The sequence below is a fragment of the Urocitellus parryii genome, chromosome 6 (genome assembly GCF_045843805.1).
Source record: "Urocitellus parryii isolate mUroPar1 chromosome 6, mUroPar1.hap1, whole genome shotgun sequence".
Taxonomy (NCBI): Eukaryota; Metazoa; Chordata; class Mammalia; order Rodentia; family Sciuridae; genus Urocitellus; species Urocitellus parryii.
The window spans coordinates 14765951-14887572 of record NC_135536.1 but is presented as its reverse complement, the minus strand read 5'-3'; the positions used below and the strand labels follow the sequence as shown (position 1 = coordinate 14887572).

At 44.2% G+C, this 121622-nt stretch overlaps 2 protein-coding genes and 1 pseudogene across 4 annotated transcripts; 1 reads left to right on the top strand and 2 right to left on the bottom strand.

Moving 5' to 3' along the window:
• Positions 1 to 29118: 29118 nt before the first annotated feature.
• On the top strand, positions 29119 to 43796 carry Psmc1 (proteasome 26S subunit, ATPase 1). 2 transcript variants are annotated; one of them, XM_077800256.1, is made up of 11 exons: positions 29119 to 29148; positions 32318 to 32371; positions 32775 to 32871; positions 34910 to 35034; positions 35262 to 35447; positions 35631 to 35759; positions 36601 to 36697; positions 38576 to 38765; positions 39638 to 39789; positions 40594 to 40748; positions 41992 to 43796. In XM_077800256.1, the coding sequence occupies exons 1-11, from the start codon at positions 29146 to 29148 to the stop codon at positions 42124 to 42126; spliced, it is 1323 nt and encodes a 440-aa protein (XP_077656382.1). In that variant the 5' UTR covers positions 29119 to 29145; the 3' UTR covers positions 42127 to 43796. The 2 variants fall into 2 exon arrangements, with proteins under 2 accessions (XP_077656382.1, XP_077656381.1); XM_077800255.1 differs by lacking the exon at positions 29119 to 29148 and adding an exon at positions 29376 to 29512.
• On the bottom strand, positions 42165 to 92124 carry Nrde2 (NRDE-2, necessary for RNA interference, domain containing). 2 transcript variants are annotated; one of them, XR_013343784.1, is made up of 15 exons: positions 92046 to 92124; positions 80844 to 80952; positions 79602 to 79835; positions 75811 to 75960; positions 68907 to 69357; positions 67575 to 67980; positions 66016 to 66149; positions 63715 to 63835; positions 59125 to 59300; positions 56685 to 57071; positions 55002 to 55930; positions 53792 to 53930; positions 48331 to 48402; positions 45261 to 47819; positions 42165 to 44450 (listed from the first exon to the last, which is right to left on the bottom strand). XR_013343784.1 is itself a non-coding variant. In XM_026394236.2 (14 exons), exons 1-14 carry the CDS (start codon positions 92107 to 92109, stop codon positions 47694 to 47696), a joined length of 3498 nt encoding a protein of 1165 aa, XP_026250021.2. In that variant the 5' UTR covers positions 92110 to 92124; the 3' UTR covers positions 42165 to 47693. The 2 variants fall into 2 exon arrangements, 1 of the variants encoding a protein (XP_026250021.2); XM_026394236.2 differs by having other exon boundaries at positions 42165 to 47819.
• A 4375-nt stretch (positions 92125 to 96499) lies between these two features.
• LOC113186752 (U5 spliceosomal RNA) lies at positions 96500 to 96623 on the bottom strand (annotated as a pseudogene).
• Between the last annotated feature and the right edge of the window lie 24999 nt (positions 96624 to 121622).

Genomic DNA, 121622 nt, shown 5'->3' with positions numbered 1-121622 from the left:
CCTCCTCCTATCTCACTACCACCTCCTCCTCCTACCTCACCACAACCTCCTCCTCCTATCTCACCACAACTCCTCCTCCTATCTCTCCACAACCTCCTCCTCCTTAACTCCTCCACCAACCTCCTCCTCCTATCTCACCACAACTCACTCCTCCTCCTATCTCACCTCACCTCCTCCTACCTCACCACCTCCTCCCTCCTATCTCACCACAACCTCCTCCTCTATCTCTCCACAACCTCCTCCTCCTATCTCACCACAACCTCCTCCTCCTATCTCACACACAACTCCTCCTCTCCTCACCACAACCTCCTCCTCTATCTCACCACAACCTCCTCCTCCTATCTCACCACAACCTCCTCCTCCTATCTCACCACAACCTCCTCCTCCTATTCACCACAACCTCCTCCTCCTCTCTCACCACAACCTTCCTCCTACCTCACCACAACCTCCTCCTCCTATCTCACCACAACCTCCTCCTCTACCTCACCACAACCTCCTCCTCCTATCTCACCACAACCTCCTCCTCCTATCTCACCACAATTTCTCCTCCTACCTCACCACAACCTCATCCTCCTATCTCACCACAACCTCCTCCTCCTCTCTCACCACAACCTCCTCCTCCTCTCTCACCACAACCTCCTCCTCCTATCTCACCACAACCTCCTCCTCCCATCTCACCACAACCTCCTCCTCCTACTCACCACAACCTCCTCCTCCTATCTCACCACAACCTCCTCCTCCTACCTCACCACAACCTCCTCCTCCTACCTCACCACAACCTCCTCCTCCTATCTCACCACAACCTCCTCCTCCTACCTCACCACAACCTCCTCCTCCTATCTCACCACAACCTCCTCCTCCTACCTCACCACAACCTCCTCCTCCTATCTCACCACAACCTCCTCCTCCTATCTCACCACAACCTCCTCCCCCTATTTCAACACAACCTCCTCCTCCTACCTCACCACAACCTCCTCCTCCTCTCTCACCACAACCTCCTCCTCCTCTCTCACCACAACCTCCTCCTCCTCCTCTCACCACAACCTCCTCCTCGAATCTCACCACAACCTCCTCCTCCTATCTCACCACAACTTCCTCCTCCTACCTCACCACAACCTCCTCCTCCTACCTCACCACAACCTCCTCCTCCTATCTCACCACAACCTCCTCCTCCTACCTCACCACAACCTCCTCCTCCTACCTCACCACAACCTCCTCCTCCTATCTCACCACAACCTCCTCCTCCTGTCTCACCACAACCTCCTCCTCCTGTCTCACACAACCTCCTCCTCCTATCTCACCACAACCTCCTCCTCCTGTCCTCACCACAACCTCCTCCTCGAATCTCACCACAACCTCCTCCTCCTATCTCACCACAACCTCCTCCTCCTGTCTCACCACAACCTCCTCCTCCTATCTCACCACAACCTCCTCCTCCTATCTCACCACAACCTCCTCCCCCTATTTTAACACAACCTCCTCCTCCTACCTCACCACAACCTCCTCCTCCTCTCTCACCACAACCTCCTCCTCCTATCTCACCACAACCTCCTCCTCCTATCTCACCACAACCTCCTCCTCCTATCTCACTACAACCTCCTCCTCCTACCTCACCACAACCTCCTCCCTCCTATCTCACCACAACCTCCTCCTCCTATCTCACCACAACCTCCTCCTCCTATCTCACCACAACCTCCTCCTCCTATCTCACCACAACCTCCTCCTCCTACCTCACCACAACCTCCTCCTCCTATCTCACCACAACCTCCTCCTCCTACCTCACCACAACCTCTTCCTCCTGTCTCACCACAACCTCCTCCTCCTATCTCACCACAACCTCCTCCTCCTACCTCACCACAACCTCCTCCTCCTACCTCACCACAACCTCCTCCTCCTAACTCACCACAACCTCCTCCTCCTATCTCACCACAACATCTCTTCTCCTCGTAACTCACCACAACCTTCTCCTCCTATCTCATCACAACCTTCTGCCGCAGTCCAGCTGCAGCCAAAATAACCGGGGGTGAAGAGGAACTTGTGTAGATTGATACAGCAGGAGTGGGAGCCGTTTATTGTAGGACAACAGAGGTATTTATACATTCCACACAGCTTATCTAATTAACATACAGCAGTCAACTAATAAGGAATCTCCCCACTTAATTGATCGCTGGCGTTACTTCACAAACCACTCCCTCTAGCAAAATGCCACGCGCCATCCTGACTTTTTTAGAGACTGTAACAAACCAACCTTCTCCTCCTATCTCACCACAGCCTCTCCTCTCCACCCTCTCCTCTATCTCCAGACAGGCTGAGGTCATCACGGGCTGTGCATCACCAGAGCCCATCCACACTTCAGCCCGTACATGGCCACCTCTGGGCAGTCCTTGGCACTGTGGCCTGTGCCTCCCTGAAACCTCTCACTAGTCTGCTGCTGGTTTGGGGTGCCCCTCTCCTGGTCCCCTTCCTTATGCATCCTATTGACATCCTCCAGCAGTGCTTTCACCCCTGCTCCACAAGACCCTTCTGGAGGCTGCGCTGATGTCGTTGGCTTATCCTGCTGGTTGTGGACAAAAAGGCAAAGCGGGCCTCAGTCTCGTGAGCGACGCTTTCTTTGCGGGTGCTCGTTGTATTGCAAAACCCCCAGTAAGAGAAGCAGGTACATCCACCCACTGACCCGAACCTGGAAGACTCCTTAGGGTCAGTTAATTAGCATGAGGAATGGCAGGGCAGCCTTTGATGGAGGGAATGGCAGGGTCAAAGCAGGACATACTGTGATTAAGTGTGATCACCCGTGAGTCCTTATGATCAGGAAACCCCTCAAAGTCTCGTGTGGCCACAGGACTTGCCTGTCCTGCTGTGAGAATGCTGTCCGTTGCCCAAGGCATTCATGTGATGGGTCAGATGTGTGTCCCTGAGACGAAGGGACACTTTTTCTGAAATTCCGACCGCTTACTGATCAATGTCTGCATGTGTCAGCACTTGGGGTGGGACTCACTTGCCTTAGCAGGTGAGCTCAGAGAGCCCCCACCCCCAACACTAAGAGCCGCCTCCAGGTTCAGCAAAAGAACTCGACAGCCAGTGAGTTATGAAACCAGCTTTGGGTCCACAGCACACCCTTTGGAAAAGATAGAATCTGAGGTGGTAAAAATATCCAGCTAGTGAATATTTTTATTTTCTTTTAAATGAGTACTGTATTTCAGAATCATTTTCAACTTACGGAAAAGTTGCAAAGATAGTACAGAGTTCCCCATATCCTTTTTCCAGCTTCTCTGAATGTTTACATCCTACATAACCCTGGTACAAATGGCAAAACCAAGACATTAATGCTGATCTTAATTTAACTTAGCTGATTTTAACTGAACTACAGACTTTTCTCATATTTCACTACTTTTCAGATTTTCTCAGATTTCACTAAAACTCTTTCTGTTTCAGAATCCAATTAAGGATACCACATGCATTTAGTATTCTTGTCTCAGAAGTCTCTCCTCTGACCTATAACTGCAGCAGTTTCTTAATCTTGACTTCCTTTTTCTTTCTTTCTTTCTTTTTTTTTTTTTTTTTTTTTTTGTACTAGGGATTGAACTCAGGGGTACTTAACCACTGAGCAATATCCCCAGCCCTTTTTTATTTTTTATTTTGAGACAGAGTCTTACTAGGTTGCTTACAGCCTCACTAAAATTGCTAAGGCTGGCTTTGAACCTGTGAGCCTCCTGCCTCAGCCTCCTGAGCCCCATTACAGATTGCATCACCATGCCTGGCTTACCCTTGACTTCTTGAAGACTACTTGTCAGGTATTTTGTGGAATGTCTCTCCGTCTTGGTTTGTCTGATGTTATCTCGGATTGAGACTGCAGATATGAGTTTCGGAGGTGAAGCCTGCAGAGGTGACCCATCCCTCTAGTTGCCTGTCATCAGGGGCTGCACAACATTGGTGGGCCTTGCTGCTGCTGAGGTTGACCTTGATCCCTTGGGTAAGACAGTGCTTGACTGATTCTCCCAGACAAAGTTACTATTTACACTTTGCATACTCTGTAAGCAAATGATTAATTCCAGTATCCCCATCCCAAAACATACACACACACACACACACTCACACACACACACACACACACACACACAGGGAGGGAGGGAATTAAGCCTCACCTCCTAAAGGGAACGTATCCACATATATAATGTAGAATTATCTGAAAGGAAGAGATGTCTTTGGACATGGTAAGGCTTAAAATGTTTTGCAAATTGGGGGGCAACTTTCAACGGCACAGCCAATGTCTACTCTGACTTATTTGATTTATCTTGCTCCCTACTCTCTCCCTCGAGTGAGAATTAAACTCTATACCACTGTTTTGGTCTTGGGAGGAAACTAAGCCCATGAGACAGAATCACCCTCATTTCCGATGTCACCACCTTGGGATCGAGGAACAAGCGAGAAGCTAAGCTTCCCCTGATGACGGGACCCAGGAGTCTTGTACGAGCTCTAAGCCCTCCTGAGGGCAGGACCTGGGTAGTTTCTCTTTTCCTGTAGGGTTGATGCTGTGACCCTTGGTCTTGCCCTCCCAGCTGCCTTTGGAGCATGAAGGACAGAGGCTCAAACAGAGATGCTCAGATCCTGCAGTAGCCATTGACTTAGACTCCGTTCCATAAGCCGAATGTCCCTGGAGCCAGAGGAAAGAGAAGGATGAGTCTGGAAAGTTGATGCCATTCTTTTTCTTGGTGGCCATCTTGAGTTTTTTCTGGTGCTCAATCATGAGTGCAGGCCTGTGATCCAGGAGGAACTAAGACAGGCCATCTGTAAGGCATCACATAAGGCGGGCGTCCACTGGGCAATGCCATCTCAATCCACCAGAAACCTGAAGATCATTCTAGTGTCTCCCTCCACCTCCACCTCCACACCGAACTGACCCCACGCCTGGTGTTTCTGGATCTTACAGACATCAGTGTGCAATCCAAAGGGCTAGAATGTTCCAGCCCTGCACATTCCCAAGAAGGTCTGGCAGGGACCCGCTCCTGGGAGACAGCTGCTAAGCCCTGGGAACACCCTGCCTCGGAAAAGGGTCTGTGCTTACCTGGAGCCTCGGGGCCATGCCACGTGGTCTATCCTGCCCTGGTGATTCAGGGCAGAAGCCGTGGGCCTGCAGTATCAGGGAGACTCCAGGAGGCAGCGCTGGAGAGAGAGTAACGAGTCACAAAGCCACGCAGGGGCTCCATGTCTAAGAGACCAGTGTGCAATAAACTCTCAACAGCAGGGCTCAGGGGAGCTTCCCTGACCAGCCACACCGCTCACGTTGCCACACCTCACCGTGGAGAGAATGCAGAGTGTCTGTGTGACTCCACAGGGCAGGCCGCCCCAAGCTCACCTCTGGTCTTGCCTGGTCTGCAGCTTGTGCCTTTGCCGATTTGAATCTGTGACTTTCACCATGAGAAAGTGCATTGCCAGTAGAGCAGCCTTCCTGAGACCCAGCAAAGCACCACCTGAGGGTAGTCGTGGGGACCCGTCCCCTCTGCCCTTGGCGATGCCTTAGTCTCCCTCTCCTCCCCCTCCTGACAGCGCCCTCCCCAGGCCTGCTTCCTCCTCCTCCTCCTCCTCCTCCTCCTCCTCCTCCTCCTCCTCCACTGCTGGGCAAATCACTGCCTGCGGCCTTCAGTGGGTTTTCTTTGCCTCCAGAATCGAGAGCCCCCTTGGCATAACACTGAAGCCTTTGCTAAATGGGGACTGGGCTGCCAGCCACCCCCGTCCTGCTGAGAGCCTGCCATTCTCGTCCCGTTGTGCATTGCATTTCTTGCGCTCCGCACACTGGAGGCTTCCTGCCTCCGTTCCTGGCTCAGGCCGCTCCCTTTCTACAGTTTCTTCCCGCTCTTGGCCCTCGTCTAATCCTACTCGGCTCTGCAACCCCAACTCGGGCTCCAGCTGCTCCCTCATCACGGCAACACGGGGGCTCAGACCTTCCAAGCTCAGAGCACTGAGCGCTGCGCGGGCAGCTAATGCCGCGCAGCCTGGCTCTGCTGGGCTAGGTCTGGTCTGCTCTTCCCACCTAGAAGGGACGACCCCGAGAGCTGGGACAGGGTCTGGTTCCCCCTCAGCATGGACCAGTGTTTGTTGCTTAGCATCCCAAGGCCCTGCAGGACCCAGCTGTCTCCTCCTGGTCCTATGCACGTCTCTCCCCATTAATCCAGGGTCTTCCTAGGCCCTCTTCCTCAGTCTCCATCCCCTGGAGATAGTATCACCCTCTTCTAGCTGCTGGAACAAGTTGTTTCCTAGGTCTGCTGTGACAAAACACCAGAAACCAGGTGGCTGAAAATTCCAGAAAGCCATCATCCCACAGCCCTGGAGGTGGGAAGTCTGCAAAGCCATCAGCAGGGCCATGCTCCCTCCAAGGCTCCGGCAAGAACCCTCCTCCCCTCTTCCGAGCTCCTGGTGTCTAGCCCACCATCATCAGAGCTCCATGGCTTGCAGATGCAACACTCTACTCTGCTTGCGTTGTTCTGGAATGTTCTCCCTGTGTGTCTCTGTCCTCACAGGGTCATCTTCTTATAAGGACACCAGTCATAGTGGATCAGGGTCCCACCCTACTCCAGGGAGACCTCATCTTAGCTACAGTCATGAACCACTGAGGACATTCTGGTCAGCCATGGGCCACATGTATAACAGAGGTCCCGTAAGATCACAATGGAGCAGAAAATTATCTTTGCCTTGCAATTTACTGTACTTACCTGTGCTTAGATGTTTAGATGCACAGATACTTACCACTGTGTTACAGTTGCGGCAGTATTCAGTAGAGTAATAGGCTGTATGGATCTGTCACTAGGAGCCACAGGCCACACCATACAGCCTCTGTGTGTGTAGGTGCCATCCGGGTTGTGTAAGGACATTCCATCCTGTTCACACAGTGACAAAATTGCATAACAATGCATTTCCCATTATTAAACAATGTACTACTATAATGATATCTCCAACAACCCTGTTCCCAAATTACGTCACCTTCTGAGATACTGGGATTGGGGTTTCAACGTACCTTTTTTGAGGGGGAAATCCAACACAGGACACTGTGGTGTGGTAGCACACTCACTCTCCAATAGCATCCCTCCTCCCCTAAACCCTGGGCTCCCTGAAGTCAAGGAGGGTTCTCTCCATGTGTGACTCCTCCAAAGTGCTTAGAGGGAGCAGGTGAGCTGTGGGTGTTCCCCAAAGGTGTGCAGAGTTTAATTACATTGATGTGACATCACACCTGACCGTCCATGGACTCCAGACCCCACTCACATCAGCCAGCTGAGGAAGAGGCCTTGACTGGGCTGGCCCATTTGAACCCTCCAACAGACAGCCCAGTGGCCCTCAGCTCCTGACCTGGCCAGCTGGTCCCTGCACTGCTGGCTTCTCTGTCTCAGCCCTCGTATCTCCCTGTCTACCCTCCCCTTCTGGAAGCCTCGATCCTGTGGAGGGAAAGGAATGGGCAGCTGGTGGAATGGCAACCGCAGCGCCAATCACCCTGCCTCCAGGGCGGGGTGCAGCCTGGGTGCCATCGTCTGGATACCTGAGGCTCGGGGCCCCTCATCACCGTGATCGTCTGCATCTTTCATCAGGATTTCTTTTATTCTAGATGGAATTCAAAAGCTCATGCCTGCTTCCCTTTGCATAGCACCTATGTGTATTCCCATGTATTATCCAATATAGGTGTTGAAATAGCATACTTTAATATTAATTCCTCATTACTATGTACAACTTTTTATATTTTTTATGTATCAAATAAAAATCAATTTGAAGAAAATCCATTTGATCACTATCATAATCCAAACTTCTGATTCATCTTTTGACCAACTTAAAATATACTCTTGGCTGCTAGCCCAGCCTGATTCTACCTCTGCTGCAAGGAGCCAAGTCCAGAGGGGGAACCAACCTGGGCTTTGCGGGGAGACCAGGGCCTCTTTCCACAGTTCTGGGTGGGTTTTCCATTAAACCCTCTCCTTCATCCAAGGTCATTCCTATCCCATGACCATGCTCATGGCCCAAGAGAGGCAAGCCCATCTGAGCCCATCTGAGGTGCCTGCTGCCCACAGAAACTTCTGGGAGGATCCCAGCTGCCGTTCCTTAGCAGGAGTTTGGGGACATCTGCTACCTGGAGAGGGTAAGGAAGCAGAAATCTTAACTGAGTGGCCACATCTCAGGTTTAAGTGCTACCCAAAGGATGTATGACCCTGTGCATTAATTTTTTAGGACCCCAGAATCAGAATGTGTTATTACTGCCCCCCCTTTTCCTTGGGAGTCTTTATAAGACAAAAACCTCTGATTGAAATGGCAGGGATTCCAGGGTCAGGGCCTCCCTGATGGGACTCCACCTGGGAGCTTGAGTTCACTGATGTGGGACCCAGACTGTATGGTTCTGGGTCCCACAGATTGGTATTATCAGATGCTCCCCCCAGATATGGTGATGGGACACAGGAGGGGGCCCTTGTTCACAGTTTGCTGATGCTCAGACACACTACGGGCATCTGGTTGGTGGGGAGGCAGCTAGCGTTGCTTTGACACCTCCCTTTCCTTGTTGGGAAAGAAAATGAATCATCTTAAAAATCATGTTCCTGGTGAAAAGTCACATCTGTCTCCGAGTCGAAGTTAAAGGTCATAGGACATCCTAATTATTTAGGAGAGGGAGAAGCTATACCACCATCATTAACTAAAAACCTGCTTGTAAATTGTGAGTGGGGAGTGGAGGTGGAGGGTGGGAAGGTGTGTCCTCCCCACCTGTTCAAACTCTGACCATCATTTGTCACCTTTTCTGTATATCAGGAAACCATTCAGATCTTGGCTCTGCCACTTGCTACTGTGTCACGGGCCAGTTATGTGATCATTTGTGCTTCAATTTGCTCATCTGTAATACGGCATGGGAGAACTAGAGATGGACTAGAGGTGGATGAGAGGGACACCCACCCCTGCCCAGTGCAGAGGTGGCCCTCAGCCAAGACAGAAGCTACTCTCACCATCATTAACAAAAATCTGCTTGTAAATGGTGACCATCACTGCTTCTGCCCAAAGGAACCTTTTTATTTTGTTAATGAACCGCATAAAGACAGCGTTTCCTGTCTCTGCTGCCAAATTCCATTGGGGGATGTGGCTCCTGAGAGCCAGCCGTGCGTCATCCTGCTTTTCCTGGCTGGCAGGGTGCTCCTGGGACACCACCAACATGCTCTGCCTGTCTCTCTCTCTCCTTCCCTGCCCTCTCTCTCCTCCTCACCCTCTCATCCTAAAAGGATGCCATGTTCCCTCTCCTCTTTCAGAGGCTGAGCTAGCCCCACCCTTCACCACCATCAACCAAGAGTGACCCTCCTCCTTCCCTCTTCCCTCATCCCCCACGGGACCTTAACATAGAGCCTCACGGGGGCAGGGGGGGCAGGATTCAGGGAGAAGAAGCACCATATTGCTTAGCTCAGTGTCTGGCACATACTAAGAAGCCAGTAAAATGGAAGCCTTGTAATTATTGTCTTATTTCTATATTTGTCCCTGATTTCCTTCACTTCATTATGAGTTTTTGAGTCAAATGTTGAGCTCTAGAACCATCTCCTGATGATTCCCAACATGAATTGTAGATCAGTGTTACAGTTTGGACAAGTGTCTCTTAAAGGCCTGTGTCCTAAAGGCTTGGTCACAGCCTGTGGCACTATTGGGAGGTGGTGGAACCTTTAAGAGGTGGGGCCTAGTGGGAGGAAGTTAGGTCATTGGGGGTGTGTCTTTGAAAGGAATATTGGGACCCAGCTCCCTCCTCTCTCTTTTCTTTCTGGCTGCCATGAGGTGAACAATTTCCTTCACCATGATGTTCTGCCTTGCCCTCAGCCCCAAAGCAACAGGCCAACCAAGCATGAACTAAGACCTCCAAAACCGTGAGTCCAAATGAACTTTTCTTCTTTAAGTTTATTAGCTCAGGTGTTTTGTCACAGTGACAGAAAGTCAACTAACAGTTTGAAACAAGAGAGTGAGAAGACACAAATGGAGGAAAGAATAGAAGGGTGATGAGCTGTCCTGGCTCACAGAAACATTTGAAAGGAACCATCAGCAGCAGAGGGCGGGTGTTTACCACCAATGTGGTTCTCACTCCTTCCTCCTTCCTGTGAGAGGGCCTTGCTTCCACAGGTGGGTTCAGGTGTGTGAATCGGGCTAGGTCCCCAGAATGAAAGCTCTGATCTGAAGATGGCTTTAAGTGCTAAGTGAGGGGAAATACAAGAGGATCTAGTACAGAGAAGATCTAAGTACCTGGTGCATAGAAGGTCCCGGTAGCTGTCGGCTCCTTAGCAAGTGGAGCATTTGGGGCCTCGTGTTGACTGCATATGGACCCAGACGAGGTCTGTCCTCGGACATTAACCACAGGAGGTGTTGTTAACAGTGAAGAGCTTGATTATGCTCTTCCTCAGTGGTGCAGGCGGGAGTCAGATTTGCTGGATGAATAGTGGGCAAGGTAAATAGGCCCCGACACCGTAAGGACTGCACCGAGCGAAGGGCACCCGTGTGTACAAGCTGACGTGCCATCCATATGGGACCTCCAACCACCCCGCTTGCTAAGGAGCCAACACTGTCAAGAGCTTCTCTGGGCAGGTGCTGTGCAGAACCTCTTGTGTAGTTTTCTTCATTTAGTACTCAAAGCACTCTTAAAGGGAACATATTTTTTGAAAGGCCAAGGTTCGTCGTCAGAGATTAAAATGCACACACACAGACAGCAGTGACAAAGATGAAGCGCCTTATTTCAAGCTGGTGCTAGCTTATCTAGAAAGTGAGAGTCAGTGATCTTACACCAGGAAGCTCCTGGGGCCAATCACAGTGAAGGTCAGGTCATCACCTACGGTGCACGCACGTCCGCCCTGCATGAGATTCATGGGGGCAGGAGCTGTCCACGAGTGCAGAAGACGGGAGGGCCAATTAGAAGGTTTTCAAAACAACTTGTTATCCGCCCACTGGCGACTTGCCCGCCGCCCTGTGGCATTAGGGGCTCCTTATCTGAAAGGCCCAGGGAGTTCTAGCCGCCCACTGGCAATTTGCCTGCCGCCATGTTTGAAAGGCCCGGGGAGTTCTCAGGGAGACTCCCAACATTCCCCCTTTTTTGTTATTATATGGAAAGGGACGTTGATTCGTTCTGGCTACTTCCTGCTGAGTGGGGGTGTCGCCGGGGAAGGGGTCTGAAGGAGGGAAGTTAGGAGTCCCCACAAGAGAGCTGCAAAGATTGGTATAAGGTCAGATGTGACATCACAAAATGTTCCCTGTAGCCAAAGGTCCATTATCACTTCAGTCCAGTTCGTATAAGTCTCCATGGAGGTACAAGCCAGACGTCATCAGATATCACTCTCAAGAAAGTATCCCAGGAATCTTTGAAGGGTTTTTTCAGGATTGTGAGGGATGTTCTCTGGAGAAGGTGGTTGATTCATCTGTGGCCAGAAGCTGATAATTTCTAAGTAGAAGCTGGTTAAAAGTTTGGTTAGAGATTTTACCTACTTGAGTTTGAATAAACTTTATAATACATGGTAAAAATAGACACATTAAAAAGATTACACACAGGGGTCCAAGGATAGGCCATACCCATGCCAGAAGGGGAGTGGACATTAAGGAAGACAAAAGGTTTTGACCTGTTGGAGTCCTTAGGTGGCTGCAGGTCAGTGAGCTTAACAACATTGTCTTCTTCAAGACCCGATTCATTGATATAATAACAGCATTCTTCCCCAAGGAAAAGACAGGTTCCACCCTTTTTGGCGGTGAGTAAATCTAGGGCCCTGCGATTCTGAAGGGTCACTTGTGCCAATGAGGTGACCTGTTTCTGTAAGGATGTTAGAGATTCTGCTGTGGAAGTAAGTGCTCCTTCAAGTTTTGAATTAATGTCCTTAGGGAATGACCTAAGTTTTCCTCCTGATAACCCTGCGCTTGCCACTGAGGCTGTTAATGAAATGCCTATCACTAAGGGAAGGAATGCAGCCCGTTTTCCACATTTTAGAGGGTTAAGGATGGATTTTACTTCTATAGAGAGTGAGTTGTGGAACTATGGTGACTAATAAACATGGGCTGGACATGTTGGAGAGTATAATGGTGGTGCGAGTGCCATTGCACCAGAAGAAGAGACCTGGTGGGGAATAAGTGGTGTGGTTGATGGTTAGGTTACGGTGGCAAAAACCTGCCAGAAGGGAATTGGGAGCCGCGGATCCCAGAAGGCAAACCTGAGTAATTATGGTGTGGTTATTGCCATAAAGGAACATTCTACAGGGGTTTAATAGGATCCTTTTTGTAGGATGAGTTGGGCAAGCTGGAAACATCTGCACTGGAAACTTTTATTGGAACTGAGGCAAGTAAGAGCCATGCTAAGGAAGCGCACAGAAAGCAATTTGCTGGACTTGCATCGGGGAAAGTTTGGTTTAGGAAGGACAATGTGTCAGTGATGATCTGTAACCAGGTATAGATGGGTGAAGCCTGAGAGTCAGAAGTGCATTGGCTTTCTAGGGATGCGAGCAGCCATTGTTCTGAGTGTTTTGTGTTGGTTGAGACAAGAGAGACTGGGGACTCTATGGAAACGTATTCCTGGGTAATGGATAAGGAACCACAGGGAGTGGAGGCATACCCACCGAAATAAAAGGAAGCTTTTACTCCTGCTGCCCAGTGTGGGTTCCCAGGGTCTGGGATGGTCAGCTTGTATTGGTGGGAGGCAGACTCAAGTTTAAATCTTCCTACATTTAATTACCCTGAATATGCATCATGAATTCTGCATGACCAATAGGGGCAGCCTCCGTAGGTTTCTGGCCACTGTTTGCAGTAATCCTTATTTTGGTCGTATAAAAAACATAAGTAAGGGCGGCTGGTTGCTTAATGAGCTCAGAGGAAGAGGAAGAGAGTACAATATAGATGGCTGAGGATCACCCTGTTAGGGGACAGTCAGAAGTGGTAGCCAAGTGGGTGGTCCGGGTGTTTTTTGTGTGTATGTTTCTCTCACCTTGAATCTCCAGACATACAATGGTGAAGGCATTACCCTTGGGGTGAGGATGAGGATGAGGATCAGAAAGTTAAGGTTCATTTTCGGATATGTTCTCAGCTATGGGTGTAAGGGCAGAAACACAAGAAAGACGAATTTTTAAAGGGTCAGTAGGGTGAGGAGAGCAAGAGTACGTAGGTGTGGATTCTGGCGAGTCCTCTGGTCCGAAGTTGCCAGAATCAGTTTCCCGGATGCATGGTTTGAGCCTGGAAATGTGAATCCATGGAGTTAATTGATTATTTGTGAGTTTTGCTGCTGAGGGAGTGCACCTGATAACCGAGGCGGGGCCCTCCCATTGGGGTGCAGTTGGGGTCTTTCACCTGGGGGGCAGTAATACACCTGTTGGCAGGGCGTTAGGGTGAGGGGGTTTTGAGTAATGGTTGGGTCAGGTAAAAGCCAGTCCTGGTATTTCTAAAGTTCAGAGCGTAGATGGAAAAGGAGAGGTAGAGCGTAGGAATCAGGTATAGGTAATTGTTCAGTCTGTATTCCGGGGGGTAAGAATGAACGGCCGTACATAACCTCAAATGGGAAAGGTTGGATGGTTTCTTTGGTAAAGCCCTGAGACGCAACAGGGCCAAGGGGAGGACCTTAGTCCAGTCTAGGCTTAATTCCGTGGTGAACTTGGCGAGGGTTTCTTTGAGAGACCGATTAGTTCTTTCAACTTTCCCGGAAGCTTGGGGACGGTAAGGGCAATGGAAATGCCAAGGGAGTGATGGTGCGCTAGCCAGCCCCCATCTGCGAGGTAAATTCTGGGTCATTATCCGATTGGATGGAAGTGGGCATCCCAAAACGAGGGATTATGTCAGATGTCCACCGCTCCACAACCATGGATGCCCGCTTATTGGATGTGGGAAATGCCTCTATCCACCCTGAGAATGTGTCCACCAGTACTAAGAGATATTTGATGTTTTTACCCTGGGCATGTTTATGAAATCAATTTGCCAATCAGCTCCCGGGGTGTGGCCACGGGCCTGATGAGAAGGATAGGGACTGGATTTTAAGGGGGTATTGGTATTGGTCCTCTGGCAGACCTGGCCTGTGGATGTAACCTGTTACAGAAAGTTCCGATCGTCGGAGGAAAGAGGGAAAAAAAGATTGAAGGAAAGTTGATAAGCTCTGGGGGCTAGAATGGAACAGTGAATGGAGGAATCTAATGAGCTGGTGAGAGTCAGGAGGTCGCTCCTCAGAGGAAAGATGGAGGAATGAGGAAGAGGATGGGGCCTGTAGGGCAGCTGACCTGGTCAGCTTTAGAGTGGCCCACTGTGGCAGGAGAAGAGTCGGTCTGATGGGCTTTACAGTGGACTATTCCCAGCTGTAAAGGCAGCGTGGAAGCTCGTCGCAGATTAGAAATAAGGCTGCATGTATAATAGCAGTTCCTTTAGTCGTTAGGAGTCACCCCGTTGAAGAGGGTCCAGTTCAGTTGGTGGTTGTGCGGGGACTGAGGCAATGAATGGCGCAGGAAGGCACCGGTCTGCGTGTTCCCTTAGGAGTTTGTGTAGAAGTGTGAGATTGGGCAGGTAGGACACAAGGGGAGGAGGGGTGATTGGAAGCTTTGGGTGGTTAAGAAAGGGCACCCATAGAGTTGCTCAAAGGGGCTAAGGCCTGAGGGGGCCCATGGGGCTGCCTGAATTCAGGTGAGGGCCAACGGCAGGAGATGGGGCCAGAAGAGCCTAAGTTCAATAGCGAGTTTAGTGACATGATCCTTAAGAATGCCGTTAGGCCTCTCAACCTTACCCAAGGATTGGGGTTGGTGGGGGATGTGGAGCCTCCAAGTGATGCTGAGGCCTTTGGAGACTAGTTGAACAATCTGAGAAGTGAAGGCTGGACCACTGTCTGACTGGATGGAGGGGGAAGTCCGAACCTGGGAATGATGGAGGTGACAGTGTTAGCAGTTTCCCTGGATGTAGGGAAGGCTTCTATCCAACCTGAAAAAGTATCAACCCATGTAAATAGGTAGCGAAGCTTTTTGTGCCTAGGCACATGAGTGAAGTTGATCTACCAGTCTTTGCCTGGCTGGTGGCTCCTCATCTGAGGTGTGGGGAGTGTAGGTTTGATGCTTCCTTGTGGGGATGCTGTAGAGCAGACAGAATAAGCAGAGTGGACCTGCTGGAGAGTAGTTCTCATTCCTAGGAAGTGAAAGAGGGGTGTGAAACTGGAAAAAGGGGTTAGAGAGGGGTTTAGGTGGGCACAGAGTCTCTGGAGCCAGAGGAGATGGTCCTGAGCCATAGGTCTCCATCTTGGGCACCAGGGGCTGGTAGTCTTAAAGAAGTGGTTGATTGACTGACTGACTGGTTGGTGAATTTGTGTATCTGATCTTGCAGGAACTTCTGTAGGCAGTTTAACAGACGTGGTCCTATTAGTGGCCCTATTAGGAGAAACATAAAGAGGACTAATAGGGGTCCTGCGAGGGGGAGGAGCCGAGGCCATACTTGACTGAACCTTCCCCATGGAGACTGTTGGCTAGTTGCTGTCTCCTCTTTTCTAGCTGTTCTTGTCCTTCATTACTCCCAGGAATGACTGTGTTTTTGCTTAACTGGTTTTGGTAGGTGTTTAAGATCAAGTTGGTCAAAATTGACTTTGTTTCTATCTATTGTTAAGAGTCAGCTGAGTTCCCATAGGGGTCGCTCCTGGGGGAACTTGAGAGCAGCTTCTCAGTTCTGCTAGTGCCGTTTGCGCTAGGATGGGTCCAGGCCTTGCTTGACCATGTGGCTTCCCTTGGAAGCATCAGGGATGTCTCCCTTCTCTGGTGACCCTCCTATTCACAGCAAATGCACTGATTGGCTTTCCATTCTCCAGTGGTCTCAATAATCTCCCCGATCAGGAGGTTATGTGGCCAGAGTTGCAAAGCTCTTTAGAGAAGTTTCCTGCTCCCTGGATTCAGACTGACTCAGAGGGCCAGAGCCAAATATTGGGGTTTTTTTGGCCATTTTAGTTGAACTTTAAATCTTGATCCTAAACACCTAGCAAAGTCAGTTTCACTTTAAGAGTACTGGGCTTTACCTGAAGTCTGGCCTACTTTGGAGTCATTCTGACATGTAGGAAGATGGGAGGCACAGCCTTATCTCAAGTAAGACAGGGATCTTTATAAATCTTAGGTAAAGCATTCTAGTATTGAAGCTGATCTTTGCTTTTTAAATATCATTTTATAAAGCTTACATAAATTGTTGCTCAAGTTCACATAAATATTAGCTAACACAATATAATATCACATCTAAAACATGAATTAAAGAAAGGCTGAAACTTTCAGCCTTTTGTAGAAAAGTAGCAAAGTACTTTTGTGTTTTGCAGTACACAATTAATCACATCTGTTGACCACTTCATGAAAACATAAACAATGTTTAAGTATATAGAATTATACTGTTGTAGGGACAGACAAGGCAAGGCACCTAAGATAGCAGTGAAGATAGGGAAACAGTCCTATTTGGTTGCAACCGGATTCAGAGGGCACTGCTTCTGTTGTAATCAATTAATCCCCTGAACCCCAAGTTTAGGTAGTTTCAGAATTTTGTACCCAACATGTAAGAGAAGGGGCTCAGAAGTTCACAGTCTGCAGAAGTTCACAAAAAGCAGGGTGTTTTTTTTTTTTTTTCTGTTCTGGGCAAGTTAACTTTTCAAGGACACCTGGGAGTGGGAGAGCTTTTTCTTTTTCTCTCCTCCCCCTGCCAGCTGTTACCATGGAGCCCAGTTGGTAACTTCCTTAGAAATGTAGCCATCTCTGTGAAGCCCCAGCTCAAGGCCAGAGGCCTTGTTCACATATTTTGTGAAAAACTAGTAAGGGGGTGTCTAGCTTTTGGAGTGCTGACTTTTCCAGCCAGTGGCCAAGTAGAACAGGGCAACACGAAAAGAGGAAGTTTATCTACTGAACTCTTTTATAGGGTTTTTTTTTTTTTTTTTTTTTTTTTTTGCTGAAAGTCCTAAGATCAGCCATGGTGAAGATTTCTGGAGAAGGTCAGTTAAGACTTTTCTGTGGGCCTGGTAGGGAGGGGGAAAACAGGAAGGCGGGGCTGAGAGCAGCTCTGGTGGATCTGAGAATGAGGAAGGAGAGATGTAAAACAATAATGGGAAAGGGGTTTGGGATTTTCCTAGCAACAGAAACTTGAGCTGCAGAACAGGTAGAGCAGAGGGGAAGACGGGAGTGAGTATCCCAAAAAGCCTGTGAGGGACTTTAATTCTTAGTAACCTGTTTTCAGGGATGACAAAGAAACTTTAAAGGCCATTTTCACCAGATCTTGAATAGGAGTCCGAGGGCTCTCCTCAGCTGGTTTGAGCTTTGGGTTAGCTGGTAAGAGGACCTGGTGGGACCCGGTGTGGGCACTGATAGGAGAAGAGAGGAGTGAGTGGGTGGAGGGGTACCTCAGTACCTGACCTCCGCAAGGGGACAATGGTCTGAGAACCGGCGGAGGTTTGGGTTTTTGATTTAGTAATTGGATGGAAGAAATCAGGTCGCTGAGGTGGGGGTGACAGCAGAGAGTCTGGGGCAGAAGGCTGAGGGTGAGGATCTGTTGGAGAAACATAGTTCAGGGTGGGAGCGAAGGAGGGAAAAGGCCTCCACATAGGGGGATCTCCTTCCACCCTTTTGAGCACTTGCAGAAGTTAAAAAGGTCACGCAGAATTTGAGGATCTAGAGACCCTCTGGGGGCCATCGGTTTGGGTTGTCTAATTGGTGACATGGCCAATGCTGTGCACTGAATCTGATGAGGAGTTTGGGTTTGATGTCAGGAGTGAGGGACAACTGATTAAGAGTAGCCAGGAGGCATTTTCGAGGGGAGTCAGCGGGGAGGGAAGAAGAGGCCGGGACTGGATCAGAATTTGGTTGAGTTTCCTGCAGGTGTCCCCGAAAGGAGAGGTCAACCAAAGAGACTCAGGAGAGCCGGGCCAGGAGGACAAATGAGTCTTCACCCAAGAGCCCAACCAGCGAGACCTTCTGAAGGCTGGGAGTCACAGGCCACCTGACGTCAGGGCTTTTCCCAGGAGAGGAGAAGGAAAATTTAAAGAGAGTCAGGGAGTGCCTATTCTCCTGTCCCTTATAGCTCAACCACCATGAGATGGGCATCCAGAGAGTGCACCGTAACTGTGAAAGTCGTGGTGGGGTGCGTTCTCTCCTCCAAACGAGGCGTCAAGGGCCTTGCTGGACGTTCACAGCCAAAGCCTTTGCATACAGCCGTTTGGAGGTGGATTCCCAAAGAGGGGGAGGGGGACTCACCGGTTGCTGATCAGCAGGAGTTACCTATTGGAGAGCCGGTGTTGGGTGGAATGTAGCAGCGCTCAAAAAGGTGAACGAGGACGGCGAACCTTGAGAGAGGGGGTCCTCAGAATGAGGAATTTCCCCTCCTGGGTCTTGGCACCAGTGAAAGGCCAAGGTTCGTCGGAGATTAAAATGCACACACACAGACAGCAGCGACACAGATGAAGCGCTTGACTGCAAGCTGGTGCTAGCTTATCTAGAAAGTGAGAGTCAGTGATCTTACACCAGGAAGCTCCCGGGGCCAATCACATGAAGGTCAGGTCATCACCTACGGTGCACCCACGTCCGCCCTGCATGAGATTCATGGGGGGCAGGAGCTGTCCACGAGTGCGGAAGACGGGAGGGCCAATTAGAAGGTTTTCAAAACAACTTGTTATCCGCCCACTGGCGACTTGCCCACCGCCCTGTTGCATTAGGGGCTCCTTATCTGAAAGGCCCAGGGAGTTCTAGCCGCCCACTGGCAATTTGCCTGCCGCCATGTTTGAAAGGCCCGGGGAGTTCTCAGGGAGACTCCCAACATTTTTATTCCCATTTTACAGAGGAAAATCAGAGACAGAGCTGTCTAGGGTCACAGTCATTGGTTGCCATTCATGTGGCCATCTTTTCAACCCCCTAGTGTCCATGGAGGCTCAAAGGAATGCTCTCCTTGCTATTTGAGTCTCACTGTGTGACACAGCTCCAGGTGACATCATTGTAGGCCTAGATATTGAGGAGGAAGTATGTGTGGGTTTGTATCTGTCTATTTGGCTGTGGTGATGCTATGTAAGAAAAAGCCCCAATCCTCAAAGGCTGGCCATGGTGAGCACCGATACAGTTCATTGTCTGCAGCTGGGGACAGCTGATCCAGGCTGGGCTCTCTGGAGGTGGCTGTGTCCCAGGTGTCTCTCATGCCTCTCCTGGAATCAGCAAGCTGCCTGGACCAGTCTTCTTATGGTGACAGCAGAGAGACAAGTGACAGGTGTAAACACAAAAAGATGAAGCAAGGCACTTTCGTCTCTGTCTCCTGACCAGCACAAGCCCCAAGGCCCACCCAACGTCAGGGGCAGGGAAATAGGCACCGACCACCCAGGTGAGGGGGCAGGAAAGCCCCACGGCAGAAGTCGTGGCTGCAGGGAAGAGCCGAGGTTTGGGGCCATTCTCTCTCCCTCTTCGATGAACCTGGCAGCATCTGGTGTCATAAAGTAGATGCAGAAAAATCTTCAGTTCTCTCCGGAGGACACCAGAATGTTTATTTCCGCCTCCACTCAGCAGGATGAACTGGTGTTGCTTTGACTAAACACACTTCAGTGGGTTTAAAAAATACGAATTGGTTTTTTTTCTGTACTTCATTGTCTCTGTTGATGACATTAATGACCGTCTGATTCCAGTTGTCTGGGTCCTGAGCGATTACCAGGCATTCATCATCTTCCTCACCTCCATGTCAACCCCGTGAAGTACCAGAGGAGGGAGGGAGCCCACACTAACACCACAACAGGGGAGCAGTGGCACTTCTTCAGCTCTCGCTAAGGCAACTGGCTCATTAGATGTAGAAGACGTAGACTCACGGCTCATCGTCGGGGCTCTGAAAGCAGAAGGTGCTTTGGAAACCCCGGGTACCAGTTCCTCAGCTGTATGCCCCAGGCAACTCATTACCCTCTCTGTTTTACTTTCCTGAAGCTGCTCTTGCAGACGACACAAACTGGGTGACTTAAAACAGTAGAAATTCACACTCACAGTTTTGGGTGTCTAGAAATCCTCTCCCCTAAGGAATACCACCACAAGTCACCTTGGAGTAAGAGCCCACCCGAATCCAGGAGAAACTTCACCTTAACCCACCCGGTTTATGAAGGACATCTGCAAATCCCTGTTTCCATAGGAGGCCTCAGTGGGAGGTTCATGAGTATTGAAGGGGACACTGCCCCACCCAACACTCTCTCTTGTTTATTATATAGAACCCCTTGAGAGGGTTCTATATAATAGATCGCCCTGAGGATGGAATAAACAATGACAGGAAAGCTCATTGAAAGTGCTCATCAAATGGAAGCTGTCATTGTCACCGTCACCATCATTGCTCCCACTTTATATCCAATGAAATGAGGTCCCCACAGCAAACCTGATGGTCATCCCCTAAATGTCAGAGACAGGTTTTCAGATTCCTGAGCCAGTGTGTCATGCATTCAGTAGATGCTCAATAAATGCCCTATGAAAACGAGCTGAAGGCCAGCAGGTGTGCATCCATCTGCAGAGCCCTGTGGTCACTCGGTGCTGGCACCTCGGGGCTGGAGTCCCCCACGGTCAGTGCTTTCTTCTCCCCCCCAGCTCCGTTGCTCTCCAAAGTCTTGGAAACCGACTTCATTCTGCAGCTCTGGCCAGGGGTGGGCCGGCGCCCGGGGTCAGGATGCTCACTCTTACTATTACAAGCTGGATGCTGTAATCAGTCCATCTGCCGCTGGCAGCTGCCTGGCTGGAGTTCTTCTGGCAGCTGGTTTTTAGCTGCTCAAATGCCACAGGGACTTGCCACTCGCTGCTTTCCCCGGGGGCTGGGCTGGCTCGAAGGCTCTGCCAAGGTTTGACATTTGGCGAACACTCCTGTTAACAAATTGCACCTAATCTCACCTCTGCGGGGGCTTCCCTGGGTGCACAGCTCATGTCTCCCAGGCATTAGGGGCAGCCTGCGGGGACACATGGGCTTGCGCCGATGGGCAGCTCTGTGGGCACAATCTGAGCAGAGCCAGGCCCAAGAAGATCAGCAGGGAGTGAGTTTGGCTCAGATGTGCAGCTGCTCAGCTCTACCCAGGACCCATCTGTGACCCCTCATGACCTCATTTTCATTCTTGGGGAAGTCCCTTGCTCTTCCCCCATAAGCAAGCCTAGATCAGACACCAGTCCCAGAAAACAGACTTAAACAGACATGGTCCCTGCAATCTAGGCTCAGAAAGGGAACGAGGCACATACAGCCTCCTCAGTTAAGCTCATGAATGAAAAGGCTTTAAGAAGTGAGCTCAGGAGCACAGGCTTCCGGGATGGTCAGGAAGTTTTATAGACAGGTCGCATCTGAGTGGGCCTTGAAGGTGGAGTAGGAGTTTCTTGACAAGCCGTAGCAGAACTGGAAATCTACGTTACGTCAAGACAGCAGACGCAGATCCCAGGGCAGGTATGAGAAACAGGACTGGCCAAATATGACAGGAAAGCAGGAATTATGGGAGAAGCAATCAGAGAGATGATGACACCTGAGCAATCATTGTCATCACCGTCACCACCTCCAGAGGAGTTAATCCATAAACATACAAGCACTGGAGACCGTCTGCAAGCTTCTCAGGGTCCTGATTTTGTCGGGTGGGAGATGATCCAGATGCCATTAGTGCTCAGCAAGGGTCCCTCCAGGACTGTGGCTAGAACGCACTCTCACCTCCGACACCTCAGCCCCATGACACAGCCCCAGAAACCTCCCCATTCACCCCAATGCATTCCATCCTCACCGCATCAAGAGGTAAGGATGAGGAGTCCACTTCACAGACGGGGAAAGCAAGGCCCAGGGTTTTGAAATGGGAAATGACCCGCTCAGGGTCTCCAAGTGTGGAGTCCTGAAAAACTGACAGGAGGAAGGTTTTTCCAACTAACTTCCAGTCATTGCAGAGTCGACCTGAACAATTCAGTGCACACTGTCATCGAGGTGCTGGGGATAGTGAGGTGACCCTGACTGGGAGGGGAACTGACCCATGAGCCAAAGACTACAGCAGGCCATTGTTGTCATCACTGAGGGAACTGAGAGGGGCTCCTGATGTGCCCAGGGGGCCTGGCAGATCCCACAGTCTGGGTCATTTCCAACACCAAGACCAGCCCTCGTTTTGGACTCACCCTTATTAAAAAGTCCAGTTCAGGGCTTGGGCTGTAGCTCAGTGGCAAGCACTTGCCTAGCATGTGTGAGGCCCTGGGTTCCATCCTCAGCACCACAAACAAATGAAACGGGCCGGGCACGGGGGCGCACGCCTGTAATCCCAGAGGCTCGGGAGGCTGAGGCAGAAGGATCGCTAGTTGAAAGCCAGCCTCAGCAATTTAGCAAGGCGTTAAACAACTCAGTGAGACCCTGTCTCTAAATCAAATACCAAAGAGGGCTGGGGATGTGGCTCAGTGGTCGAGTGCCCCTGAATTCAATCCCTGGTGTCCCCCCCCAAAAAAAAAATGTTTTTAAATGAAAAAAATAAAGCCATGCTTGTCCATCTACAACTAAAAAAAAAAATATTTTAAGTCCAGCCCACTCCAAAGCACTCAGCCCCCACCTGACTCCTGGCTCAAGACTCAGGAAGCACTTTCCTTCCCCCAACTCTGCAGCTTCTGGCGCCCCCCAGTGTCACCACACACATGCAGAGGAGGGACCCAAGGAAAAGTTTCCAAAGTTTTGTAAGTGTCTGCCATAGAGCTGTCGGGACGCTCTTCACTGGGCATACACCTCAGGATGACTGACTCCCCAGTCGCTAAATGCCAAGGGCATCCTCCCTAACCATGTGACAGCACAAACACCCTCTCGTGCTGACAAATGCTCCCGATGAGGGTGACATTACCTCACTTGGGGAACTGAGTCTTAGAGGGGGTGTTTGCCATGTTCTATTGGCCAATGCCTGTTGGTCCAAATGCTCCTTCATGAAGCACACAGGGATTCTTGGGAGGTCCCATGGGGACTGCCACACTGTCCTGTGGTCTGACTTTGGCCTTCCATCCTCCAGATGACTTCTTGTGACCCCCAGTGTCACCCCCAGGAGGTCTGCCACAAAGACCTGTGTGTGTCCTGTTGGGGTCCAGCAAAGCTTCTTGTTTGGGATCCACTGAAGGCTTCAGCCAGCTACTTTCAGTAACATCCCTGTGTCCCGTGATGAATGGCAGCTGTGCAGGTTGCTGATTGCCACTGAACTCCACCCATCCTGCTGTTCCAGGTTGGGCCTCTGCACTGGGGTGCCTGAGCTCCGGGCTCAGGTTGTGGTCTCACAGTGCTGCCACCTGGTGTCCCCGCTCGTCAAAGACTTCAACGTGCAGCTGCCAAAGAGAGACACCTGTCCCCCTTTTCTTAAGAGAACCTGTCCCCACAATTATTCTCCTTGCGTCTCTTTCACTCAGCAAGGGACCGGGAGCGGGGTATCTGTCCACTTCCACGAGCACCTGCCTCTCTTCAAGGTCGAGTCTTCCGTTAATTTTTTGGTCTGATGAACATGTCCTCAAATCTGGTGGTTGCAAAACTCATCCACCTGTACAGAAGCATGGGTGAATTTAATGGTTTTGTAAATCATACTCTACAAAATATTGAAGCAAGCACTGCGCAGAAGAGGCCAGTGAGCCCACAAGAAGGTGCTCAGCGGCATTGCTCACGGCCACAATGGGACCCCACTCCATTCCCTATACATTTGCACTGAAGTGGCTAAAAGTTAAGACAGAAAATGGTATGTGACACAGATGATGGAGAGCACTCGGAACCTTTGTACCGTGCTGGCGAGAACATAAAATTGTACAACCACTTTGGAAAATAGTGTCTGTTAAGCCTGTGACCAGCATTTCCACATAAGAGCTGTGAGCACATACGTCCACCAAACACTTGTGTGAGAATGTACACAAAGGTCTTCCTTGCTGTGGCCAGTGGCTAGAAACAGCCCTTTGAATAGTTGTAGCACATACATCTGCAGATTAGACCATTAAAAATGAACTGCTAGACTGGGGTTGGGGTTCAGTGGTAGAGCACTTGCCTAGCATGTGTGAGGCACTGGGTTTAATCCTCAGCACCATCTACAAAAATAAATAAATAAAAATAAAGCTATTATGTCCATCTACAACTAAAAATATTTTTTTAAAAAATGTATTGCTAGATGGGCTGGGGTTGTGGCTCAGAGGTAGAGTACTTGTCTAGCATGCGTGAGGCACTGGGTTCGATCCTCAGCGCCACATAAAAATAAAATAAAGATATTGTATCCACCTATAACTAAAAATAAATATAAAAAATGAATTTCTAACTGGGCTTGGTGGTCTGCATCTGTAATCCCAGCTACTGAAGAGGCTGAAGTGGGAGGATCCCAAGTTCAAGGCCAGTGTAAGCAATTTAGGGAGGCCGTATCTTAAAATAAATCAAAACTAAAAATGTAGTTCAGTGGTTAAATGCATACTTAGCCGGATGGGAGGCCCCAGGTTCAATCACCAGCACCAATGTAGAGAGAGGAAGAGGGAGAATTACCAACACACGTGACAACACAGACGAATCACAGAAAGTGTTTGAGGCTGGATGCTGTGGCACACGCCTATAAATCCCAGTGGCTCAGGGGGCTGAGGCAGAAGGATGGCAAGTTGGAGGCCGGTGTCATCAACTTAGTCAGACCCTGTCTCAAAATTTAAAAAATAAAAAGGACTGGGGGTGTAGTTCAGTGGTAGAGCACAGCGGAGTTCAACCCCCAGTACTGCAAAACAAAGGCAAAACAAAGCAAATTCTGAATGAAAGCAGCTAGATACCAAAATGTGGGCACCACCGTCAGTCCTATGAAATTCTAGAACAAGTAAAACTACATGATGATGACAAGACCCGATCCCTGAGCTCTGGGCTCTAGGTTGGATAGGCTGAGACTAGGAAGGTCCATGAGAGAAATTTCTGGGTGCTGGAAATCCCTCAGCCCTTGTCTGCACAGCTGTGACACATGGGCGTGACACATGCGTGCATACGCACACCTCATTCATTTGTATCTTATTTTTTAATTGTTTTTTTTTGTGTGTGTGTGTGTAAAATTTGCCTTCAGAAAAACAATCAAATAGAGGGGAAAGGCTGAGCCTTAGGTGGGAGAGGCCGTGGAGCAATGTTTAGAGAGGCAGGCGAAGACCCAAGGACGTGGGGAGACTGCTGTCGAGGTCCAACTGACCGCAGCAGTGACCGGATTCAGAAGGGAAGGACAGGGAACGAGTTGGGCAGCCAGAGGATGAAGGGAGAGTCTGGTCCTGTGTATTCCAGAGAAGCTCCGTTGATCAGCTTCGTGTCACTGTGACCAAAGACCTGACAAGAACAACTTAGAGTCAGGAAAGTGTATTTGGGGATCACAGTTTTGGAGGGTTCAGTCCATCGTGGGCTGACTCCCAGCCCAGCATGAAGCCCAACTTCTATTTTCATCTCCTGTTTGTCTTAAGAAGACCTGGTAAGCTCACATTCCAGGACCTCCCAGGCGATTGTTCAGTGCCTGGGTCAACCCTGGGGGTTCCTGAGACCCCTGTGTGGGGACCTGTGTGCTCCACTTCCCCCACTTACCTTTCACAGCTCAGCTTAACACTGTGGGGACCCACAGTCGAACTCCAGGGTTGGCATATGAACAGCCTTTGAGGCTGAAGAGGTTTGAGAGTCAACCTTTTGTTGGAGATAAACAAAGGAGCCTTCTTGAAGCTGCCCTTAAGTAGAGCAGCAGCCTCGGGAAGGAGAAGCTGTCAGAAATTCCCTCTTTGTGGGTGGGTCAATTCCCAGGAGAGAGGCCAAGAGTAAACCTGTCACCACTCTGAGCGAGTCTGGTTTCTTTCCTTTTTTTTTTTTTTTTTGGATACCAGATGTTGAACCTAGGGACACTTAACCTCTGAGCCACATCCCCAGCCACTTTTTATTTTCAGACAGGGTCTTGCTAAGTTGCTTAAGTCCTCTCTAAATTGCTGAGGCTGGCTTTGAATTTGTGATCCTTCTGCCTCAACCTCCTGAGTCACTGGGATTATCCGTGTGCGCCACCACACTTGGCCACATTTCATTCCTTTTATTTTATTTTATTTTATTGTAGTTGTAGACAGACAGCATGGTTTCATTTTATTGATTTATTTATTTTTATGTGGTGCTGAGGATCAAACCCAGGGCCTCACACGTGCTAGGCAAGCTCTCTGCCACTGAACTACAACCCCAGGCCCCAGCCCTTTTTTTTAATATTTTATTTAGAGACAGAGTCTCACTGAGTTGCTCAGGAATTTACTAAGTTGCTGAGGCTGGCTTTGAACTCACAATCCTCCTGCCTCAGCCTCCCAAGCCACAGGGATTACAGGTGTGTGCCACCTGCCTGGCTTAAATCTTCAATTATTTATTTAACTGATACATAAAAACACAAAACTTGTAGGTAGCCATGGGATAGCATGTGATGTTTCAATGCATGTATACATTTTGTGTAATGTTTAAGTCAGGTCAAACATATCTGTTTCCTTACACACTTATCATTTCCTTTTTAATATTTATTTTTTAATTGTAGGTGGACACAATATCTTTATTTTGTTTATTTACTTTTATGTGGTGCTGAGGATGGAATCAGTGCCTCACGCATGCTAAGCAAGCGCTCTACCACTGAGCCACAACCCCAGCCCCAACATTCCAAATCCTTCCTTCTAGCTTTTTGAAATATCCAGTACTTACTTGGGTTTTTGCTTTTGTTTTGTTGCTGGGGATGGAACCCAGGGGTGCTCTACTGTTGTAGGGACAAACAAGGCAAGGCACCGAAGATAGCAGGAAACAGTTTTATTTGGTTGCAGCCAGGTTCAGAGGGCACAGCTTTTGCTGTAATCAATTAATCCCCTGAACCCCGAGTTCAGGAAGTTTCAGAGTTTTACACCCAGCTGTAAGGGGAGGGGCTCAGAAGTTCACTGTCTGCAGAAGTTCACATAAAAGCAGCTTTTTCTTTCACTGTTTTGGGCAAGTTAACCCTTCAAGGACAACACCTGAGAAGGGGAGAGCTTCTTCTCCCCTTTCTTTCCTCCACCTGCCAGCTGTTACCATGGAGCCCAGTTGGAAACTTCTCTCATCTTAGGAATGTGGACATCTCTGTGAAGCCCAGCTCCAGGCCAGAGGCCTTGTTTGCACATTTACAAACTGCTATACTGGATTGTTCGTGAAAAACTAGTAAGGGGGTGTCCAGTACCTGGAGTGCTGGTATCTTCTCGGCCAGTGGCCAAGTAAACAGGGTGACACGAAAATAAGAAGTTTATCTACATTGGACTCTTTTTTCTGATAGTCCTAAAATCAGCCATGGTGAAGAGGGCTTTTCTGTGGAGAAAGGGGGTGCTACTTCACTACCACTGAGCTACATCCCAGTCTTTTTCATTTTTAATTTTGAGAAAGGGTCTCACTAAGTTGCCCTTACTAAATTGGCCTTGAACTTATGATCCTCCTGCCTCAGCCTCCCAAGTAGCTATGATTATAGATGTGCACCACAGCGTCTGACTACAGAATGTAATTGTTATTCTTAGTCATCCTATGGTGTAATAGCACCCCAGAACTTCTTGCTCCTATTTAACTGTAACTTAACCTACTCCCCCCGACCAGCCTCCCCTTATTTCTCCCTCCCCTCGTGATCAAAAATTAGTATTCCTTGAAAAGACATTCTGATGGATTCCTTCAATACCCTAATGGGTCCTTGGACCACCAGGGTGTGTACATCCTACTTTAGAGAGTTCTGCCCTGGAGCTCTGGCTCTCAAGCCACCAAATCAGAATCCCTGGGGATATTCGTTTAGAATGCAGACGCCGAGGGCCCTGTCCATGGCCTGCAGAATCACCATCTCTGGGATGCTGTCCTTTGACCAGCATCCATACTGGTTCTGATGTGCCCTGATATCAGAGAAGGGCAAGTGAACAGGGAGAGCCCTAGCCCCAGCATGAGGCCTCTGTCCACCTCTGGCCTTCACCCTCTCACCCACCATTCCATCCACTTTCGTGAAAATCCACAGAGAACCTGGAAAGTGCATCATCCTCTCCGGGTATTCTCGGTCTGTGAGATGGCTGTTCACAATCCCACACGCAGGTGAGGCAACAGGAGGAGACAAGTTTCCTGATGCCAAAGTGACATTGCTGGAACTTGGCTTGGGTCTTAGCCTCCTGTCCCTACCCCATCCACTTCCCTAGGCTCAGGGATATTCTTTCACAGCTGGACTTCGGCCTTCCAGCCCCCAGCAGTACTCTCCCCAAACCAATCTCCATTGTTTACACCTGATTCATCTTTTGAATGACTTTGGCCACCAAATCAGTTCAATAAACACTGTGTCCAGCTAGGACACCTCCATGGCACACGTATATTTTACCTTTTGGGTTTGTTTTTTTTTTTGTTGTTGTTGTTTGTTTGTTTTTTAATAAAATCCATTAGGGTGTTGGCATATGCAGAATCCCCAGAACCTGGAGGAGAGCTTGGAGCAAAACCAATACTCAGAAATTTTTTGCTGCATTCATATTCAGATAGGATCAAGAGGTCTGAAGAAGGCATTGAAGGAAGGAAAAGTAGGTTGAGGAAATGTGACAGAGGTTGACAAGGCTGGACTGCTGAGCTGGCTGGAATGGGTGAAAGAGAATGAAAAGCTTCTGGTTTAGGTCTCTGAATGGTGACATTGGCCAGGACAAAGTACAGGTGAGGTTGAACAGATCCTGCAGAAGAAGCTAAGTTCGGTTTTGGAGATTCTACACCATGTAGGTCATATGTTGCTTAACCACAGGGACACATTCTGCAAAATCATCATTAGTGGTTTTGTGCATACCTCATAAGTGGATTTACACAAACTAAGACAGCTGTGATGTCACTAGGCAATAAAATCATATGGGACCACCGTCAAACATTAGGTCTACTGTTGACCAAATCATGTTCCAATTATTTTGCATACTTTTTTATTTTCACAATTGCCCCAGTTCTTTGACAGTCGGTATTACTGTCGTAAGTTATTGACAAAAGCCCAGTAAAATCTAACTTTTTCTTTCCTTCTTTTTTTTATTTTTATTTTTTAAGGTAAAATACATACAAGGTTCACAACACATATGCAAGGTACTTCGATAACACAACCCACCAACACCTGCTCTTCGGGCGCAACTTTATTCGTAGGATGTTTGGCCTCCTTCGGCTTCCGTAGTCTCCCAGCAACTTCCTCTCCTGAGTGGTGAATGCACTTCCGGCAGCAGCAGCCGGAGCAGCCGAGGCAGGATGGTGAGTGACTAAGGGTTTCAGCCTGTGGTCGCGGTAAGACAGTACCCGAGGAACGGCCCGAGGCGAGAGAACGAGGCGGATGCCGAGGAGCTCGGTCCTCCCTCTCCCCTCCTGTCGGCCGGCTCTCCACTGCGGGCCGAGGCTCGCGGAGCCTCCGGCAGACGGCGCGCAGATCCACCGCGGGCCGGGCTGACCAGCGGGCCTGGCCGGGGGCCTGCTGCCTCTGCCCGGCGCCGTGGGTCCCCACGCGGGGGACAGAAGAGCGGGCCGCCTCGCCAGCGTTGCCTCTCCGCCGACCGGGCTGGGCCGACGGCGCTTCCTTGCAGTACCGGGACAGGCGTTTTCCGAGCGTTGGGAGGGAGAGGTTGGAGGAGGAGGCGGAGGGAGGGACTCGTTGCAGCCGCCGAGGGGTGAGCGGGGCGGGGAGCCGTTTGGATGGGCCTTGGAGGGCGCCGTAAGGACGGCGCTTTGACACGCGGACTGGGAGGGAGGGGGCCGCGGTCCACTGCTAGGAAAGGCGGCCCGCGTGTCGGCGTTGACCCACTGAAGGGCCGAGCGCGGCGCACCCCGGGGCCCTGGCGGCCGGGGGCCGGGAGCCCCGCAGGGCGCTCGCGGTCCAGAGGCCGAGGCGCGCCGAGTACCTGCAGGGACGGGCTGGCCGGTGTCACCACTTGTTCTGTTTTATAGGAAGGGAAAGGACAGCGAGGGTTGGCTGTTTTTTGATAGGGTGTCAGACAAAGACCCTCGGAGGAGGTGAAATTTGAGCAGAGGCCTAAATTGAGGGAGTAGCCATGCAAGTGTCTGAGGGAAGCCAAGACTGCCAGTGCAAAGGACCTGAGAGGGGACTGCGTTTGGCCTCAACCTTGGATGGCAAGAAGGCCAAAGCACGCAGTGAGGACCTCCGGGTGGAATTCTAAGCCTGTGCCCGGTGTTTTTTTACAGCGTTTCTCCTTATTCCTTACCACACACCAGCCCTATCTTTTCTGGAGCAGTAAGAAACAGCTGTGCTTTAGTATCTAGCAAACCTGGGTGTGATTCATGGCTGTTTCTGGCAGGCTCTATGACAATATGTAAGTCACTTACCCTCTCCAAGCCTTGGTTTCTTTATTTGCAAATTGGGGGTAATGATAGTACCAATCTCGGTGTTAGTAAGAATTAAATGGGATAATATTCCAAGAATGTTTAGCATACTACTTGGCATATAGTAAGGACTCAAAATTCAGTGAACTTTTTGTTATTTGAGACTGAGAAACATGTAAAATGCCCCAGAGATGGAATGAGGGACCCATTCAGGAAAATGTTCTGATTTTTTTCTGATTAACCTGGAAAGTTTAAGTATAGACAGGTTGGCAAGGGCCAGGCATGCCAAACTAAAGAGTTTGGGCATCACACCATAAAGGCCAGGGACCGCTAAATGATTTTGAGAATTAAAGGGCCAGCTGTTTGTTTTTAAAGGCAGTAGCTATATTGGTGAGAGAAGAAACTGGACCCAGGGTTCTCATATCAGAGGCTATGATCCAAATAGATGATGGCCTGAATACTGGGGATGTAGCCCTCTAGTACAAGGCTTGCCCAAGTGAGGCCTGGGTTCATTCCCCAGTACCAGAGTGTGGGAAGTGGGGCACAAGGAGGCAGGGGATGATGATGGATTGGGATGAAAACCGGAATGAAGGAGTGGAGATAGGAGAGAACATAAAACTGAATCAGAACAGAATCTGGGCTGTTTTAAGGCCCACATTTTGTAGCCAGAGAAAATCTTGACAGGCAGAGCTGGGAGGGAGGGGGCCGCGGTCCACTGCTAGGAAAGGCATAAAGTTTTAAGATGAGGACTAGATAAAGTGCAGTTAAAATTCTTCTGGATCATAGCGTAAGGTACATACAGTGTAAATGATTGTCTGTTACCTTGATTTTCTTTATTCACTACATATTGGTGAGAATTTATTTTAAATTGTATATGTAGTAAGTTGTCTGTCATTTTCTGCAACAGGAGCTAGTATCATCCCCTGCTTTTCAGTAAAGACACCAAAACTCAAAGAGGTGACCTGACTTACCTAAGGCCACAGAGCCTATGGTAATAGAACCAGAATTCAGACCAGAGTCATCTAATTCCACAGCCCTATTCTCAGGCTTATTGCAGTTCCTCGTCTATAAAGAGGGGATAATGAACCCTTCTTGGAGGATTATATGTAATTAATGAGATTGAAGGGAAAATATCTAGTAGAGTTGGGCACTTAGTAAGCATCCCACCAACATTAGCTGCCCTAGCCATCAGCAAGTTTAATGTTAAAGACTTATAATTTGAACTGCTGTTTAAGCAAAACAAATTGTGTTACCCTGATTCTCTCTGTGTCCTTAATTACTTTCTTCAGAGTAAATTGCAAAATTTATTGTGCTTATGGTGCAGTATATTTGACATTAACTATCAGGTAACCATGGTAGAGTTTTCTGATAGTGAAACTGCTAGTGTATTAATTTAGAGTCACCTATATGGAAGTGAGTTGAGGGAACTAAGCAGTCCCCTCTATAATCAGTAAGTTCACTGTTAACTCATTTCTAAGTCATTGCTCTGTGTTAAGCATTGTCCTATAAATGAAGGGTCTATTTTAAAATAAGAAATCTCACAAGCTTTTTAGTTACATTAAGCTCTTAATATCTTAAGGGGATTCAGCTTTTCAGATTGAACAGAAAGACCTACCTGGTGGCCCCCAGGTTTTAAGGTGAGGAGTAGATAAAGTGCAGTTGAAATTCTTCTGGATCGTAGTGTAAGGTACATACAGTGTAAATGATTGTCTGTTATATTCACTTTCCACAAGATGATTCCTTGAAATACACTCTTGGTAGCCTCACTCTGGTAATTTTATATTAAAGAATGTCAAGCTCTATCTATACCTTCTGCTCAAGAGGGAATGATCTTAGAACCCAGCCTCCTTAGTTCTGTCTACTTCTTAATAGAGTTACTTTTGCTTCTAAGATGTAGTCAGTTGCAAATAATCTCTACTACACTAAATACACACATTAGCTACAAGGCACATCCTGGGTTTGTAAATGTTAAAATAAGAAGATGTGTTTGTGTTTTAGAATCAGGACAGTAAGAAGGATGTTCTTTTGAACTGATCATATTCTGAATTTATATCTATGTCTTATTTTTTTTTTTTTTTTTCCCTTTCAGGGTCAAAGTCAGAGTGGTGGTCATGGTCCTGGAGGTGGCAAGAAGGATGACAAGGTAAATAAAAAACCAGATATGTACTGTGATATGAAATTATGGAAAATGGCATAGGTCTCAACTGAGTTCTTTGGGTATTCAAGAATTTTAAAAAACAAAATGATCTAATAATTATTTAACTAGCCTGGTCTATAGATAAAATATACTTTTCATGAATAGTCTGACTCATTGTCATTAATGTGCATTATAAAAAGGTTACATTTACTTATTATAATTATTTTACTTATTAAAATTGCAAGAATGTGAAGTTCTAGTTTTTTTTTTGTTGTTTGTTTTTTAAGGATGTTTTTAAAATAGTATCCTAAAAGATAAGGAAATTGTACCACCTGATGGTACTACAGGAATACATTTATGTTTTATGATTTCCAAATGACCTTTTTTCTTGCTCTTCTAAAAACTAAAGGATAAGAAAAAAAAATATGAACCTCCTGTACCAACCAGAGTGGGGAAAAAGAAGAAGAAAACAAAGGGACCAGATGCTGCCAGCAAACTCCCACTGGGTAATGACATGGTTCCTCCTTCCTGTCTTCCCAGTTCCTGGGGAAAACCCATCTCTGTGCATGTGGCTTAGTGTCTTTAAACTTGTAGCTCTGTGCTCCTAACCCCATTCTACCATTCCTCTGAGTTACAGTTATACTTTATTTTAAAATCGAGTATAATATAAGTCTGCTCACTTAAAAAAATTCATTTCTTTAAATAGCGAGCCCCTTTAGCTTATCAAAAGTATGTGTGTTGGTCAGCTTTCCATCACTGCGGCCGAAGTACCTGACAAGACAGCTTAGAGAAGGGAGTGTTTATTTTGAATTCACAGCTTCTGTGGTTTCTGTCTATGGTTAACTGACTCCATGGCTCTGGGCCTAAGCATTGTGGTGGAGGACAGCTCCTTAACCTCACCCTATTTGCCTGTAGTTACCAATAGTCCATTCAAATTATCAATCCATTAAATGGGTTGATCCACTAATGAGGTTATAGCTTTCATAATCTAATCATATCACCTCTGAATATCCCTGCATTCCCTAACACAGGAGCTTTTCAGGATACATTAAAGATCCAAACTATAACAGTATGGTTTTAGATTACAAAACCCAACTTAAACTTGAGTAACTCAGAAACATTTCATGAAATGAAAGGTCACTGTATTAAAATTTGGATCATGTAATGCCTGAACTTAAAATTCATTGACTTCCTGCTTACAAAATAACAAGTGTCCTGATCCAGTCTCCCTCTCTATGTCCAACCCTGCCACTCCTCTTTGCTCACTGGTCACACTACCTGCTTTTTGTCTTTCAACTTCTCTGTATATCAGGGTCTTTGCCCTTACTCTTCCCTTTGCTTAAAATGTCCTTCCCATGGCTGTCTGCTTCTCATCTTTTCAGGCTTCAATTTAAAGACCACCACCATGTCCACCTAAAAGCATCCTTCCCTACTTAGAAGAAATAAACTATATTTTTTTTAAATTTTGCTCAGTTAAAAACAAAGGGAGTCAAATAGTAAAATCACCCATTAATCTACTATGATAACATGGATATATAATGAATGTTAAAGGTGACATTTCAGTTTTATAGGCAATAGGATGGGTTATTTAATATAAATGGATGAGGTTTTTTAATCTTCCTTCCAGAGAAAATGAAATTAGGCCACTTGCCTCTTGCCAGATGGATTATAGAATATTTCCCATGTATATGGGAAATAAATAAATGAAATATTCAGGGATATATTTAACCTTAGGGAAGAAGAGGCCTTTTGAAGAAAGCTAGAAAACCCAGAAACTATGAAAGGCTGACAGATTTGTCTATGTAAGTGATAAAATTCCTCTGTAGCATGAGACTTCAAAACAAAATCAAAAGAATCAAAGCATGGAAAGGTTAATATCCCTGATATTGTAGAAGCCTAAAAATGGATGAGCATAAAATAAACCAACTATCTAGTGGATCTGTAACTTTTTTCTTCTTTAAATATATACACTGTTCAGTCAGTACGTGTCATTTGGTGCTAGCCGTTTGGTCCTATCCTTGTTCCCATTTTTAGATGTTTGGTTATAACTGCCAGCATCCCTTTTCTATTTTCATCTCAGTACTTGCTTTGCTTGGGGTTAGCAAACGGACTTTTCCACAGTTTTTCCAACTGAAATGAGCTTATTTTATTTTGTTGTTGTTTTCTTTTCTTTTGGTACCAGGGATTGAACCCAGGAGTGCTCTACCAATGAGCTATATCTCTAGTTCTTTTTATTTTTTGAGACAGGGTCTCAAGTTGCTGAGGCTGGCCTTGAACTTGCAATGCTTCTGTCTTGGCCTCCTAGTCACTTAGATTATAGGTGTGCACCACCACCCCCAGCTAAAGTGAGTGTTTTTGTTTTTGTTTTTTTTGTTTTTACAAAATCTTGGACTGGGGATACAGCACAGTGTTAGAATGCTTGACTAGCAAGCATGAGACCCTGGGTTTGATCCCCAACACTGCAAAAGAAAATATTAAAATGCTAATATTTTCTCCTTAATTGCAAAGTTCCAAGTAAAATAGAACTTTATTTTTTAATTACAGTGACACCTCACACTCAATGCCGCTTGAAATTACTGAAGTTAGAAAGAATTAAAGATTATCTTCTCATGGAAGAAGAATTCATTAGAAATCAAGAACAAATGAAACCATTAGAAGAAAAGCAAGAGGTAAGTGGAGAAGTTACTCTAATTTTCTTTTTTACAAACTGAATTCTATTTAGAATCTGAAACTGTCAGATAAGTTAGATTCCAGTAGGTAAACTTCTCCAGGCCTGTGTGAAGCCTTATTAGGTATCTTAGAAAAGCATCAGCTGCTCTAACAAACTAAGAACCTATAAGGACTACCTGGTGCCTCTTAGGTCTAATCGGCTTCTCTTTCTTGGTATACTCTATAGGAGGAAAGATCAAAGGTGGATGATCTGAGGGGGACCCCAATGTCAGTAGGAACTTTGGAAGAGATCATTGATGACAATCACGCCATCGTGTCCACATCTGTGGGCTCAGAACACTATGTCAGCATCCTTTCATTTGTGGACAAGGATTTGTTGGAACCAGGCTGCTCAGTTCTGCTGAACCACAAAGTGAGTTGCTAGTCTCTAAGGAAATCCATAGGAGTGCTTTCTGCCTCCTCTCAGACCTGTCCCAAGTATGTGGATGTCAGAGCACTCCTGGGAGGGGAGAATGATGCCATAATTGGCATACTTTGTTGTTAGCAGACTGAGGGAATATCCTGTTCTGTGTTAAAGCTTGGTGTTCCTTGCTAGGTGCATGCTGTGATAGGAGTGCTGATGGATGACACAGATCCCTTGGTCACAGTGATGAAGGTGGAAAAGGCCCCCCAGGAGACCTATGCAGATATTGGGGGATTGGACAACCAAATCCAGGAAATTAAGGTATGGCTGGGAACCAGTTCTAGGTTTTTAGACTTAGTTTCTTATTGCTTGTCCTATTCAGGGTACTTTGGAATTTGTTTTTCTTTATTGATCAGATTAGTGACTGTCTTGGGGCTTATCAGTTGTGAGTTGTTTTTGTTAATTAATCTGAATTAGATAGTAAATATTTATAGTATGATAGTTCCTACAGCAGCTGCAGCTTAATACTTACCATATGTAATGTTTAATTGTGTGAAGACATGTTTCCATTGACTTTGGCTATGGATATCTAGAAACCTCCAGTGTGTATGGAGATAGCATATGTACCTGCACATGCTTACAGAGTGCTGGGGTCTAGAACATAATTCCAGCTCCTGCAGTAGTCCTGGGGATTGGGGAATATGGTCATTTAGGATGCTGTGGGCCAGGTGTCTACATGCTCTTTAATCCATAGGGAAGTCAATCACAGATATCCACTGGTTATCTCTCAGACAATTGGGATATAGATTTAATGTCCTTAGGTGGGAACAACCATCAGGAAATCTTTCTTGGTCCTATCTATAGTTTATTTGAAAAGTATGAATTTTACCTTTCTTAAGTCACTCTTGCTCAGTGCTGACTTCTACTAGAAACTTGAAGGGAACTGGGTATAACTTAGGAGCTGGCTGCTAGGAGCCTAGCTGGGACAGATGTCCTCTTCAGTATGCCCTTGCTGCTAATGCAACTTAAGTACATTGTCTCGAAGAGTGAGATTTTCACTTATTTTTGCTGGAAGGCAGATATTCTCATGTCAAATAATGCTAATAATTTCAGTATGAAAGACTAGTTTTTAGCAGGTATTTTTTTTTTTTTTTTTTTTTAGGAATCTGTGGAGCTTCCTCTCACCCACCCTGAATATTATGAAGAGATGGGTATAAAGCCCCCAAAGGGGGTCATTCTCTATGGTCCACCTGGCACAGGTATGCTGGTTTGACACTTTATAGGTACTCAGCTCATATCTTGAGTAGCAGCATTTGTTAAACCATCCAGTGAGGACACCACAACTATTCTAGGGTATTCAGATCAGATTCACTTTCCTGACCCACTTGTACTGAATACGTATTTGTCAATGAAAGTGTGAATGAATCATGATAAAAGTACATGTATATATATCTGATTGAACATGTTCCTGAGGGTGTGCTGGGGATTGCCCTCTTCAGAGGTAAAGCAGGCCCCTGGGCCCAGAATCCTGGAGCCAGAAACAACCACTCTACTGCAGCCCCTAATCTTTCAGCTCAGGAAATTCATGTTTCAAAGAGGTTGGTGACTAACCCAGGGTGGCACGACTTTGGGCACTGAGCAGATAATAGCTGAAGCCATAATGGAGACCTGATGCTCAGCCACACACCTTTTACAGAGCACTGTCCTGAAGGGCTGGAGCCCAGCACTGGGCAGGTGAGCCCCTCAGAGAAGCGGGTGACCTGTTCAGTGATCCCTCTAGCTATTGAAGCAACCCAGCAACTGGTCATGGCTGCTTCTGGACTGTAAGATCCCATCTATTGAAAAGGCCCTCTTTTTCTTTTAGCCATCCTTAATTGATTCTCTTGGTCCAGCCCCTAAGCCTTTTCATCTGCCACTGTACCTAAGGGAACATCGTTGTCATATATCTCAAAAGTTTAGCTCCCTGTCCTTCCCACTCTGGATTTTTCTATGTCACTCCCCAGCTAGATTCCTCCTTGGGTTCCCCTATTGGTCTCAAAGTGCCAGTTGTGCTGCAGCTATTTCTGAATCCTGCAGCGGCACTCAGTCCTCAGGCATGTCCTCACTTACCATATAAAGGGGTTACCATCTGACAGATTTAAAATTCTCAAATTGGATATTCTTTGTTTTGGACTCAAAATAGAAATATCATGGTATAGAAAAGTATTGGAGATATGGTTTGAGATCTTCCTGAGAGCAGTGAGAGGAACTGCCTTTTCCTCAAAGGTCATCCCAGACTGAGAAGTCCTAAACTTTCCTCAGCTCTCATTTGTAGGCTCCATCAAAAGCTAGTTAGGGCTCACATGCCTGAGCTGACATCAAGCCCACCCAGATTAACTATGCTGGTGATAGAGCCATGTGACCAATGCTCATGAATCTTGGGGTTTGATTTTTTTTAAAAAAAAGGGGGGGTTTAAATGTTTAAGTTGTAGATAGACACAATATCCTTATTTTTTATTTATTTTTATGTGGTGCTGAGGATCAAACCCAGTGCCTCATGCATGCTAGGCAAGCACTCTACCACTGAGCTCCAGCCCCAGTCCCTTAGGTGTTGCTCTTTAGGATCAAACCTAAGATTCCAGATGGTGTATCATCACTGATAACTCTGCAGTTTATTTGATTCTCTAACCCTGGGTTGGATGGGTCAGGTTAATTTTATATGCAGCTTTGAAGGGACCCAAGGAAAGCTCACCTAGAGGGAAATAAATAAATAAATAAATAAATATATATATATATATATATATATATATATATACATACATTGCTAGATATTCTTCCTATAGGTAATTATAGTTTATAATTCTTTATTGGAAACTTTGGGTCAAGGTTTGAAACTAACCAAGTATGTAAGATATTTGCTGATATTATCGTTGATTAATTTAAGAAAACGGTTCAAAATAATCAAAACATGTTAGGTTCTTCTAAATTTCCTCTTACCTACTTAGGAGAACGGAACTGCAGGACTCCTGATGTGGTGTGCCTTTCATCACTGGGTTACCCCCATCTGTGATGACATCACTACTTAAGGTGGTGATATTTCTAAGTTAAAATAAGACTTGAGGGTTTTTTCTTATCCTTTTTCTTTTTATCTAAAATAGGTAAAACCTTGTTAGCCAAAGCCGTAGCAAACCAAACCTCGGCCACTTTCTTAAGAGTGGTTGGCTCTGAACTTATTCAAAAGTACCTAGGTGACGGTCCCAAACTTGTGCGGGAATTGTTTCGAGTTGCTGAAGAACATGCACCATCCATTGTGTTCATTGATGAAATCGATGCCATTGGGACCAAAAGGTAAACTTCTCCACCTGTTTTGCCTTAATCAAAGGTAAAAATCACACAGCTCTTTAAGAATGATCATTGGGCTCTGCATGGGTGGTGAGGTCTTGTTGTCTATGGCCTTCTGTGTGGGTGCTTTGGACTCTGCTCTCTAGAAGCTAGGTAGCAACTACCCAAGAGCAGGGTTATGTCTGGAAATTGGTCAGTCTTGAAGAACTACAGCTTGAGCACTTGCCCTGAGCAAGGACCACCAGGATTTGAGGGATAGAGCCATGAACATCGTAGTCTCTGCCCTTGATTTCACAGTCGGGTTGTGGGATCAGACACCAAACTGGAAAAGGAAGACAGAATCAGTACTCCAATTTCAGGCACAGAAACTGCTGTGAAGAATTTTGTGATCTGTAGCTTGGTTGATGGGGGTCTATTTGTGCTGCTGTAACAAAATACCATAGAATGAGTAAATTACAAAGACAGAAGTTTATTTTCTCACAGTTCTGGAGGCTAAAAAGTTCCAAGATCAAGGTGATGACATTGGTGTCTGGTGAGGGCTGCTTTTGCTTCCAAGATAGTCACTTGTTGCTCAGTCCTCATGAACATGTGGCAGAAAGGCAAAAGAGGACAAATGCTATGTGCTCATGTGGCAGAGTGAAGAGGCCTAAGCTAGTTCCCACCAGCTTTTTCTTTAGACACTAATTACCTTCCAACGCATAAATTTAGGGGGACACATTCAGAACATAGCATAGGATGCTAATTTTTTATGTTAGAAGAATGAGGGAGTATATTTGGATTGAGAAGAGAATGTTAAGGTGTTCTGTCATGGTAAGGTCTTTGCTGACCTTCCCCTTTAGCGGGAGATTTGGGTCTTTATTTCTTCTCTTTTTCCAAAGATACGATTCAAATTCTGGAGGCGAAAGAGAGATTCAGCGGACAATGTTGGAATTGTTGAACCAGTTGGATGGATTTGATTCAAGAGGAGACGTGAAAGTTATCATGGCCACAAACCGAATAGAAACTCTGGATCCAGCACTTATCAGACCAGGTTAAATTTACTTTTGTTTCATCTTAGAGATTAATGTATTTGAGTGTGCTTTGGGGTGATTATAAACTGATACACCTAATAGCAAATGCCATAGTGAAACTTAGAAGGGGTATATCTTTGGTAAATCATATTCTAAGTTCTTGCATCTTAGCCCTTTGAATTCTAATCGTACATCTTGATCTTTTTCCCTTTTTAGCCTCAAACACTTGCTTTTTTCTTGAAAAAATAATTTGTATGACAGCTGGGGTTTATCATTTATATTCAGGTAGCTCTAGAAAAAACTAGTGATTTGAGCCACACAGGGTGGAGCATGCCTGTAATCCAAGCAGCTTGGGAGGCTGAGGCAGGAGGATCATAAGTTCAAAGCCCAGCTTTAGCAAAAATGAGCACTAAGCAACTGAGACTGTCTCTTAAATCAAAGTAGGGCTAGGGAATGTGGCTCAGTGGGTGCAGTGCCCCCGAGTTTAATCCTCGGTTACCCCCCACCCCAAAAGTGATTTGTTTGGCCTCTTTTGTAATGATTTTAGCCCGTAGGTCTTTCCTTTGTCACTAAATGTGCCATTCAAGAATTGCTTCTTTTATTTCTGAAGATACTAAAGCAGAGAGGATTTATTTTAAATGAGGTGAATTCAAATATAGAAATTTACTAAGTATTAAAGTAAATGTTCACTTTTTAAGATCTAGGTGTCATTCCCACAGAACACCCCCTGACTGAAACCACACCTGTGGGGAGACAGGATGAGGCCTCTTTTTGAGGGCAGAGCTGGGTCCGGAGCGCTGTGACTGGAAGCTTTCTATCTGCAGGTCGCATCGACAGAAAGATTGAGTTCCCCCTGCCTGATGAAAAGACTAAGAAGCGCATCTTTCAGATTCACACAAGCCGGATGACACTGGCCGATGATGTAACCCTGGACGATTTAATTATGGCAAAGGACGACCTCTCTGGTGCTGACATCAAGGTGAGTTAACTGGGCTGAGTCAGCTTATTTCTGGAAAGGTCACTCCTCTGTCTCGAAAGATTGTGCTCCTGGGGGGAGAGGTGTGTGGGTCTTAACATTTTCTTTGTATTAGTTTTACCATTACATCCGAATGGTAGGTTTGCTTTTTATTTGAAGGTGTTTTGTGAATTATTTTATGAAGTAAATGACCCCTAAGTCCTTGTAGCCACAATGATGAGTTACTGGCGTAAGTCTGCCACCTTCTCTGCAAGGCCCAGGTGTTCTAGGCCAGTGGAAGATTTGTCTTCCCACTGCATTCTGATAGGTTACACCAGATTGTACCTCTGGGCTTTATTACAAATGTATTTGAATTAAGATGTTTCTTCTCAGTTGCCCACAGGGTTTATAAACAAGGCCTAGCAGCAATGAATGTGAGCACAACTTGCTTTCTCTGGGAAGATGTGGGTCTTTGTAAGCTTAAGTGCCATGGCTAGGGAGGAGTGACATACACGGCGCTTTCCAGGCCAGTGCCTCACTGAGCCTCTGGATAGCTGGCATCAGTAGTGGAAAACTAGGTTAGTTGCCTAGTTGGGGAGTAAAGTCTGTATTCTCTTTTTAAAACCATACAAACCAGCTTTTTATTTTGAAAAATGCCAAGCCTTCAGAAAAGTTGCCACAACAGTACCCACACCTACATTCCCACCTGGATTTATTTGTGGTTAACACTTTACCACTTGCTTTCTCTTCCTTTGCACAAGCACTCTCACTTTTTAGATAAACCATTTGAAATAAATAACCTGATAGCCATAACTAATCTAAGGGTCACAAGGGCTCTTATGATGCTTGACTTTGGGCAAGAACTTAAGTTTTGAGAAAATATTAGTATCAACACTGTAGTGCAACTTATACTATCTGACTGGAATACATGTTCTGACCCTTGGTAAATGAAATAGACCTTTATTCTCAATTGCCTCTAAATTCCAGGTGTAATTTCCTAGGCACGTTCTCTTTAATTTAAAGAAAAAAAAAAGAGCTACAGAAATTACTAACCTGCCAAGCCACATACCTCATTAGAACCAAAACCTAGACACAGCCTGGACTCCTGGCCAGTCTACTTTCTTAAAGTATTCCCAGTTTAAGCCATTTCAGATCCTTTTAAAACTTTTTAAATAATCTTTTCCCAGTGAGCAATTTGTATTTAGTCTATCTTATGCCTTATTTCAAAATAGCTCACTTTCTGAACATACTGACTGCTTTCTTTCAGGCAATCTGTACAGAAGCTGGTCTGATGGCCTTGAGAGAACGTAGAATGAAAGTAACAAATGAAGACTTCAAAAAATCTAAAGAAAATGTTCTTTATAAAAAACAAGAAGGCACCCCTGAGGGCCTCTATCTCTAGTGAACCATAGTTGCCTTCAGGAGTTTTCTTGACCCCTGAGAGGGTTGAGTTTGGGGAAGTTGCCCAGAAGAATCCATGTTCCTGTTGATTTTTATTAGCAAAACATCCTGTGTATCTTCTGGAGTACGATGTATAGGATGCCCATTGGGCACCTTCTCTTGGTCACTGTGCTGCTCTCTGCTTCCGAATAAAGCGTGCTCTTTCACAGACAGTGATCTTTTTGATGTTTATAAGACTGAATTAATGTGGCTATTGCCTTGAGAGAGAGAGAGAGAGAAGGTTCCACCTGTGGACCACATAGGTTCTTGCAACTCTGTGGGAAAGTAAGTTCTGAAGTTCCCAAGAGACTGAGGGTTCCTAAAAGAAACTTCAGGTTAGGACTAAAGAATCAAATTTGTCTCTGGGAGTGGTAGTATTCACCTATAATCCCAGCTACTCAGGAGGCTGAGGCAGCAGGATTTCAAGTTCAAGGCCAGCCTTAGCAGTAGGACTCTACTTCAGAATTTAAAAGGGCTGGGAGTGTAGTTCAATGGTAGTGCACCCATGGGTTAAATCCACAGTATCACCAAAAAAAAAAAAAACAAAAAACAAAACCTCAGTCCAGCACTGGTCTTCTGCGGCTCATATGGTGTTAGCAGGACTTCATTCCTTTATGGAGGCTCTAGAGGAGAATACAGTTTCTTAACCTGGGAGTCACTGGCAGAATTATTTCTTGGAATTTTAGGAGTTACCTCAGATGTGAGGACCTTTCCCAGATTGTGAAGGCCACACTTATTCCTTGACTCATGCCCATGCACCCCTGCTCCCCCAACTCATCCTCAGTCAGCAACAGCAAGCCAAGTCCCTTTTGAGTTCTGAATTTTTCCCATCTTTCAGCCCGCCTATCTTTTTCACACTAATGCCATTGTGATTACGAGGACCTACCCAGATAATCCAGGATAACCTCCCCATTTTAAAAAAGACAATTTCTTTACAAAGTTCCTTTTGCCACACAACACTCACATGTTCCAGAGCTTAGGTGTGGGCATCTTTGGGGACCATTCTGCCTACCATGGAGGATATCCCAACAAAGAGGCCCAGTGCAAGAGGAGGAAGACAATGTATGTGTGAGGAAGTGGGGTTCCCAATCAGGCAGCCTGAGAAAGGTCCTTGTCCACATGGAGCAGCAGCACAGCATAGAGACTTGGCATGAGCAGAGTGGGATATTGGCGTGGGCAGGTTAAGAAGCATCCACGTGAAAACAGCCTAACGAGTATTAGAGCCCTTGTAAGTGAGGAGGGCATCCATGCAGGACTGGATAGTGGCAGAAATAGAAAAGGTTGGTTACGTGTAGTTACATAGTAAGGATGGCAGGAGCCAGGTTTCTCACTATCTGAGAAGTGACAGGTAAGGAAAGTAGAATGTACTCAATCCACTGACAGCCACTAGGAATGGTGACACTCCAATTACAATGAACATACCTAGACCTACATCTTTGCTTCTAAATACCATTTGTGGATTGGGGATGTAGTTAGACGGCTGAGCACTTGTTGAGCAAGAATGATGTCCAGGGCTGGATCTCCAGTACCAGAAAAAGTAAATATCATTCTCCCCTAAAAGGAGCTAGAGTGATTCCAGAGCTGGGCATGAACCTTAAGTATATTTTGCCAGAAAGCAAGAAGTATACAGAATGGACATGTCAAAAGACACTGCCAGTCTGAAGGTGCTGCCACTGGTCAAAATAATTAACATCAATGGAATACAGTCCTTTAAAATAGGAACTGAGCTCGTACTAACATCCATGAATTGAAAACTTGATAACAGGACATTTGCAATTTTCAGAATACCTCCCCACAAAATGCTCTTTAATTAGGGAAAAAGCAGCTTCACGTTGGAGAATCCCAGCAGACACCATCTTAACCTGGTTATCAAAACAAACATCAACAATGAGCATCTTGAAAGTATGTGCTAGCCCAGAGGTGTCAACAAATTCTGGACACTTCAAAAGTGTCCAGATTACCAAAAAAAAAAAAGTTAAAGCTTCTAGACCGAATGAGCCAAAGAGATATACATGATAACCAAGTGTATAGGATCCTCTTCCTACAGAAGACATTGGGACAATCCTTGAGGCCTAACTTTGACCTTAAGATCTTACAGGGAACTATATTCATGCTGATTTCCTATTTGATACTTGCATGGTAATGTGCAGAAAACTATCGCAACTTACCCTCAAGTGGGTCAGGATAAAAAAGTTCCGTGTACAGTCAGCCCTCCACATCCAAGGGTTCCATATCCATGGAGTCAATCCCGGATCAAAAATATTCAGGAAAAATTGTGTACTGAACCTGTATAGACCTTTTTCTTGTCATTACTCCCAAACAATACAGTTAAACAACTATGTATGTAACATTTGGATTACATTAGGTGTTACAAGTCGTTTAGAGGTGATTTAAAGTATATGGGAAGATATGCATAGGTCATATGCAAAGTTATACCCTTCTACATAAAGGATTTAAGTACATTCTGGATTTCAGAATCCTCAGGGGGTCCTGGAGCCATTCCTCCAATGGATACTAAGGAAAGACTACACTCACTCCTCTGTAAAATATTTTTTAAGTTTCAGACTTTAAAAGAATAAAACATCAGTATTTCCTTCTCCTCCTCGGTGACCTCCAATTCCTCTATCCACAGAGACGTCTCCCTTCTCTCAAAGAAAAGTAGCCAAAGCAAATGCCAGTGCCTACGGTGTCTGAGTAGAGGGAGCTGAGGCACAGTGCGGTCACAGCCTGAACTGTACCCCACCTCCACCCCAATCCAGCTGCCTCTCCATTTAGTTTGCTGACCAAACCAATGCTAAAATTACCATTTCCACCGATGGTCCACAGAGCAAGCCACAGGAAAGAAGTGACTAATAATTTCTTCAGATGAGTTTCTTCTCTGGTTTCTCACCTGGTGAGCAGGGCAGTCAGCTCTGCTGCCTGTGGAAGTCACTAGTCCCTTAAAGCCCTTCCTCAGAAGAAGTATTTTAGGGTGAACTCTCCGATCACTCCCTTATAGCAAGCAGAGGAACTACCCTGTCTTCACTTTTTAAATGCAAAATAACGAAGGAATATGTGTGTATTATGAGCAGCAGCTAACAGAGAGGCTTCTCTTACCTGGACATAGCACAGATGGCACCTCCTGGCTCTTCCTGATCCCTGCAAGTCCAGCAATCCACAAGCCAGAAGTATGGTATACTCCGCTCCACTGTCAATCCAGACCCAAGACAGGGCTGAGCCCTAGGGTCTGAAGTGATAAGAACTCCTTGAGGAATTAATTAGCACTCCTGATAAATATAAGAGCAACTGCCTGACAGACTTGGAGAAATTCAAACCCCTTCTTTTCCCATCAGTTTGTTAGTTTTGGGAACAACCTAATCATCTTTCATGTTTTTATGTTGAGCAATCTCAAAAGTACCTTAAAAAATCACAATTATATCACTATCCATTTTTCTATAAAACATTTACCCACAGCCAGCCAGGCATGGTTGTGTATACCTGTGATCCCAATGAGGCTGAGGCAGGACGACTGCAAGTCTAAAGTCAGCCTCAGCTACTCAGTGAGACCTGTCTCAAAAAATAAAAGGGGCTGGGTACGGTGGTGCACACCTGAAATCCCAGCAGTTAGGGAGGCTGAGGCAGGAGGATCATGAGTTCAAAGGCAAGCTCACCAATTTAGCAAGGCCCTAAGTGAGATACTCTCTACTAAATTATTTTTTTAAAAGGGCTATGGATGTGGTTCAGTGGTTAAGTGCCCCTGGGTTCAATCCTCAGTACCAAAAACTTCAATAAAGGGGCTGGGGGTGTAGCTCAGTGATAAAGTACCCATTTTGTCTCAAGTACAAAAAACTTTAAAAAATACTGCTACCCACAGAGAATTCGTGTGTGTGAGTGTATGTGTGCGTGTGTTAAAGCATATTCTCATGCAGAGGGTAATGTGCCAAAACTCAATGTGAGAAGCTCCTTTATCACATTTCAGGGATTCACTGCCCATTTGCACAATTCATTCCAGGCTCCCAAGGTACAAGGATCCCACTAGGGTATGAGGGGACCAGTTACCCACAGGCCAGTTTCTAAAGTTCTAATCAAATGAGAACAGGTGCAGGAATCAGATAGGATCAAAACATGAGTCACTGTTGTGGGGGATGTGGCTTGGTCCTGGGCTTCAACCAGATGCCCCCAACAGGGTGTGCAAGTTACCCACCCGACAAGAAGGTGAGTGTGGCAAAGACTTTCCTTCGTAAGCTGCCAAGAACTGGGAGCGGGAGGCTCCTCATTTCAGCCCTGCGCTCTAGTGGCTCTCAGTGGGTCCAGTTCAGGGCTGAGCTCTCAACTCCCTAAACTCTGTGAAAAGACACCAGAGGGAGCACCATTAGGTGCCTCTTTGCTGAAGAAACGCACGCAGGGAGGGGCAGGAGGCGGTAGTGACTGGGTATCCTGAGACACTGCCCTTGGAAAGCACGCTGGCACACTGACTCCCCTTCTATTTCCCAACCTGTCCATCAGCTTTGGGCCAAATTTACATCCCACAACACAGGCGTTTCTGTATGGGGGGGGGGGGGCAAAGAAATGCAAAATCTTCAGCAATTATACAGATGAGGATTAAAAAAAAAAGAGTCCAGAAAGGAGCTATCTGTTTTGCAGCAGGTCTGTGGGCAAGACAGACGCGACATCCCTCCCGCCACATTCATGGTGAAAAGGACTGCGCTGCCAATCTCTTCAGAGCAGAAAGAAGCCCGAATGTGGATATTTCTCTCTCATTCTATTCACAGCCCTCAGCAATCAAAAAAAGGGCCAGCTGCCACACGGAGGCCAAGCAGACCTCAGTGCTCCTTGCAGAGTCGGGCTGGGTGGAGAAGGTGCTGGCTGCAGTCCGCCCTCTCTGGGATGGTGTCATCAGCAGGCTTTCTGTGGAGGGCTGGCAGGGCTTTCCACTCGTCACTGATGGAGGGCAGACTCTGACTTGCAGGGCTGGGGCAGGCCTGGGAGTCTGCACTGCTCCCAAGATCCCAGGGGATGCTGCTGTGCAGAGGCAGGAGCCACCCAGTGGGGCTCAGGAAATAAGCAGACACCTGCCCCACACCTGACCCAGGAAGGAACACCAAGGGTTAAACGACCCTCCACTATGCTGGGCTGAGGATAAGGACAAAATCTGCTCTCCTGCCACCCAGCTTCAGAAAGACGTCCTAATATAAAGGGGCCAGACTTTAAAGTCCTAACAGAGGGATCTGGAAGGACCCTCAATGATGCCACCAGGGGCTGTGTGTAACAGGGCGGGGCCAGTGCTGGCTGGGCAAAGCAAGAGCAGAAGGAACAGGAATCCACACACAGCTCAACCACACGTTTCGTCATCACTGGTGATCTTTCGCCTCTGTACACAGGTGCACACATTCACATATATAATATGTAAAGCAATGGCTTTGTGTCGTTTACACATCCAAAACCTTTGTAAGATGGAAAAGCCTGACAACCCCGACACAAAGGACCAAAAAAGAGCACTTCCAAAACAGAGGCTCCTCGCATGCGCTCCCCAGCTCCCCTGCCTGCACCCTAGTCCTCCAGCAGGAGCTCCAGCTCCTCCAGGGGCAGCCGCACGCGCAGCTCCTTCTCAGTCATCAGATCCAGAACCTCCTGCAGCTCGTCAGGGAAGTACTCCACGGCGTCCATGTACAACACCTAGTGCCAGAGAAAGACCTCTGGTGAGAGTGGAGGGGTTCCAGCAAGGGTGCCCCCCACCTTGGCCCTCCACAGTCCACTATCCCTTTCTCTTGGGCTTTCTTAGCTCAGGCAGCACTGGTCAGGAAGGACAGTGGACTCGACAGCAGTGAAAGCCAGAGAACACCAAGTGAGGCCTCGCTTACAGTGGGGCCAGAGGTGCTGGAGACCCTGAATCACTATCTACTTGACTCCGAATGTCTCCTGGCCTGGATGGGACATGGATCCCAACACTTTGAGCATCTAAGCTGAATTCTGGGCAAATGTTAAGAGCCACATTTCAATGCAGGGCAAGGAAACGGACCACTGGGCTCTGACTCCACAGGGAACAGATCACTAGGATAAGGCCCTGAATGTTCCCCGGGAAGGGGTACTGATAGCCCCAGATGTCCAGAGGATACTGGCTGGGCGGAGGCCTAGGAGAAAGAAAGGTCCTAAGGAATCTTAAGATACCATGGTGTGTAAAACCTACCTTTGCCCAGGGACAATTCTGAAGTGCTTTGTAGAACACACCTTTGCTTCTGTCTTTGTTTCCTAAGGAAGCCTGAGGGGAGGGCGAAAATACAAAAAAGATCAACTGAAGCAGAGCTCAGGCTTTAATAAAAAAGAAAAAAAAAAACAGCCCTCACATGGCATACGGCCCTAGCTGCGTAGGCAGGCTCTGTGGATGGCCTGGCACCATCACGGTGGCTGACGGGAATGCGCCCAGATACCAGAAAATGCTCTCTAGGCCCCTGCTATGTGGTGGACATTTCCCTTTTCAAATGGCTCCATGTTGATGCTGAGCACTTTTATTAGCAATCCTGTTCCTCCTCCTGTACTGGGAACCACCTGCCTCATTCTGTGTCCGCAAGATGAAGCTGGTGAGCTTGATAAGTTGTGCAAATGAAAAAAACCTGGATGAAAGCTGTCTTTTAGAGAAATGAAATAATCAGGACTATCTCATTTCTCCAATAGCTTACCCCATTTGCCAGATTTTACCTTATTAAATTTTTCCATCAGAAATTTCAGTCTGAGTGTGTGCAGGTTCTCAGCCGGCTTTCTCTCTAGATCTAAACCCTTCATCTCAAGTCAGCCACCACTGTGTTCCCAGCCCAGTGTGGAAGGAGCCATTGCTGGGGACCTCTCTTGACCTTCCTGGGAAGCCAGCTACCCAGGACAGTACCTGCTGGCTGGCGTGAGCAGAGCCCAGGGAGCTCAAGTCTGTCTCTGTGCTTGTCCACCCAGCCTGCTCCCTCAGGATCGTGTTCTAGTGGACACTGGCTCTCCCTAGCCACACAGCCAGCAGAGAAGGAAGAGCTAATGACTGGGCTCCTGGAAACCTGGACTGCAGCATCCAGAGCTCCAAACTCTGCTCGGGAACTCCACTTTTGAATCTTGAAGGTTCATTCCCACGGTCACAAGAGACTACAGCTTGGACTGTAACAACATCTATGAGAACCCTGCTTTGGGCAAGGCTCAGCCTCTCCAAGAGCCAACCACAAGGCTCAGGAGACTCCCATGTGTCCTTTCTACTGAATGCCTCCAGTTCTGAGGCTGGGCCACTCAATTCACAACTAAGCAGCCGGTGTGTTCGTTCCCACGTCAGTATGCGTCAATGTCCTCTCCTAACTCCTGACTAAACTGAACCTTTTCTTCCTTTTTGAAAGAATGAAGAAAAACTATATTACTATGTCTTCTACCAAGTGCAGAATCCTGGAACCTAATAAATCACTACACTCTTTTCAGTGGCATTTCCTTCATCAACAGGCCACAGGAAAACACTGTGCTTTTCTGCATCGGGGTGGAAGAGCTTGATGCCAGGTGAAAACTCAGTGGTGACCGTGCATTTTCTACCCATGATTTTGTATTCTAAGACATGGCCTTGGACATGCCTTCACCTGTGGGTAGAGCACAGCCTCAAGTGAGAGAAGAGTCCATGGACACTACCAGCTCTCCTGGCCCCTCTATCACCATCTAAATGTCATCCTAACAACCAAGACTCCTTGTAAGATTCCTTTAGGAATGAAACATAACTGGGGGGTGATACACTCTTTTCTGGAGTTTCTGTGACACTCCTGTCACCCCCACGGTATTATGACTGGGTGAATGTGTGTCCTCAGGCAAGCCAGGAACACCTGAGGGCACCAACTGAGTCTTTGCATGGAACCAAAGAAGACAGAGCTGATGAAGAAAGAGAGCTGCTATTAAAACTGCTCTTGCTCACCGGGGCCAACCATCTGCCGGGCATTTACTAAAAGAGAGGATCCCAGTTATAAATATCTACCTTTTGCCAGTCAGAAGCATCTCCCAAGAAACTGAGAGCCACTGTTGGGAAGGTAACCCTCACCTCAGTCTCCAAGACTCCATGAAGACTGGAATCCTAACTCTGATAATTAACAAACGTGGCTGGCCTGGCCTCGTATATGTGAACCGACACTTTGTACTTCTCTCTGAAGCCCCTTTCCCCACTTTAGTTACCTGAAATTTACTGGCTTTTCAAATCACTAATTCTGGGGGTCACGGAGCTGAGCTATATATTCTTAGTCTCTCACAAGCCGAGCTATAGATGACACCTCTGACGCGTGGGTCATGATGGTAACAGCTGCCTAGGTTACTTTTCAGGCACTTGGCTATATTTGTTGAAACCACCAACTCTTCATTTGGGCCTGCGCAGGTGTCCAGTGGAGACCTTTTGCCATCAGAGGGCCAAAATCTCCACCTTCAGATGGTGCACCTCTGTTTTCTGTACATGTGTCTCATAAAGAGCCATGAAGTTTCATTACACGTGCATGAAACACAGATTACTTCACCTCCAATCATTCTCCCCACACCACAGATCACCCTGCTTCTTTATCCCATAAATATCCAACACACCTACCCTCAGGCAGGGAGATGTGTGGCCTCCCACTCCACACTCAGCTGCCTTGTTAATAACTCTTTTGAAAATTTGTTTCAGCGACTGGCATCCTATGCAGTGGGCAAATGGTCACACTTTACCATCTCTGTGCACATCCTGATCCTGCCAATGAGTCTTCAGAGGGGCAGGACAGAGCTCACACAGAGGCGCCCCCTTCCTTCACCCTCAGCCCACGGAGCCGAGTCGCGCACATGTAAGGAACATGCAGGCCAGCCTCCCTGGAGTAGCTCCCGTGTCAGCCGTGAGCGGGGCACCATGGTTCTCCTCTCCCTAGGTGGGAAGAACACCAGTGGCCATGTGGAGTGGCAGCCACCACCAGGCTGCCTGGGCACACCTACCAAGTGGTCTGCACTCGTCATTTTGCAAAGTTGTTTGGTGCTTAGTCTGGCATTCTGTGCCTTCCTCTCTGATACGCTCCACCTCGACGGGGGAAGCAACACCTCTAAGAAAATGAGAAGGTGGAAGTCTTCACACTTTTGCAAAACTTGATTCTCTTTTCTCATCTCATTATAACTTAACTGAGCAACTGTTAGCTCATAGAATTTTTTCAAGCAATTTGACAAAACTGATATCCACTTTCCTCCAATAAAATGTCATCTCTCTATAATACTCCCTTATGAGTTGCTGACACTATGAGAAGTTTACTCATTCACCCCAGGAGGGCAGCTGAAAAGAATCTCTTCCCTCCCACCAGCCCTCCTCAATGGTGGCCTCTCAATATGGCCTGAACTCTGCCCACTATCAACAGGATGGCACAAGGAACTGTACTGAGGGCAAAAGAAATCGAGTGATTAACCATTTAGAAATGCCATTGTTTCTTTTTCATGTAGCAAGACTTCTTTCATCAGCCCCATGGAATCAGCTGATTAGCTTATCAACACTTACATTTCCTTCCTTATTGTGTAGGAACATGACCAAAAAAATCTTCAAAGTAACTGCAACTTTAGCCAAAACAACAACAAAAAAGTCTGGTTGAAATGTTAGTATCTATGCAGAACAATGCACTGGAAGATCCTAAAACTGAGGCTTTAACTGGCTAAGTCCCAATCTGAGTGGAGAGTTTGAACTACTATTAGTCCACTTCCTTTTCCTTGCATATTCTCCACAGCCAAAAGTAAATTTTCAATCCCTCAATCAATTTTTGCAGTGAAAGAAGCAAGCAAGCCAGTCTGTACATAGGTCCAGGGAAGGCTCTAGCAGAGGCAACCCACCAGCCCAGCCCCAGGTCTCAACCTTCACAGGGCCCACAGCTCTTCTTGTGGCACTTGCAGCTACATTTGGGCTCTAATCTGGTTTCTTCATGTGTTTAATTGATAAAGTGCTAGGTGCCCACCCAGACAATTCAGGAACTGAGTGAAGCAAAGTCACTGCTCTAATTAATCCTTAGCTCCAACACCACTTTTGCAAACAAATTCCGTAAGAGTCTAGATCTTTTTGCCAAGTCAATGGTATTTTTTAGTCTACAACCCAATTAAACCTAGCTCACAGCAGATACTCAATAAAAATACTATAAATTTGCTCTTACCCTACCTTTACCTATAAAAGACTGGAGAAATTACACTGGCAAATTTGGAAGCTAACTCCACTTAAACCTACAGATTTCCCATTGTTTCGGAAGAGTGACAAGAGTATTAATGTTGGAAAAATCAGAGCAGGGTTCTGGCAAAAGCCCAGTCCTCCAGTCCTCCAGATTCTTCTGTACCTAGTCATCTCTGGCAAACAAGAAGCACCCTTGCAGCCATGAAAGCACATAGCACAGGACCCCTTAAGCTTCCATTTCACACAAACCACAAACTCTTTGAGTTTCTGGATCTAAAGAACAAATACAAAGGACATGTACAAACTTTTTGATGCAACTTCTACCCCCTTAGGATTAACCCATTTTTCCTGTATATCCCAATGAATAGCTGTCGTGAGATGATGCATCCTCCTCATCCCTCAGGTCTTCAGCACATGGCCCCTTTCAGAGGTCAGGGAGGTATACCTAGATAAATTCTGGAGTGTCCAGTGGAGACCTTTTGCCATCAGAGAGCCAAACCTCTCCTAACCCTGTCTGTCATCTCTTTAAAACACCCCAGCTTTGTCTTGTGTCAAATGCTCAAATTCTCTCATGAAATTTTTGAGACTTTGTCCTGATGGAATAATCAGAAATATACATAAAACCTATGAATAAAGGTCACTTTTGGCTTCTAAAAGGTACAACATTCACCAGAGGTCAGCTGGATGTGAGTGGCCTTGAACTAAAGCAACAAGCAGAAGGCCTAGAAGACTATGTCCTCAAGAACCAGGCAACCTGGAAACAGTAGACGAGGCCAGCTCAGGGCCAGGCCCCAGACCCAAAGCAAAGCGAGTTAAGCCTGTGTAGTCAGAGAAGCACCTTCCCGTCTGCACCCTCACGTTGACAAAATTAAATGGTGCTTCACCATTTAAGTGAGCACAATCTGCTTGAAAATGTCTACTTTTAAAAAAACACATTCTATGGGCAGGGGATGTGGCTCAAGCGGTAGCGCGCTCGCCTGGCATGCGTGCGGCCCGGGTTCGATCCTCAGCACCACATACAAACAAAGATGTTGTGTCCGCCGAAAACTAAAAAAATAAATATTAAAATTCTCTCTCTCTCTCTCTCTCTTTTAAAAAAAAAAAAAAACACATTCTAGACTGAATTTTATTTCTAATAACAAAACAGAATCAGGAAATTCTTATGAGTAGAATATAAAGAATTTAGGTTCCCTTCAAAGGAAAGCTCTTAGACCATTTTTCAAGTTGCTGACTTAATGAAATCAACTCAAAGAAACCAACATTAAGTTCTGCTACATTACTTATTGGTTTTGTTTTACCAAATAATCTGAGTAAATATGCAGTCCCCGCCCCTTCACAAGTCCTGAGAGGCCTGATGCTGTTCCCTCAAGGTTCCCACACCAAGGAGGCTTGAGGCCCTCCCAGCAGCAGCTCTGGGCCATGTGCACTTTTGCACTTAAAAAGGAAGAAGCAGAATTCTATTCAAACAAAAACAAACGTCAAAATATTTTCTTACCAAAAAATTCAAATACATCCTCCACAGTAAGGGGCACTGGCTGCCGTGGTCACTCCGCACTGCGTTCTCAAACAGGGCTCTGATCCGATGTGTTAAGCCGGTCTCTGGGATGGTGGCATGGATCTCTCTACCTCCCACCCTGCAAGGCAAGGGCTCATGTAACCAAAACACATCCTCTCTGCTATGTGACCTGCAGGAAGGGATGCTCTAGTGACAACAAAGGTCAGCAACAGCTAGGTCACAGTGTGTCAGGGGAGTGCTGTCCTTCAAGTGTGTGGTGGCACCACAATGTGATTTCTGGAAGGCAGTGGTCAGGGTTCTGTGGTTTCTGCCCCACACGAAGACTGTCCAGAAGTCACAAATTCTTTGCTTCTCTCTTTTCTAAGACGCTGCCCTACCCTAAAATCAGAATACAAACTCTACTCCCCAGGAAGGAAAGACCTTTCCATACAAAGTAGATGAGGTAAGATTTACATGCAGTGAAAAATCCCAAAGTAAAAAATAAAAATCAAGCAAAATGAAATACTACTCAATGGAAATTCTGCCTTATTTATAAGGTTGCAGTGAAACCACAGCAGAGATTCCAGAAGAAACAATGATGCCTAAACTAATATGTTCACAGGATTATCATTCACTTTTGGATATAATACACTGCGTCAAAAGACAGCATGTGAAACAGACAGGGCTTCCTAAGGAAACAGTGATAGCAGCATTGTCTCTGGGCCAAGCACTTACCTCACTGACCAGTCAGAGCCACCATAGGAGGCGGGCGGGTTCTTTAACTATTCTCATTTGACAGAAAGGAGCCTATTAGAGAGTGAAGCAACTTGCCTGAGGTCACCCAGCTGCTAACCAACAGAGCTGGCACTGGAATCAGAGAAGTGACCCCCCAGAGTCAGGCTCTCAACCACTGTGCTTTCACACAGCTTTTCAGACACTCTGATGGCCTGCCAGGTACACACCAAAAGCAACACATGTCCCAAGAGGCCCAGCCCAGGAAGACAGCCACCAAAGCCTCTCAAGAAAGATGCTGCTATGCTCTAAGTCCCTTGTTCATCTTCAGTGTGTTCTCTACAGCACTCAGAGCGTCCACAGCAGGTGCTCGAGACCCTGCACCCCATCCACTCCTGAGATCTGGCAAAGGTGTAGGAAAATGGCAAGCACCCCCGAGAGGTTTGGGAAGTACACAAACAAGATGGCCTATAGTTACCTCTGAACAGTTTCTACTAGTCTTTTCCTCATTTTCTCAGCTTCAATTGCAAATAACCATGGCTCCAGGGGTTTGGCAGACCTGGTCATTGTATCAAAGAATTTTCTGGTCTTGCTAGCACTGTGAGACTTATTTTGAATCTGAACATATGACCTCCAAAGAACCTGGTTGCCGGGATACAGCCTCAAAGCCTCCGAGAGCGCCTCTCTTAGCGGAGTCAAAGGGTAAACATTAACTTTCATGTGGAACCTCAGCAGACTTGTGTGCATCAGCGTGATGGCTTCAAGAACACTGGTCAGATTCTGGGAGCTGGCACCATCCTCCATGCCAGAGCCTTCTGAGAAAACAGAACCCTTCAGTTTGGCAAATAGCTGTTCATATATCTGCACAGCAGCTTCAATCCCTACGGTCAAATACTGGAACAGCATAAAGCATTTGACCAAGCTACTCAGGCAGTTCAAGGAGTCAGCAGGAGTTGGATCAGAGACACAACTCTTACTCACACAGTCTTGTAGCGCATGCTCATAAGCCTTTCGAGCTTTCAAAATATTAGTGGGTAAGACCTGCCCAGTGAAGGGCCTGTAGGGACTGCTCTCTGTCAGTCGGGTTAGTATGTGAACAGCTCGGGCCGTGGTGGCCTCTGCCAAGTCCAGTGACAGCTCCACCTCCAGCTCAGCATAGAGGAGACTGAGTTCACAAAGTTCACGATCCTTCAGCTCGCTGCTGCCCACCATACTGAGGGCTGTATCAAAAACTTTTCGGGCATCCTCTGTGTTGCCAAGCAACCACTCCAGATGTGCATACTGCTTCCAGAGGCAAAAATTATTACGGTTTTCTGGCTCTTTGAGGAGATTCTTGGCTAGTTTTTTGCAGTTCTTCCCCTGTGACTTTAATCTCTTCTTGTTTTTAGTGTGCAGACACCAAATGACCTACAAGACAAAAATAATCAAAGAATGACTCTGGGTGCTCTGTTATTTCCAAGCAATCTCTTTGTACTGTCAACTTTAGAAAGCACCAACAGCAAAGGTCTCTACACTTCCTTTCCTGGGTGTTTGGTAAACACCGAGGCTCTCTGAGCTAGAAAAGAAACCAGGATTTTACCAAGGCCTCAGGAGCCCAACATTAACACATCCAGGTTTCCATTTCAAATCTCTATAAACAAAGTTGATACACTTCAAATGTTCTTCTTCAAAGAGATGTGGCCACCACATTTTATCAAAGATACTATTTTAACACAACTTGGTATGCATAAGCTGTAGTTAGCTTCAGAACTCTGAATGTTAAGAGTCAGTACTAACTATGGCCAGCAGAGGGCAGAGCAGCAGGCTGAGACTCACTTTTGAGCAGATAGCTATACCGCTGAGGATAAGTAGCTTATTTATCTATTCTAATAAGCACATAAATCCTTTAACCCTGCTTAAGCTGACTCTGGTTCTTAACACCAACTGCCCACATCATCACAGGCATCTGGTAAGAACCTCCTAGTGACAGCTCCAGCACTGAGCCCTGGACTGGCCCCTGCTTTCCTCTTCCTTGCAGCCCCTCTGAAGGGCAGCCATGCGCAAAGTGCCTTCAGGAGTCGGCATGGTTCCTGGAGCAGCACTTGGGGCCTTACAATGCCATCTGTAACACTGATGTGAAATGAAAAAGCCCCAAACCCGGGCAGGAGGCAGCTGGAGTTACCTTTGCAATCTCGTACCGTAACCAGGAGAAGCAGAGCTGAGACTTTTGCTTGCCTGAAAACAAAGGCATCACAAGGTGGAAGACATTGCGAATGAACTCCTCGCCCTCTCGATTGTGACCCCTGGTCCAGCGGAGAGAGCCCAACCGGTCCATGCGGCCAACACAGCTAATGCCAGAAAATGAAAGGTTGAAAAAAGTCAAGGGCTTTTCATCACAGAGTCCACTATCAAAGATGCTGCTCTCATCCATGGCCAGGTACAGGCAGGAGGCTGGAGGGACAAAGCCAGAAGGCACACCCAAGAACTGCAGAAAGGCCTCGATCAGCTGGAACTGAAGCTCTTGGCTGGAAAGTCTGATCAGAGATTGTCCAATATCATCAAACAACACCTGTATCAAAGGCAAAATAAAGGGATCCATTTAATGAAATGAACAAACACACAAGACTTCCATCTTCACATTTTTTCACATTTCTTTTTATATGGAGGTACTAATGATTCAACATGACTCAAAGTAAATCTTATATTGAACTAAGTTTTCTGCAAAATACAAAAAAGCTGGATGCCTCCCAAGGCCTCCCAGACAGCTGGAGAACCACTAGCAGCCCAAGACTACTACCACTTTCACACCTCTGGGGAGAACTGTGAAGGCAGACAGGCACAAACAGGCTTAAACCGACCACTTCCAAAGAATCCTGCTGGATTCATAGGAGAGATTGACCATGTTCCCTTCAAAAAGCACACATAATTGCTTTTACAGTTACTATAACAAACCTTTGTATCTTAAGGTAAAAAAATTCTATTTGAGAATTTTTTTTGTCCAAATTTTCTTCAGAAAATGAAAACTGCAGATAAACAGGCACAGGTAAGAAGAAAATGACAAGAGCATTTAAGAGCCCAATACCAACTGTACATGTTCACAGCTGATTTCATGTAATTATTTTAAAACATCCAAGCCAAGGACACCCACTGCCCTTTGTCTCAAGGTACTTGCTGCTTATCTGATTCATTTCTGTGGCTCTCGGCAGAGGAAATCAAAATGCAAACACAATAAACTTGGGACTCAATGAATCAAACCATCAATTAATCAAAAAGATTTTGTTCCCCAGGCCTGGACTAGAGAAAAAGCTAAATGACAAGAAGTCACTCACAACAGTTGTGTGCTCCAGGTCCATGGGACAGGTGGAATTCTTGGTAGAGAACCAACTTCCCAAAGGTTAGTCGTGAACTCCATATAAGATCCTGAACACCAAAAGGAGACCCCAGTCTCCCCTAAACACTCGGCTGCAGTCAGGAAAGAGGTCTCCCACACAAACACGCCTCCCACAGCAGGCGGGGAGCTGAGGTTTCCCTGGAAGCTGGCCCTCCTGCCCAGACCACACCTGCTTCTCTAGCCCCAATTCTCTGCATCTTAACTCCAGTCTGGCCACCCTGTTCACAGATGTGGCTAGCACTGTGGGGCCTTCATGCTCCAGCATCAACAAACAACCCTTCAACATACAACAACATCACCTAAGCACAGAATGAGCATTGCTCTAGGCACTGATGACACAGCAATGAACAAGAGGCAGAACTCCCCACCTTTGAGGCATGTCACTTGCAAGGTCACAGAGAAAAACCTATTCAGGTAACACCCACCAAGTAGTAGAGCTGGTACCTGGTCAATTCCAGGCATCAAAAGAGCACTTCTGGGCTGGGAATGTGGCTCAAGTGGTAGTGCGCTGGCCTGGCATGCTCGAGGCACTGGGTTCGATCCTCAGCACCACATAAAAATAAAATAAAAATATTGTGTCCACCTAAAACAAACAAAAAAAGAGTACTTCCTCCCTCATTTTAATTTAAAACCCGCAGAGCTACTAACCCACAAATGCAGAGCAGCACGGATCATACCATGGAACAACAGTAAAGTGAAGTGTGTGGCCCTCAACATGTTCAACCAACATCAGCACCTTCCTCAACAAGACAAGCTGTGCGCCTACTGCCCTGGTACGTCTCTCCATTCTCCCCTCATGCCTTCTAGAGTTGAATACAGCTGCTACATCTTCATGGATCCAAGAGAATGGGTGGGGGAGCAGACACAATTAAATAATCTACGACAAAGATCCAAATTTTAGAACTTGAGGCCACAGGGTTCCATATGAAGAGTTAACTAAATGACCTGGAAGACACTCTCCAAAGGGGAGTCCAAGAGAGCCTACCTTCAACAGGATCTACCTAGTCAAGTGCCAATAAGCACTCCCATAACCAGATGCGGGGAAATTCTGTCTGATACTGAACAGGAGGGCTGTTTCTCCAGACACAGACAGAAACAGGCCAGAGTCTTCTGAGCCAGCCAAGCACTAGGGCACCCCCAGCAACTTCTTTCAGATAAGGAGACATAATGGGAATGAAAGGAGGACAAAAATCCCAAGGTCAATTTCCTGCCTTCGGTGGAACGCACGTGCCTGTCTCTCGGGATCCTCACAGTCTTCCTCAGTTTGTTTCTTGGTCTTATCAGGGCGCCAGGGCCTCCAGTGCCTTTGATCTCGGGAACGCTCAGCAGCAAGCCAGATCTGCCACCTGGGCAGAGTCTTCTCTTTTATCTCCTGGTCATCCTCTTCTGGCTCGTCATCATCCTCATCTAGACAAGAATGAAATCTCCAGTTCACCTAAGCAGTAAATAAAACCCCCACGGTCACTCAGTCAGCCTGCTGTGCCAGGTACTGTGTGGGCACCTACCACGCCAAGATGAATCAGAGCCAGGCCAGCCTCCTCAGGCATTCAGGGGCATCTAGGGACTCTCCCAAGGCCCAGGAAGAACAGGCAGGAAAGATAAGGGAATCAGACGATTTGAAATACTATCACAGCAAAAAAAAAAAAAAAGAATGATAGATACTCTAGACCAGCACTGTTCAAAAGAACTTTCTGCAGAGGTGAAAAATGTTCTTTATCTGTGCTAAAACAGTACTAACTAGCTACATGTGACTTACTGAGCACCTGAAATGTCACAAATAAAAAAAAACTGAATTCTTAATTTCATTTTAATTAATTTTTAAATAATCACTAGAGGTAACTAGAGGTCACTGTTTTGGACAACACAGTTTTAAAATGCTGAGTGACGGTATTGGCTTAGATTTCCTTAAGCCATCAGAATATTTAGACAGTGGCCTTATCATTAACTATGACACCACTGTAAGTTGCTTAAAAATAGGTCAATTCAGAATATCTAGTAATTTCTCTGTTTCCTAATTCTGAACAACTGATTCCAGAAAAACAAAAACCTATGTTCACATAAAATCCTATACACTAATGTTTGTAGTGGCTTTATTCACAGTAGCCCAAACGTCCCACAGTAAGTGAACAGAACCTGTGATACAACTATACTGTGGACTACTACTACTCAGTGTTAAAAACGAACAACTATTGATAGACTTGTGCTAAGTGAAAAATTCAATCTCAAAAAACTACACAGAAAACAAGTGTTGCAAAGAAGGTGGAGAGACCAGAGCCTTTGTGCAGTGGTGGTAGGAATGTAAAATGATACAGTCACTGTAAAAAATAGTATTGACAGTTGAAAAGATTGGACTTAGGATTACCATGATTGGGCAATTCTACTTCTGAATATATACCAAAAACCAAAAGCAGGAACTCAAATATTTTACACCCGTGTTTGTGACAGCATCAGCAACCACTGAAGGTGAAGCAACCCAAGTGTCCATCAATGGAAGAATGAATAAACATTCACACACATCCCATCTTAAGAGAAAGGGAAATTCCAACACATGCACAACACAGGTGAACCTTAAGGACACTATGATAAGTGGAATAAGCTTGTCACAAAAGGACAAATAATTACAAAACTGATCTTGTGTGAGGTTACTAAAGCAAGAAAGAATGGTAGCTGCCACAGGGAGCAGGGATTAATGAGCACAGAGTTTCAGAGAAGGAAGATGCAAACATTCTAGAGATGGTAGAGAACAGATCAGTGGGAGGGGACAGGGGGACCAAAAAGGGGAGTCATGGGGGGGAGCTCTGTGTGATGAATCAGATCTGTGTTGGAGTGTGGTGGTGACTGCATGAAGCTACACGGGACTGAAGTGCTTAGGGAAACACACACACACATACAAACGAGGTGCAGACTGGTGAAACTGGAATAAACCCTGCAGACTATACCAATGCCAGCTTCCTGGTTGTGAAACTCTGCCCAATGTGTGGAACTGAGCAAAGGGTTCACAAACTCCTAGGTACATTTGTTTTAGCTTCTTGTAAATCTACAAGTATTTCAAAATAAAAAAAAAACAACAAAAACCCTGAATAATTTAAATGTATAACAGCATTCTACTCTAATGTTCTTTGTTTCTCAAAGTAAAATACCAAAATGTATTCATCCTCATCTTCTAAAGGTCTACATTTAAAGTAATCCATTAAACACTTTTGAGAAATACTTTAAAATGATCCCTGAGTTATACATATTCAGTTAAACACCTGAATTTATTGCACGAAGAATTCAAGCAAGGCATGATATTATGTGCCTGTAATCCCAGTTACTTGGGAGGCTGAGACAGGAGGATCATAAGTTCTAGGCCAGTCTGAGCAACTTACTGAGACTCTGTCTCAAAATTTGAAAATATTTTTAAAAGGGATCAGAGTATAGCTCAATGGTATAGTGTTTGCCTAGAATGTGCAAGGCCCTGGGTCCAATCCCTAGGTCTGAAGAAAAAAAAAAAAAGAAAAAAGAATTCAAATGATCACATGGTTTTGGACAGGCAGACATAATAATTACAGACTAATGGGTAAAAGTAAGCTGTGATATATGAAAAAGATATGCCTCAGAACACATTATAAAATCCCAACTACCTTCTAAATGCTACATTTCTCAGGGTGAACAGAAATTTTAAAAGTAAAAACAAAAATGGTTACCAACTAGTTTTCTGGAAACAAGAAAATTATCAATCTCTCTGCTGGTTTTTTGAAAGACTCCTATTAAATTCATCAGAAAGAAATTAATTAAATTCAATAGACAATTTTCTTTAATGGAAACATTAGGAAATCTCAGGAAATATAGATGCCAAAACACCTCCCTAACTTGATATTAAAAGTCAAGGTCTCCACACTTAACACTCCTTTCTAAGAAAACTAACTTTACATCTTATTATGAGTGACCATGAGACATCTGGACACTCATCAGAGAAACAGTGTTACCCTAATCTCCAGATAACTGCTATGAGAATGCTACTTTATCATTGCAAAAGTGCAGAATTTGACAAACTTTATAACACAGATACTAAGCATCATAATAATCTTGCTCCTCAACAAATCAAAAAGCTAGCCTAAAACACAGACCCAAGTTGAGTCAGTCACTGAATAAAGAAGGCTTAATGCCAAGACTGCCATTTTTTGGTCCTTGGTCACTACATCTCTGTGGCCAACAGTGCAACACTTCGATTTCACACATGCAGGCTTTAGGCTGTTGGCCTTCACACAGAGCCACTGGTTAGCCTGGAGACTGGTTCCAGTTCTTGTTGAAAAAGAACCCTCAAGGGAAATCTAAAAGCTGAGCCTACCACAGGGTCCCATGAGGCACGATCCTCACCCGAAGGCGCCCCCAGCAGAGCAAGCCCAAAACTTCAAAGGAGCCCTCTGCCCCCTCAGTGGTAGCAGAGATGCCACCTGGCCTGAGCTCTGTGCCGGGCAAACCATACCGACACCAAAGTTTCTATCTATAGGTCAAGAAAACAGCCTAGAGAGGCTGGGGTTGTGGCTCAGTGGCACAGCGCTTAACTCTCACACGTGCAGCACTGGGTTCGATCCTCAGCACCACATAAAAATAAACAAAGATATTGTGTCCATGTATAACTAAAAAAAACATTTAAAAAAATAGAAAACAGGGCCTAGAAAGGTCATGCTGGGAGAAAAGGCAGCTGAGCCTCAACTAGGACCTGGTTCCCAAGTCCTGGTACTTTGGATCAAACAGTCTGCCTGGGAGACCTCCCTCTAGGCTAGAAGTGCTTTTCAGAGAGAGAAGCAGTTACTGAATGTCTAAGAGCTGCACCACCCAAGGCCCAGCTGTGAGTATGTGGCTGGTGAGTACTGGACAAGTGGCTGGGTGAACTGACGTGAATGGCAGGTGCAAAATACACACCAACTTTCAAGGAATTAGCAGGAAAAGGAGAAAAATGTAAAATATCTTATTAATAATTTTTAAATACTGATAGTATTTACATGCTGCAATGTTTATGTTATGATATACAAGGTTAAAAATACCATTATTAAGTAATTTCACTGTTTCTTTTTACTACTTTTGGTACTAGGGATGGAATCCAGGGTCACTTTACCACTGAGTGACATCCCCAGCCCACCCCAGCCCACCCCACCCCACCCCACTTTTTAAATATTTTATTCTGAGATAAGATATCATTAAATTGCTTAGGGCCTCAATAAATTGCTGCGGCTAGCCGTGAACTTGTAATCCTCCTGCCTCAGCCTCCAAGGTACTGGGATTACAGGCATGTGCCACCACACCCAACTTTTTACTTTTTCATTGTAGTTACTGGAAAATCTGAAATCACACATGTGGCTTGTGTTGTATTTCTATTAGAAAGTGCTGTGTTAGAATTTAAATCTGGAAAGAACTCTGGAGTAATGCAGAATGACAGTTATACAAATGCTAGTTAATAATTATTTTGCAATATTCCTAAAAAGGCAAAAAGGATCTGTTGGTCTGTATGTTGCCAAAGGAACAATAAGACCTTCTTAAATACACACTTGCTTCTTCAGGAGCAACTTACGAAGAAAATAAAAAATTCCTTCCCCCGGAGACTCAATCCTCAGAGCACTGTGGACTGGAGGAACGGGATGTTAAGTACTTTCAAGCCTAAAAGAGGAAGAAACAGTCTACTCTCCCATGAAATCTACTTAATGTGTTTTTGACATTTTGAAGTTTGTACATGTTCTTAAGCTACAGATAAAAAGGTTATACAGACATACAAGTGACCATGAAGATGCTGAAACTCCAGATGAAAAGCGCATACCCATCTTCCTGAGGAGGCACCTACCTGGATTGATGACCACCCAGCCACCCCGCTCCTGCTGGTGCATCCACGCCCGCCAGCCTCGAGCTCCTTTCTCCCCAGGCCGTGGCTCTCCACTGTCCCAGAAGGGCTCAAAAAATTCCACCTGTTTAGGTTTAAAAACATGTAAGTTAGGCCTACATGTTAAGTAGGCAAAATAAGAGCTGGTGGACACACCAGGAGCAGAGGATTCCTAAAGCCATATGCGGCTACCAGTGTTTGAAGTCAACATACGGAACACGCCACGACAAAAACACAATAGCTAGTGTGGTAGGCAGCCTCCAAGACACCTCACTCCTGCCTCAGAATGCACAATTCTGAGCAAAGGCTGGCCCAGTGACTTATAATAAATCAAATATGGCCAAGATGAAGAGATGACACTTCCAAAGTTAGGTTATAAAAAAGACCGGCCAAATTCTAGTGACAGGGCCTGCAGCTGGGCAGGAGACAAGCAGTTTCCCAGTTCTGCTCCTTGGTGGCTTTGCCTGTTCCTCTAATGCCACTGGATCCCCCGACAGATATCTGAAGTCACATTGCTTTCAAGACCTTTTCAGGGGAAGGGAATTCAAAATTCCAATGACCATGAGCTCTTGAGGGGAAAACCACATCTTAGGTAACTCTACCCCCAACACCTGGCACAGAGCTCAACACATAGTAGGGACTTAATAAATGCTTGTTGGCACAGACACAGAAGGGAAGCATGCCAAGGAAAAAAATGGCCTGCATTTTAGCCTGACTCATGAGCCCCTGGCTCCACTCATGTGGGCATTAGGTCCATAGTGTGTGGAAACCGGCTCACTGGCAATAAATAATTCCCCACGGAACAGAATGTGGCCGCGCTGAGCAGGAACATGATCATGCTATCAACTGGCAACAGGACTTCAAGAGTGAGCCAACAACCCTACTCCCACAAGGCTCTTGAAAGAAACCTTTCAAAGGACAAACATTCTTCCAACCAGCACAGGACAGCATAGACAGAGTCACAGGATTATGCAGCCTGAGCAGTGTCCTGCACACTTGGAGGAACATGGTCTCTAGAAGAGTCAGGGCAGGGTAGGGCAGGGTAGGACAGGGCAGGACAGAGCAAGCAAGCTGATATGGGCCCTGCACTCCCAGCATGTGTCAGTCACCCTCGGAAAAGGAACTGGAAGACTATGCTCTCGCTTCATAGGGCTGCTCTTGTGAGAGTGACGGAAGAAAGTGCACTCAAGAAAAAGAACTTTTCTTAAAATAGTGTGATAAATTATTGTAACCAGTGTTTTTTACTCCAAAGAAACAGTGGTATCTGTTTTATTACATAAACTATTAATGTGTGTACAGTAATGTCTCAGTTAATAAAAAATGGAAAATTGTTAAGTAAGAAGTTTCATTTCAAAGTTGTCACATAAATGCTTTGGAAACACACATACCTATTTGTACTTAAAACCTCAAGACTAAGGCTCATGATCCCTGGACACCTATGAGCAGCTGAGCACTGGTCCTCTTGTGTCACAGTAGCCAGTGGACTCCTTCTCCGGGCAGTAAATGCTCTCCTCACAGACAGTGAGTCTCAGTAGAGGAACAAGGATGAGAGGGATTCAGACCCCGACCCTTAGAATCAGCTAAGAATCACTTCTGGAACACAGCATATTCTTAAAAAACCAAAGAATATAAAACTACTCTATCTGGCTTATTAATAATCCATTACACTAATGTTAACTAGTAATTCTTTAACCCAACTTTAACTAGAGATAAATCATTATAAAAATGGTTTTTACTGGCAATTCGTGAAACTTCCATAGGAGGGAGACCTGAGCCTCTTCAGAGCAAAAAAGCAGTTTTCTTCAGTGGAAAAAGGGAAGACAGTGGTTTTCACAAGAGTATATCTCTATAATAAGATGTTCTCATTTCTTCACAAAACAAACTCTGGCACTGTTCACTTATCACCTAAAAAATGAACCCTTCTCAAGGACTGGTGTGGACAAAGTGCCTGTATGCAATTTCATTTGCAACTCCAGCAAACACTGTAGGCAGTAGAAAGGTTACCTGGCCAGCACCACAAGACCCAGACTAGGATGCAGGAGAGTGACGGGCCTGCCGCTGCAGCATGACTGCTGGAGATGAGCTGCCTTTAAACAAGGGCCACGAGGGGAGAATGGATGGATAATGGGCACGTCTCCACATGGAGAGAAGGGACGAATCTTCCCTTCTCTATCCCTATTTCATTACTTTCACTGTGGAATTTTCCTTGGCTCAGTGAAATATTTCTGAGAAAGAGACACTGATCATATAAGCAGAGATTGGTACCTGTACTTTGGTAGGCAGATCTTTCACACTGTCAGGTTTGAAGAAAGTGAAGTCAACCATGGCCTGGAACAAAGACACGGCCTTCTCTGAGTGGCCAGCCTGCCGCAGAAAGTGGCACTGCTGAAGAAGGAGTGCTGCAGAAGGGAGAAGAAAGGGAAGGAATTCCTTGCTGATACCACTGAGGGAGAGAACAGGACGCTCACAACATGCAACTAAACACTGAGAACATCTTTTGCCAGAAATTCCTGTTAACATTTTCAAAGCTGGAACACACACATGTCCTGATCTAAAAGGACTATCAGCAGTACTCCATCCAAGTATAATCTTGCTGATTTTTGATGAAGCCAACACAGAATACTATTATAATAAAAACTACACATGGTACCTAAAAATACGTCAAGAGATTGATCTGAATGTTGGCTGTCAAATATTCAACACTGCTACAAGAACTGTGGGAAAAGGATGACGTAGATTTTTATCAGAGAGCAAAGCTCTGTACCCCACGGATCACTAGATGGCGTCACTGCCCAGCAATTTTCATCAAGCCCTCAGAGTCCACTGTGAACAAATCCAGGTTCTGTGCTTGAAATTTTCAGTTCAGCGTCACAATGGTATAATTCCATTTGCTAAATAACATCAAGCTATGTATGTAGCATATCACAAATAATTTTAAATATAAGACTTTTAAAAGTTACTCCATGGAATTTATTTTATTTTTTGGTGCTGGAGAGCAAACCTAGGGCCTCATACATGCTAAGCACTCACTCCCAATACCTCCAGCCCCAAAGGTGAGATTCTTTATGTTAAGAGTAGTAAATGCTTATAAATTTATAGAGCACTATGTTTGTATTAGAAGCTAACAGTAATAACAGCAGGGAATTCAATAAAAGATATGCCTGTTAGGTGCCACACACTAAGCTGGACTCACCACATATCATCTCTATCTCATTGATGTTCACAATAGCCCTGTGAGCAGATGAGTTTTTTTAAACTATTGCTCCTGATGGGGAAACTGGAGCTCAAACAGGAAAATGAATATATATGTCCAAAGTCACACCAGAGCCAATGAAGGACAAATCCCAGATTCAAACTGAAGAGTGACATTCTCCAGCTCCTGCATAACATGCTACCTCACATTACTGCAGAAATCTAGTCTAAGCTCCTTGGAATACACCCAAAACATTAACAGCATAATAATATCAATAACGTATCTACGCAGTCAGTAAGGCATCTCATGTACATTATTACCAGCGACCAGGTAACTAGGGGTTGTAACAGGTTGATAGCCAAAGCACTTAAAAGACTGTTTACTGGACTAATAAGTACAAAAGTTGGAACTTCATGTTCAGTGACATTTTCCCAACTACTGATTCTAAACAGTCCCCACCCCGCCACCAACATCCCTACCCACAGAGCTGGAGGGGAATCTTTTAATCTACCAGAGTCATAACACTTTTTTTAAAAAATTACTTCTGACAATTTAGACTTTTCTAAAATAAACCAAAAATAAGTCCTTTTTTCCAACTCCTCCCACGCAACTGGATCAGTTATCTTCTTACCAAACATGGCCTCTTCTATGCCAGGCAGCGCAGGGTGAGATAAGATGCTGCCATCCTTAACAGCAGACAGAGTGCTCAAGCACTTTCCATAAAGACTGTGAATTTTTGATATTGAAAAAGTACTAAATTGGCTCTGGCAAAACAAAAGGTATTTCTGCCAAAGGACCGTGTTATTGGGATGTAAAAAGATCAGTTTCTGCCACTCTTTGACCAGCGCAGCAGGCTCCCAGAACTCCGCACAGAGCTTCAGCTTGGCGAGCTTGAGATCGATGCTGCTCTGGTTGCTCTCAATGGCCCGCTCCAGGATGGCCAGCTTCTTCTCCAGGATGAGCTTCAGGGACTTCTTTCTCTTCTCCTGTTCTCCTTCCTCCATAGCATACAGGCCAGGACTCCTCATGACCTCATCCTCAATGACAAAAACACCAATTTACTAACACAATGAGTGGGGACCTCCAGCGTGTCGACAGTGCTTGGGTAGGCTAACAATCCCCACGAGTTTCTACCTTGTCGATAACCACTCATTCATCATAATTCCTTTTCATGAAAACTCGGTTCTTAAGATGCCTGTGTCACCTACCACAGTAGTCGTGATCTCTTTACTTCAACAGATTGACCTGCCTACTCTGCCATTTTTAACTTAGATTTATTTAAGTGTTAGTAACCAGCATATCGTGCCCTGAAAACCTTTTCTGAAGAGCCAGTCTTACCAATAAAACAGCCAAACATGGGACAGTATCTAATGATAGCATGTGGTTCCAAGTGAAGACAAAAGACAGACCCATCTGCTTTAGGGAAACACACAGGGAGCACACAGCTCTAGCTACTGACTTCTGATTTGTGCGCTTGGCCTGTGTTGTTTGTACTTCAGACTTGCTTCCCACTGCCTAGTGAATATCTACTCCTCTTGAGATTCTGTTCCTTCCTGAGCTAGGATGTGGCTTGGTGCAAGAGCACTTGCTCAGCACAAGTGAGGCCCTGGTTTTGATCCCTAGCACCAAAAAAAAAAAAAAGAAGAAGAAGAAGAAGAAGAAGAAAAGGATTCTGTTCCAATCTCACCTTTCCTTGGGAGCCTGTCTTCCTCCCCAATGGCAAGTGACTCCCTTCCCAAATAACACAGCACAGCACTGACTACCCAGGCTGCATTTGTTCCTCACGTCAGGCTTCCTCGGTGGACCCTGAGCAAGCTCAGGGAAAGGGCTAGAGCCTAACTATCTTTACATGCTCAGTGCCAGGTTTCCTCATGGCAGCTCCGAAAGTGCTGCAGAATAAAAGGGTCTGCCCCAATTCAGGAATCTCATTCCAAGGTATGGGAACCAGGACAGGGACACTTACCTGAAAAGCGACAAATGCCATCCACAGCTGAATATCCCGAGGGTTCTCCCGAACCTTCCTATTAAACTCCTCCACCTTTGCCTTGAGAAGAGCATTCTCTCTGTCCAGCTGTGAGTCTGGCTGCTTTGATTCTGCTTCTGAAGGACCCTGTCCTTGTAACCACTGTGTGGTTGACTGATCATAAATCCCCAAAGGATTCAACCAGGTTGTAACAGGAGAAGCCATATCATCCAAGTCCTTCACGGGGATAAACAAGACCGGCTCTGCAGAGGGAGGATCAGTTCTACTGCTAACAGAAACGCCATCAACGCTCATCAACCCCACGCTCTTCTTCGTAAAATAGCGTTCAACGTGCCTGTGCGCACGCTTCTTTGTTGAGGAAGCCCCTTCCCAAGATATGCACTGCTTCTTCGGGTTAATGCCCAGGCAGGAGTCTCCTTTCCTCTTGTATCTTTTTTAAAAAAAAAGAAAAAAGGTTACTGAGGGAGTACATGTGCTACCTCAAAGTGCCTGAAGGCTCATTAGAACTTTAAACTCTTTCAAGTTCACTGCACACAAATTGCTTGTATTAGGGCTGGGGTTGGGGCTTAGTAGTAGAGCACTCGCCTAGCATGTGTGAGGTACTGGGTTCGATTCTCAGAACTGCATATAAATAAATAAAATAAAGGTCCATTGACAACTAAAAAATATTTTTTTAAAAAATTGCTTCTATTTAGAGCCATGAGAGAATTAGCAATCAGCATTTTCTGCCGAGTCTGACTGCTTCCCCTAACAAGTCAACCCTCGTTAACGTTTCCATCATGACCATCTTCTAGATTTTAGTAATTTATATTTTCCTGGAGCTTTGTGGTTAAAGTACTGCCATATTCATTATGTCATCTGATCATCACAACCACACACGACAGGTAGGCAGAAATCTCATCACCTTTTACATTGTTCCTAATAAGCACACTGAGCTGGGAACCTAAGCCATCATCTGTCTCCTACCTCAGTCCCGATTTCTCAATATCGTCCTGTGTCCGTACATAAGACAACATACAGGCCTAAGATTCTTTTTTTAGTCCTGAAACAAAGTATGTCAAATGAAATTACATCTGGCTATTTTCTACTCTAGAGGAAAAGAGGCTGGGTTCTTAAACGCTTTTATGTAACACGTAGGTGTCCCCAGAGTTACCAGCACATGACTACTGAATATACGCATAGGCAAAATGAAAGAAAATTTTGTACTTTTCTGTATATAGTTAGCAAACAACCCAATTAAAAACTGAGCAAAGCGAGGCACAGTGGTGCACACCTGTAATCCCATCAACTTGGGAGGCTGAGCAAGAAAATCCCAAGTTTGAGCCAACCTCAACAACTTAGCAAGACCCTAAGCAATTTAGCAAGACCCTGTCTCAAAGTTTTAAAAAATAAAAAGGGCTGGGGATCTATCTCAATGGTAAAGCACAACTGCATTCAATCCCTAGTACCAAAAATAAATAAATAAGTAGCGCGCTCGCCTGGCATGCACGAGGTACTGGGTTCGATCCTCAGCATGGAAAATAAAAAATAAATATTAAAAAATTATCTTTAAAAAAAAAGGACAACAGCCGGTGGCTGAGCCAGGACCAGCACCGCCAGCAGCGGAAAGAACCACTACTGACAAATGCTGCCACGCAGGTGAGCCTCACAAACCCGACGCAGGGCGCCACCAGTCTGCTCCCGTGGATTCTGACCAGGCTTGAGGAATCACGGGTGGGAGGAAGTTAGGAAGGTGCCTGCCGCTGGAAGCATGGGAAGGAGCAGGAGGAGAAAAGCACCAGCCACAGCGAGCCTCTCTTGTCATTCGGTCTGGCTCTCACAAGCTCTGCCTCCACCACACGCAGGCCACTATGGTCTCCCCCTCCATCCTGAGCTTCTCCACTGCTCACAGCTGCCCTCTGTGAACACCCTGTCCTTTGTCAATGCTCAAGTGTGATGACTTCCGCAAGATGGAAATGTTTTCTCCAACACCGGCCCTGTAGGGCTTGGATGTCCTCTCAGGAACTGACAATCAACACTAATTCCCAAATTCCTACAGGGATGGTATTTGGAGGCGGGATCGCTAGAACATAATGGATCCAAAACGAAGGTCACCATCAGCATGGGACCCCCAAAGTGGGACTGGTGACTTCCCAGGAAGAAGGGAACAAAGTCCTGAGCTGACACAGTTGCTCTGTCTCCCAGGTCCTCATGCAGCCAGGGCCAGAGGCTGACCGTGAGCCACACACACCTGGATTCTTCAGAAAGTCACGGAGTCCTGGACCCCCAGGATTTTGTTAAAGGAGCAGAAAGCAGAGAAGACAAACCCTTTTCCTATCCCCCCCTCTCAACTCTTCCTAGATCACCTTAGGACAATCTTTCTGTATTCCAATATGAGTCAAAAACTGTAACGGGGCTAGGGTGCACCTCAAAGGTAGAGCTGTGCTCAGCATGCCTGGGGCAATACTCGAGCACCAAAACCTAAGGAGCGTAACAACAACTTGTAATGGGACAAAACAGAGTTAAACAGTTCTAAACACACTCCTCATTCCCTAAGGAACAAACTAAGTAAAAAAAAATTATTACTGTCTCTTTAATTACTACTATTTTAATAGTATTGATCCCTTATTAAAAACATACAGTATTTTAAATATTCATATAACCTATTAAAAATGTTTACTGAGGCCAGGCACAGTGGTGCATACTGTAATCTCAGTGACTCAGGAGGCTGAAGCAGGAAGATCGCAAGTTTGAGGCTGGCCTCAACAACTCAGTGAGGCCCTAAGCAATGACACCCTGCTTCAAAATAAAAAATCATAAGGGATGTGGCTTACTGGGTAAGCACCCCTGGGTTCAATCCCCAGTATGGGGGAGGAGTTATTTAGTTTTCTAATTTAAAAGTAATAGCTTCATTTTCTGTAGCAAAGGAGATGAAACTGCTAGAGAATCTTACCGGCTTATATTATCTACTTTCAGACATTGTTCTGTATACATTTGGATATTTGCACGTACACTTCCTTTTTAACAGTTGATATCACATAGTTTCAAGATTTCCTCCCTACCTTCAAGCTCTCTCCATACCAACAGTCTTATGAGAATATAATTTTTATTGGCTTCCAACTGTTCCACTGTACAGATGGGTACAGTTAACTATTTCTCTACTCCTGAACATTTAGACTGTATCTAAGTAATCACTTACCAAAGAATCTTAACCCACTTCCACTGTCCCAGATGGAACACCTCTAAAAACTAAATTTGGTATATAATTATATATATATATATAATTATATAATAATGGGGAAAAATTATAATAATCAAATACTGTTGACAAATGTTATAACACTATATATATATATGAGCTTTAAATTATGATTTGCAACCTATTTTAATATACCTGTGTCAATTCTACTGAAATATTGGCAGATTTGAAAACTTGGGCCTTCAGAGGTTAACAAATTGGACAGAATTTAAGATGTTTTTTAATGCAATACCCCACCAATGAAGGTGCTCTTCCAATAAAGTTCTGTATCAAATAAACAGCTAGGCTTCACTTGAATAATTCAAAATTGGAACTTCCACTCTGGAGGTTCAATAAATGACACATCATGTGTACATTTTTAAATAAAAACCACAATAGTTGCCTGCCCGCCAAAGAAAGAAAAGGAAAAAAAAAAAAAAGAAAGAAAGAGAAAAAATAAGTCATTAGAAGATAAAGAGGGAAATAAATACATTTAAAAAGAGCACACAATTGGGCCTTGAATCCACTCAATAGGCCTGGGCCCTGGATGCCCATAAATTTACCTTTTCTTCAGTAGCTTCCATCTCATCTACCTTCACAGAATAAGAATACCTTAGTCCAAATTCCAATCCCATCACTGACTAGCTGGATGAATTTGATCATGTCATTAAAACCATTCTGTATTGGTCAGTTTTGCAATACTGTAACAAAATATCTGAGGCAGGCTAATTTATAAAAGAAAAAAGTTTATTTTGTTTTGGAGGCTTGGAGTCCAAACAGCAGGGTATAAGCTCTGAAGAGGGTGCCCTTTTACATCATCCCATCATGGTAGGAGCATGTATGTATCTTTGTATTTACTTGGTCTCTTGCTCAACTGTTATAAAAGCAATAAGGATTCTGTGATGAGGACTCCACCTTAGGGACCACCATCTAATCTAGTCACTCCCTATAGGCCACACCTCTACACATCAACAGTCAGATTAAGTTTTCATCCTCTTAATACCTTTAGCATAAGGCTTTGGGGATTAAACTCCTGCATGAGTTCAGAGCGATAACTCACAGTCAAACCACAGCACTGTCTGTGCCTCAGTTTCCTCATCTGTAATATGGGAATAGTAGTAGTCCCTTTGTCATAGTATTATTAGGAGGGTCAAAAAATTTTACAGATGTAAAAGTGTTAGAAGAGTGTCTGACACACAGTAAGGACTAGTAAATTTAAATTATTATTATTTTATAAAAACTGGCTCCCAGACATAAGCCAATATTTTGTCTGTTGTACAGCCAAAGAAATCATCTACTCAAAAATGGAGAAAAAACTGACTGATCTGAATTTCACTGACAGTGTATCAGTCCTAAGGAATTTTCCAAAGGGAAAAAATGACAGCATTTGCAGGTCATACCCTGCTGAATATCCCTCCAACATGTGCCATGTATTGCTGGGGCGCTCATGCTTGTCGATGTCTTTGTTTTGAGTCAAGTCTGATTTCCTGGAACTTCCATTAGTCCTGGTTCCGCCTCCCTGAGTCAAAATTCTGTCAATCCACTTTCCAATGGACAGTTCCACAAAGCTTAAGAGACAGTGATCACGTCCCTGCTACAGGCCAAACATCCATCCCTTCACCTGGTTTTGACAGACCAGAGCTAATCAAATCCTAAACAACGGCTCACCATCTGCTGGATGCTCTAGGTTTGTCTGCGTTCCTTTTCAAGTGGAACAGAAATACAGTATCCAACACAATATTACTACCACTATCCTCTGACCAGTCCAGAGTGCTGAGGGATGACTATCTTCCTAGACCCAATTACTGACAGCTGTATGGCTATTAACCCAGGTAAGACTGCCTCACTTAAAATTTCTGAGTTACTAGGAAACCAACAATGCCTTAAACCTTTTAATAGTCCTATCTGTAATTTAGATTAATAAGGTCATGTCTAATTACTCTTCTAAGGCCTATGCCATTCAGTGGCCTCAAGAGCCACTCTTTGTATTGTTTTCTCCTTTTTTCAATCTATTAATAAATAATAACCCTTTATAAGTGCACACCAATTTCCAACTCCATATCAAATATCTCTGATCTTTGAACATAAGAAAGGGCAGAAACTATATTTTCCATTTCCAAACAAAGAAAAGGAGGCTCAGACAGAGAGGCAACCTTCCTGGGATTGTGCTGCTAGTAAAGAGCAGTTAGAATGAGCACATGGGTCCTGTTTCCAACTGGAGAAAGCATCCTATCACACACCTGTCTCACATTACTTAGTTCAAATCCCAGCCCTGCTGCTTCAGGGCTACCTGATCTTAAGCAGTTACTTAACTTCTCAGAGATTCTCCTCTTCCAGGAGCAGCCCTGAGCATCAGACAAGCTGACATTAAATGGAATGAGCACAGTACCATGGCACATACCTCCTGCCCAGTTATGTTTGCCGGCTTCCCCCTCATTTACTAGGTATCCACCATATCTCTGGCACTATCCTGTGGGGGCATGGAACACCAAACAAGACTTCAGGCAACGTTAAAATAATGAAAATATATATGCATACAGGGCTGAGGTTGTGGCTCAGTGGTAGAGTGCTTGCCTAGCATGCATGAGGCACTGGGTTCAATCCCCAGCACCACATAAAAAAAAAACAAATAAACAAAATAAAGGTATTGTGTCCTTCTACAACTAAAAATTTTAAAATTAAAAAAAAATATATATATATATATATGTATACTTTTAAATATGATAGTCATTTAGCTGCAGTCATGAGGTTTTAGTCAACAGTACGCATACTATAATATGTACTGACACCCAAATGATACAACTGATCATAAAGCTAGAATTGTTTATGTGTTGAGGAACGTTAAGATGAATGAGAAATGATTAAAATTTGGAGTAAGGTATTGGAAACTGAAATTTAGCCTATGAAGGGTAACCACCTCCAAAGTCTGTTGGCCTTATATTCCATGACTGTCTACCTTCAAATTGCTTTGCTTATAACTGTGTTTAGGAACAGAGATAGTATATTATTGTTCTTTATGTTCCCACATTTCCTACAAAATATTGTCAAATAGTTATTGTTTTGAGAACAGAGCCTCAATAAGTTGCCCTGGCTGGCCCTGAACTCATAATCCTCACACCTCAGCCTTCTGAGTAGCTGGGATGACAAGCACAACCCTCCCAGCCATGCTTACTCAAATCTTTTTGATTGACAGATTACAGGGGAAAAGTTCAAATTCATTACCGAAGCAAATACCACCTATTTTTATGATCATCTGGTGGTGTGTGCTAGAAATAATTTGAGAAAAAGTCATTACCATTAAAAGTCTTTTAAATGGCACAGGCTTTTGCCACTTTTTCAAGTGGCATATAGATTAGACCAAATGGTTTCCAGATACTCTATCACAACTGATTATTAAAAGATATTTTTAGATTTATTCATTCAACAAACATTTACTGAACAGCAACTTTCCTAGGCACTAAATGAAGCAGAAGAAATAAAGAAGATTAATCCAACCTGACCTCAAGGTTTCATTTTAGAATATGAAATGTCACATGTGCCTCAACAACTTACCAATAGATAAAACCCACCACCAGCTATGAGAGAGAGGCAAACCGTGCTGAGAAAGCCTAGACGGGAAAGAACTCACTTTCAAAAGCAAAAACAAGAGACTGACACCATGGATACCTTGCAATATCCCCTCGGTAGAGAGACTTATACTCCCAGTTTGCAGGATCGGGTTTCTTATCTGTTCTGAAGGTTTCTCCTGTCAGAGACTGAATGTCCTCAAGCCAGACAGAACGAAGTCCAGCATCAGCAGCAGTATTATTTCCTTGACTGTGGGAAGAAGGAAAAGAAAGAGGCACTTCAGAGATCTTCCAGTGATATACTTGACATTTTCAGAAATATGGGAGTTAAAACCTTTCAAACCCCACATGGCATCCAACGCACCTAAGTACATGCTACAGGGACAAAGTGGAGTCCTATTCTGGAAAAAAGAGTTTAAAAAATAAAGCAAAACCTCCCACCACTGAATAACAAGAAAGGTCACCACCTCAGATATTAACCTGAGGGACAAAGGTATTTTTTTTTAAGTAGTTCATTTAAGTGACTATAACTGGAATTGCAAGTATACTTATAAACAAAATTTTTTCCTAAAAAATAATTCTGCTCTGAGGCATTTAGAGTACTAGGCAGAGGAAATGATGACACACATTTAAAGGTGACAACCACTGACATTACAGTAAGCTGCCCTCACTTCACCTCACAAATAAGAAAGCACTCAAATACTTTATACTAACTAGGTACTTTTAAAAAAGAAAAGAAAAAAAGAGCCACAATCTTGAATTACTCAGGAGTGGTCCCAGTCTCATTTCTATAATCTCGACTATTCCACGCTTTGCCTGTAGGTCTGTCTGGACCTCCTATAGAAAGGGCAGAGTCATGCCGACCCCTGAAAGTCAAGACCCTTATTTATCTCTTTGAACCAAGTTGCGGACTGGCAGACTTTCAGCTCAGTTACAAATGAATAAAACTGCTTCCCTAGGAGTTAAGTAAGAGGGAGAGAAGGGTTTTCTGGCATCCCAGAATTTTTCTTCCTCTAAAGAAAATCAGTTTATAATGCAGCTGACACAAGAGCTGCCAAAGCAGTCAAAACAGCCATTAACTGTTGCTCCATCTTGGCTTTAGCTCTGCCCAGATGCAAATAAGAATTCTGGAGGCTTCTAAACCATTCCTGGCAGGGAATACAAGAGAATGCTATTTCAGGGATACAAAGTAGCTACTCAATAAATACTTATTGAATGATAATAAAATATATTGTGACTTGAATGTATTTGCCTTTAGGATAACTGTGGAGGGTTTTCTAACTACAAAAACCATAGGGGAAGTGAAAGGAGGAAGGGTCCACTGGCAAGAGATTGATGCAAAACAGAAATAAAAGGAAAGCCAAATGTGAGGCAGGGAGGAAGGGCCATCTGCAGCCCACCCCAGCACATAAAGGAGCCCTCCTATCTTCCCTAGCAGCTATGGAGGTAGGAAGCAGGATGCCCTCTAAACTGTGTACAAGGTGAGGCAGCCTTCCCTTTAAGGTGAAGAAAAGTTCATCCCAGGAAATGAAGGTCAATTAGTAGCTGCAGCCTCTGGGGAAACTGTCCCCAGATCTCCTGAAGTGGAATCCCTCGTGGTATGCTGCCCTCCATGAAGCTGCTTTTCCCTGACATCATGGAAAGACATTCACAACTCACTAATGTCTCAGCACTTGTCTATGTGGAAACAAACAGTTCCTCCAGGTCGACCTTCCCAGGAAGAAACTATAGAATTTAATCACAAAAAAGCAAAAGAGAAGGATAAGAACAATCTATTTTGATCTCAGGTCACTCCAGAAAATAACAAACTTACAAATGCTATCTGGGGCTGGGGCTGTGGACCAGTAGTAAAACACTTGCCTAACATGTTGGGGGCACTGGGTTCAATTCTCAGCATCACATATAAATAAACAAAATAAAGTCCACTGACAACTAAACAAATGCTATCTGAAAGAGAATAAAATCATGGCATTTGCAGGTAAATGGATGGCGTTGGTGAAGATAATGCTAAGTGAAGTTAGCCAATCCCAAAAAAACAAATGCTGAATGTTTTCTCTGATATAAGGAGGCTGACTCATAGTGGGGTAGGGAGGGGGAGCATGGGAGGAATCGATGAATTCTAGATAGGGAAGAGGGGTGGGAGGGAAAGGAGGGGGCAGAAGTTTAGCAAGGATGGTGGAATGTGATAGACATCATCATCCAAAGTACATGTATGAAGACATGAATTGGTGTGAACATACTTTATATACAAGCAGAGGTATGAAAAACTGTTCTATATGTGTAATAAGAATTGTGATGAATTCAGCTGTCATGTATTAAAAAAAAAAAAATTAAAAAATAAATAAATAAAGGTCACTTAAAAAAATGCTATCTGGATCATAAAACCAAGCACAGGCCAAAATTAACAATCTTTCAAGTTCTCATGGTAGTTCCTATATGGTTTCAGGAAATCATTTAACACTTTCCTCAGCTCTAAAGAAACTATCACAATTTAAAGTAGCTTGCTTTGGAAATACAAAAAAGCTAAGAACACAGACCTATGGGGTGTAGCTCAGTGGTAGAGCACTTGCCTAGCATGCTCAAGGCCCTGGTTCAATCCCCAGCACTACAAAAAAAAAAGAATAAAAAAAAAATAAGATAAAATTCAAAGATATCAATAATACATTAATTCACACAGCAACAGCGCACCGTAGCAGGCCCCACCAAGCACTTGGGGATGCAGCAGTAAGCAGGCTGGCCATGATCCTGACCTCCTAAATTCAGTCTGCAATTCAGAACCTTTCTGCTCAACTCCTTTTTTTCCCCCTCCTGAGAGAAAGTATGGGTTACAGGTATAGCACCTGAGACACACAGCACTAAAGAAATCTGGCTCCTCTGAGTCACAGAGGCAGGCAGTGCTCTTGACCAGTGGTCCTCAGAGGGGTGCAGTGTTTGCCTCTCTGTTGGAAACACTCAGGGTCAACTCCACAATTCCTGAAGCAGAGAGCTCTCACTGGCATCAAAGGACTTCCAAGCATACAAGAAAAGCAAATAATCCCTGAGGGTTGCAAAAATCTCAATGGCACCATATTTTTAAGTACACCCTGGAAAACTACTTAAAATTTTCTTCTAATTTGTAGGAACTAAGAAAAGGAAAACGTTAAATGAGTAATAATTCAGTAGCTTCAGCATATTCTATCTGTTCCGTCTCACATACCTTTCTATGCAGAAGGATGTTCAACTACACAAAGAGGAAAAGCTATATCGAGTCCCTATGCTGTGGCCTCTCTGTGGAATGAAATTCCACAGAGCAATTGGTTCAAGGCAGATGAGCAGAGTGAGATATGGGGACACCAAGTCACCCAGGAAAGGAAATACTGTGGTCACAAGCTACTCTAACCCTTCTAACACAGTGTTTCTAAATAAATGTGAAATTAAAAAATGAGAGGGATAAAAAACAATTATTTAAGAGTTTTATAAACTGAGCTGAAAAAATAGAGTGAGACAGGGAGAGAGAAAGCATGTATAGGAGTAACTGAACAAAAAACACATCAAGGCTAAGAACTAAGAGGCTTCTGTTAGTCTCTGTTAGGGTGGAAACCAACAGCCCTCAGGGATGGAATCCTTCACTATGCAGTGCAGTGACACATAAGCCCACCATGTGGCATATGAGCCATCTTTGAGAAAGCCCAAATCAGATTTTGACACCATCATTACTGTGTCTAAGTAGTATTTCTCAAACAAAATAATACCCCTAAATTTTTTTGACAATTTTTCTTTTGCTTTTAAGCTGATCTAGTGATAGAGATCTTTTGAGTGACTGGCTAATTATTCAAATGTCTAACTTGTGGCAACAATCAAGACAGAAAATTCAAATTTAAAGTGCTACAGTATCTGAGCAGAGCAACATACTTGGATTTCTCAGCTTGATTCTGGCTGCTTCTGATGCTCCTGGAAGATCTGTCCTTTCCTGAATCAGAATCTGGCTCAGACTCGCTGCTGCTCGACTGCCGGTGCTTCCTCTTGGTTTTCTTGTGGTGCTGATGCTTCCTTTTTTTCTTTTTTTCCTTCTTCTTTCTCCTGCTTATTTGTGTGAGCTTTCTGCTAGCATCACTTTCATCTGAAGGCTCTGATTTCAGAGGACTCCTTTTTGGGAAAATCAATTTAGAATTATTTTCAAGAGAAATAGAAAAAATTATATATAAATAAGAAAATAATACAGGTAAATATGTAATAGGGAGCTCTATGAAACGCCCACAGAGACTTACTATTTACCCTGATACTGCACAGAACCTTCCTGGGTTACAAATCACCTTAAAGACTTTAAGAACTGAACCTCAAATAAAAATGGATGAAGGAAAAATTTTCATATTAATAGTTTCCTAAATCTATACTTTCATTACATACACATTTTTAAATAAAAGTAATCTATCAGTAACTTTATCAAATAAAGCAGTTTTTAGGCACATTATTAAAAGTACCTTTTCAGGGCCATATATTATGCTGAAATGTCCTTAAGGTCAAAACAAAAAGAGGTTTAATTTGTGGTCCTTATTTTTAAAGATGACAATGAGCTCTTCTTCTAATTACCAAAATCTCTACAAACTCCCTCTTGGATATTAATTATTATCAATTTCCAAAGGCTTCCTGCACAATTCTAGTACAGGATTTCAAATACATATCACCTAGTCTACATCTGTGGAAGAGCACGTTCCTCAATTCAATCACCTACAAAAGGCCTTTCATAGCTGGGGAACGACGTGGCCACTTTGCTTTCTTGGATGTTAGTCTATGTTATATCACACAAGCTACAACACAAGAAGTGCTGAAAAGGCAACTAAAGAAATACCCAAATTCTAATCATCTAAAGATCACTAATGAAGGTAGCAAAGTACTTGAGAATCTCAAAGACGCCATTTCTCTCATGGCCACCTAACTCTAGGGACTGACTGTCATGCACTTGCCATTGCAATGCAAAAGGGGAAGAAGGAGCCCTCTGCAGGGGTGAGGTGGGAGGAAGCAGCCAGAGGTTGCCTTATTGAGTACAGGGAAGAGCTTCACTCACTCCTTCATCACAGGGCTTTCGAGGAGCATCAGCTGAGCTAAGCTACAGAGTGGACCAACAAAGGCTAAAATCAACCTGTCAAAAAGTACCTTGTTGGTGATGACCCTTCAGAAACAAGAGCTGTGGCCTCTTCAGTTTGTTGGCTCAGGGTAGTTACAGTTCCAACACAAAAACTTGGGTTACTCAGCCAGTCTAATTCTGCAGATGCAAAAGAGAGAAAGGATCAATGAAAATTGGCTCAATATGATTTCTAAAGCAGGAAATCCATCCGTCTTATCTGGCATCTCAATTCACAGCCAAAGTCAGTCAGACATTTTGAACACCCCATAGAAGCTCAACAGAATCCATGAAATTTTTATTTCACAGGGCACGGCACTTTAATGTGCTCTTAAATATTTCAGACTGAAATCCTCTTGCGGTATCAGGCTGCAGCTTAAGCAAAAGCCACATAACAGGTGTGGCCTAAAAGGTAACCTGGTTTTCTGTATTCCATCCACATTGTTTAACAAGCTTGAATGCTTCCAAAGCATTAGGTTTTAGTAACTTCAAATTTGATTCATACAAATCATAAAAGTGAAAAATCAAATCATGCATAAAAGCCCACCATGCTTAATGTTCTGACAGAAGGTAAAGATCTTTTTTACAATATCCAATGCTCTGTCTTCATGTAGTAACTTAACAAACCTTTCCGTGTAACAGTACTCTTCTTTGGAAAAAACACATACACACACACACACACACACACACACACACACACACACACACAAGGGGCTGGGCTGGGGCTGAAGCTCAGCGATAGAGCGCTTGCCTTCCATGTGTGAGGCACTGAGCACTCACTGAGTTCGATCCTCAGCACCACATAAAAATAAACAAACAAAATAAAGGTATCGTGTCCATTTACAACTAAGAAAATATTTCAAAAAAACACAAGATGTCAAATTTTAACGCTGAAATTATAAAAATGTTATTAAAATTATCTCTGGGGGGTGAGATTAAATATCTAAAATCTTTTGTGTGTGTGCTTTCCCATAATTTCTGACTTTTCACTATTACTAAATTGCTCATTTTCTAACTTTTAGGAGTCTTGGCTATGAAAGGAGAAAAAGCATAGGATGGAAGTAGCAAGAGGTCCCACAGAGAAGTGGCATTTCTGCTGTCTGGCTTTAGGATAGGAGGCCAGAGCACACACACATCTGAGGAGAAGGAGGCCACGAGACAGAGAAAGACGCAAGAGAAGAGGTAGCTGCAGTTTTTAGTAACTTAAGATATAATTTACATGCCACAAAGTTCACCCATTTAAAGTGGACAACAGTTTTTAATGCATTTAGAGTGGTGCAATCATCTCCTTAACTTTAGAACATTTCATCGTCCCATAAAGAAACTTCACTGGCAGAGCAGCCGATTCCTGTCACCTCCCCTTGGCATAGGCAATCACTGATCTACTTTCTGTCTGTCAGATTTGCCTATTTTGGACATTTAATATAAATGAGCTCATATAACATGTGGTCTTCTGTAACTGGCTGCTTTCACTTGCAAAATGTTGTCCCCGCTGCAGCACACACCACCACACCATTCCTTTTTACCACCAAATGATATCCCATGTCATGGCTATACTGCTTTTCATTTAGTCCTCCACTGATGGACACTAGGGCTATTCCCTCTCTGTGGCTATTGTGAATAGATATTTAGGAGCAAAACTGCTGGGTCACATTTAGCATCCTGAGGTGCTACCAGCCTATTTTCTAAAGTAGCTGCGTCATTAGATTCCCATTAACAATATATGAGGATTCCAATTTCTCCACATCTCACAGACGATCGTCACTGTTGTTCTGCTGATTATAGTCATCCTAGTAGGTATGATATGTTATCTCAATGTGGTTTTAATTTTCATTTTCCTCATGACTAATGATATTGACATCTTTTTAATCTGTTTATTGGCCATCAAAGATCAAAGAGAAGTAACTATCCAAATCCTGAGCTGTCTTTTTATTATTGAGTTCTGAGAGTTCTTCATATATTCTGCATTCTGTCCCTTATGGTAACTGCATCTTACTGAGGACATATCAGCACACATGCTCCCTGAAGACAGGTCCTTTGTTTTATTCACACTGTATCCCCAGCACCTAAGGCAATGCCTAGCACATGGCAGGTATTCAATGACTGTAGAAAAGAGAGGAAGGAGAAAAGATGGAAAATTCCAAAGAAATATTAAATAGCACAGGAAAAAGGGAGAGAGAGACTCCAACTTACTGTCTACAGTAGGCCAAGCACAAGGCCAAGTTTGTCCATCCCTTACATCTTTTAATCCTCATAACAAGGCTCTAGGGAAGTATTTTGATGTCCACTTTACAGAAGAGAAAACTAGGGCTCAAAGGATTAAGTAATTTGTAAGGTCGTATCTAGTAAATGTTAAGCACTGTTACTGTTCGTGCAATCTTTCTTCAACTGTCTCCTTTTTCCTTCTGAGGTTGGCTCACTCCCGCAGGGCCTAATTCCTGGCAAGACATGTGGAAATAGTTCCTGTTGCTAAGATCAGAATTATTTCCAAAACAATCAGATCCTATCATGGACAACAGAAAAGCGGGAAAGATGGAACAAACATTATGCTGGGAGAGTGCTCAAACCAGGATGTCTTTCCAAAAACATCCCAGATAACAATGACAGCTGAAAATAAATGTAAACATAAACATCAAAACAATGCAGAGTGTGTGACTCTCAGAGTATCTCAGAAGGTAAGAGACAAAGCTGCTTAAGAATGCAGCTGATGGGCTGGTGGCTCAGTGGTAGAGCACTTGCCTAGCATGTGTGAGGCACTGGGTTCAATTCTCAGCACCACATATAAATAAATAAAGGTCCATTAACAACTAAAAAATATACATTTAAAAATAATAAGAAGAAAAAGAATGAAGCTGAGGCTTTGACCACGGAACTACTGGGAAGAAAGTAGTTTATAAAGAACTAAAATTTGCCGGGCATGGTGGCACACATCTGTAATCCCAGCAGCTCAGGAGTCTGAGACAGAAGGATCACCAGTTCAAAGCCAGCCTCAGCAATGGTGAGGCGCTCAGCAATTCAGTGAGACCCTGTCCCTGAATAAAATACAAAAATAGAGTTGAGGACATGGCTCAGTGGCCAAATGCCCCTGAGGTTCAATCCCTGATACCAAATTAAAAAAAAAAAAAAAAAACTAAAATTCCTGGGTTTTGAGCCCAAATCACCATGGACCCTGTGTGTGGCCCTCATCTCAAAGTGGGAAAGATATTTGTAATGGTTTAGATCTAAAAACCCCACAGAGATCATTTGTTAGGCAATGTAACAACATTCTAAGATGAGAACTGTAACCTCATCAGTGAATTCATCCACTTAATGAAATAATCTGAATGGACTACCAGCTATGACTGTAGGCAAGTGGGGCGTGATTAGAGAAAGTAGGTCATTGGGAATGTGGTCTTGGTCTAGCCCTACCCCTGACCCCTTTCTCTGTTTCCTGCTACCATGAGCTGAGCAGCTTTCCTCTGCCATGCCCTTCCACAGTCATGTTTGTGGAACTAGTAAGGCCCAGAGCAATGAAGCTGGCCAACTATGGACTAAAACCTCAGAAACCACGAGCCTAGGTAAACTTCTCCTCCTCTAAATTGTTCTTGTCAGTATTTTGTTCACAGCAACAAAAAGCTAATTAATAGTACTGACTAGACAAGAAGTTGGTTCATGTTGGCTAGTATATTTGCTGAATAAGTACAGAATATCATAAGTAATAATCACTAGATGATCATTACTGAAGGAATCTGGGGAAACATCTAGTCCATATTTTTTCAAACTTTTCTTAACCAAGGAATTCACTTTTCTTAAAGAAACAAAAAAAAAAAATTAAGAAAAGTTCAACCTGCAGAATATAAAAGGCAGGGATGGTCTGGCTGGCTGTTCAGAGGGAGGGGATGAGATGCTCTCTGGAGCACAGCTCTAACATATAGCTGGAGGCTCAAAGAGGTTAAGTCATGTGGCCAAGGGCACACATCTGAACCTGGTCATCAATTCTTCATCCAATGCTCTCTAGCACACCATGGTACTTCTCTCTGCTTCCTCACTCAGGAGGTAGCTCTCCTAAAGTCTCCTTGCCATTGTAACCTGAGGCTGTTACGGCAATATTCGCACTGTAATCTCATTTTCTACACATCACTATTCCCACTATATTCTACACTGAGCGTCAAACAACTCAAATCCTCTGGGCACCAGATTAGTAATGATTACTGTGACATGATAAGAGAGTGGCAACAGAAAAAATAAAAACAAAACCCCAAAAATATCTGTCAAAGAAATACCTCCTAAGTGCTAGGTATTGGGGGTAGAGTGGTAACAAAACAGGCTATGCGCACATGGTGCTTAATGATAACCTTTTTATTATTTTTAAAAAATTTTTGGTGCCAGGGAATAAACCCAGGGCCTTGCTACGTTGCTGAGGCTTTGAACTTGTGATTCTCCTGTCTCAGCCTCTGAGCTGCTGGGATTACAGGCATGCACCACCATGCCTGGAACTTAATCATAATTTTACCTGGTCAAATAGTATATTTGGATTGTCAAATTCAACACTAGTTAAACAGATTACTGGAGTCATATAAGAGATTAAAGATGCTTATTTAGTCAGACTGCAAAGTCCTTTCAAGGGTTACTGACATCCTCACATAATTTACACTGCCTGTAGAAATCAAACATGTAATTGTGGCAATACTAAGCAGGATGTAACATATTACAGAGAAGAGCAACAAGGTACCAAATGTTCAAGGCTTAAGAGAGAAAACTGACAGACCTTTCGTCCCTGAGGGCCATGGGTCAGTAAATAAACCACAGGTTGTGACTTGCCTGGAAACTGGCACTTGGTTATACACACACCTAGGAAAGGAAAAATGGTAGAGGTTCGGAGCAGAAAACCACTGTAGACCTATTGCCTAACAAAAATAGGCAGCTACCTGGTGGGACTGCAGCATGTATACACTTCCAAGGTGATTTAACAGAAAGTGGTAAGATCAATCAACATCAAATACTTAATGCTGAAATACTTTCTGTTGTAACTTTATTATACAAATCCACTTCTCTGTCACTACTGAAAATGCTTTAATTCAATCTCACCATTGATAAACAAAGATTTAAACTTTAAAAACAAATTTTGCATTATAATTGGATAAAATATTCCAGTTCTATACCCACTCTACATTCTTTTACTACAAAAAGCAATGATTACTAGTTTCAGTGAACTCAAAAGATGAGTGTCACCCCAGAGATGATAATCTAAAAAACATTTCTAGGGCTGAATGCATTAAATAAATTAGCACATATATTAAGGAAGATGTTTGCTCTTAAAGAATAAATCAAGCTCTTTGTTTTGATCAAACCCCTTATTTTCTGACAATCCAAGAGCACAAACTGAACTTGTATAAAGAATGCTAGCAAACATGGCTGGCAGCTGTGTCGGGATGGTGATGACAGACAATGGAGCCAAGTCAATCCTTCCATGGATGTTAACCTATGGTTTGAAAAGGCTCAGGAATTCCAAAGAGAATGTTTAAACAACCCTGTAACATTGAACATGGCCTCCAACACGGCCCAGCCCGATTTATAACCCAAGTTCTGGAGTCAGAAAGATCTGGGTTCAAACTTACTTTACCATTCATTAGTTGTAAAACTCTGAACAAAATGCTTAACCTCCTGAGTCTTTTTTCATTCAGTAATCTTTTTTTTTTTTTTTTTTAAACTAAAAGCCATATTCTGTTCTGGGCACTAGGAATACAAATGAACCAAATAAACCCAATACTACCTGGTGGTCACCATGCAGTATGATAACGGCCAACCTCCAGAAAACACACCGGGTATAATCAGAGGATTTCAATAGGTTACCAAATACAGACAAAGTTTGAACCAGGGAAAGTTGCCTTGGAGAACATCTCAGCTAAGATCTAAAAGCTGATGAGGTAAGCAAATGTGCTCCTGGGAAGTGTCCAGGCAGAGGAAACTGGCTATAGAAAGGTCTGAACGTGAGAACGCATGGTCTCTCTGGCTAGACCAATGGGGCTGAGGGGAAGTGGGGGCAAAATGAAGGTGGGGAGATTGGGCTTTAAAAAAAAGTGGTTCGAGTTTACCCTAACAACAATAGATGGACATTCTGAGAGTTTTGAGCAATAGTGACAAAATCAGATGTGGTGTTCAAAAGAAAAGCAGGTACTTGGAAGCTAAACCTCCTGAGTTCCAATCCATGGGCAAGTTACTCTGGCTCTGGCTTCCATTTCCTCATCCATAAAAATGCAAAGAACAGCACCAACTTCATAAGGTTGTTATGAGAGGTCAATGAGTTAGTATTTGTTGAGATGAGTTAGTATTTGTTGAGTATTTAGACCAGTGAGTGGCAATGTGTAGCAAAGCCACTCAAAAGAATTATTTCAAGTGATTTTTAAAAGCTTACATCTTTTTTATAATATTTTATAGTGTAAGGCAAAAATCACAGTGCTTCCACTTATAATAGTGAAACACCAGAAGCAGTCCAAATGTCTTTAATGGAAAACTGGCTGAATAAAGCATATATGTGTGTGTATGTATGTGTATATATATATTAGTTGCAGATGAACACAATACCTTTATTTTATTTATTTTATTTATTTATGTTTATGTGGTGCTGAGGATCAAACCCCAGGACTCACAGTGCTAGGCAAGCGCTCTGCCATTGAGCCACAACCAATGTGTTTTTAAGTAAACTCAGTAAATACATTTTAAAATTCTTGCTACATTATGAAGAGTGATTTAGGGAGTGAAGGAAAGACTATTTTAGGAAGTTATTGTAACCCAGGAAATGAGTATGGCAAAAATTAGGTAGTGGTAGTGGAAACAGAAAGAAACTAATAAACTGAAGAACTGAATGGGGCACAGGGAGAGTTGTGGTAAGCACTTAAGTTTGGGTTTGGGTGAATGGCAGCACCATTTTCTAATATATGTAGTCACAGAAAGAACAGAGTTTGGGGATAATAACTTCAGTTTCTTCCCCAAATAAGGGTAGTACACTTGCTTCCCATGAACTGACTTGCCACCTTCCATCCCAACTCTGTCCACATATTTTACTCACAAGCAACAATGTTTAAGGTACACAATCTTAATAAACAATCCAAGGATACAAAGAAGTGTTTGAGAATTGGAGGAATCTGAAACTGGGGGCTCTCTGCTGCTCCTGACCAGTGGCCACTCTGCATTCCTCTTTGTTCAAAGGAAAAGTGGTGCTGAACACAGCCCTCCAGACCCTCTACTGAATGTGATGTCTACTCAAATGCTGGCCTCACTCTTCACAATACCTCAACAGTGGAGAGCAGAGTCCCTCTCATTCTTTTTGGTACTACCTGTCTTTCCTGTCCAAGAGTTAAATATTTTGCTTCCCCCACCACTGGACCTCTTTACCACTACTCCTAAACTTACATCTTTTTAATAATATTTTATAGTGTAAGGCAAAAATCACAGTGCTTCCACTTATAATAGTGAAACTCTAGAAGCAGTCCAAATGTCTTCATTGAAAATTGGCTGAATAAAGCATTTGCCATTCACACAATGGAGTTTGGGACACCAATAAGGAAGCTCTCTACACTTTGCTATAAGAGCCATCTTCCGGATCTAAGATAAAATACAGAATAGTTAAGTGGTTAGGAAAGAGAAGGCAAATGTAGTTAGTTACATTAAGGCAGAAAAAATGGAAGGATAACACTGACCAATGGAAAATGTTAACTTGTGGGGGAAGGAAAAGAACTTTATACTTGGTTTACTTAATCAGGATCGAGAAGCTTTCTTTCTCTGAATATAACTGATTTATATTTTCATCTTTATAATATGTACCATCATTATAGAACAAGATTAAATGAAAAAGAAGAAAAAGCATTCCCTAAAAACTGAAAATATAACCAACATATCTATGTATCAAAAGTGATAGCAAAGGGTCAAGTGGTGTAGAGCGCTCTCCTAGCACCTGTGAGGCACTGGGTTTGATCCTCAGCACCACATAAAAATAAAATAAAGATACTGTATCCACCTAAAAATTTAAAAATTTTTAAAAAGTGGAAGGGGCTGGGGAGGTGGCTCAAGCGGTAGCGTGCTCTCCTGGCATGCGTGCGGCCCGGGTTCGATCCTCCAGCACCACATACAAACAAAGATGTTGTGTCCGCCAATAACTAAAAAATAAATAAATATTTAAAAAAAAAAAGTGGTAGCAAAGCCACTCAAAAGAATTATTTCAGGTGATTTTTAAAATAATAATTTGGGCTGTGTGTAGTGGTGCACAACTGTCATCCCAGTGGCTCAGGAGGCTGAGACAGGAGGATTCCAAGTTCAAAGCCAATCTCAGGAACTTAGCAAGGCCCTAAGCAACTCAGCAAGACTCTGTCTCTAAATAAAATAAAAAAGGTCTGGGGTTGTGACTCAGTGATTGAGCAACCCTGGGTTCAATCCCTGGTACAAAAACAATAATAATAATAATTATTATTACTATTATTATTATTATTCATGAGTTAATAATAAAAAACAAAAACTCAATGGTAACCTCTAGTAGTTACCAGGACCCAACTTTTCATTCTGCAAACTGACAAAGGAAATGAATCAAGTATTCATCCTGTCAAATCTTGCCTGAATCGTATTTTATGGTACCTCAAGAGTCTCTAAGGAATGACAATGCTAATATAGGAGTAAAGAAAAAACTAGAAAATAACCAGTTAGCAACTGGTGATTGCAAAAATCATTAGGTGAAAGGTTGAGGGGCAGCTTCCTAATGAAAGAAAGAGGTTGCAAATATATGAATCCACCAATGAAATCTTTCTTTTTTTAGTACTGGGGATTGAACTCTGGGGCACTCAACCACTGAGCCTCATCCCCATCCCTATTTTGGACCAGACCAGTGAAATCTTACTATCACTAAAAGAGAAAACTATATAGCATACCTTCCCAATATAATATCAAGTGCAAGGTGTTTTCCACAAAAGAGATTATTCCTGAATCTAATTGTTCTCTAGATCTAATTACCAGCTAATAAGAAACAGAAAAGCATTAAATGACATCATGAAGATGTGGTGGAAAATGTCTTCAAGACAAATAACCCAGTTTCCTTTACAAAAAAGTCACCTGAGAATAAAGAAGATATGAAGAAATTGTTTTATACTGAAATAGACATATTCATAAAATGCAATGTAGAGCCTGACTTCTGGATCCTGATTAAATAAACCAAGTATAAAAGGCCATATGAAGACACCTTGGGAAAACTGAACACTGATTCATAGCTAAATGATACTAAGAAATTACAGTTAATCTCACTATAAGTGATAATCTAGTGTTTAAATTTTTAAAAATTATTTTATGAAAAGCACTTTTCCATACATTATCTTGATGCTGGATACCCAGAGCATGTACAATAAATACTGGTTAAGATAAACCTTTAATAAATAAACCTTCAATTTCCCTCCCAAAATAAAATACACTCTCATCTTGTTTAAAGGTCACTATACTCCCTTATCACCAGCCCAATCATATTTCCACACTAATTGGATTATTTTGCAGTCTCATGCTTTTCCTCCTCAGGTTCTTCAAGACTCTGGAATACTCTTCCACAATCTCTACTTGTCCAAATCCTACTCTCTTGAGGACGGTCCCAAAGTTAGCTCCTACATAAAAATAAAAAGCCTTCTTTGAATCTTCCATTAGAAGTTGTTATTGCTATGGTTCACCTCTGACGTCTACAACATCCTACTTTGTACTGTTATTTTTTAGGTTCCCTTATGGAACACATTAATTCTGAGTAATTCTAGCAAATATTTATTGAACACTTACTGTATTCTTAGTTGCTAGCAAATGGCTAAGTGGCTTAGCTAAGTATACTTCAATGTAGAGACAATTTCCCTGGCCTTATTGATTATAGTCTAATAAGGATTACATTAACCACATAAGAAACTACAAACGTTAAGAACTGTTACAAAAGAGAAGTGCAGGAGCTAAGAGAGGATAGAAAGAGGTGTGTTAAATTAAGTTTAAGCTAAAAATGCCTCAATATGTGCATCCTTATATGGTAAACTATAACCTGCCTTGGTAGGCCAAAGAACAATCTAATTTAGGAGTAAAGAGTACACTCTTCTAATAAATATTTGAATCTTAGTCAATCACAGTAGCTCAGTTAAGTCACCTGCAGGGAGCAGTTGACTCCAATAAGATAAAACACTGAGCTGTAACCATTTAAGTTGTGGCTGTACCTCACTTCCACTTTCTATCCATAAATGTTTCTGACCAGTTGCATCTCAGGAGTTCTTTGGACCTGTTCTGGTTCTGACTATAAATTCGGGAATAAACGCCAAATAAGATCTTTAAATTTGCTGTAATTTTTTTTTGACACATCTTACACACAATTGGGCCCTTTCACATGAAGTACATGACTTAGGATTGTCCTTTTTTTTAATTTTTCTTTTTTTCCTTTTGGTATCAGGAATTGAACCCAGAGGCTTATCATTAAGCCACAACCCCAGGCCTTTTTAAATTTTGACACATGGTCCTGCTAAATTGCTTAGGGCCTCGAGAAATTGCTGAGGCTGGCTTTGAACTTTCGGTCCTCCTGCCTCAGCCTCCAGAGCCTCTGGGATTAAGGCGAGCGCCTCGGTGTCCAGTGAAGGATTGTTTTTTAAATAAATTCACTGTGTGTCTCAATTTTTAACAATGCATCCCTCTTCAGATGTTTAAGGCTTAAACAAAATAATGTAGGGCTACAAAGAGACACACAGTAAACTCTCAAGAACATTTTATTCTTTTCACGACTAGCTACGTCCATTTGGAAAGAACCTGATTAGTCTTTGGATTCCAATCCGTAGCTCTAGGTCTGCCAAAAGACAGAAATTCAACAAGTATCTTACAAATAAATAGAACATTAAAGGTGGAAATATGTAAGAACATCCAGCATTTGCATCGGGAGTCTCTTTACAATGTGGAGCACCGTCATTTTAAAGGTGAAGTGAAGCTACGAGAAAGAAAGAAGTCCGACAATATCTTGGTCCTAGCTCCATAGCCTCTTTTCCGTCTTTCCTCCTCCTTCCAAACCTCGACAACCCTCGCCCCCGAAGACGCCCTCGAGCCCCACACCCCGGGGCAAAGCGCGGGGCCCTTCCCAGAAGGCTTTGCAACGCGCGGAGAACTCTGGGATACAAACGGATAAACAAACCTAAGACAACACACGCGACCCGGGCCCGAGAGACTGGCCTTAACCTCGCCGGGTGCTTTCTTCAACATTTTTGTGTGCTCACCTTTCCTGGAACCCCCACCATCGGGGGCCTCACTAACGCCCGCAAAGGCTGGGAACAGCGCCATGCACACAGGCCGCTCCGCCGTTCCTCTCTACGGAAATGGCCCCTGCCGGCGAGCGCCGATTGGAGGACTCCACCGGTCGCAGTGCACTCTGGGAAGTGTGGTTTCCCTGGGGCTCGCCGGGACTCGACCTCAGACCTTGTGGGGCGGGACAAGAGAAGCGAGGTGCCTGCCGGAGGGGACCGGGAAAGAGGGCTTCCTTCCTGCTGGTTGGTGCCCTCAGGCTTCTGTGAGAGCCTGAAATGGAGGCGCTCAGACCGGGAAGGGACTAGGAAATCGGAATTCTAATTCCTCCTTAAACGTACAAAGTCATTTTGTCAACGGGGTCGGATGAATCAAATGCTCTAAACTTTAGTTTCGTTACCTGCAGAATACCGAGAGAGTAAATGAATGAAATTTACTTAATGAAAGCTGTGTGAGTTGTGACTGTCGAGATGTCAACACTTAAATCAGGTTGCCATTTTAAAGACCCCAGAAGTATGAAAGAATGCTAGGGCCCGTCCAGTTCAACGTTCTGTAATAGGAAATACATTTGCCTGCCTATGAAGTATTCTTGTGGGGGGGGGGGTTGCTGACTAATCAAGTCTGCTACTAAAAATAACAGGAATAAAGGAAAATTAACAGCCTTCATAAGCAATCAGCCAAATCCAAAATGAGGGAAATCATGGAAAGCTTATGACTGGATTTCTTTAGCAAATCTGTGTTTTTGAGAGTGTTAAGGAAAGTTCCACCCTTGTCCCCAATGCCAGCCCAATAAGGAAAACATGATTTTGCAAACATGGAAAAAGATGTTTCATTACTTTGCTAACAAAGGAGAAACACAGGGGACTCCTGTCCCCAGAGTCTGTGATTCTATCCAGCAGGGGAAACAGAGGGCTTTTAAAGAGGTGAGTCAAAGGCTATATTCCAGGTGCACCTTGTCAGGGGAAGTAAATCACCTGTGGCCCTGAAAGATAGCATTTTGTTAGGTCTTCTGGCGCCATCCTCAAAATCTGAATTGCTTCATTCCTGTGGTGTGTGTTTGCTCAAGGACAGATAACTCAGCCTTGGATGGGAAGAAGGGTAATCTTGCTCCCACAAGGTTAGGGAGAGGGAGAAGAGAAAGGGGAGAAAAAATGTCAGTTTTAAAATAGGCCGCCATGGCAGAGCAGCAAGTGTTTTGTCCTAAGCATGAAATGTGGCCTTGTGATTCTGATTGGACAAAATGAAGAAAGACCTTTTTTTTTTCTTTTTTTTTTTTTTTTTTTTTTTTTTTTTTTTTTGGTGTGTGTGTGTGCTGGAGGCTGCAACCCAGGGTCTCTTGCATGCTAATGCTAGGCAAGCATTTTACCACTAAACTATATCCCAACATTTTTAAGACAAAAACATAAGAAGGTGGATAGAGTATTTATTATATGACATCAAGAGATTATTGATAATTTTCTTACATGTACCAAAGGACAAATGGCACAAAAATGTCTTTTTAACTTTCTTAAGTATTAGAGATTCATACTGAAGTATTTGCAAGTGAAAATAGATGGAGATATTTTCCTTTGGATTCCAAGGAACTCAGTGATCTTCAGAGTTAGATAAAATGTCAGAAATCATAGATGTGCATCTAATCATCTAATCAAGTGATGAATGAACCCCTGCATAGGTGCACACCTGCATGAGAATTGGGTTGTGTGAGTCCAAAATCAACACCTTCAGCTTCCAAGTCCCTGACATAGTATTTACAAAAAGGGGCTTAGTAGGATAGTAGGGACAGTAATCCTCTACATTTCTGCAACTAAATATCAGGTTCTGTCAAAATCTCTGGCTGTAAATTATCTCAGTTGATCCATGTAGTATCTGCCTTCACTTCAGATAACTTGATGTTAACAGTCTTTCCTGATACTTCCTATTTTTCCATTCCAGAAACCTAAGAATTAATATGAAAGGCTTAAGAAATCTAAACCATAATAATAATGTTTCTGTAATTTGAACATACTAGGTATTTTGTATATTTATAAATGTGTAAGAGAATTTAGCATGAGACCCCTTACACGAACAATTTAAAGTAGGTAATCAAATAACTAGTATAGATTTCTGGTTGTAAGTTGAAATCTTGATGAAGCTTATGCAGAGTTCCAGAAGATACCTAAAGTTTACCATATTGCAACTGTAATTGATTAGCTTTATTAAGAATGAATAATTGCAGAGATAGTCTGATAAATGAAGTACCTAAAAAGGAAACAGTATTGTTAAATCATATAAAATGTACAAGTGCTTTGTAGAGGTCAGCAAACTTTTTCTTAAAATGACACATTGTAAATAATTTAGACTTTATGGGCCAAAGGGTCTTCTTCACAACTACTGTCATTATATTGGGAAAGCAGTCACAAACAATAAAATATATAAATGAATGAACATGTCTATGTTTCAGTAAAATTTTATTTACAAAAACAGATGGTAGGCCCAACATGCTATAGTTTGCAGCCCTAAAGACTTCAAAATTATAATTGAACAGTGTTTAATTAACTACCTTTAGAAATTCAAACCAACATTACTCAAGACCCTTTTAAAATTGTTGCTAAAATCTGGGGCTGGGCTGTCCCTCTCCTCAATACCCAAAGGACTTAAAAACAGCATACTACAGGGACACAGCCACATCAATGTTTACAGAAGCACAATTCACAATAGCTAAACTGTGGAACCAACCTAGATGCCCTTCAATAGACGAATGGATAAAAAAAAATGTGGCATTTATACACAATGGAGTATTACTTTGCATTAAAAAATGACAAAATCATAGAATTTGCAGGGAAATGGATGGCATTAGAGCAGATTATGCTAAGTGAAGCTAGCCAATCCCTAAAAAACAAATGGCAAATGTCTTCTTTGATATAAGGAGAGTAACTAAGAACAGAGTAGTGAGGAAGAGCATGAGAAGAAGATTAACATTAAACAGGGAAGAGAGGTGGGAGGGAAAGGGAGAGAGATGGGAAATTGCATGGAAATGGAAGGAGACCCTCAGGGTTATACAAAATTACATACAAGAGGAAGTGAGGGGTAAGGGAAAAAAAAACAAGGGGGAGAAATGAATTACAGTAGATGGGGTAGAGAGAGAAGAGGGGAGGGAGGGGAGGGGGGATAGCAGAGGATAGGAAAGGCAGCAGAATACAACAGACACTAGTATGGCAACATGTAAATCAGTGGATGTGTAACTGATGTGATTCTGCAATCTGTATACGGGGTAAAAATGGGAGTTCATAACCCACTTGAATCAAAGTGTGAAATATATCAAGAACTATGTAATGTTTTGAACAAACAACAATAAAAATTTAAAAAAGAGAGATGAATGGATTAAAAAACTGGCATATATACACAATGGAATATTACTCATCAATAAAAGAGAATAAAATCATGGCATTTGCAGGTAAATGGATAGAGTTAGAGAAGATAATGCTAAGTGAAGTTAGCCAATCCCAAAAACAAAACCAAAGTCTGAATGTTTTCTTTGATATAAGGAGGCTAATTTCTAGTGGGATAGGGAACAGGAGCATGGGAGGAATAGACGAACTCTAGATAGGGCAGAGGGATTGGAGGGGAAGGGAGGGGGAATGGGGTAATTAATGATGGTGGAATGTGATGATCATTACTATCCAAAGTACATGTATGAAGACATGAATCAGTGTGAATATACTATGTATATAATCAGAGATATGAAAAATTGTGCTGTATATATGAAACAAGAATTGTAATGCATCCTGCTGTCATATGTAAATTTAAAAAATTAAATTAAAAAAAATCTGCGGCTGGGGCTGGGGGTCAGCGATAGAGCACTCGCCTCTCATGTGTGGGGCCCTGGGTTCGATCCTCAGCTCCACATAAATAAACAAAGGTATTGCATCTCTCTACAACCAAAATAAAATATTTTTAAAAAAGAAAGAACCAAAAAATTTTTTTTCAATTAAAACATTTATTCCTTTATATCCAACAAAATTTCAAGATATGAAGAGGACAGAGAGATATGTTAATACTACTAGAGAAGACAGTTAGCAAAATCCTGATTGTAAGAATCCATAGAGAACAAGCTACATAGTTCCTTCAACAAAGTATAAGGAAAAAAAAAATAGAGAGCCACAAAGGGATGCTATGGCTTGACTATTTCTGTCTCCTCCAAAATTCACACATTGAAACTTAAGAAGCAGATTAAGTTTCACCACTTTAGTGAGTGATTAACTCAAGTGGTGGGATTAGCAACCTTAAAAATATGGGTGGAGGGAAACAGTGTTCCTCCCACTTTCCCTTCTGTCTTCTGCCATGTGAGGATATAGCAACTAGGTACCATCTTGGAAGCAGAAACACCTCTAACCACATATTAAGCCTGCCAGGGACTTGATCACAGACTTCCCACATTCCAGGTCTGCAAGAAAGAAATATTTCTTTTTCTCCCACTTTTTTTTTTTTTTGGTTGTTGTTGTTGTTGTTCCTCTCCAAGAAAATCTTTAGTAAAAGGCAAAAGATTTATACGATCTGCAGAATAACCCGAATATCTCTTCCACATTTTTATTGGCACATTATAGTTGTGCATAATGAAGAAATTCTTTTCTATTATTTATAAATTACCCAGACTCAGGTATTTTATTAGACCAGCACAAATGAACTAAGGGGACTTACACATGCAAAGAGATTTGAGAGATATATTGATAAATAGTTTAACTGAGGTCTTGTTTGGCTTCTGATTCAAACACTGTATGTAACTTTGAACACTGACTGGATATTTGGTAAAATTAAGGTATTATTGTTAAAATATTATAGGCATGACAATGGTATTGTGATTTTATCTTTTTTTAAAGGGTCCCTATCTCTTAGAAGTAAATTCCTAAATACTGACAGAAGAAATGAATGACATCTAAGATTTGCTTCAAATTAATACAGGAGGTAGTTAATGGGTAGAGATAAGGTAGAAACAAAACCGGCCCTGGCTTGATAATTGCTGAAACTGGGTTAATGTGTACATGGGAATTCATACCCTATTTTGTCCTTTTCTGTTAAGCATATTGAAATATTCCATGATACAAAAAATTTTAACCAGTAATTAAAATGTGGCTTTTCTGGGCTGGGGATGTGGCTCAAATGGTAGCGCGCTCGCCTGGTATGCGTGTGACCCGGGTTCGATCCTCCTCAGCACCACATACCAACAAAGATGTTGTGTCCGCCGAGAACTGAAAAATAAATATTAAAAAAAAAAAAAAGAAAAATGTGGCTTTTCTGAAAAAAAAAATCATCATAATAAGAAGGAACAAACTATTGCAACATTCAACAGAAGTGAATCTCGAAATCAGCATGGTAAGTGAGATAAGCTAGACCCATAGTGCTTACTGTATGTTTCCATTTATACAAAATCCTAGAAAATACAGATTAATGTATAGTGACAGAAAGTAGACTAGCCATCAGAGAGGTCTGGGAGCAGAGGAAGGGATGTTCTACAGAGGGTCCTGGGGAATCTTTTGAAGGCGAGTGATGGAAGTGTTATGTATTTTCCCTATAGCTCCATAGGTGTGTGACCACCTGATATTTAAAAATTTAAGAGCAAATGAGGGATTTTAATTTGTTTTAATAAACTGAACACTAATCCCCAAGGTCAGGTCAGTGCAATGTGGCCTGGTTGTCCCAGCACCGACTGGTATATCAGGTGTTATGTTTGAAGCTAGAATGTCCCCCAAAACCTCATGTATTGAAACCATGGTCCCCAATGCACCGAGGTTCAGAGGTGGGGCTTTTAGGGAATGCCTGGATCCTGAGGGCTCTGGGTTCATCAATGGATTATGGAGTAAGCAGATTCATCCATTGACAGCTGAATGAACTACTGGGAGGTGGGACCTATGGAGGAAGCAGGCCCTAGAAGAGCTCCTCTTCTATTTTCTTCTCCCCCTCTTTGCCTCTCTCCCTCTCTTCCTCCTGGCTGCCATGAGCCAACAACTTTCCTCCTCCACACCCTTTTGCCATGATGTTCCACCACACCTCTGCCCACAGCAAAGGACTGAAACCTCTAACCAGGAGCTAAAAGAAACTTTTCCTTTTTTTAAGTCTTTTAAGTTGTGGTCGGGTATTTTGGTCATAGCAATGAAAAGCTAAAAATGTCTTCAGCTGATAGGTGTTCAACCCAGCTCTGACCCAAGCCAGGCCAAACAATGTTCTTTTCTGGAAATTTTAGAAATAGAATTGTAAGATAAAATCTAGTCACTCTTGTGTCTATACTGAAAGATAAAATAGCTCAGGAGCTGGTGGAGAGGCAGAGGAAACCCACCTGCAGAGAGAGAGAGAGAGGTGAAACCGGATGTAAGTTGGAGAGTCCCCAAGGTTTTGGAACTCTGCTTGTAGTTGTCTTTGAAGCTCAGCCTCATTTCTATGCTTGGGTTCTAGGAAACAGTCAAATATCCTAATTTCCCCATTTCAGGAATCAAATCTAAGTTCAGTTTGTCATTTGCACCCAAGAGTCCTAAATAATACAGAATGAGTGAGTGAATGATGACATTTCCTCACACCAGGTCACCATCCCAGAGTCTGGGCATGTTTCAATTAGTTTGAACAAGGAATGAACTTTTTTAAACTGGTCTACCCAGAACATATAAAAGCCAACTCCCTTTCATCTTGAATGGGAAAGAATCCTCATTCACTCCCCAGCTCAGGCGATCTGGAGAAACAGGTCTATCAACTCATTCAGTCTTAAGGAATTCTCTGATAGTCCCTGTGAAGTAAAAGAAAGAAATGTGCCCTTTGGGAACCAGAGATAACAGCAAAGAGAGGAAAGAACTTGAGCCACTTCACAAATGTGGTCTAGGCTGGGGATGTGGTTCAAGCGGTGGCGCACTCGCCTGGCATGCGTGCGGCCCAGGTTCGATCCTCAGCACCACATAAAAACAAATGTGGTCTGCTCTTCTGCTTTGTTTGGAAGCTGTGGGGACCTTGATTTGGAAATGTCTCAATATGTGGACACAATTCCAATCTTTGGTCATAGCTAAAGCAATCTATTTAAGCGTAATTTATAATTTCCTTAAGCCAGAATACATCTGAGATACATAAGGTTTGAGAAATCCTGCAGAAATACACAGAGGGAAGTCACCAACACTCCTTGATAATGGTGTGGAGAAACTGCATTTACGTTTGCTCTCTTGTAAGGAAGCTCATGTATTCAGGCTGTGGCACTTCATGAGAGCCCTGGATAAAAGTGGCTTTAACCAGAGTCTTTTTATTGGGGGGGGGGCATGTTTCAACACGTTGCCCAGGCTGGTCTTGAACCCTGGGGCTCTCACCTCAGCCTCCTGAGTAGCTGGGACTATAGGCAGGTGTCACTATGTCTGGCTAACCAGAGTTTTTAAAGGTTAAATGAATCTTGTTGGAGCTTATTCTTTTGGGGGAGACGGAGCGGGTACCAGGGATTGAACTCAGAGGCCCTCAACCACTGAATCACATCCCCAGCCCCATTCTGTATTTTATTTAGAGACAGGGTCTCACTGAGTTGCTTAGTGTCTTGCTTTTGCTGAGGCTGGCTCTGAACTCATGATCCTTTTGCCTCAGTCTCCCGAGCTGCTGGGATTAGAGGCGTGTACTACCAGGCCCATCTCCTTGAAGAGCTTAGAATTTTCATCTTTTGTTGTGATTATGGCTCTTTAAAAAAATGATAAATGGTTTTATTTTATACATTGGTCTTGGGAATTGAACCCAGAGACTCACACGTGCTCAGCATGCTCTCTACCTCTGAGCTACACCCCCAGCCCAATGAATGTTGTGAGCTTTTTAAAATATTATGTTGTGGGGCTGGGGTTGTGGCTCAGTGGTAGAGCATGTGCGAGGCCCCGGGTTTGATCCTCAGCACCACATAAAAAATAAATAAACACAATAAAGGTATTCTGTACAACTAAAAAATAAATATAAAAAAATATTATGTTGTTAATCAAAGAGATAAAAGAAACAACACTAACCATTTTTAAAAAATAATTCTTAAACAAACAGTTAAAATCCTATACTATTCAGACAGCCTTTCTCTGCCTAGAAAAGTGGTATTTTAAGGGCTGGTTGGTTCTGGCCTCCATTTGAAACCTTCTCCACTATGTGGCCTGTGTGTCTTGGGCCCTTCTCCTGGCTGTGGGCAGGTGAGGCAGAAAGCCTTGACTTTTTATTTAAATAAAATAAATATTTATTTAAATCAGTGGCTTTCAGTATAGGGAGGAGCAATTTTCCACCCCAGGGGGCATATGGCAATGTCTGAAGATGGTTTTGACTGCCACAACTGGGGGGTTGCTACCGGCATCCACAGTAGAGACCTGGGAGGCTGCAAAACATCTTACCATGCACCGGTTGCCCCCACCACGAAGGAACATCTGGCCCCAAATGTCAACAGTACTGAGGCTGAAAAATCCCTGGTTGAAACAGAAGAAATAAAATATTAAGACTGGGGATGTACCCAGTGGCAGAGTGCCTGCCTCATGTGTATGAGACCCTGGGCTCCGTCCCCAGCCCTGAAAAAAAGAAGAAAGGGAAAGAGAGAGGAAGGAAGGGAGGGGGGAGGGAAGAAGAGTTACATCTACAGGAATGAAAGTGCCCAATGTTGGGGCTCAGAATATGATTGCTAAAGTATGACACCTTGGGGCTGGGGATGTGGCTCAAGAGGTAACCCGCTCTCCTGGCATGCGTGCGGCCCGGGTTCGATCCTCAGCACCACATACCAACAAAGATGTTGTATCCGGCGAGAACTAATAAATAAATAAATATTAAAATTCTCTCAATTCTCTCTCTCTCCTCTCTCACTCTCTCTAAAAAAAAAAAAAAAAAGTATGACACCTTGACATTTCAAGGGTTTGAAATGGAAGTAAATTGAGAAAACTGCAGAAATAGAAAAGTTACCCTCTGACCTTTTTCCGCCTTTCTCCATGAACATGGCCCTAGGGAAATTCTCCAACTTACCTCTCCTGAAAGTGGGTCACAAGATGCTCAAGGGACAGGTGTCTGTCCATAACCAGAGGAACGGAATGAAGACGTGGAGGCCAGGATGAGTCTGAACAAACAGGAGCTGGTGTCTCCGATCCTCCTGACCTGGCCTCGCACCTGTCCGCCTGTCCACCTGTCCGCCTGTCCACAGAAACGCAGTCCTCCCTGGGGCCCGGAGGCTTCTTTCCTTTCCTTTTCTTTTTCTTTTCTTACATTTCTTTTTCCCCTGACTCTTCATTTCTGAGGTCTCCCTCGTCACAGAACCCTTGGGTGAAGTAATTTGCTTTTCTCTTATTAATCTGTCTTTTGCAATAGTGGTGAAAGCCATCAGCCACAAACCTTGTGATGGGAGAGGAAAAGAAATTATGCCACCAAAGATGCCACTGTCACCATCTAAAAAGAATTCATGAAGATTCTGCCTTTCAAATCCTTTACACACACACACACACACACACACACACCACAGCCATTCCCTACCACTGTGCTGCCCTCTTCCTCAGTCTAGTCTGAATGCCCACCTCAGAATGGGAGAGAATGAAGTCTCTTTTATGTACTGTGATAGCAAATGACACCGTGGAAAACCATCGCCTGGAACAAGATAACACACGGGGCCAGAAGGGCTTCCGCACCCAGCAAGCCACAGGGTAAGGAGCCCTTCCTCCTTCCGCCTCCTTTGACACCACTACCAGGAACCCAGCCAGCAAGATCACATGGTGGTCTCTTCCTCAGATATGGTGTGTGTTTAGAAACATCTCTTGGGACAGGTTCACCCAAGGGAGGGTTATTAAACAAAGATGATCTGAGTCAAATCATAGTTTTACCAAAAAACTTGTAAACAGATTGTGGTCTATACTCTCTGGAACTAATATCCTATATAAAGAGCTTTTATAAATTAATAAGAAAAATGCGACTTCCATAAAAAGAGCTAAGGAAATAAAAATACTATTCACAAAAGAAGATGTAAGTAATCACAGGAAAAGTTGCTCTTTTCGTTAATAATCAAAGAAATGTGAATTTTACCACAATAAATTATAGCAATCATTTATAAGACTGAAAATACTAGCATGTGGGAAAAGGAAGCATTATTATACATTGATGGGGAGATGAGGAACCCAGGGCCTCCTGCATGCTGGGTCAGCTCTCTAAAGCTGAGTTACACCTTCAGCCCTAAGCAAAAATCTTCTGGATGAGGATTTGGTAATATGTAGTTACCAAAAAAAAAAAAAAAGAGGTAGGCGGAGGGGAAGAGGAATACTTTTGAAGTTGCAAGTCCTCTTTGAAGAATTTATCTTAAACATGCATCCATCATGTTTATAATAGTGAAAAATGGGAAATGACCTAAGGGACCATTCTGTAAAATATCATGCAGCCTTAGAAGTGATGAAGTCAATTAAACTTATTAGCTTGGAAAGCTGCCATGACTTATATGTTTCTTAAAAGTCTTTAAAACAATAGGGTTAGTAGGACCACACTTTTTGGTAAGTTTGTATGTCCCAATATTAACTGGGTAGTAAATCATAAACAAGATATATAGTAAACTTTATACTTTTATGAATAATACATAATGATTTTTTTCACCTTTATAATAAAGTAGAAAAAATATTTTCAAAAGGACATTTCCAGTCCCAACTTTATATTTTGGGGATTATTTAACCTTGATTTCTGATTGCTAATTTTTTGCATAAATATCTGTACAAGGTGGCTCTACAAGATGCACTATCAAAGAAGCTAGTGACATGAAGCAGGTGACAATCTAGAGTGGAAATAATTTGTAGAAAAAATTGTGAACCTAACAAAATAGAAATTGGCCAGTAGAATTTCTGAATGAGCTTAATGAGTATTTGGCCATCATTTAGTTAATCTGATCTTTGTGGCTGGCGAAACTAGATAATTTAAATCAAAATGCCCTGTTAGAGTAGGCAAAAATACTAACCAGGCTGGGTGAGGTGGCACAAGTCTGTAATCCCAGTGGCTCAGGAGACTGAGGCAGGAGGATCACAAGTTCAAAGCCAGCTTCAGCAGCAGCAAGGTGCTAAGCAACTCAGCAAGACCCTGTCTCTAAATAAAATACAAAATAGGGCTGGGAATGTGGCTCAGTGGTTGAGTGCCCCTGAGTTCAATCCCCAGTATCCCCCCCCCCCAAAAAAAAAGTACTAACCAAATTTCAAGAAAAAATAAATTCCTTTCTTGAGCACTAGGAATTATAGGTACAATTTCAGTGCAACCCAATGGAATTCTACAGCTAGATCCACTTTTCCACTAAGAAAAATCAATCAACACTTCATTATGTGTTGGTACAGCACCTGATTGGCTTATCAAGGAATTCAGCCCCTGATGCGACTGACCGCTTTCCTTTAGTGAAAAATCATCCCAATTTGTTATTTATTTTGAGTGAGTTTTCATACTTCAAAAATCAAAACTCAGGTGGACGTGGTGGTGCACTCCTGCCATCCCAGGGACTCGGGAGGCTGAGGCAAGAGAATCGCAATTTCAACACCAGCCTCAGCAATTTAGTGAGACCCTGTCTCAAAATACAAAATTTGAAAGGGCTGGAGATGCATCCCAGGGGTAGAATGCCCCTGGGTTCAATCCCCAGGGCTGGGGAGGAAAAAAAAAAAACCAACATTCGAGTCAGGGCCCTCAAATTCAAAGACCTCAGCCATGAAATGGTCACACGGTGGTGACGGTCCTTCAAAGCCACATTCCAGTCTCGCTCCGCCTCGTTGGTGATGCTGACGTCATAGGCAGAACTTTCACACGTGCAGCTTGAACGGCGTGAGCACAGGAGCCCGATCTTTCCAGGTTAGACCGAGAGGCGACAACGGGGAGGGAAATTCATCCCCTGATTTTTTTAACTAGGCTCAAAAGTTTAGCCAACGGATCAGAATCCGCAAAAACCGGTCTTGCAACATCTCGCGAGAGTCCCGAGCCGCCGGCTGCCGGTCTCACACCCCCTTCAGCTTTCGGCCGCACGAGCTGCAGCGGACTCTGCAGAAGGCGCTGATCACGGTTTCCTCCTTGACCTTCAAGTTAATTATCCCTGTTGAATCTTTAATGTCTTAAAAAGACGTGGCACTTATTTTGCTCGCAAATCCGTGGTTTGAAGAATGCCAGCATATGGATTAAATTATTTTAATGTTTAATATCTCTTATGAGCAGTCAAAAGTCTATTAAAAATTAATATAAAAATAATTGCCACTTTCCCCTTCTTACGCTGTCGGGTAACGTTATTTTACACCACGCTGTAGTGTTCTACAAGTTGACATTCAGCGATTTGAGTTAATGAACTTGGTGATTTATTTACTGCCTTGGGTGTTATTCGTTACTTTTTCAATTGCTGTGAGACTTTATGCATCGTGGGCTGAGACCCTGAGCAATCAGATGAACTATGCTGGGCAGATTTAAAAAAAAAAAATGGAATCACGAATTAAAGAAGAAAGACTAAATTAGTATTTCTAATATGCTAGTCAGCGATGCTGGGCTCCAGAAATTGGTGGGCTTGAGAAGAACATTCCAGAAGTGATCCTTCCATAGTCAGGATGCTTGAGGAAACCTGGCTTCTGCCCTTGAGTAGCTGCTTATGTCCTGGCAAACCAATATCATCCATGGAGCTAAAAAGCAGAAATCTCTAGGACCCAGTGTATTGTTAAGAGGCAGCTGAGATTTTGAAAGTATTGACATTTGACATTTGTCATATCACCCTGCAAATATTTAGAACTTCCAGAAGTGATTGTTATGCTCCATGCCAAGACCAAAATGTGTCCATGCATTTGATTTCTTGGACTGTTTTATTGAGCAGTAACAGCCCTTAGCCCAGCCCTGGGGTGGGGGACTGAGAGCACATCACACAGGGATGACATTCCCCCTGGGAGGCTGTTTAGTCATTGCAGGAGAGGCATCCTGTGTAGATCACTGTCCTTGATGGAAAACTCTCGAGAGGTAAGGCTGAGCAAGGAAAGATTAGAGGAGGTCTCACCCTGCTGCTGTCATAATCACAGATGAGCTAGGGCAAAGAACTGTTGGCCAAGAGGACAGAAGCACAACTGGGCTCAGCAAGAGTCCAAATTCAGCAACAGCAACCTTGGTCAATACAAGCCAGTAGGGTTCCAAGCAGCCACCCTCAACCCAGGCAAAAGTTTCTTCCAGCCAGCCCAACCCACCGAGCCTCTGCCCTGTGACTCCGTTTATTGGAAATGTGCCAATGGAAAGGGAAACTTTTTACTTGGCAGAAGAGGAAAGGATATGGGAAGGGAGGAAAAGCTCAATATTCTTGCAGAAAAACAGGCTTGATGACCTGACACTGTACTACTAATTCCAAGGGGTTGCAGGGAGCCCCAGGCTGCTCAGGCAATTTGAGATCAGCCCAGCCAAAATACAAGAAGGAAACCTGTGCTAAGAGGAAGTGGTAGATGTTTAATTAATAAGCATGTATTAAACTTTTGCAACATTATGTGAAATACCCATTACACAAGAAGACTTGAATAATATTAGTAATATTATTCCTATATCAAAAATATCATGTGAACTCAATTTTCATACAATTTTCCTGATTAGTCTGATCTGGAATATCTTGGCTAGACAAAACTATCCCTTCCTTTGTCCTGAGTTAGAGTAGGTCCTTCATTCCCCCTTCCCACTAAGGCCATTACCTGCCATGTCACAGGCAGGGCTGGCCCAATTCTCCAGGGTCCATCGTTCATGCAGTGAAGATTGTATAGGGTTGTAGTTTATCCAGTGGATGAAGATCTTGGCATGAATAGCTTCTCTTTGTTATTGGGTGTTTTATTCATTTTTGATACTGGGGATTGAACCCTGGGGCATTTACCACTAGCTACATCCCCAGCCCTTTTTATTTTTTTGAGACAGGGGTGCTGAAATTGGCCTTGAACCTGTGATCCTCCTGCCTCAGCCTCCCAAGTCACTGGGATTATAGGAGTGCACCACTGTGCCTGGATCATTTGATGGTTTCTGACTAAAGGTTATTGCTACAAAAAAAAAAAAATAGAAGCAACAAGATTACAGTTGATGTGTATTCTGAGGAAAGTTGGTTTTTTTGGCTCTATGATGTCATAATCATCCTAATAGGTCCCAAAAGCTAGGTAGCCTGTGGGAAATAAAGACTACTCTAGGCCTCCAAACCTACCACCAAAAATTACTATTTTGTAAATAAATCACTCTGCCCAAAAATACCCACATAGTTCATTCTAAAGTATCTGATTTCAGGTTCCCCAAGGAACCTGGATGAGTAACTTAGTGTAGGTGTATTAAATAGAGACAGCCATGAATGGTGCCCAGATCTGGGGTGCATATGGTATGGGCAGTCCCAGCCTGGACTGACTCAGGGCTCTGCATCTCTGCAGGTGGTGGCCTATCCAGTGGCCACCAGCATCTTTGGGAAAGTGGCCACAGCCTGGGCAGATGACAGAAGGAAGATGCAGGAATGCAACCCACCTTAGTCCCTGGAATAGGTGGATCTCTTTGGTCCCAGTTAAGACTGCCAAATTCCCCAAAGCCTCCCTTATCTCTCCTAAGAGAACAGACTCCAGGGAGGTTCCACTTGAATGCAAGCAAGCTCTGGGTCAAAAGATGCTGGGGCCCCAGCTGCCATCTTGAGAGGGTTAAAGCAGAGAATCTAAGGCAGAAAAGAGTCCTGTTATTTTGACCTGAACTTCCATTGTAGCATTCAGACATGGTGGGAGTGGGTGTGAAGAGTTTTGAGACCTTCATGTACCTGTTGGTGTTAACTTATAATGTAAGGGTCCGGCGAAACGTCGGAGTAAGAGACCACAAGAGACTGTCTTATGCAAAAGCAGAAGGGTGGGTTTATTTGGAGACCAGCATGTTGGGGCCCGAGCTCTCTATAGCAAAGAGAGATAGAGTCCTGAGAACAGCTTGAGCAGAGCTTATATACTTTTCTTGGAGAGGGCAGGGAGGGAAGTTCATTGACAGGTCAGGGCGAGTGAGCAGTTTGCCTGCAACCGAGTGAGGGAGTGTATCCTGCAGTTTGGCAGTTTGGGACAGCACATTCTGGGAACAAGATTAGCAAACAGTTCACAGTTGGGGACAACACATCCTGGGAACAAGATTTCAACAGTGTTTTGTTAAGCATATAGAAAAACAGAGTGACAAGTACCTATTTTATTAACCTTTCAATAATAATAATCACTATACTGTAGCTATGATCGTAAATGCTCAGCTTCTATCCCGATCTTGATTTTGACAACTTGTTTAATGTTTAAGCTTGATAATAAATATTGTTGAAATCATTGACTTAAGAATTTACTTTGTGTCTGCTTTTTTTTTAAATTTTTGGTTGTGGATGGACATCGTTCCTTTATTTTATTTATTTTCTATGTAGTGCTGAGGATCAAACCCAGTGCCTCACACAGGCAAGGTAAGTGCTCTACCACTGAACTACAACCCCAGCCCTTGTGTCTGCTTTTTGACATGCAGTTTTTTCCACAGCAATCCCAAACTCTTCTAGGACTATTACCCACATAAATGTGGCCTCTGTTTTCATATTGAGATTATTGAGATGTACTTGATTGTTTTCTGCTTTTTGTTAATTTGCAGAACTCATTCATTCTCAAAATGAAAACTCTTACAATCTAATCAAATACCCTCGGTCTCCCTCTCCAGCCCTGCTGCCCCAGGCACAGCTCCACCCCACATCCTGTTATGGGAAACAAATCCATTACCTTCCCTCCCAATGCACTTCCTCATCCGAATCTCCCTATTGATTTCCACCAGTTACACAGTGCAAGTGTTCCTCTTTGGAGACTCCAAATCCATTTATTTTATCATCCATTGGGATCCCCAAGTCTCCCAAATTACACATAATACTTGATACATGTGTGCATATTTTCTAAGAATACCTAGAGTTTTCATTCTATTCTCAAAGCTTCTCTTCTCCAAAAGAAGCAAAATCTGTCACTTGATCGATACTATTATTACACTATTCTTGTAATGGTCAATCAGCCTCCTGACTGGTCCCCTGCCTCCAGTCTCCTCCTCCTAGTGCATTCTGTACTGTGACATCACCCCCCTTTCCATCCCCCCATTCAAGGTTTGACTGCTTTGGCTTCTCTCCCCCTCCTTCTGTTCTGACCCCGGTACCACCATATCGCTTTAATTCCTACTTCTACTTTCCTACTTGGAACAGCTTCCTGGCCTCCTCACCAGACTCTTCAAGGCCTAGGAACATATGCCTCCCAAACCCAGACCAGCCCAGAGACAGAGTCTGGTTTCATACAATATAATAAGTGAGCGGGGTCAAAAACCCCCCTGTATGGGAACTGCAGAGCTGAGCACCTTGAAGAATGAGCTCTCCCCAGGTTCCAGCCCTGAGAGCCAAGGAGCCCTCCAAGGTAAAGAAAAGCAGAGAGCCGCCAAGGGCTGATCCTCCATTTCCACTGCACCCAGGTGTCCCAGCCGAGCCCAGCACAAAGAAGCCCTTGACACTTAGAGAATGAAAGAGGGATGTTATGTTGAAAACAAAACGTATCCAGGGGCTGGGACTGTGGCTGAGTGGTAGAACGCTCACCTAGCACATGTGAGGCACTGGGTTCAACCTTCAGCACCACGTTAAAAATAAATTTTAAAAATGAAATAAAGTTATTTTCAAAAAGTCAAAGAAAATAAAATGCATCTAGAGCCAGGAACAGTGGCACCCCTGTAATCCTAGCTACTTGGGAGTATGGAGAGTCACAGTTCAAAGCCAACCTGGGCAATTTAGTGAGACCCTGTCCCAAAAAAAGAAGGAAGGAAAGAAAGAAAACATGTATGATAGGAAGGAGAGAGTTTCACAGCATCAAAATTTGCCTGAAGAATATGTCAAACAAAGTGCTTTATACAAATGAGTTATTTCACTAGTCCTTATGTCAAAAATGTTTATTCATAAATTGTGGGTGACAACAATTAAATGTGATTTTCAAAGCCGCTAGTAGAGAGGATTTCAAATGACTCCAACTCAAAGAAATGGAAAATGTTTGAGGTGATGAATGTGTAACTATTCTGATCTGATCACTGAACACTGTATACATGTATTTAAATGTCACACTGTAACCCATAAATATGTACAATTATTACATCAATTAAAAATAAACAGTACATTATAAAAAGAACAAAATCATTACTTATAAAAGCATTGTCGTCTCTAAGTGCTTCAAGCAGTGCACTAAAAGTCAGGTGGCATCTTTAATAGGAGCACTTGAAATACACAACTTGCTAATAGCATTTTTTACAGATGTGATTACAAAGTCAATCTAAAGTGGGGAGAAAGAAAATACCCTTGAGGGCCTGGGGCTGGGGCTCAGTGGTAGAGTGTTCGCCCAGCACGTGCGAGGCCCTGGGTTCGATCCTCAGCACCACATAAAAATAAGTAAATAAAGGTGTTGTGTCAAACTACAACACAAAAATAAATATTAAAAAAATAAAATACCCTTCAATTAATAACTAGTTAAATAATCATCTCAGACACCTGCTCAACTACTGTTACTTATGCAACTAACCCTGGGCATAACTATACAGGAACACATTTTAAGCCAGTAGTGTTGGTCTCTAAGGAGCAAATGTGTTAAGTCTGGTGTTCAATATGAAGAATCAGTATTGATATTAAACCTTGGGCTGAAGAGAGAACAAAAAACAGGCGAGTGCACAGCTACGGAACCACCCCGTGGCCTATTATATACGCAGGTGACTGTGATCTACATAATGCGGTTTTCCTGAAATGGAAGACCAGGTGAGAAGCTGGTGGCTGAGCAGACAGGACCCACTGTTCACATCCTCAGTGGTCACCAAGAGAAGGTTCATCTTTATTCATAGGGGATAAGGAACAGTCTTCAAGGAGGGGAAAGTGCAGTCCCTTGCACAGATGGTACACAGCTGCCATGGAGTCAGCCCCCTCGTGACAGCCTAGGTCTCTAAGTTTCCTCTAGACTGAACCATACCCTTTGACCCTCTGTGCACAGAAAGCTTTAAAAAAACAAAAACAAAAACAAAAACAAAAAAACCTTTCAATTAAGTTTCTGAAACTCCAAGAAAAAATCCTTGGAGATCTCCTCCAAAGACTCACCCCAAAGCTGGCTGCCCACAGCATTTCACCAGTGCCCATCGGTGCCCCAAACCCAGGGGAGGATTTCAAAACAGGCAAGCCCTGGACATCACAGCCCCTCCCCTTTCACATGAGAAGAAACAGAGGCCTAGGAAACCTGAGATGGGCAAAGACTGCGCCAATTCCCATGCTCTCGGATCATCCAGGATACCAACAAGGTAGAGTTGGCTGCTCAGGAGGGGCCATTGGGGTCCTTCAGGAGCCTGCAGAGCTGTGGTTTTTTACTATTATTGGAAAGACACTACTTCACTGGACTTCTTTCAATTACAAATTGATTCTCCACCCTCTCCAGACCTTTCCCATCCATTTCCTTTGGAAATGGTCTGTCCACCGCTATCCAGGTGTGTGCTCTGATTCCTGTCTTCTGCACTCCCGTGTAAAGTTCAGCAAGCGCTGGCAAAGGAAAGGGTCAGCGCATCACAGGCTTCTGATGCAGCCAGGGGTCAAGACTTCAGATGGGACGCCTGCCCAGGGTGTCCGGCAGAGGAAAGACTCGAAGGTCGCTCTGCCGTTCAGCTCGTAAGCTCAGGGCAGTGCTGCCTTGCTGTCGCCAATTAAAACACCCTTCCCAGCTAGGTGCAGTGGCACACACCTGTAATCCCAGGGGCTTGGGAGGCTGAGGCAGGAGGATCATGAGTTCAAAGCCAGCCTCGGCAACTTAGTGAGGCCCTACACAACTTAGCAAAACACTGTCTTTAAGTAAAATATAAAAAGGGCTGGGGATGTGGCTCAGTGGTTAAGCGCCTCTGGGTTCAATCGCTGGTACAGAAGAAACAAAAAACTCCCTCCCCCTTTCTTTCTCCCTCCCTGGTTTGGACAGATGGTCCAATTCGTCAGCAACCAAGGCAGAGAGGATGAGCTGAGCTGACTCATTTAGGAGCAGTAAGTCCTTCCAGAGAAGATTCCCCATTTATTTAGACACTGGAGCAATCATTGACTGGCTGACAGTTGTGATTACTTTTACTGCAGGCAGGCAACTGTTCCAAAAGTCAAGCTCCTGGGATGACTGGTTTCTAAAGGGCTTTAGGAACAAGGGATTTTCAAATGGTCATCATAGTGTGTTCAATGAACTTTCCACCCAGGTCAGTCCCTTCCTCTGTGGCTCCTCACCACAGGCAAGGTGGAGATTCCCAGAAGAGAGCATTTCGGACCCACAGAGACGTCTTTCCTCCCTGCTCCTTTGTTTGAAAATGGAACCTGCGCAAATCATGGTTGGAGACATTTCACAGGTTTGCACATAATTATCCCAACATTTTCAACTGCTCTGGGAGTCGGCATTAAATTATATCCTTCACCAACCTTTTAGCAATAACAGGGTAAAATCAATTGCAGAGTCATGGTGTCCCATGGTGACTTCTCCCTTCAAGCCACCCATTTCTGAAGGAAAAATTAAGTACACAGAAATTTGAGACGCGATTTCTAACCAGATTACCAACCACGGTAGACCGGAGAGCCTGACTTGGCAACAACATTCTCCAGTTGATAAGAAAAGACCCTTTTGAATCCCTGTCAACATTTGACCATCTCTGCAAATTTGACATTTGACAGAATCAAAAGGCACGTGGTTAAAGGTTCCCACCAGTCATCAACCACCTAGCTGAACTCTGGTCTTGAAGAGTTCATAATCATTCCTTTGTCTGTGTGGTCTGTCCATCCACCCGTCCTGAGGCAGCAACAAATGCAAAATCTCATGACTGGGAGAAGACCCGGAGAATTTAAGGCCAGCACCTCTGGAAGAGGCGGCACTGCTATTAAACTGATGAGAACATGGAGTTGAAAATCAGCAAGGAGTGAGCCATATAGACTGTTAATTTGCAGAGTATTTCTTTAGGCTCCTTGACATAGTTAATGCATATATCTTGTAAAGAAATTTTATTGCAAGTAATTTGTGCTTTCAATTTGGTTTGCTGATTGGCGTCTGTGATCTCCATAGGAGGGATCTGCATGCCACAGCCAACTTCTTTTGCAGCCCATAGAAATAAAAAATCTTCATTTATTGCTAGGAAAATTGAAATATGCTACATAACTGTCCCCAAAGCTGAAAAATACTTGGCTAAAAGTCTGAAAATAGGCTTTTATTCATTCATTCATCCATTCATTTTTTACCATTTAAATTATACAGCTACTATAGTTTGGACCTGAAATGTCCCACAAAAGATTCATGTGTTAAGGAGATGGGGCTGTGTCTCAGTGGCAGAGCGCTTGCCTAGCATGTGGGAGGCACTGGGCTCAATTCTCAGTACCACATATAAATAAATGAACAAAATAAAGGTCCATCAATATCTAAAAAATAAAAAAAGATTCATGTGTTGAGGTTTGGTCCTGGCTGGGTGCGGGGGCACACACTTGTAACCCCACAGTTCAGGAAGCTGGGGTAAGAGGATCGCATGTTCCAAGCCAGCCTCAGCAATTTAGTGAGCCCTGAGCAACTTAGTTAGACCCTGTCTCAAAATGGAAAAAAAAAAAAGAAGAAGAACATTTAAGCGGGTGCAGTGGCACAGGCCTGTAATTCCAGTGGCTCAGGAGGATGAGATAGGAGGATCACAAGTTCAAAGCCAGCCTCAGCAATTTAGCAAGGCCCTAAGCAACTCAGTGAGACCCTGTCTCTAAATATAAAGTACAAAATAGGCCTGGGGTCGTGTCCCCGAGTGCCCGAGTCCAATTCCTGGTTCCCCTAAATAAATAAATATAAGTTTAAAAGGGGTGGGGGGTGGCCTGGGAATGTGGCTCATTGGTTAAGTGCCCCTGCATTTAATCTTTAGTATTAAAAAAAGGTTTCGTCCCTGGTGTGGTAGGTGGTGGAAGATCTGAGAGGTGGGGCCTAGTAGGGGAACTTTAGGTCATTGGGAGGTGTCCTCTATAGGGACTGTGGGACGTTGGCCCCTGCTGGCTCTTTTTTTGATTCTTATGCTTGAGCTGAATAACTGGATTTGGCTCCACCATTGTTCCCCCACCATGACCCAAAGCAATGGGACAGAAGGATGATCGACTGAAACATCTAAAACTGTGAGCCAAAATAAACCTTCCCTCTTCATAAGCTGATCATCTCAGGTGTTTGTTGTAGCAGTACAAAGCTGACTCACACAATATCCTTTGGTATTACACAACCTTTGCAAGTCCATGTGGGAACAGGTACCAAAGTCACCATCACCTGTGGACCCTAAACCTTAAAACCTCAGAGCAGCATCAAAGGACAAAATTACAACAAAGTGAGTGTCAAGATTTCAACTGACTCTATCTGGCAACCTTTGACTCTCTAAAACAGAGTAAGTATTCCAGGGGGTTAAGCAGGGGAGATTGGTTTCATAAACAGAAAAAGACTGAAGAAAGCAGAAAGAAGAAACCAAAAGTGGATTGGCCATTTTAAAGTTACTTTCTTTGTAAAGTGAAACAGGGAGACAGAATAACAACAACAACAAAATAATAATTGTCAGATTCTTTCTTTCTTCCTCCCCCACCTCCCATTACTGGGCATTGAAATCACAGGGGCTTCACCACTGAGCTACATCCCCAGTCCTTTTTATTTTCTATTTTGAGACAGATTATCACTAAGCGTTTCACGGAGGGTCTTGCTAAATTGCTGAGCCTGGCCTTGAACTTGCGATCCTCCTACCTCAGCTTCCCAAATTGCTGGGATTACAGATGTGCATCACTGCACCTGGAAATTTTTTCTTCTTCTTCTTTTTTTTTTTTTTTGGTAAGAATTAAAGCAGAAGATTAAACTTTGAGGTCACTCAGATTGAAACTAGCCTGCTTGGGACATTTGGCCATTCTCTCTCTGATTTCAGGAGGTCAGATAACCTTTTAGGTTTGCAGGTAATACAGAACTTTAGCATGAGTTCTCCCTTTTGACTGTTAGTTTGGCCTGTCAGGACCCAGTGCAAGAGATTGGTCCAAAACAATGCCCGCCATAATTGTTATTTAACAGGAGTAAATCTTGGAAATTGAGAGTCTCTAAGTTAAAGTACAAGTTTGGAATCAGACTGAACTGGGTCCAGATCCCACTCTTCCACTTCCAACTTGTGACAATCCTATTTACCTTGCAAAGGTGAGGAATACAAAAGTATATGGAGCACCCAGCATCATGCCTTGCACATAGTAACTGCTCAACAAACTGACAAACCTATTAACTATACTGATGACTGATACTCCCCTCAATGACGTACCTTTCATGTGTCTCTGTGAAGGACACACTGTCTGCCAGCCAAACTTCCTTCATGGCAGATCTAACATCCTGGGCATTGAGAAAGTTTCTAAGGTGCCCATGAAACCTGTACTATCACATAAGTGCAGTCTAGCCATTGGTCACCAAGTGTGGTCAGTGGTCCTGCACCAGGATCACCAGTAGTGCTGGTCGAGAAAGCTGACTTCCGAGCCCCACAGAAGGCAGGCTGCCTGGGTCAGGATGGGCTAAGCTACGCTGCAGGAACAGCTTGGCCATTCACTGGGGCTGGGGCTCAGTGGTGGACGCTTGCCTCGCATGTGTGAGGCACTTGGTTCGATTCTCAGCACCACATATAAATAAATGAACAGAATAAAGGTCCATTCAATGTCTAAAAAATAAAAATAAATAAATAAAGATTCATGTCTTGAAGGTTTGGTCTTGGCTGGGTGCGGTGGCAGACACTTGTAATCCCAGGGCTCAGGAGGCTGAGGTAGGAGGATCGGAGGTCCCAAGCCAACCTCAGCAATTTCTTATTTCTCCCTCTTGCTAAGTCCACTTTGGGCCTGAGGCCTCCAGGGAATCCAGCTTGTCTCCAGGCCTCTTGCTGCTGCTGTGGAAGGGGAAGGAGAGAGAGAAAGTGACTGCTGTCCCATCTATATACAATCTATAGGCCAGCACTTGTCACAGGACACCACCCACTGCCAGGGGCTGAGAAATGGGTGGGGGAAGGGAGTGCTGAATATTTGGTGAATGTCCTCATGGAGGCAGAATCCCGGGTGTGGGATCCAGGAGCCTCTGTTTGCAAACTCCCCAGGTGACTAAACTGCAAAGTCAGTCCTTACTGGGCTGTGATTAACCACAGGGAACGTCCCCTCATGGGATGAGTAGTTTGAAATAATGGAAATGAAGGGTGGCTCTGTCATAATAGAAAGGAGAGTCTCAGAGTCTGTTACACAGGGTCCTTTTCTAGTTGTCATTTAAGTGTGACTCTTAGATGCCTTCCCGGCCCAGACTCTCCCCTGCCTTGAACCTTACACATTCAGTTGGGGTCTCCCAGTTGCCTCAAACTTAGTTCACCCATCTCCACATCCAAGGACAGTACCAATGTGTGCCACCACCACCCCAGGTCACTGCTAACCCTTCCCAACTAGGGAGTCTTCCTTGCCTCTTTTATTACTTGTTATTCCTCAAATTCAGGCATCAAGACTGTGTTTCCGGGCCTGGGGCTGTAGCTCAGTGGCAGAGCCTTTGCCTAGCGTGTGTGAGGCCCTGGGTTTGATCCTTAGCAGCACATAAAAATGAAACAAATAAAATAAAAGCATGCTGTCCATTTACAAGTACAAAGAATTTTTTTTTTTAAAAAGACACTCTTTCTTCCTCTTTACCTTCTAATATATCTGTTCTCTTTGCCTTCATTGCTATTCCATGCAAAGATGCAAAGTTGGTCTCCCTGCCTGGCCCAGCTTCTCTCTCTTCTTTTTCCTATGCTACTGTGAAAATGATCATCTCCTTCTACAATGAGCATCTCCCCATCTTCTACCGCTCAGCAAGACCCCTCTTTTCTATGATACTTATGTTTGTCAGCTTTCCATCCTGTGACAAAACACCAGAGATGAGCAGTCTATGATGAGGAAAGGTTTATTTTGGCTCACAGTTTTAGAGTTTCAGTCCTTGGTCACTTGGCCCTATTGCATAGGGTCTGTGGTGACACAGTATGTCATGGTAGAGAATGCATGGTGGAGGAGGCCTATTCACCTGATGGCGGCTAGGAAGAAAAAGCAAGAGACGAGAAGCAGCACAATATCCTCTTCAAGGGCACACCCACAAGGACCCAACTTCCTCCAAGGAGGACTCACCTTTTAAAGGTTCCACTACCTCCCAGAAGCGCCAAGGTCAGGGATCAAGCCACTACAACGCCTTTTCTGATTTTTTCTTTTCCCCTCCACTATTCCCAACACACTTGTCTCATGCATCTGTGGTTGCTGTCACCTGTATAGATGTCTTCCCTCAACTAGAATGCAAGCCCCCTGAGGGCAGGTGGCAAGTCTCTTTGGGCTTCTCACAGTCTAACACAGAGCCTGGCACATCATAGGCCGGAAGGAAGAAAGAGATGGGACTTTTAGAGATGAAAGTGCTCTATAAAAGTTGGTTAAATGAAGGAATAAGTAAATATCCAACCATCCTCCTCTGCTTAATTATCCTGAATATCCAGTAAAGGATTTAACCAAATCCAAAATGATAAACTAATTAAAATTGACTATTCATGTATATGCATATGGTGGGTTTTTTTCTTGAGAGGACGTGATAATGAAGTTCATCTTCATTGGAAACCATGTTCTGCAACTCTGATCAAAGACGGAAATAAGAGCAGCAGCAAATCATCATGCTCAGGGTGTTTGAGTTCTGGGGCTGTGCCAGCAGAGCTTCATTATAACATGCAGAAAAACAATTTTGAGTAAAATCAAGTAAATTAAAAATAACATCAAGAAAATTAAAAAGAAAACTGCTTGAGCAAACTAATTCCACAGTTTGGGAAGTGCTTACCAAAGAAAATGATGCTGTTTTTAAAAATGCACTACGTAATCCCTAAGTATTTGTGAGAGTTAAAATGACAGTGTTAATATTTTTTATATTCCTGAATATATCTATAGCAGTACTTATTCTCTTATAATAAAAATGAACCAGGATTTACTCAAAATGTATGTCTGGTATTTGTGAACCACTGATTACACAGTGTCTCCTGTCTTAAATCATAATATTTTATTACAGAAGCATGAGATATTTTAGCCTATTTTCTTACCTTTAAATCTGTTCTATCACATTTTTAAAGGAGGACTTAGCCCTTCTATTTACTAAATATTTTCCCTCCAAAGGACCCCAAATAGTAGCACTTACAAAAGAAGACTCTGACTGAAACTGCATCATAGCATGAAAAATTCATCTAATTTATTGTTATGGCCTCCAGAGATAAAGAGAAGAGGTGTGTGGTGAAGTTCCTAACCACCACAAGAGAAGGACAGACATGTCCTCTGTGTTTGGAACTGTCACAAAGTCTCTCCCAGACTTGGGATTTCACCGTCCACTCTGCTCACAGAAGCAGATGGTTTTTATTTTAAAAAGTGGGAAGGGTCATCTCTTTGCCACTTTGGCGAGTCTTATCTCTCACTGATTAGATGACTGTGTTTGTTTGGGCTCATAAACAACTGAAATGTCTTTCTTGCAGTCTGGAGGCTAGGGAAGTCCAAGATCAAGGTGCCGGCCTACCTGCGCCTGGTGAGGACTTGTTTCCTGGCTCATTGGAGGCTGTCTTCTGGCTGTGTTCTCACATGGTAAAAGGGTGAAGTTCTCCAGGGTCTCTTTCATAAAGGCACTAATGACATTGACAGGTCTCCAACCTCATGACCTTACCACCTCCCACGTGCCCCGCCTCCTAACATCATCACCTTGAAGGTTAAGATTTCACATGAAAATGCTGGGGGAAACCCAAACATTCAGTCTATGTCAATTATCAGACCGATTAAAGATTTGACCTTTGGGTCCTTCTCTATTTATGGCAGCTGCCAGATTAGACTATCAAGCAGAGTAGCAAAGGGCAGCTCTCCTGGGCTGTGGCATCCACCTGGTTCTGAGGACCATCTAAGGGAGGAGGAGCAAGGGTTCTTCCCCTGACATGCTGAAGGCTGGTTTTGCTTTGTCACATAAGAAAGCCTGAGTGGCAGGGATGACCAGGCACAGATACAATGGGCACAGAGTTCCACTGCCCATCGGGGCCCTGAGGATGCCCTGGAGCAACTGTGCTCCTCAGAAGTTGATTCGGTAGCTGGAGGAAGTGAGGGGGGCACAGAAATAGTAGCCATGGAGGAAAACACCATTGTCACCGTGTTTTATGGCTCTTTCCCTAGGAAATTTTGTTTTTCACGTTCCCACCCCACCCTTGCCCAGGGGTCGGAGTAGGGTTCAAATGATTTGTACTAATAGTTGAACTGGATTAAAACATGCAGACACTGACCATCTGCGCCTGTGAGCAGAGTGGACGGTGAAATCCCAAGCCCGGGAGAGACTTTGTGACAGTGTAACAGTTCCAAACACAGAGGACATGTCCGTCCTTCTCTCCGCTTGCAGGGCAGGACTCTGGGCACCACTTACTCTTACCCCAAGTTGGAAAACCCTAAAATAAAGGGTTCTATTAAATGACGAAGTGCTCCTCTCCTCTCTAAATTCACTTCTTCTTTGCCTTCTCCTGCCATGTGTCTTCAGCTACCCTTCTCTGGTTCGAGTACTCAGTCTTTTCCCCTCAATGGCAACTCTGCAGAATACCGAAATCACTTCCGTTGAGAAAAAAAAAATAGGGCTGAGGGTGTCCCTCAGGGATAGAGGGCATGCTTAGCACAACTGAGGCCATAGATCCAATCCCCAGCACCCAAAACCCAAAACCTCCACACTCTCTCATTATGGATTGAATTGTGTCCCCACCTCCCAGATCTACATGTCGCAGCCCTAATTCCACTGTGATGGTTTAGGGAGCTGGCCCGGGGTTTAGTTAGGTTAGGGGAGGTCAAGAGATCAGCGCCCTCAGGATAGGACTGGGGTTTATATGAGAAAACAGCTTACCTTTCACTCTCTCTCCACCATGTGAGGACAAAGTCAGGAGATGCCATCTAGGATCCAAGAAGAGGTCCTGCTGGGCATGGTGGTGCATGCCATAATCCCAGAGGCTCGGGAGGCTGAGACAGGAGGATCACGAGTTCAAAGCCAGCCTCAGCAAAAGCAAGGTGCTAAGTAACTCAGTGAGACCCTGTCTCTAAATAAAACACAAAATAGGGCTGGGGGTGTGGCTCAGTGATCGAGTGCCCCTGAGTTCACTCCCTGGTACCAAAAAAAGAAAAAAAAAGGAGAGGCTCCTCATCAGAAATCAAATCAATCACCTTCATCTTAAGACTTTGAGGCTCCGCAACTGAGAAAATAAGCTGTGTGTGTGTGTGTTGTTGGGGACAGGACCCAGGCCTCACACTTGCTAGGCAAGTGCTTTACCATTGAGCTACACCCCCAGTGAAAAAATAAATGTTTGTGATGTAAGTCACCCAGGCCATGGTAACTTATCGTGACCGCCAGAGTGGGGACCGCCACACAGCCTGCTCTTCAGTTGCCACTGCTTCTGCCTCGTCGCAGCCAAGTTTCTGAGGGCAGTGTGGAGTGGAGCGTCTCCATTTCCTCACCTCCCCACCAGCTCCTCAAACCCCCAACCTGGCTTCCACCCACCTCAGTACCCTAGAGCCTCTCTGGGGTCGCCAACCTCCGCGGGCCTCCTCTCCCATCCTCCCATCCTCCTTGACTGTGCTCTGCTAGCTGTCCCCTCTCCTGCTGCTGCACCTCAGTTCCCTGCTGCACCTGATTTCAGCTGCTACCCGAGGCCTTCTTCTCTTCTCCTAGACTCTCCCCTCGATTATCACTCACTGGCCAACGACTTCATCTTCAGCTGGAACCTGTCCTCGCAGCCCCAGATCCTCAAATGCTGGACACTTCTATGAGAATCATCCCAAGCCCAGCAGGTCAGACCACACTCAAAGTCCAGCCCCCTTTCCTGGTTCTCTTCTCTGTGCCCCTCACCACCCTGCATCCAGGCAAACGAGTCAGGAACGTTAGGAATCGCTCATCAGGCTCACTGATGTCCATGGCCCTTCCTCTCCAACCTGCTAGGCAGCAGCTTCAGAACTGGGAGATCTGGGCCCGCCCTCTCCATCACCAGCATGTTTTGCCCAGTGCAGCCAGAGCAGTGTTCTTCCAAGTACAAACCCAGTCGTGTCTTGTTCCTGATGAAGACCTTCAGGGACTTGTCACCACCATTACAATAAAGATCAAAATCCCAGTAAGGCCTAACGACAACCCTGCAGAGGAATCCAGTAGGCAGGTGGGAGAGCACTCGCAGGGTCTGATCTTTGCTTCTTTTCAGCTGTTAATCAATCATCTCTCTCTGTGACCAAAATCCCTGAAAAGAACAACTGAAGAGGAGAAATCATTTGTTGGGGACTCATTTGAGATCTCGGCTAGCTGAGTCCATGGTTCTGGGCCCAAGGTGAGGCAGCGCATCACGGTAGAGGGGTGTGGCCGAGGGAGTGGATGGGGGAAGAATTCTTCCAGGACAGCCTCAGGTGACCCACCTCCTTCAGCCACACACCCCACCTGCCTCGGGACCACCCAGTTAGTCCCTTCAAACTAGGATGGACCCGTTAGGTTACAGCTCTCATAATCTGATCATTTCACCTCCGAATATTCCTGCATGAACAGGAATTGGGGGACACCTCATATCCTAACGGTAACACCAGCTCCCCTCTCACCACACTTCTCTTCATTCTCTACTCCACAGGGGCCATGCTTCCCCCGACAAAGGACCTTTGGACGTGCTGTCCCACCTGCCTACTAGATTCCTCTGCTACCTGTCCTGAGATATGGGTTGGATTGTCACCCCAAAACAGATACAAAAGTTATGTTGAAGTCCTAACCCAAGAATCTTATTTGGAAATAGGGTCCTTTATGGAGGTCACTGATACGTGAGGTCATGGGGGTGAGCTCTAATCCAATATGACTGGTGTTCTTATAAAAAGGGAAATTTGGACGAGAGACAGGTGCACACAGAGAGAAGGGGACATGTACGTTCACTGGGAGAAACCAGCCACACACCTGGACAGATGCATCTACAAACCAGGGGACATCAAGGATGCTAGCAAATATCAGAAGCTATGAGAGACAAGGAAGGATCCTACCCTGGGGCACTCAGAGAGAGCACAGCCCCACAGACACCTTGATTTCAGATTCCTAGCCTCCAGAACTCAGGCAATACATTTCTATTGTTTCAAGCAACCCAGTTTTGGGTCCTTTGTTATAGTTGTCTGGGAAATGAATATATCCTACAATTCCCTTTAAGTCCACTCAAATCAAACTCCCCCAGGGAATGTGTCCTGGACTTCCTGAGCCGAACTCTCCCAGTATACAAGTGGCACTTGGCTTCCCTTCATAGCAATGCCACAGCTATAACCGGACATTTATGTATGTAATTATTTGACTAATGCCCTATGTCTCATTAGGCTTCAAAGAGCAGGTACCTTCCTTCAGCTCAATGTGGTGAGTGCAGAGCACATGGTAGAGCTCCATAAATATGTGCTGGAGAGGAGAGAAGAGGAGGGGAGGAGAGGGGAGGGGAGGGGAGAGGGAGGTGGGGAGAGAAAGGAAGAAGCATCTTGGCGGTGAGATTAGAGGTCAAGACCTTAAAGAAGGCAACTTGGGAGA

What these genes read in the sequence shown, in the direction of transcription:
- Psmc1 (XM_077800256.1), top strand. An exon ending in CAGTTCTGCTGAACCACAAA is followed by an intron (nt 35,448 to 35,630) that starts GTGAGTTGCTAG and finishes GTTCCTTGCTAG; the next exon opens with GTGCATGCTGTGATAGGAGT. An exon ending in TCTCTGGTGCTGACATCAAG is followed by an intron (nt 40,749 to 41,991) that starts GTGAGTTAACTG and finishes GCTTTCTTTCAG; the next exon opens with GCAATCTGTACAGAAGCTGG.
- Nrde2 (XM_026394236.2), bottom strand. Translation starts at nt 92,109, where the DNA reads ATGGCGCTGTTCCCAGCCTTTGCGGGCGTTAGTGAGGCCCCCGATGGT. An exon ending in GAAGGGTCATCACCAACAAG is followed by an intron (nt 79,836 to 80,843) that starts GTACTTTTTGAC and finishes TTTCCCAAAAAG; the next exon opens with GAGTCCTCTGAAATCAGAGC. An exon ending in CTGGGTGGTCATCAATCCAG is followed by an intron (nt 59,301 to 63,714) that starts GTAGGTGCCTCC and finishes ATTCTTGTCTAG; the next exon opens with ATGAGGATGATGACGAGCCA.